This window comes from Ceratotherium simum, chromosome 11 (genome assembly GCF_057802395.1).
Source record: "Ceratotherium simum simum isolate JZ-2026a chromosome 11, ASM5780239v1, whole genome shotgun sequence".
NCBI classification, from domain to species: Eukaryota; Metazoa; Chordata; class Mammalia; order Perissodactyla; family Rhinocerotidae; genus Ceratotherium; species Ceratotherium simum.
In genome coordinates, this window is record NC_141910.1 from 457,263 (window position 1) to 601,441 (window position 144,179).

Here is a 144,179-nt window from a genome sequence, read left to right on the forward strand (position 1 = left end):
TTGATAAGTAGTTCTTAGGGGCTAGGTGCCAATTCAAAGTCTTTGACTGTGACTAGTAAAAAACAAAACAAAACAAAGGGTGGGGGACTTTCACAAATAGGAGAGTTCCACGTCCTTAAAAGAATCCGGAATGACATCAAGCATGTCCATGAGAATCCTCTGGCTCTACTACTTGTCTCCTTGTAAGCAACATCTGTTTTCACCTCAGCTTTGCCTGTATTCCACTCAGTGTTACTGTTTGCCATCTCTTATTATAACACATGATGTATTGGTCAATGTTTAATTTCAAAGAATAGAATTCATCCTAGCTAGCTTCTGCAGAAAGGATTTAGTGTAGAATATTTTAAAGCTTACAGCATTGTTGGAAGGCTTGAAGACATAGAGTCTAGAAGACTGAGCATTCACGAACAACTCCCAAGTCCACACTGAGGAAATGGGCCACAAGGGCTCTGCTGCCAGCTCACTCCAGCTCTGGAACTTTTGCTACAATCCACAGAGCAAGATGCCACCTTTCCCACTTAACTCAGTTCTGAATTCAAATGCCCCCTGAGCGCTTATGATTGATGGAATGGGAATCAGATTCAGAGCCCTAGATGCGATGGGAAACGTAGTTTTTAGGATTCTTGCCTCGACAATACAGGAAGGCGCACTAGGAGAGGCTGGAACAGGTGTAGAGGGACATGATCCACAGCATCTGCTGCACCTGACACACTTCATCTTGACTTTACCCCACTGGAAGTCTTGGTATCCTACCCAGAGTCCCTGGGACCCTGTTGATCCAGTGTGGGCTGTGGACCAACAGCACCAGCATCACTTGCAAGCTTTTAGAAACGCAGACTCTCAGGCCTCACCTCTACTTAATGGGAATCTACATTTTTAACAAGGTCCCCGGGTGATTTGTACAAATATTAGAGCCTGAGAAGTGCTGGTCAGACACAGACTCTCAAACTTGGTTTCACATTGGAATCACTGGGGGAGATTTAAAAACTACCCATGCCTCCACCATCTCCAGAGATTCTGATTTTGTTGGTCTGGGGTACAGTACAAGCATCAGGATTTTAAAAATCTAATATGCAGTAAAGCTAGAGAACTACTAACCTGGAGAAAAAGAAACACTTGCTTTATGCTTTGTTTTTTGGCCACAGTGTTAAGCCTTCTGACTGGTCTCACTGAGACTGAATACTAGTAATCTCTCTCTTAGCCGCTAAGGGTTTCAAGTAATCACAGAGTTAGATTACTATTCCGAGAACTTGCTATTTAGTGGGAGAGACCATGAAAATCGGAAAGGTACTAACATTAAAATTTCCAGATTACCATGAGAAATAAATTCCAAGACAAGGGAGTTGCAAATTGGACCACACCCTTTTCTTAAAGTTTCCTGCTTAGATACTTAGTGCAATACCCACCACATTACATATGTCCATTAAATAGCCACAGTAGTGAATTAGATATTGATGATATACTGTTTCTTAATGGATGCAAATGCTTTCAGACTGGTCATGTTCGTAAGAATATTCACTGCACAAGCAATTAAGACTTGGATAAGAACAAATTTTCCTTATGGTGATACTCTTGGGCTCCATGTCATGGGGTCTGGTGAAGGTCTGGTCCATTGCATTCTAAAGCAGTTAAACCCTTGGTTTAGTTCCACGACAGACCCATATTATAGCAAAATTTTTCAAACATAATGGCATTCAGGAACACGTGGTGTTATGTTATAGGGTATGTATATCAATACAGTGTTTTATCTAGGGTAGATGCTCAGAAATATTTTCTGGCTTTGGATACAGTTGGTTTTTCATTCAAAGCTGGACAGATTCCACCTACAAAGACTGGAAGCTGAGACAGGTGAACAGTGTTGTTCATTTTCCAAAGTGTATATGCATTACCCCTCCACCTCTCTGGTATGAACATTGCCATGGCCTTCTACAGTCCATAATGAGGCCATTTTTGATGAGATGATATAAGATTTAAGTGGCCCCACCCTTCCTAATCCCCTCTATATACATCCTTAGTAGCCAGAATTAGAAAAGTTAACATTTCACAATGGACCATGATGTCTCAGTTAATTTATTCTGTAAAATTAACAAGTAGTATCAAAATCACTTTGGGTGACTGGTCACCAGACACTAGTTAGTGACAGAGGCCCGGATCCCAAAAGAATTCTAGCGTTGGCATCCCTGAAGAAGAAAGACTGAAAAAAAAGGAAAGGGTAGGATTTCAGAATGGGAAAAAGGGAGAGAAGTGAAATTTAGAGAATATTTAATAGATGAAACAAACAAAAAAAAAAACCCAAATAGTTTTAATGAATCTGAGGTTGAGAGTCTAGGTAAGTCTAAATCACTACGGCTGAAAATATTCTCAGCCCTCATCTGGACCCATAGAGTATGACACAGGTTCCCTGGCCTTTCGTACCACCCATCTGTTACCGTTATACATTGACATCTCCAGATATCCTTCCATGTTCTGAATTCAGTCTTCCAAACATCAGGCTGTTGGATGGTGTGTTTGTCTTCCTGCTATTGTCTGGTAGCCAGCAACTTACTTTCCATTTCCATCTTTTTTGTGAGGAAGGTCAGCCCTGAGCTAACATCCGTGCTAATCCTCCTCTTTTTGCTGAGGAAGACCGGCTCTGAGATAACATCCATTGTCAATCCTCCTCCTTTTTTTTTCCCCCAAAGCCGCAGTAGATAGTTGTATGTCATAGCTGCACATCCTTCTAGTTGCTGTATGTGGGACGTGGCCTCAGCATGGCCAGAGAAGCGGTGCGTCGGTGCGCGCCCGGGATCCGAACCCGGGCCACCAGTAGCGGAGCGCATGCACTTAACTGCTAAGCCACAGGGCTGGCCCTCTATGGAGTTTTAAAATAAATAAACGTAAAGATTTTAGTGTTTGAAAACTGAAGGATCTCTTTGGGAAAGAGACTTTAAAGACAAAACTACAAATTTCATGCAAAACCCGTAAAGGTGGGTTGATGGGTTTAAGAGAAGGGCTCTGTCCACTTGACACACTACTGTACTCGAATTAAGTGTTTAGTTGGGCCCTGACCCCCACGGACATCAGATTGCAGTGAGGGATAAGCAGCCTGAGAGGAAAGTCACTGCAGGGGACCCAGGAGCCTGGCAGAGTGGGCCCAGCTCCACAGCACACCTGGTGTGATGGTTAATTTCATGTGTCAACTTGGCTATGCCACTGTATTCAGTTTTTTGTCAAACATCAGTCTAGGTGTCACTGTGAAGGTATATTTTAAATGAAATTAATATTTAAAGCAATAAACTTTGAGTAAAGCAGATTATTCTCCATAATGTGGGTGAGTCATCTAATCAGTTGAAAGCCTTAAGAGAAAAGACTGAGGTCTTTTGTGGAAGAAGGAATTCTGCCTCCAAATTGCCTTCAGACTTGAGACTGCAACATCAACTCTTCCCTGGGTCTACAGTCTTCTGGCCTGCCCTGAAAATTTCAGATTTTTCAGCCCCACAATCACATGAGCCGATTCCTTAAAAGACGATCTTTCTGTCTCTCTCTCTCTATATATATATATAAATGCACACATCCTATTGGTTCTGTTTCTCTGGAGAATCCTGATTAATACAGGAGGTGACCCCCAGGTCCAGCTCTCCCCATTACACACTTACAGCATGCTAGAGTGTTTTATGCTCTGAGAAGGGGAGCAGTGTAGCATAAAGGGAAAAACCATGACATGGGGGCCTACAGCTCTGCCAGGAGCAATCCCTCTGACATGAGTTTCCCTGCTGGCCAGAGAGGAGACAAACATGGAGCTTCACATGGAAGATCTCCAGGAATGAGGGCAGGCAGGGAGTGGGCAGTGAGGAACAGCGGCAACCTGCAGAGCAGGACCGTGTGAGCTGGGTGCAGGTCTGAGCATGAAGGAAACTGTCCCTCTAGCCCTTTTGTTCTCCAAACTAGAGAGGAAAAGGAACTTAACTAGAACCACAAACAGGCCAAGCCTAGAGGGCATTGGGACTATACCTGTGAGCATCCCAGGAATATTTGCACAGGAGAATCTCTAGAAACACAAGACCTTCTGTTAAAGGCACTGAGCACTGAGTTTTTAAATATTACCATCAGTGGGACTTTATTTTGAGGTCGCTTGCTAGTGGGGTTTGGACATGGGAGTTAAATCTGCCTGATGCTAAATTGATTGGACAATATTGGCTAGAAAAACGGAATTATGTTCTCAGCAATATACTCTCCTTTTTTCTCTCCCCTGGGTTAAGCAAAGTAAAGTTAGTTTCTCGAGACTTCTCAGAGACTTTAAAACAAATGTAGTTTTGAATCTCCAGGAGGTTCTGAAACTAGTGTGGACTGGGTTCCTGAAAATTATTTGTCTGTGGGACCCTTTTTTCAAGAAACATTTCTTGGGATTAGTGTTTCATGGAACACATGAAATAATTGGAATCTTCTTTTAAAGATGCTTTTCCTATTACTCTCCAGTTTTCTGTTCTTTTTGCTTGCAAAACAAATTCCTTAGTCTGACATGAGATGCACTTTGTGATCTGCTACCTCCTCTATAGCCATGTGTCCCACAACTTCTGTTCAGTGATAGGCTTCTGCAGCCAAATTCAGCATTCCTGGAACCCATGAAGTCTATGCCCACCTTTTACTCACTAAAGAAGGCTTTATTGAGTTTGTTGTGACAATAAAGGCCTGTGTCCAAAGGTCCTGTCCTAGTCTATGTGCACAAAGGGCCTTCCAGACTTAAAAAAGATAAATAGAGCTACCAGGTCCCTGGAGGCCCTTACAGCTCTGAGAAGCTTAATATGAACTAAGAACTGGTTGTCAGAGCTGGAGTTTACAGTCAAAGAGCTTTTCTGAAAGCCTCCTCCTTTTTGGTTTTGGTTATTTATATGCTTTGGTTATGCAGAGGACCAAATATAGTTTCCTCCTTTAGCCACTGTAGAAAAGGCAAAAGAGAGTCTCTGGCATCTCCACAAGCTGAGAAATATGCCTCAGTGCCTGCACAGAGTGGTACAATATGGTGAGGACTGGCCAAGAGTTAAGTAGGTGCTTGTACACAAGACACTGTTCCATTCACGATGCCTCAGAAGTTTCCTTTCAGAGAGAAGATGCTCTCTCTCCCCTCCTTCAAAACCCTTAGCTGGGGTTTATATCTGCTCCTCCCTGCTGAGCTGTTTATGGCCACCTGCTGCACATTCAAGTTCATGATGTGCTTGGCCTTTTAACTTAAAAAAAACAAACAAACAATTCTGAGAAATGTGGGAGGCCAGAGCTGTGCATAGAAACTACCCTTCTTTCTGTCTCCTTTCATAAACTCCAGGTTCCCTCCCTCAATTTAGCAAAGAGCGAGATGGTCATCAGGGAGGTGGCCAAGGGGAGAAGGTGGAGGACACTCCTCCACCTCACAGTCTCTCTCTGACCTCACTTTTCCAGTTTCTGCCAGTTCTAGAATAAATTGGTAAAGAAAGGCACAGATCCTTTGGGACCCACCCTCTAGCAGCCAGGCTATTGCCACATCTGCCTCCAGGGTTTCAGAAAAACAGATACGTATCAGAATCACTATTGGCCTCTCTGGGTGAAACTGGGGCTCGGCTCCAGGGTCAGGTGATTGTCACCCTACTGGGAGCACAATTACCAAGCCCACAGGAAGAGGGTATTATAAACACATATTTCCTGCTTCTGGAACTCAGGAGCTGCAAAGAAGCTGCTCTCAAAGTGAAAAGAGGATTTCAGGAAGCTGCAGACTGCTGGAAAAAGAAAAATATGAAAACATTTTCTTACCTCAAAGTACAACCACAAGAGAGGAAGCCTGTGTTTGTAAAGACAAACCAGAGGGGCAAACTTAGCAGGCTGACAACCATCCGCATCAGCTCAGCCCTTCGTGGATCATTGCACTCAGAATGTGGTTGTTACAGGAAAGTGCTAAGGCATGAGATAGTTCTGGCCTTTACTGAACTACTCCTTTTCCTGGACACTCTCTAACCTCAGCACTAGGAGGAGGGTAGAGGCCCCAAAGTCTTAATTTCAGAACAAGTCCAGGCAAACACTTCTCATTCAAGTCATTCATTTATTCATTTGTCATTTAACCAATATTTATTGAGAGTCTACTAAGTGCCAGGTGGTGCACAGGTCCTGAGGAGATGGCAGTTAACCAGAGGGGTCATACCCCAGCTGGAGGAGGCCCTGACCTACTGTGCTTCAGGAGAATGGACAATATTACCCCGTCACCACGCTGCCAAGAAAGAACCAACATGCAAGGGTTAGAAATGCAAATAGATGAAAAGGTAGAGCTAAATGACCTTTGGGTCAGAAGGGACTGTCAAGATTATCTCTCGACATCTTTCTTTTATGACTACCAGTGTTGTTTCTATTCTACCCAGGAAAATGACACTCACTGACTCATGCTCAGTAGCATAAACACTGAATTATTTTTCTAGTTCTGGATCAGCACTGATTCAAACTCTTTTCACCAGCCTTCTCTATGACCAACTGCATTAATTTTTAAGAAAATTAATAGGAATTATTCTGTAACTGTAGAAGAGAAGAGGGAGGGTATTTATTTTTCCTACTGTGTACATTCAAAGGTAACTGAGAATTAAATTAATGTCCCTGATACCAATAGTGCCTTGGCTTTATCAAAATAAATGTACAAGTGATAGGAAGAGAAGAAGTAGGGAGGAAAAGGAGAAGAAATGGAGCTTAAAAAAGAAATAAGGAGCTTGCTACAGTGACTCAGTAGGATTGTGGGTAAAGCAAGATTGGAATTTAATAATGCTGTCTCCGGAGCCTCTCATAGCCACTGTGCCAAAGGTTATAGATCTTTCTGAAAACAGATGAGTAAAGATAACAGCCACCCGTTCTCCAAATTTCAGCAACCAAGCTTCAGAAGGTAAAAGCCAGGAATTATTCAACGTGCCTAAAAAGTCATCAAAATTATGATTGAAAGACACATTATATTTTCTATTTTTACATTGTCACTTTTGAGAGAATAAAAAGCCTTAGGACAGGAAGAACCCAGAAAAGCCACCTTGAAGTTGATATTTAGCTAGAAATTTATTTTATTGTGTATTTAAAGATATCCAAGGAAGGACATTCCACAGCTTACTGGATAAATCACTTCAGTGTTTAACAACTTCCTTAGCTTTCTCTAAATCTATTCTCCTGAGTTTATCTCAAATGCTCTGATTTTATGATCAAGAGTGTTATTATTCTATATTTTCACAATTCAGCATCACAGCACAACCACCCTCAATAGGTAACATGAGCCTCTCAAACAGTGAGATTTACATGAGGTGGTGGTGTGGTGAATTGAGAGGGACTGTAAACACAACCCTCGTTAACTGGGCCAATGGATGGAACCTTCTTTGTCAAGAGCAGGCAGCAGAACTCCTGCCTTGAGCTGTAGTGAGTCACTGCATGTCCTCTTGTCCAGGAATCTTTCACGTTGTTTCTTCTCTTTGATTAGTTCAAAATATATTTTTTCTTCTCCGGGGAGTTTTAAAACCTCTGTTGAATAGGAAAAGGCAGGACAGTCATAGATCTTCTATTTCTCTAGTGCAGCCCTTGTTTCTCAGGCTGCACTAACGAAGAGAAAATCAAGGTCCCAGGTTATAGCTCAAGAGATTGACTCTCTAAGGCCCACCAAGTCTTCTTGGAACTGCAGCTCCACAGTTGGCCTTGCTAAGGTCCCATCCCAGAGTTCTTCTTCTCCTCAGTATTAGACATGTGTTATTTTGTCTGCCCAGCATCCATCTCCCCATCAGCTGATGGAGGAACTCTGATTTCCCTGCAGAAATCCTCCTCTTCCCCACCCACTGTGTGTAGTCTTCAGGGGACGGTTGACCGAGGGGCCCTGCCCTCCTCCAGCTGAGAATAGACACACAATCCAAGGCAGGTCAAAGATCCCTCTCTCTAGGGAAGGTGAACTTTGATGGTGTGACTCCAGGAAAGAAAATGATTGGGGCCGGCCCGGTGGTATAGTGGGTAAGTTCACATGCTCTGCTTTGGCAGCCCAGGGTTTGCAGGTTCGGATCCTGGGTGCGGACCTACACCCTGCTTATCAAGCCACGCTGTTGCAGGTCTCCCATGTATAAAGTAATGCCCTGTGGTATAGTGGTTAAGTTCATGGGCTCCACTTCAGCAGCCTGGGGTTTGTGGGTTTGGATCCTGGGTGCAGACCTGCACATTGCTTTTCAAGCCAGATGTGGTGGCATTCCTGTACAAAATAGAAGAAGATTGGCACAAACATTAGCTCAGGGCCAATCTTCCTCACCCCCCCCAAAAAAAAAAAATGCTTTCTCTGGATCTACTGAGATGATCATGTGATTATTATTCTTCATTTTGTTAATTGGTATATCACATTGATTAATTCAGAAGTGTTGAACCATCTTTGCATCCCTGGACTAAATCCCACTTGATTGTAGTGTATGATCTTTTTAATGTATTTTTATATTCAATTTGCTAATGTTTTGCTGAGGATTTTTGCATCTATGTTCATCAGCAATATTGGCCTGTAATTTTCTTTTTTGTGTGTTGTCCACGTCTGATTTTAGTATCAGGGTGATGTTGGCTATGTAAAATGAGTTAGGAAGCATTCCCTCCTCTTCAATTTTTTGGAATGTTCTGAGAAGGATCAGTATTAAATATTCTTTGAATGTTTGGTAGAATTCACCACAGAAGCCCTCTGGTCCTGGACTTTTGTTTTTTGAGGGATTTTTGATTACTGTTTTAATCTCCACATTAGCGATTGGTCTATTCAGATTCTCTATTTCTTCTTGATTCAGTTTTGGAAGGTTGTATAATTCTGAGAATTTATCCATTTCTTCTAGGTTATCCAATTTGTTGGCATATAGCTTTTCATAGTTTTCTCTTATAATCCTTTGTATTTCTGTGGTATCTGTTGCAATTTCTCCTCTTTCATTTCTGATTTTATTTATTTGAGTCTTCGCTCCTTTGTTGCTACTGAGTCTAGCTAAAGGTTTGTCAATTTTGTTTATCTGTTCAAAGAACCATCTCTTAGTTTCATTGATATTTTCTATTGTCTTTTTAGTCTCTATTTCATTTATTTCTACTCTTGATTTTTTGTTGTTGTTGTTGTTTTTTATGTGTGTGTGAGGAAGATCAGCCCTAAGTAACATCCATGCCAATCCTCCTCTTTTTGCTGAGGAAGACTAGCCCTGGGCTCACATCTGTGCCCATCTTCCTCCGCTTTATATAGGATGCCACCACAGCATGTCCTGACAAGCGGTGTGTCTGTGTGCGCCCGGGGTCTGAACCTGGGCCGCCAGCAGCAGAGAGAGCACACTTAACCGCTACACCACCGGGCCAGCCCCCCAAAATATTCTTAAATTTAAAAAGAAAAGAGAGCCGGCCCCATGGCTTAGTGGTTGGGTGTGCGCACTCCACTGCTGGCGGCCCGGGTTTGGATCCCAGGCACGCACTGACGCACCACTTCTCCAGCCATGCTGAGGCAGCGTCCCATATACAGCAACTAGAAGGATGTGCAGCTATGACATACAACTATCTACCGGGGCTTTGGGGGAAAATAAATAAATAAATAAAATTATAAATAAAAAAATAAAAAGAAAAGAAATGAAAGATGCAGAATAGAGCATAGTATATTTAAACAGTGGGAAAATAATAAATATTTTCATTAGCTGAATTTGCATTAAAAAACTCTGGAAAAACTCACAAGAAATTAATAAAAGTGGTATCCATTTGTGGGTAGGAGGAGGGGGTAATGGGTAGATTTTAAAAATCACCTTTGAAACCCTCTAAATACCACAAAGAAGAGTATATAAATGTATAAACTCTTAATAAATCAAACACAGTCAACCTTGGAACAGACTGCCTTTTTCCCTGAAGAACACCAGATGAAATTATAAGCTTGAGTTTGGAGGTCATTTTGAGTGACAAATACATATCTTTAAACACTAGAATCACACTCAGTGCAGCATGAAGTCACACTAGGAGCAGTAATTAGGAATGAAGACCAACTGCAGAGATTCTCAACTCTGGCTGCACAATAAAATCATTTGAAGAAGAAGTAAATTATTTCTGTTTGCAGATGATATGATATTATATGTAGAAAACCCTGAATATTGTACAAAAAAAACTGTTAGAACTAATAAATGAATTAATCAAAGTAGCAGATATAAAGTCAACACACAAAAATCAGTTGCATTTCTATGCACTAACAATAAACAACCTGAAGAGGAAATTAATAAAACAATTCCATTTACAATAGCATCAGAAAGAATAAAATACTTAGGAATTAACTAAGGAGGTAAAAGACTTGTGCAATGAAAATTACAAAAAAGACATAGGGCTCACCCAGTGGCGTGGCAGTTAAGTACGCGCGCTCCAATTTGGAGACCTGGGGTTCGAAAGTTCGGATCCCGTGCGCACACCGACGCACCGCTGTCAGGCCATGCTGTGGCAGCATCCCATATAAGGTAGAGGAAGATAGACACAGATGTTAGCCCAGGGCCAATCTTCCTCGGCAAAAAGGGAGGACTGGCGTCAGATGTTAGCTCAGGGCTGATCTTCCTCACAAAAAAAAACAAAAAGCAAAAAAGACATAAATAGGGGCATAGTGGTTAAGTTGACATGCTCTGCTTCAGTGGCCTGGGGTTTGTGGGTTTTGATCCTGGGCACGGACCTACATGCTGCTTATTAAGCCATGCTGTGGCAGGCGTCCCACATATAGAGTAGAGGAAGATTGGTACAGATGTTAGCCCAGGGTCAATCTTCTTCAGAAAAAAGAGTATTGGCAACAGATATTAGCTCAGGGCTAATCTTCCTCACCAAAGGAAAAAAAAAGACATAAATAAATGGAAACACATCCATATTCATGGACTAGAAGACTTAATATGTTAAGATGTCAATACTAACCAAAGTGATCTACAGATTCAATGCAATCCCTATCAAAATTCCAATGAAATTTTTTGCAGAAATAGAAAACTCCATCTTAAAATTCCTACGAAACGTGAAGTGACCCCGAATAGCCAAAAAAATCTTGAAAAAGACGCACAAAGCTGTATGATCCATATTTCTTGATTTCAAAACTTACTACAAAGCTATAGTAATCAAGACAATGTGTTACTAGAATAAAGTCAGACATATAGGCCAATGGAATAGAATAGATAGCCTAGAAATAAACTCTCACATATATGGTCAAATCATTTCTGACAAGAGTGCCAAGACCATTCAATGAGGAAAGGACAGACTTTTCAACAAACAGTGCAGAGAAAACAGGATATCTACATGTAAAATAACAAAGTGGCATCCTTTCTTAACACCATACACAAAAATTAGCTCAAAATGCATTAAAGACCTAGATGTCAGACCTAAAACTATAAAACTCTTAGAGGAAAATATAGGGCAAAAGCTTCATGACATTAGATTTATCAATGATTTTTTGGATATGACACCAAAGATACAGGAAACAAAAGAAAAAATAGACAAATTGGACTTCATGAAAAATTTTAAAACTTAAGCATCAAAAAACACTATCAACAGAATGAAAAGGCAACACACAGAATGGAAGAAAATATGTGTAAATCATACATTTGATAAGGGATTAATATCCAAAGTATATAGAGAATTTCTAAAACTCAACAATCAAAAAACAAACAATCCGAGGCTGGCCTGGTGATGTTCGGCCAGCTCTGCTTTGGCGGCCTAGGTTCAAGGGTTTGGATCCTGGGTGCAGACCTACACCACTCATTAAGCCATGCTGTGGTAGCGACTCACATATAAAATAGAGGAAGATGGGCACAGATGTTAGCTCAGGGCCACTCTTCCTCACCAAAACAAATAAACAAACAAACAAAAAACAACCTAATTCAAAAATGAGGAAAGGACTTGAATAGACATTTCTCCGAAGAAGGTATACAAATGGCGAATAAGCATATGAAAAGATGCACAACATCACTAAACATTAGAGAATGCAAATCAAAACTACAATAAGATACCTCTTCACACCCATTAGGATGACTACTATCAAGAAAACAGAAAATAACAAGTGTTGGTGAGGATGGGGAGAAATTAGAATGCTTGTGCACTGTTGATGGTAATGTAAAATGGTACAGCTACTATGGAAAACAGCATGGAAGTTCATTTTTTGTTTTTTTTTTTAAACTGTGAACTTATTTATTTTTATTTATTTATGTATTTTCTTGTGAGGAAGACCAGCCCTGAGCTAACATCCAATGCCAATCCTCCTCTTTTTGCTGAGGAAGACTGGCCCGAGGCTAACATCCATGCCCATCTTCCTCTACTTTATATGGGATGCTGCCACAGTGTGGCTTGACAAGCGGTGGTGTGTTGGTGCGTGCCCGGGATCCAAACCTGTGAACCCTGGGCCGCCGCACTGGAGCGAGTGCACTTAACCACTGCGCCACCAAGCTGGGCCCTGAAAGTTCCTTTAAAAATTTAAAATAGACATACCATATGATCCAGCAATCCCACTTCTGGGTATATCCACAAAGAACTGAAAGCAGGGTCTCAAAGAGATATTTGTACACTCATGTTTATAGCAGCATCATTCACAATAGCTAAAATGTGGAAGCAACCCAAGTGTCCATCGACAGATGAGTAGATAAACAAAATCTGTTATATACATACAACGGAATATTATTCAACCTTAAAAAGGAAGGGAATTCTGACATATGCTGCAACACAGATGAACCTTTGGGATATTATGCTAATTGAAACAAGCCAGACACAAAAGGACAAGTACTACATGATTCTACTTACGTGAGGTACTTAGAGTAGTGAAAATCACATGGACAGAAAGTAGAATGACAGTGTCCAGGGGCTGGGGGAGGGGGAAATGAGAGTTATTGTTTAATGAATATACAGTTTCAGTTTTACAATATGAAAAGGGTTCTGGAAATGGATGATGATGATGGTTGCAAAACATTATGAATATATTTAATACCATTGAACTATACTCTTAAAAATGGTTAAGATGGTAAATTTTATGTTACGTTATTATTTTACCATATATGTTATTACCATATACGTTACCATATACATTAATACCAAATACGTTATTATTTTACCGTAATAAAAAAAATGGAAAAAAAAATCACTGGAGAGCTTTCAACCAGTCTGATGCTCAGGCTGCACCACTGACCAAATAATTACTTCGGTATCCAGGCATCTGTATTTTTTTTAAGTTCTCCTGATAATTCAAGTGCAGTCAAAGCTGAATCCCAACACACTATAGGTAAAGTCTCTTCTCCCTCTCAAGCTCTTCAGGAGCAACACTGAGTGGAATGTTGGGTAGGATCACCTGGATATCAATAAAATATAAAAACCTCTATTATTTAAATGGTTATTTCTTTTGTGTCTTCTTTTTCTACCCCTTCCCACTTTTGCTTCTTTCCCTCTTCCTCCCTTCCTCTCTGCCGAGTATATCTAATTGAATTTGTGTAAGTTCAGTGTTTGTATGATGCTCTGTCCCTCCTCCATCAATTTGTCTTCCAAAGCAGAGATTCATGCCTTCACTGCCTTTCCACCTCCCAATTTAGATCTTGTCTCAAGATATAGTTCTAGTCCCTAACTCCCCACCTTCTCCCCTTTACCTTTTTCCTTCCAGAGGAATATAGCTCTCACCTAAATAATATGCCTGAGGACCTGCCCTGACTTCCAGCACTCCTGAGATGCATGTGACCATCAAGGCCCTCTGGAATCCTCGTTTTCTCATATTAATTGCGTGGTGTTGGGTAGTCAGGGCTTGGTAAGACGTGTCAGTTGATTGAAGAGAAGTCTTCTTTGGGTTCTCTGAGAATAGGTATGGAGTTAGTTGTTGACTGAGTTGGGTGTTAAAGGCAAGACACTTCTGTGCACCAGGCCATATGTGAGGCCCTAGGGACCTAGTTATGAAAGGCACAGCACCTGATCTAAGGGAATCATGGTCTAAGGGGGAGGCAGGTAATTAAACTAGTGATTAAGTTATCTTATGGAAAGTGCTGTGCTAGAGGTGAGCATGAGTTTTATGGGAACTAAGAGAAGGGAACCAAAACTACCATGGGGAGGTAGGCGAGGAGTCAAGGAAGCCTTCTTATAGGAGGCGTCATGAGGACTGTGTTTTATTTTTAACATAAAAAATACACAGGTAACATAGGTTCGTTGTAGAAAATTAGAGTGAATTAAGAAAAGACACTGAAGATAAACATAAACACCTTTTTAAATATGTTCTAACTTGTGCTAAGTTGGAGGGAGTTATGAGACCAAATGTGTGATCACTCCCTTGTACGCAGTGCTATCCTGGAATGCCAAGCTTGGTGACAAGTGCCTGAAAATGCTGACCACGTGCTTTGCTGAAATCGATGCTCTGCAAAGAGGCAGGGTCACTGGGGAGGCAAGAGGGGGAAGTAACTAAAGTTACTCAACCAGCAAAAACCTTGAGGGGGTCCTTCTGTCTGGGATGTGCCTTGGACCCTATTTTATTTTTCATTGCGTCTATCCCATAAGCACCAAGCATGTGTCCCCAACTATCTGAGGGGTGCAGAATGCAAAAGTGGATATAGATCAGGTGTTCCTCCAAGCAACTACCAATTTTGCTAGGAATACATAAAATGAACACTGCATGCTCCAAAGGATAAGAATACTTTCTGTCCAAGTATGAAACTCAGTGCCTAGTGGGTCGGCCACAGCCTAGGCATTTGCAATACTTCTTGAGGAATTGAATGAATGTATGAAACAAGTAGAAAACACTGAGTCGGTTTACAAGCTCCTGCCCAACTGTGTAATAGACGACAAGGGCGACAGCAACTTTTTTGTTGTTGTTAATTTTTTAAATTAATTATGTGATTAAAATTGTAGTAGTTGATATAGTATCATCGTTCCTAAGTCAAAAGATATGAAAGTATATACATTTAAAAGTTTCCTTCCTGGTTACACGACTCTGTCAATATATTAAAAACCATTGAATTGTACACTTTAAACAGGCGAATTGTACGGTATGCAAATTATATGTCACTAAAGCTGCTAAGAAAGGAGAAAGTCTCTGTCCTAACCTCCCACCCTGGCACCTTGGCCATCCTGTTTGTTTTCCCAGAGGCAACCTTATGCTCTGTTTTCCTCTTCTGGAGAGATTAGACATAGAGGTAGAGGTGGAGATGGAGGTAGAAATATGTGTACATATATTTTTTCCTTCACCCTCTTGTTAATATGAAATCATAGGGCAGAGTTCTAAAAGAATTAGGATCATAGCCTAGTTCTATGAGAGAGAGAGGCTAAGTCTGACTACCAGGACATTAGATGTAATAGCCCATGTGGTCACAGAATGGTGGCACAGGACGACAGCAGAGCTGTAAATTAGATTGTCAGGCGGTGAGTGGATTTGGGACTGTGTTGGAGTAAGGGTGGGAAATGCAGCAAATCAGAGACTACCTGGAAGCCTAGGGCTTCTTTATTATTATTATTATTATTGTTATTATTATTATTGTTGTTGTTATTATTATTATTTTATTGAGCTTATATTGGCTTATAACATTGTGTAAATTTCAGGTGTACATTATTACTTATTGGTTTCTGTATAGACTGCCTCGTGTTCACCACCAATAGTCTAATTTTTATCTGTCACCACACATATGCCCCTTTACCCCTTTCACCCTCTCCCAACCCCCTTCCCCTCTGGTAACCACTAATCTGTTCTCCTTACCCATGCGTTTGTTTATTTTCCACATATGAGTGAAATCATATGGCGTTTGTCTTTCTCCGTCTGGCTTATTTTGCTTAGCATAATACCCTCAAGGTCCATCCATGTTATCACAAAGGCACAATTTTGTCTTTTTTATGGCTGAGTAGTATTCCATTGTATATATATACCACATCTTCTTTATCCATTCATCAGTTGGTGGGCACTTGGGTTGCTTCTATGTCTTGGCTATTGTGAATAATGCTGTGATGAACATAGGGGTGCATGAATCTCTTTGAATTGTTGATTCTGTGTTCTTTGGATAAATACCCAGTAGTGGGATAGCTGGATCATACGGTATTTCTATTTTTAATTTTTTGAGAAGTCTCCATACTGTTTTCTGTAGTGGCTGCAGCGGTTTGCATTCCTGCCACCAGTGTATGAAGGTTCCCTTTTCTCCACATCCTCTCCAACACTTGTTATTTCTGGTCCTGTTAGTTATAGCTATTCTGACGGGTGTAAGGTGATATCTCATTGTAGTTTTGATTTGCGTTTCCCTAATAATTAGTGATGTTGAACATCTTTTCATGTGCCTGTTGGCCATCTGTATATCTTCTTTGGAAAAATGTCTGTTCATATCCTCTGCCCATTTTTTGATCGGGTTGTTCATTTTTTTGTTGTTGAATTGTATGAGTTCTTTATATATTTTGGAAATTAACCCCTTGTCAGATATATTATTTGCAAATATTTTCTCCCAGTTGGGGGTTGTCTTTTCATTTTGTTCATGGTTTCCTTTGCCTTGCAGAAGTTTTTTAGTCTGATGTAGTCCCATTTGTTTATTTTTTCTTTCGTTTCCCTTGCCTGAGTAGACATGATATTCGAAAAGATACTGCTAAGATCAATGTCAAAGAGTGTACTACCTATTCAGGTCTTACATTTCAAGTCTTTAATTCATTTTGAGTTAATTTTGTATATGGTGTAAGATAATGGCCAATTTTCATTTTTTTGCATGTGGCTGTCCAGTTTTCCCAACATTTATTGAAGATATTTTCCTTTGTCCATTGTATGTTCTCAGCTCAAATAGAGTCTCTGTGTAACAGGAGAATTCGGGTGGACGTTGCTGATCAAGCATAGGATAAAGACAGGAATGATCGTTCTTTTGGCCAAGATAGAAATTGGGATTCTGACAAACCAGGTGCAGACTGAAGGGCCCATCCTGCCACAGACAGCTTTGATGATTAGAAGAGGTGATGATAGCTTTGGGGACAAGTGTTGAGATCGTTATGATTCAGACTGATATCATAAGTATTGGAATGGGTATTGTGATGGCCCACACTGTGATATGGATTGATTGTGATATGGGGTCCAGGATTGCTATGATAAATGAGGCTGCAGAGACTATGACAGAGGCTACGATTCCAGGATAGGCAGTGGCAGAAGAGCATTTGGTGGTGGGTACAATAGGGATGATGACTGCAGAGGAGAAGGGGATCACTATGAAGACAGAAATGACAGAAGAGATGATCAGCCATGGAGCTCCAGAGACTATTACTCTGAGAATGATTATAGGTGTGATGATAGAGTGTCCCCCCAAAGACCCAAACTGAATCTAAAACCTTGGAGTACTCCTAAGGAAGATGATTCCTCTGCTAGCACCTCACAATCCCTTCAAGCAGCCTCTATCTGTGGAGGAGCAAACTCTGTTGACACAGCTGCTACAGAATGAGAAGTAGAAGAACGGCTTCAGAAGGAACAAGAGAAATTGCAGCATCAGCTGGATAAGCCAAAACTAGAATGGGAACTTGGGGCCCATTCCTTGAATTTCTGGTAAGTCCGTCCAGGATCACACTTAGAACAACTGATAAACTGCTTCCTCACTACAGCTGGAACAATCCCTTGTCTTTAGACTAGATCTTTGGGGGATCCCAGGCCCTTTTCACACAGGCCTTAAGTGTAATCATCCTTTAAAGGTTGAAACAGCCACCAGAAGACCAGGCTTGTCATGTGCTCTGCATTCCCTAATCAGAACCTCCTGAATTCCTCTTCCATCCTTGTCATTTAAACTGCACCAAGCAACTTCTAATGCTTAAGAAAGGTGCGCTCCCAGACTTCTCATTCACATGTCATATGTCACATCAAACCAAGCCACATTTAGTTTTGCTTGTCTTGTCACTTAACTGGCTAAGAATCTTTGAAATTTTAGTTTTTAAACAAATAAAATCTCAGTTTTTCCATTCTCCTGCCTTTTTCAGGGCAAGGTAGAAGAGAGAAGGTCTATATTGCTTTTCTTTTCTTAGGTCAGGTTTATTGAGGCATGATTCATAGACAGTAAAAATTACTCTTTTTAGGTGTACAGTTCTACAAGTTTTGACAAACTTGGATAACCACCACCACAAACAGGATTTGGAATATTTCTATCACCCTAAAATGCCTCTCATGTTCCTCTGTAGTCAATCTCCTGGCATTTGTCATTCTAGTTTTGCCTTTTCCAGAATGTCATATATATGACATGCATATCATATATGTATGCTGTATGTTATATACAATCATACAGTATATAGTCTTTTGTATCTGGCTTCTTTCACTTAGTACAATGCTTTTGAAATACATCCATGTCATTCATGTATCAGTAGCTTGTTCCTTTTTACTGCTGAGTAGTATTCCATCACGTAGATGTACTGCAATTTGTTTATCCATTCACTAATTGATAGAGATTTTCAGTGTTTCCAATTTTGGCAATTATGAGTAAAGCTGCAATAAACATTCACATACAGGTCTTTGTGTGGACATATGTTTTCATTTCTCTTGGGTAAAAATTTAGGAGTGAGATTGTTAGGTTATATGGTAAGTGTATATCTAATTGTATAAAAAACTGCCAAATGGTTTTCAAAATAGTTTTACTGTTTTGCATTCAGACTAGCAATGTATGAGAGTTCCAATTATTCCACATCCTCACCAGCACTTGATATTGTCTTTTTTTTTAATAGCTGTTCTAATATGTATGGAGTGGTATCTCCATATCTTTGTATTGCTTTGAAACAATTATTCATGCTAGATTTAGGCACAGATATAATTGATTACTCTTATAGCACTTGTGGTAGATTATATTTTTGTTCTCCAAAATCCTATATCCATGTCCTTTGTCATGTGACTTTGCAGCTTCTCTCACTAGAGGCAGGTCATATTTTCCTGCCCCATTGATGTTGGGCCTGGTCATATGCCTTGCCTTAGTCAATGGAATGTGGTTGGAAGTAATAGTACTCCAGTTCTGACTCTAGCCTTAAGAGGCCTTGTAAATTTCCACCCATCTTTCTTGTGTTTCTGCCATTGCCACAAGAAAAATGTGTTCTGGCTAGATCAGTCAACCCCCAGGGGAAGGGTGTGAGAGCATATTTCTGTAGCTTGAAGCCACTGCATCTTGGGATGGTTTCTTACACAGCATTATTATGGCAATAGCCAACTGATACAGCACTGCATATTTCACTGTGTGGCAAATTCTGTTGGGTGCTTACCTGTATAAATTCTTCCCTTTATAAATGCTTTGAATAGAGATTTCACAAAAGAAGATATATAAATGTCCCATAAGCACATTAAAAGATGCTCAGAATCATTTGTCATCAGAGGAATGCAAACCAAAACCACAATGAAATACCACTGCATACCCACTAGAGTAGCAAAAATTAAATGACTGACAACATCAAATGTTGGTGAGGATATGGAGCAACTGGAACTCACATACACCACTGGTGGAGATATAAAGTGGAACCACTTTGGAACACAGTTTGGCTTATTGAACATTTCTATCTTCTTTTGTGAAGTCTCTATTGAAAGCATTTATAAAGGGAAAAATATACACAGGGAAGCACCCAACAGAGTTTGCCACACAGTGACATATACAGTGCTGTATCAGTTGGCTATTGCCATAATAATGCTGTGTAAGAAACCATCCCAAAATGCAGTGGCTTAAAACAATAAAAATTTACACTCTCACACCCTTCACTTGGGGGTTGACTGATCTAGCCAGAGCATGAACACTGTTTGGCAGATTCTTATAAAGTTAAACATACATCAACCACATGAGCCATAATTTCACTTCTAGGTATTTACTCAAGAGAAATAAAAACCTACATCTACACAAAGACTTGTACATGAATGTTCATAGCAGCTTTATTTGTAACAGCCCCGAATTGGAAATATCCCAATTCTACCAACAGGTGAACGGATAAACAAATGTGGTACATATGCAATAGAATACTGCCCCACAATAAAAACAAAGTATCGCTAGGTGCAACAGCATACATGAATTAAAAAACATTACATTGATGGGGCCGGCCTGGTGGTGTAGCAGTTAAGTGTGCACGCTCCGCTTTGGCGGCCCGGGGTTCGCAGGTTTGGATCCTGGGCACGCACGGATGCACCACCTCTCAAGCCATGCTGTGGTGGCATCCCATATAAAGTAGAGGAAGATGGGTACGGATGTCAGCCCAGGGGCAGTCCTCCTCAGCAAAAAGAGGAGGATTGGCATCAGATGTTAGCACAGGGCTAACCTTCCTCACACAAAAAAACCCAAAACATTACATTGAATAAAAGAAGCCAGACACAAAAGAGTATATACTGTATGATTACATTTATTAAAATTCTAGAAAATCTATTGTGACAGAAAACAGATCAGTGATTACCTGGGTCTGAGAGTGAAAGGAGGGACTGACTGTGAAGGGACACGAGGAAGCTCTTGGGGGTGATGGGAAAGTTCTGTTATCTTGACCGCAGTGTCTACATCTCTTGAAACTGATCCAAGCACGCACTTTCAATAGATACAGTTTATTGTACATGTATTCTACTTCAATAAAGTGGATTACAAATTCTCTCCATCCTCACTAGCAGAATCCCAGTTTTGTCTGGAGGGGCACTATGCTTCCCTTGAAGCTCAGGGTGATTATTTAACATGGTCTTGGCTGTGAAATGTAAGTAGAAGTCCCCTAGTGGGGCTTCCAGGAAAGCTCTTCGACAGAGGGCAAATTCAGGGGATACATGTCTTTTGTGGTTCCCCTTTTTCCCACCTGTAATAAAGTGATGCTGAACTTGCCATCCTGACACCATGAGATGACAAGCACGCAGAACAAAAGTCCTACATGAAAGATGGAAAACAGAAGGAGCGTGAGACTAAATATAAGATAATTGTAGAGCTGTTGTGTCAGTAAGAAAAATAAAGCCCTTACTTGTTTCAGCCACTATATGAAAGGTTTTTGTTATTTACAACCAAATATAATCTCAACAGATACAGACTTTTCTCTGTGAACGGACTGAGCCTACAAGTCTAAATCTCCGACCCGTTTTCCTGGCCATCTGGACTATGCTTGGTTTTAGAATCTCCCTTGTTTTGGGCAGCCCTGGCTCATGCACCTAAGCACCAGCTTCTTTTCCTGGCTCGGACTCATTGATCAGCTATCATGTCTGGGCCCAACTTTTCTTCCACTTCAGGAAGGCCCTCAGACTCAGATTCCAGAGTTCTGCGCAGTCACCATGACTCTTCATGCTGTTCTAAAACTGGCAGACTCTCTTCTCCCTCCTTCAAGTTATTTTCCCAGTCAGCTGACCATGACTCAGGACTTTTCTTCTTTTTCCAAAATGAAAATATTTGCATGTATTTTTCCTGAGTATAAACTTTGACTTTCCTTACTGGCATTTTCTACCACTGTGCTTTTCTGCCTATGCCTTTTTCATCATAGTACTTTTTGTTTTTATAATATAAATATATGTGTAATTATTATAGTACTGCCTGTCTCCCTAACTAGATAGATGTTAAGTTTCACAAGGGCAGGGACCGTGCCTGTTTTGCTCACACCTTTATTCCCATGGGTATTCCCTGAATGGTAACGAATAAATGAATGAACAAATCTTCCACATCATTTACAGATGGCAAGCAGATTCCTAATGTATTAGCTCAGATTATTGTTCATGCCATGATCATTTTTTGAAAAAGTGATAAAACCATGAAGACTAGGTTCACTAAAATATATACACTAGCTAATTTCAAATGGGTCATTACAAGTAGTCAACAATCATTTTTTATCTCATGTTAATTTTCTGACACCTTCCTCATATTATCTATTAAATCCCTCACAGGCAGGAGATCTTATCTCCTGTTTTGTTGAGCAAGTAATGATCAGCTAGTTTGAGCTCTATCATCTATTTTCTCTTCATTTCCAAATAACTTACTTCCTAATCTCTACTTTGTACATGGAAGGCATGCCCCCGTTTCCTCCAGGTATTCTGGGATCTTGCTTCATTAATCATTCCCTTCTATCTACAGCAATACAACCTCTTCCTTTCCATTTGTCTCTTTCCCTTCTACCCTGTTGAATGAATTCGTTCATTCATTCAACAAATATTTATTAAATGCTTACTAAACACTTTGCACTGTTTTAGGTTCTTGGAATATATCAATGAGCAAATCCTCATAGAACTTATATAGGCGTGGAGGGAGACAGGCAATAAAGAAAACAAATACATAAATTATAGGACTTCGGGTCTAAGGAGAGAAATAACGCAGTGGAGGAGTTTCGGAAATGAGGTGGGGGGTAGGTTTCAAGTTTTAAAAGGGCGGTCAGGAGAAGCTTCACTGGGAAGGTGACAGAGCCTTGAAGGGAGCTGGTGAACAAATCTTGTGAGTATTTGGGTGTTATGGGCTAAATTGTGTCTCCCTCAATTCATATGTTGAAGTCCCTACCCCCTACCTCAGAATGTAGCTGTGTTTGGAGACAAGGCTTTTAAAGAGGTGATTAAGTTAAAATGAGGCCCTAATGAGGATTATGCCCTGGCCTATGCAGAAGCAGGAAAACCAGTGAAGTGTTTTACACAGGAAAGACTGAGCTACTGGGTTAAATATAGTTGATAAGATGAAGACTGAGAACTGTCCTTTGAATTTAGCAAAGGTGGCCTCAGCAAGGGCAGTTTTGGTGGAGCTGTGGGCATGAACCCCTGACTGCAGTGTGTTTGAGGAGAGAAGAGGAATTGAAGACAAGCTTAGAACACTGTAGAGTTGTGCTGCACTGAGGAACAAGGAAACGTGGTGGGACGGGGAGGGGGAAGTGGAGATTTTTGCTTGCTTTGCTTTGGGACAGAAGAAATTACAGCATGTTTGTATGCCAATATTTCTTAACAATCTCCATAGAGTATTGATGGGGCAATAGCCTCCCCACTAGTCTCCTCATCTTTGATGCCGTTCTTTGCATCACCGCTGCCGGATGTAACTTGCTAAACCACAACTCTTATCATTTCACTCATCTGCTCACAAATCTTCAGGGTGTCGTTAATTGCGGTACGAAAAGTCCCAGTGCCTTAGCTGAACATTCGAATCTTCTCCAGTTGGGCCTTTTGCAGTTTTATCTTTTCCTTCAGTAAAGCCCAACAGTGAGGTACAAAGCATGCCAGACCAAGGTCAGAAGGCTTGGATTAAACTCATGGTTTTGTAAATAACTGGCTACGTGACTTTAGACAAACTACGTAAGTGCACTGGGCCTGGGCTCCTTCCCCTTCATAACGAGGAAGGGGGCGTGTCGGGTAGACTGGATCATCTGTAGGTCTCTGGCATCTCTGACAGAGTGTTCTTCTCAGCACCGTCGCGGCCACAAACGGCATTCTCTCCTGAACCCGCCCTTCCACTTCTAGCGACCACATGTCTTGTGCGGTCACTTATCTTTCCTGCTTCGCTTTCGCTTTTCCAAAGAGAGCAGGCTTTAGAGGAGCCACAGCGGCAGCTCCTTTAAGGTCGGCAGCCTCCCCGCCACCACGGACTCGCCTCCCACTCTTTCACTTGGGACCCTCCTCTCCACAGTCAGAATCGGCCACGTAGTAAGTGCCGCTTCCAACCAATCAAGAAGAAGTTATCTCAGATCTTTAAGGGACATCCGCTTCCACCAATGATCTTCAAGTCTTCTCTAGCGCCTCGCTTTGAGGGGCGGGCCCAACCACCGCAATAGCCAATCTGCTCCGGGGAAAGGTATTCCGGGAACTGCGGAGCCCACCAATCAGGTAAGAAGGCTGCAGGGAGGGGCGTTTATCATTGGTAACCGCGTCCGGAAGAGGGCTGGACCTTGGGAGACGACAATACGATTTGATTGGCAGGGATGATGTTGACAACCCGGGAAAGCCCACTTTCTCCAACAGGACCAGTCTGGGTTCCCGGAGTGGCGGTGGACGCAGCCAATCGGAGAGGAGACGCGCGGAAAGTTTGCTCAATGGGCGATGTCTGAGGGAGGCTGTCACTCAGGTGGCGGTGGCAGAGGCCGGGCTAAGACGTGGCCAGGGGAACGCGGCTAGCTGTCCAGGCATTGGGGCGGCGGCGAGGTCCTTAGCGCGTCCTCACCCTAGTCGGGGGCTCCGAGCGTCGGGAGAGGCGGGCGCCGTCAGCTGCACCTCCATGCCCGCGCGCGGGGCGGGCCGCTGATGGAGCGCGCCACCCGCCCGGGGCCGCTCGCGCGGGCGCTGCTGCTGCTGGGGCTCGTGGCGGGGACGGTGGCCGCGGGGCGCGCTCCCCACCTCCCCGTGCGAACGGCGGAGGCGGCGTTTGGACTGGGGGCCGCGGCCGCTCCCACCTCTGCCGCGCGGGTGCCGGCGGCGGGGTCCGTGACTGCGGCAGAGGTGACGGTGGAGGACGCCGAGGCGTTGCCGGCGGCCACAGGCGAGCCGGAGGCGCAGGAGCCAGAACCCGAAGACGTGACCGAGCTGCGGCGGCGCGGCAGGTGAGGGGCGCGGGCTGAGCGCCCGGACAGCGGACCCGGGGAGGCGATTACTTGACGCGCGCGCGCGCCGCGAGGATGGGTGGCCGGGGTGCCCCCTGGGCTGTGGCTTCTCGTCGGCGGAGCACAGCTGGTGACCTGGGGCAGCGCGGGGCTGCCTTCCCATCCCCCGGGCCAGCGACAGGCCTCGGTCCGCTCCCGGGCGCCGGATCCTCGCTCGAGGGCGAGAGCAGCATCCTCCAAGGTGTATGGGATGCTCGGAGAATGGAGCGCAGACGTTGGAAAGAAACGTCACTTTCCCTCTTTCATTGTTTTCAGGCTTTATTCATACCCCAAGGAGCTTTTCAGCTCTCCTTTTTTTTTCTTTCCTCAATCACCCCATGTCTGTGCTGGTGTGACTGCTGTTTGGGTAAAGGACTCTACAGAGAGATGTCTATATTCCCTTTAAATACAACCCTGTAGTGCCCACGGACCAGGGTTGAGGTCAGTATTTCTCTAATTGAGATCTGCGGAACACCTGCATCAAAATCATCTGGGGATGCTGGTTAACTGTACAGTTTTCTAGGCCCCACCCCAGATTTACTGAATCAGACTTTCTCTGGGTAAGAACCTGGAATCTTCAAGTTTAACGAGCACTCCAGACAATTCTTGAACACACTGAAGTTTAAGAGCTATGGGTAGGTTCTTGAATTTTGGCAGTTTTTTGATGTTTACAGGATTTACCATATAAATACTTAATTTAGGGTTGTCTTGGTTGAGTTGCTTATGCTCCTTAAAAATGTTACTTCAAGATACATGTTTAAAAGCACTTTTCAAAGTCTGGACGCAAATGTAAGGCATTTTAATGGTACAATATTTTGCAGATAGCTAATCTTAGCACACCCTTGGAGAAAGTGATGCCCCATTTAACAAATGGAATGATAAAAGGAACATTAGGTAAATTAAACCAGGGAGGGTTAGAATCTGAATTAGCAAGTATTGTAAGCTTATAATGTAGTTACTAGATCATAACAAATTAGGTTTAATTTTCAGTTAACTATCAGGACCTTGATTTATATACCTAGAAACTACTATAAATAGAACAAGTACTAATATTCTCTAGGCACCACTTGAATGTTTATATGTAGACTTTTTTTTTAAGTAGCAAATATTTGACAAAATTTTCATAGGCTTTGGTAATGAATTAACTTTCCTGGAAAGTATTTTTGTTTATCTTAGAGAAACTTCAGAAGCACCTGCTCAAAGTAAGTTATGTGAAGCAGAACAAGATGTTTCATTTTTCTTAGAATACAAATCCACTGCAGCAAGTACTTATTGGCACTTACAAAGGCCCCCAAGATGCCCTGGGGTTACAGAGGTTAGGCAGATAGCCCCTGCCCTCCAGGAGGAGTGTGCAGTCTAGCAGGGAGGATTAAGTGAGGAAACCCGTAATGACATTGCAGAGCAGAAGTGGTGCAAATTAAGTGATGTCAGTGTCCCAAGGATTTTGTAGTGTTTAGTGGGTGGGGTATGGGGGTGAGGTAGGTGAGAAGATAAGAAAAGGCTGTAGCAGAATGAGTTGGTTCCTGAAAAGTGGGCAGAATTGCAATGGGTAGACACTTGGACTTAGGAAACAGCAAGAGGCACAGAAGCTGGAAAGTATGTTTAGGGAACATTTTGTTTGTATACATCTGTGTGTGTGTGTGACCTATGTGTAGGAGAGAGATACAGACCTACATACATGTGTGCTGGGCAGGGAGGAGTAGATGAAGATAGAAAAATAGGTTGGGGCCATATTGTGTATAGATAGCCTTATACTAGCAGTATCATCATCACCTGGGAGCATGTTAGAAATCCAGAATCAGGGCCGGCCTGGTGGCGGAGAGGTTAAGTTCGCGCGCTCCACTTCTGTGGCCCCGGGTTTGCAGGTCCGGATCCCAGGCATGGACCGAGGCACTGCTTGTCAAGCCATGTTGTGGCGGCGTCTCATATGAAGTGGAGGAAGATGGGCACAGATGTTAGCCCAGGGCCAATCTTCCTCAGCAAAAAGAGGAGGATTGGCAATGGATGTTAACTCAGGGCTAATCTTCCTCACACAAAAAGAAAAAAGAAATCCAGAATGAGGCACCACCCAGACCCACTGAATGAGTGTCTGCGTTTTGACAAGATCACCATGTGATTCACACGCATGTCACATTTATGAAGCGTTATGTAGACTATCTCAAATGTAGGGTATCTCAAATGCCAGGCCTCAACACACTTTGTGCTTGAGGAATATTTCTCTACTGTGTACTGAAAACTTGAGGTCAGGATACCACATGGCGAGTGTAGCAGATCAGATGAGAGGTTTACTGTTAAGTGGATATAGAACGGGGGTGGCGGGGGTTTGAGGCAGAATCTTGGTTCCTGGTAAATGGGTTGATTCCCTCCTCCCTTGGCAACCCCATCCAAAGATTGAGACTGGGTGGACAGAAGGTGAGAGCACGTGTGGGAAAATTGAGAGATTTGGGGGAGCAGGGAAGAAAAGGTAAGGGGTTTGGTGTTGGACATGGTGACTTGGAGGTGCAGGGAGGACATCCAGAGGGAGACGTTTGGTAGGGAGTTAGCAGTGAGTGACCAAAATTGTTGACGCTGGGAGAAAGAGGAGGCTCATGATAAAACCTCAGGAAATACCTTATATTTTAGAGATGAGCCAGCAAAGGAGATGGAAATCCAGCTGGCTAGGTTGGAGGTGTAGGGTGGGGACTGAGAAGAATGAGGGATTTGTTGATGAGCACACTTAAAAGAATTTAAATAAAGCAGTAAAGAGTACTCAAATTGCAAGAGGTTAAGGATTCATCCTTTTCAGCCCCATCTCCTCCTTCCCTCACTTCTAAACCTGATAGGAGGCAAGTTTTAGGACCAGGGACCTCTGATCTTATTTATACAGTCAGAGGAGGGAGGCTATATAGACAGGTTGAAAAACAAAGGAATAAAGGAGGAGGTGAAGTAGTTAGAGAGGATCTACTTGGCAAACAGGAGGACCGCTTCTTTCTGAGAAACAAGAAGAGTGAAAATAGAGGAATTTTGCCTGGCAGAGAATAAGTGATCTTTGGCAAAGAGAAGTGGCTAGGAAGAGATAGGCCTGGTTTTAGGGGTCTGTCTGGTAGCTTAAGATAATGTGGAAAGTTTGAGAAATTGTGGGTAAGTAAATTGATAGAGTCAACAAGAGATAAATATGCAAAGTTTATAAAACTTTTATCTAAGTGCTCTTAAAAAAAAGTAAAAACCCAGAGAATATCAGTTCCATAATAATAGACCAATATCCTGTTTGTTTATAGGAGGAGGATTAGGGGAGCAGATTTGAATTAACCAAGCGTTTATTACAAACAGCTGTGAAGAGCTGTGATGCTTACAAAACTTCTAAAAAGGAGGTGGGGAATTAGGATCTTTATTTTTGCATGTTGTCTTTTGATGCCCAAGAAGCAGTATGAGACTTGCTAATTTGTTTTTTTTCTCCTGATGGCATTTTCATTGGCTTCATTCTAAATGCTTACTCTGCATCTCAAGCATGTAAATGAGTATTTTTTTCCTTTAAAAAGTAGCTAAAATAACCTTGTTTTTTTGATAGCAGTCTTGTCAGTGCTTCTTCTGTTAAACGTTACATTTAATTGAAATTTAAATGGGATGGTCAGAAAGTTGGGCAGAAAGTTGACATCTCTCACTGTTAGGTTTTATGCACGTTGGCATTTATAAGTTACCAGTTTCTGATTCCAACACAAATAGCAAATTACAAAGCGTTACATGGGGTTCTTGTGATGGGATGGGCATCTTCATGTTGAGGACATTTAACAACCTCAGAAGCTGTAAACAACTAGTCTTACCTTAACAATCACGCTGATTTGTAAAGTATTTGTTCCTTTTTCCTCTGCCTCTAATTCCCCTGTAACAGGTGTTACTAAATTTTACATTAATCTATGGTGCTTCTTCAATTTGTGCATCTCTAAACTGAACTTTTTGGATTTAATGAGATAACATGGAAATACTTTGCAAATGTAAGATGATTTAATTCCTCTTTATTTCTCTTCTCTCCTTTCATAAACTGATCTGATGTGAATCAGTGGTCCAGAAATCTGGTCTTCTTCAGATTTTCAGATTCATAATCATGCTTTTTTTTTTTTAATATGACCATTGAATGATAGAATCTCAGAATACAGTGTTCAAAGGGAATTGAGTCATCCGGTCCTAACACTGCTCGCTTTTCTGACCCCACATTTTTAAAGTTGACTAAAAATCACATTAAAGAAGAATTTATGCATAACTTTCAAGGCAAGTTGTAAACCAAACTAAACATTCTTTTTTTTGTGTGTGAGGAAGATCAGCCCTGAGCTAACGTCCATGCCAGTCCTCCTCTTTTTGCTGAGGAAGACTGGCCCTGGGCTAACATCTGTGCCCATCTTCCTCCACTTAATGTGGGATGCCGCTACAGCATGGCCTGACAAGCGGTGCGTCGGTGCGCGCCCGGGATCCGAACCCAGGCCGCCAGCAGCGAAGCAAGTACACTTAACCGCTACACCACTGGGCTGGCCCCACTAAACATTCTTTAGGAGAGTAAGGGACTATCCTTCCTGTCTACAATTGTCTTTTTAGCTTAATTAACACCTGGACTCTAGGTATGCTATAGGACAGGTTGAGGACACCCTGTTCTTTATTTGAACTCAGCAGCCTTTATACTCCTAAGCATTTTGCGAAAGAGGACCTGTTTTTATCAGCTGCTGTGAGCTGTAGCTTCAACGTGGCTCTTCATTCCCTGAATACTGCTTGGGAACTCCATCTGTTTTTTTCCTTTTTTGTAAGAAAAGAGCTGCTTGTATGTTTTTGTTACAAAATGTTTTAAAATACAAAATGTTTTAAAATACAAAGAGGAGAACTTGTAGGTTACAGAACTAAATGTGAGGGGGGATATTAATGTTATTTTTTTCACTGAGTTCTATTTGTAAATAACCATTTTGCTTAAAAAATGTTTCATAGACTAAAGTAGAAAAAGTGCTTCCAAAAATGTTGTAATCTAATAGGAAACGGATATCTGCCACTCTCATGTTGTCTATAACACTAGAAACTTAGATTTTATTTCTTTAAGGTCCAGCTGATGTGTCAAAGTTATAAAATATAGTTGGCAATTTTTGACAATATATTTGTTTTGATGTGGGGCATGGCTAGTCTCGTCATATGTTTAAATAAAGGAAGTTTGATCTGAAGATTTACCTAGTAGGTGAGGACTAAGAAGTAAAGTCCAATTAGTACTAGCTTGGTTTTCAATACGAACATATGCTTCCGTGAGTGGGGACATATATTTAGGTTGAGGATTCTTGGCTACAACAAAAAAGGAGATTTAACCAAATCACATTTTTAACTTTGTGGAGTTTTTACCCCCCAAGACAGGAAATGTGTAATTTTAAAATAAACAGTTGTTAATAATAGAAACTATTCAATCAAGATAATGTTCTCCTGTCACCTGCTTCTCTTTCACATGGGAAATTTCTACAGGCACTAAGGCTCCTTTAAAGTTATTGTATGAAAGAACATAGCCTCTACTTATCAGACTCTGATAAACTTAAGTGTAAATAGGTATTTTGGGTGACTTAAGTCAGAGCAAACAATTTTTTAAAATTGCATGTTCATTGTGGCATAATGCTCAGTCATTTCTGCTCAGTTGGGGGCATAATCAGAGCAATAACAGGATAAATGGCATCTTGATGAGATTTCTAGAAGGAATAAAAGCTGCATGTTATAGTAATATGGTAGTTGCCACTTATGCAAACATACAGTTAACAGAATAATAGAATTAGAGTTAGAAAACCTAAATTCACTCTTCTGTCCAAAACCTCGTATTTGGTGCATGGCGTTAGATAAGTCACATCTTTTCACATCTTTCTCAGCCTCTTTTTTGTTATTGTTTTATGTGGATAATAGTGTCTGCCCTACCAAGATTTATTCATTCCTCAAACGGCTATTGCATTTTATTAGGGGCTAGGCACTGTTAGGTGCTGAGGATAGATAAATGGACCACTGGGCTTATCCTTTAGTCCCAACTCTGACAGGGAGATACTTGTGTTAAAGAATTAACTATACTTAGACTGGATAATAAATGACATAAGAGTAGTATGGGAGTGAAGAGAATAGAAGTGTCAAGTGAGTGAGTCCTTGAATGTGAAGTGTCAAGGACCATCTAGGCAGCAGGGATGATGTGAGCAAGGGCACAGAGCAGTGGTTCCCAAGGCAGGATCTGCAAAGGTAAAAATGGGGATCCATAAGATTGTCAGTATTTTAAAATAACCTAATGGAAATTGGACATTCAGTGAGGAGAGGGCTGATTAAAAAGTTAATTTTCTTGGCTTTGAACTAGAATTATATCAAACTTAATATAGTAATTGTAGCTATTTCTCTCCAGAAATCTTGAATATTTTGATTGGTACTTAAATATTTCCTCTAAAGATGGAGGAATTCATTAGAAATGATATTTATTGGGCAAATGAAATCGTTTAGGATGTGAGACAAAAAATAAATTAACAAAGGAACTTTGTCGAGAAGGTTAGAAACCTGTGTGTGTGTGAGTGGGGTAGGGATTATGTCAGATCATGTATGACTTTATGTGCCATATCAAGCAGTGTGGCCTTTATTCACTGGGCACGGGGAGCTTTAGAAGTTTATCAGATCTCTATTGCAGCAACAAAACTGTTAAAAGAGCAGAGGGGAAAGAGGTGTGAGGCAGGAAAATATGTCAGAAAAGCTTTTGAAGGTGTTCTGATGAGAGATGAGAATCTGTTCTAGGCCAAGGGCAGTGGTAATGAAGAAGAAAAGATTTCAAAGAAGCTTCAGAAATAGAGTCAAGAATACCTGACTGTTGTCCAAATGTAGAGCGTGGGAGAGAAGTTGATGTCAGATTTAAATGTTAAGTGACAGGGTGGATGGAGAAAGATGTGGGAGAGAAGTTAAATTTTCTCAATGTGTTGCAGCAATAACAAGTGTGCCCTGCTGAAAATGCAGAACTACAGCTGGGAGAGAGACGAACTGTAAATACTCGTAGGTTTGGGAGCTGTCATATTACATATAGAGTTGAAGCTGTGGACCTTGGCTACAGCTAGAACTCCATGGCCTGCTTGTTAGAGATTGAGAGCTATAAGAATGATAAGCGAGGATGGAGGGAGACCAGGGGCGTGGAGAGACTGGTCCTGTAGAAGCTAGAGAAAGAAGAATGTCCAGAATGAGGAGCCAGCCACTGTTTAGTGTCTTCGCTGCTGCAGGGACAAGCCTGATTAGGAGAATGGATCTGGCCATTAGGAGGAGGTCACTGAAGACCTTGCTTGAGAGTAGCTTCGAAGAGTCGCGTTATGGGAGGGAGAAGAGTGTGCTTGCTGTTGAGTCATCCAACCAAATGCCTTTGTAACCTAAAGCACTGGGTAAGTGAGAGATAGAAGTTTGAAAAGAGTTTGCTGACAGAGTTGATCAATAGGCCTTCTTCATCCAGGTAATACATTATTTTTTTTACTCTAAAGAAATAGGCCTTTGAGGTAACTCAGTGTTTGCCAAACTAGCCTTATCGTGAGACTCGCCTGAGGTACTTGGTAAGCTACACTCTCCCAAGCTCCCTGTGGGGATGGGAGCTGTGAACCTTTACTGGTTTTTAACAAGCACTCCAGATTATTTTTATGGTCAGGCAAATTTGAGTTATGCTGAGCTAGGCGAAATAGCCCTACTTTTACTTATGAAAAACAAGTTGAATGAGGCCATGAGGAGGATAAGACAGAGCCATGGGAATGTGCACTCAGGTCTGACTTCAAAGCTCCGGTTCTTTCCACTGGAAATGCTGCCTCTGCAGTCGCTTCAGTTCTTGAATAAGTTAAGCGTTTTTCATCTTGTTCATAGAAATCTCTAAATAAGGCGAGTGGATCATAGGGAGATAAATGATTGCCTTACATTCTCCCTATTTTGGGAGGGGGGTTCATTTTTCATCTCTAATTGATGTTTGTTCTACACGCCATATCTTATTGCTGCCCTGTGATTATCCCACCATTCAGCCTGAGGACTTTGCTTCACAGCAGCATCTGTCTATTTGATACTTTCTCCATCGATAGTATGTTGCTGAGCATCTCTCTCTTAGACTTTGATTAGGTATGATAGTCTAAATCCTCGCGTATCTTTTTGGCCCTGATAGTGCTGCTCAATTCTAGCCTCAGCAGAAGGGGTACCTCCCTTCCAGAGACATGCTTGGGGAGGACCCCATAGTGAATATTACAGCTAGCTTGTAGCAGACAAGAGGATGAAGGATTTCTTTTTTTGACACCTGACAGAATTTGTTTAAGGGATTTTCTGTTATTCTCATTAAGAGGGGTTAAAATAATTAAGGGTACCCCACTCAAATCTAAGAACCGGATTACATTAAGTATCAATAGTTGTTAAGAGAGTGATGTACTTAATTGTTTCTGCCCACATGTTTGTATTTCTTTTAATTATTGCTCCCATTTACACATATTTTAAATATAATAGTTCATAGTCTGAAAATATCTTGTTTATTTTGAAAAGCAGAATCTTTGACTCAGTTAAATGCACCCCATCTGATAGGTTTTCAGTGAAAGAATAGTTAGATGTTAAACTCAAATGACTTATTAAAATGTGTTCTTATATACACGTAAGACACATATGCATATTTTATTATTGGATTTTTCTTTGTTTTGAAAATGAGAGCTAGAATTTTATCATTCTTCTCTGTATATCTCTCTAGCACAAATAGCTACATATTCAGAAAAATTATGGCTTTTTTTAATTATAAGTAGAATGCCTATGGTGATAAGTGAACAATGTTGGTTCTGAATTTTTAAAAATAGTGTCTGATGTGTTCTAATGGTCTCTATAATTTTTCATGGGTTAACATTCTTTGCTTATACTGTTTTGTTTCAATTAGAGTTTTTTTTCATTCAACCATTTATATGTAGTTGATAGTTATTGAACAGAAAAAACTAGACATTTCTACAATGGGACTAGGAAAGAGTTAACTTGGCTCTGAGCCCTCGATCTCTAACTTAATTGGATTCTATTGCTTTTATTTGTAAATTGGCACATCTGAGTTATGAATTTTTTATACCCTTCATTATAACTTTTTTTTTTTTTTTTGGCTGAGGAAAATTCGCCCTGAGCTAACATCTGTGCCTATCTTCCTGTATTTTTCCGTATGTGGGCTACCAGCACAGCATGGCTGCTAACAGAGTGGTGTAGGTCTGCGCCTGGGAACTGAATCCGGGCTGCTGAAGTGGAGTGCACTGAACTTAACCACTAGGCCACTGGACTGGCCCTAAAATAATTTTCTTATTCAAAGTATCCTTCTTCTCCCCCAACTCTCAAAAGATTTCTTTAGAAAATCTATTAGAAACTCTTTCAAAAGCAGGATAATGTGTGGGGAGAGGAATTGAGTTATTCCCTTCTTTGTTTGTTATCTAAAACTAATAGAGTTCATGGTGTGGCAGAAATCTTTATTTTCACAAATTAGACTAAGAGTTACCATTTGAAAAATTCAGAATGAGAATTAGTGTATAATTTGGGAACTAAATTAACAATTTTATTTATTCATTTGATAAACAAGTTCTTTGAAAGGTGTCAAATGAGTTTACTTGAACTGTTTTGTCTTGGTCAACTTGTAGCTTTACTTTGAATTTGTACATTATACTTCAAGTGACATAGAAAAGATAAGTTATATTTCATAATCCTAACCAGGAGCCTAATTATATGTGCTTGGAATTTGCATGGTCTTTGAAGCAGACAAATATACCAGTGAATTCCCAGAACAACTATACAATACATTCTTTCATTCAAATTCAAATTCATTTCATATTTGTTGAGAGCCTGTCCAGGGATGTATGTTCCAGGCAGAAAGAACAGTAGCTGCAAAGGCCCTGAGGGAAAATCATGCATGATGTGTTGAAGGAGTTGGGAGGGTCAGTCCAGGGGTATTGATTTTGGACGTGTGAACTTTGAGAAGCCTGTTAGACAGTCTGAATCTGGTGGGCAGTTAGATATGTAAGTCCAGAGTTCAGTGGAGAGGCTTGGAACCAGAGAAATAAATTTGGGAGTTGCCAGCATATAGATGGTATTTTAAGCTATGAGATTGGATGAGACCACCCAAAAAAGTACACGTACATAGATAAAGAATATTTTAAGAGATAGGAGAGATGAGGAAGAACCAAAAAATGAAACTGAGAAAGGGTAGCATAGAACTAAGAAAAAAAAATCGGGAGAGTATGGTGTCCTGGGAGCTGCATGAAGAGCGTGTTCCATGGAGGACAGGAGAAGTAGCCAGTCAGGTGCTGCTAGATGGTCAAGTGAACCGAGATCTGACCACAGGATTTTTTCATGTGAAGGTCATTGGTGACTCCAACAAGAACCTTCTCAGGGGCGTGGTAGAGTCAAAAACTTGATTGGAAATTGTTCAGGACAGAAGGGGAGGGGAGGATTTGGAAACATAGTGTCTCCTGTAACAACTCTCTCAAGGAGTTTCCTATCCCAGGGGGCCAAGAAATGGATTGGAAGCTGGAGGCGGGAGAGTGGTTGATTTTGTTTAATCCAGGTTGGTTTTTAAGTTGGGGAAAATAATAGGAGATTTGAATGCTGAGGGGAATGCTCTGGTAGAGAGGGGATAATTGTGCCAGAGCGAGAGGAGAGATTTGCAGGAGCAAGTCCTCTCGTATGCATGAGGGAGCGATCTATTGGCTAAGCGGAAGCGCTGGTAGCAGATGGGAATGTGGACAGTTCACCTGCAGTAACAGGAGGGAAGGTAGAATTCATGGGTCCAGGTGCTGCTAACTGGATAGATGTGATGGTGGGAAGCAATCTCTGTTGATTGTTTCTGTTTTCCATAGTGAAATAGGAAACACAGGCCCTGGGATGCATGGACTTAGAAGTGTCAGAAGTTTGAGGAGAAAGGAGAAATTTGAAATAGTTAATCTAGGACTACGAGAGTGGATAGACTAGGGAAGTGTGGTATGATTGTTGAGCATCATTAATAGCCCTTTTGAGGTTGGTGGTCATAACTAAAGTGAGACTAGTCAGCATAGTTATGTTTTTCTTCAGGCACATTCAACTGCATGGATACAAGAATGAGAAAAGACAGAAAGTTGAATTTAACCAGGGTTGGAGTTCTGCTAGTCCAGTGCGGCATGTGAGGGAGGGGATGGGGAGTTGAGGGTATAAGCAAGAAAGTGCTTAAAATGAAGGACTGTGGAATTTAAACTGGATAAGAAAGAAGTGAAGCCGTAATGGTAGTGAAGGTCATGGTAAAAGTAATAAGATCAATGGCTTATAGGTTCTGGTGGGGTCAGAGGTTTGTTGCAGTCAGGGAAGTAGAGGAAGTGAGCTGGAAAGAGGGATTGGTGGCTGAGGGTAGGATGCTTGAAATTTCAGTGGAACAGGGAAGTTGTGATTGGTATGACAAGGGGTAGGGTCTGACCACAGGAGAGGCAGAGGCAAGGGAGACAGATAATGAAAACCCCAAAAATATGTTAATAGTGACAGTAAACCAGGAACTAAAATCCTCAAGGAATGGGGCTAGTGACCCAAGGGTCAGTAGACAGTTACTAGGAGGGGTAATGGATGGAACAGTCTGATCCTGAGGATCTTTAGAGAGGGGAGAAAGAAAACAGTCTGGAAATGGTAACAAGGTGCAAGGAGTACACCTACCCCATCACTGGGCCCAGGGGTCAAGGGTTATGGAGAAAAAAATTCTCATTGCTTCTGAAGCAGTGTCTTCAGGGAGAGCCAGGTTTCTATTAGAGCAGGAAGGTAAGGGAACATTCAGGGGGGAAGCTTCAGGAGTTGGGGAAAGGTAGAAGAGAACCAAGCAGGGAATGTTGAGTCTCATATGGGGACTAGAGTGTGGGAATGAGGGGTGACCTCAGAGTCTGGGGCTTTTCATAAGTGACATACATGGATAAAGGGCATAGTCTTGGAAGGCTAAAGACAGATAGTGGGGGTAAGACTGTAAGTGGTGTGAGGAGGTAGCCCCCCCTTCTCTCCTACAGATAGAGGCCTGGGGGTAGGGGGTTGGTTTCCTTTCGAGTATATGGGGTACAAGTGCCCAATATCTTAGATATCTTTTAAACTTTGTCCTATTAATTTTTAAATTTACAGATCACTAGTGATTATCAGCACTTTAGATGGGCGAATTGCTGCCTTGGACCCTGAGAATCATGGTAAAAAGCAGTGGGATTTGGACGTGGGATCCGGTTCCTTGGTTTCATCCAGCCTTAGCAAACCAGAGGTAAGAATTTTCTATTATGTGTTGACTGGAAAATTTAGTTATAATGAGCAATTGCTGATATAATAGTATGTATTTGCTTCTGGAGCAGGGGCTCAGGGCCCAATTGCCTAGGTTTCAGGTCTGTCTGCCTTTTACAGTCTATGTCCCCTTGGGGGACTTAACTTTTCTGTTCCTAGTTCCCCTCCTGTAAAATGAGGTGGGTAATATCACCTACTTCTTAGGATTGTTTTGGGCATTAAATGAGTTAATCATCTGAAATGAGTGAGGATATTGTCTTCTATATCGATATAGCTCATTATCTGAGCTATAACATTGTTGTCATTTCTTCTTATCACAAGGTCCCTAGAAATGATAAAATAAATAAAGGTAACTGTATTTTAATAGTTAGAAATACATGCTGCAAAATCTCATAAATTTTTCCCTACATTTTTCCTCAAGTGTATATGCTAATTGTAAGCATAAATCATCTGAAATTTTCTTGGAATGTAATTTTAGACAAATTTGATTATTTGCAAAAAAAGAGACCTTTTTTCCAAAACTACTGTAGCATGTACTCTAAGACTTGGACAGTGGCTGGGTGATATAGCCCCTCAGAGCTTTACTGCCTCATCAAGAAAGTGGGGACACTGCCCACCTTGATGAGGTTGGGGGTGGCGATTAGATGAGGGAAGTTTATTTTCCTCACCTTTAGTCTTGACTCTGATAGATTAAGTCTTTCTCCTTTCTGGAGCTTTATTCTCCTGTTTAAATCATTTAAAGTAAGTCCCTCTTTTGAGTTATGACTGCTGACATGGAAGCAGTCACCTCTGTTTTCCAGAATACCTCAGTTTTCTCCCTCATCAAGTTGTTCCTATAGGACACTCCCTAGGGTATTCTTTTTTTTTCCTTTCATTATCAATTTTTCCCTATTGAAAAGCTTGCTAGCTGGTATTAAGTTTGGAAAAGACAAACCTAACATGAGGGGCTTGTGAATGACCTGATTGGTGGTGATGGAATTTTCTGGTGGGAAAGCTGCTACCAATGACCCATCTGCTCTCCAGTAAACCCAGCCTGTATTCTTTTCTGGAGCACCCAGGCAGGAACTTAGGGAGATGGCAGTGCCCAGCCTCCACATTCGCTGTGTGTCTAGCCCTGCCTGGACTTTCAGGGTGCTCCGTATTTATCGGACAGTATACTGCAAATATCTGTGGAGAATAGTGAACTTCTGTTGTATTGTGAATTATTAATACAAATAGCAATTTGATTGTAAATTATATTAAAAATTTTGAATCAAGTATAATATTCCAGTGGATTACTACTTGAACTAAACATTCATTTATTTGTGTTCTGCTAGGATCAGCTTGGGTATGCATGTTTTGCTTTATTTTTAAACTAGACATAAAAGATGGTCAGCAAAATCAGAAGACTGTCAGCTGTTTACATCTGAGGTAATACTACAGTGTGTTGTGGTATAAAGCATGTGTGTGTTTGCACACTAAAGTGTGCACATGCACAAAACAATAAGCTGCACGCTATGACAAAGTGGAATGAAAACAGTCATAACAGCCCAGGTGCTGTTGACTGTGTTTATATAAGCAGCTAGTCGTACTCAAAGGTTCTCTTACAAATAGCAATTATTTTAGCTGTGTTTTAAACTACAGTTCAACTTTCTCATTGTCCCTAGTTCTTATCGTTTTCTGTGGTTTATTAAGAGTCTCTTGTTTTAAGTGTCCTCCTTCCCAACCCTAGATCCTTTGGGTAGAATGCTTTGAAATGTTGAATCACAAGCATATCCAATAAGTGTCATTGTGTCACCTTTACACAATAAATGAAGAGTTCACTGTCCACCTTCCATACAGGAGAAGAATCCTGAGGCCTCTTTGCAGTATCTAGATTTTAATTTTCTATGTTACAGAAAAAAATAGAAAATCTAAAGATATTGAACCATCTGTGATAACAGGATACATTTGCTAGACTTTAAGGCTACCCCAAGTTCTTGGGACCATTTCTTGAGACTGTGTGTTTACTGTAGATATGCTGATGACAACATTGTTCTTAGTGCTAAAATATACACGTGATGTACTTTACACACAGTGTAATCCTCACAGCCATCCTTCTGAGGTTGGTATGTTGGTGTCGTTTTGTAGAAGAGGAAACTGAAGCTCAGGAAAATTATTTGCTTGAAGTCGTAGACTAGATAATAAAGCTGGGATCGAACCCAAGCCTGTCTGACTGTACTCCATTCTGCCTGCTCTGAAGCTGTTTCCTCATCTTGTATGTACCCACCCCTTCACAACCCAGGCTGTTCATCTAGTACAGCGGGTCTCAAACCTTATGGTCTCAGGACCCTTTACGTTCTTGAAAACTGTGAGGAGCTCCAAAGAGCTTTTTTCCCTCATGGGTTATGTCTATCTATACTTAAACCATATTAAAAATTAAAACAGAAATTTTAAAAAGACTTATTAAATCATTAAAAGGAAACAATGAACACATTGCATGATAGCATAAATAACATTTTTATGAAGAATAACTATTTTTCGGGCCGGCTCCGTGGCTTAGCGGTTAAGTGCGCGCGCTCTGATGCTGGCAGCCCGGGTTCGGATCCCGGGCGCGCCCCGAGGCACCACATCTCCGTCCAACCCGAGGCCGAGTCCCGCGTACAGCAACTAGAAGGATGTGAACCTACGACATACAACTATCTACTGGGGCTTTGGGGGGAAAAAATGAATAAATAAAATCTTTAAAAAAAAAAAAAAAAAAAAAAAAGAATAACTATTTTTCAATACAAGAAAATTTAGTGATAAAAGTGGCATTATTTTATATTTTTGCAAATCTCTTCAGTTTGTGGTTTCATAGAAGACGACTGGATTTTTGTATCTACTTCTTCTTCTTCTTTTTTTTTTTTTGTGAGGAAGATCAGCCCTGAGCTAACATCCATGCCAATTCTCCTCTTTTTGCTGAGGAAGACCAGCCCTGAGCTAACATCTATTGCCAGTCCTCCTCCTTTTTCTCCCCAAAGCCCCGGTAGATAGTTGTATGTCATAGTTGCGCATCCTTCTAGTTGCTGTATGTGGGACGCGGCCTCAGCATGGCCAGAGAAGCGGTGCGTCGGTGCGCGCCCGGGATCCGAACCCGGGCCACCAGTAGCGGAGCGCGCGCACTTAACCGCTAAGCCACGGGCCGGCTCTGTATCTACTTCTGCATTCGGTATGTTGCGTTGTTCTTTTGGTTGAACTATATGGAGAAGAAAATCCAGGCACATTTCATGTGTAGTTGGAAAAGGTAGGAGTATTTTAGTTAGTAACCTTTTCAGATGATCGGGTCATTCTTTCTTGATACTCTACCAAAACAAGTAGAAGTTTCTTAAAGGTTAGTTGCATTGTAGAATCTGAAACTATATCAGTGAACATTTTGTACTCTGTTATGTTAACATCCATTTATCTGTCTTACCTTTTACTCATGCATGATTTTCTAACATCATTTGGAAAATATTGATTCACTGAGTTGCACAGATCTTCCAAATTTTGACACATTTCCTTATAGACTATTAAAAAAAATCAAATTTGTTACTGTCACCACTGACCTCTTCAGAAAAGTCTTTAAGTATTGGGAGGCTGTCAAGCTCACATTGGTAGATACAGGTTTTCCAAAATTCTAATTTTCACTTGAAACTTGAATTTTATCACTAAAACGGTCAGTTGTTTCTTTGAAGTGAGAGGTTCACTTTGTTTATTTTTGAGAAAATGTCTGCCAGATACCTTAGTGTCATAACCATAGTTTTTCTCTCAATTTTTCAAGTAAAAATGGAGCTTTGTGAGCAAAGCCGCTAGTTCAGCTCAAAACTCAGTTTCACAAGTGCTTTTCCTCAAGATGTGCTTCAGTGTGTAGCAGAACTGCTCAAGGCATACTTGCTCATTGTCATGCGTAATGTAAAAAGATATGGACTCGGGTCACAATTTAATGAAATTAATAATTTTTATTGTTTCATCAGAATACTCTTGAGTGAAATTGTCTGTTTTCTTCTTTTTTGCTACAAGTGTGTGACAGTGAAGAATACAAGGATTACTAGTTTGGTTCTTGGTTTATGCTAAGACACTAGCAGTTTTAGTCACCAGTACTTTTACACCATCAGTGCAAATATCACCATGGTGAAAAGATAAATAACACTTATGAAAACTGACCCTCTGCACCTCTAAAGGAGTCCATAGACCACACTTTGAGAATTGCTGATCTAGTATATAATAGAAATATTATAAGAATATTTGTGAGATTATAAACATATTAACAAGGAGAGAAGAATGTATTGTGAGCTTGAGTCATGTGTTATTCAGCAAGGTGTGTGTTGCTCAGCGTCTAGAAGTTATGTTCAGAAGTTGGGCAAAACACCACAAAAAGAGGATCAAAAACTGCTATTTGAAATGCCCTGAATTGGAAGCATAGAGTAATAATACTTTTCTAAATCATCTGATACCATATTTTATGAACATCTAACTTTTTGTGAGAAGTAGCTAATTTTGTCTGTCTGAAGCCCAGTGTTTGGTAGGAAAGGGTCGTGTAGGGAGGAGAGCTAGGTGCAGCAGGCAGAAGGAACTGGTGTGGAGATGTGGCAGGAGCCACCCAGGTGACAATAAGTAGAGCCATGGCTCCATCTGGAGACTCTTGTGTTAGAACGTCAGGCTCTCCAAGCTTTCATCAAGATTGGTATGAAGATGAAACATGTTAAACCCAGAAGGCCAGAGAAGATGTATTCTCTGTGCAGCAGTTATTAGAGTTACTTATTAATCTAACGAGGAGAAGCTTAAGAATAAAAGATTTGATAAACGGTATAATAATTTTGAAGTTATTAATGGTAGAGGAGTTGGTTATGGATCACATGTACTTTTGCTGGAATAATACAGGAGAAGCAGCACAGGAATGTTTTAGGCTGTGTGATGCTGTGGAGGAAGGGACTAGGATTCAGGGGCTTCAGTTCTAGTCATGATTCTTCTATTACCTGGCTGTGTGACCTGGCTAAATTCTTTAATTCAGTACAGCTTTAATTTCCTTCTCTGTAGAATTATGGGATTGGGCTAAATCTCTAAAGATTGTTCTAACTTCAGGAATCAGGTACCATCAAATACATGAAACACCCAAATAAATTATCTAGAGAAGCTTTTGAACTTTCCCCCTTTTTTACTACAATTCAGAATTTTTTAAAAAATAAAGCATAAATTCATTAGAAATTACTATTAGGTGCATATCTCATTGCCTCCTGGCCTGCTTGGTGGTGTCTTTTTGATCCAAAAGGCATATAAAATAGTGTATTACGTTAGTGGTGTCTTGATTATGTCAATGAAAAAGTGAGTTCCCAGAGGGTAAAGAGAGACTGACAGTTCTATCAAAAATAAGTGTTTTACATTATATTTAGAATGAATTGTAAGCTGCAGGAAGGTTGAGGTGCCTTGGGACACAGATCTGATTTGCTGCTCTTTCCTCTTGACTAAGTATTTATAAACTTCCTCAAAAGAATACTGATATAAACCAAGCTACAACTGTGTGTACGTGTGTGGTAGAATGATGAACCCAAGGTTAACAAATGTCCTCTAGGTTCTAAGTCTAATATTTTTGATGGTAACTAAGAGTTTGTTTTTAATTTTCAGAAAGACCACCTAAGGTAAAATCTGATTTGCTTTCTTCTCTGGTAATTTATTTCAGTATAAGTTTATTTCAGTATAAGTTCAGATTCAACCTTGAAAAAGCACTAAAGACATTTAGTTCCTCATTGACTGTCTTAAAATTTTGTTTTGTAACATATTATCGTAGTTTTTCTTTGGGATCTCTGGTGGCATTTGGATCACACTTCCCCAAATCTGAGTAAATATAATATCCTTGAACCATCTACTTCTCTATGTCTTGGAGCACATGCATAAGTACAAAGACCTTCATTATCTTTATTTAGAACGTGTGGTATAATTGTGTATGTATAACTAGTTTGTCCTTAGATAATACCTTTATCTTTTCTTTATTTAGAGATACCATGTTTGTTTTTTCTTTCGGTTTTCTGTTAAAATGTCCCCCTTTTTTCCTCTTAAAAAGAACAAACAACTCTAAGTCTATAGTTAGAGTTTGGGGTTTTGTTTTATTTTAGGCGTCTTTCTCCCCAAGGGACACCTCCTTTCTGTTTCAGACAGGTGCAGAAACAGACAACTATGATGCTGGAGCTCTCCAACCTCAACCCCGGCATCAGACTTCATTAAGGGGGCCTTCATTAAGAAGGGCCTTCAAAGGTCAGGGGAGCCTTTGGAAAGAGTACACTTTTCATGGTTACTGATTTGTTCACAAAGAGTCCATTAGTAGACACTTTTGAGTATTACTTTATTAAAAGAGGCCTGTAATCTCTTTTTTCATTTGCACATAAACTAGCATTTTTTGAGCCTGGCTCTGTCATTGAAGATGTCATCTGTTTTGAAAAGTCACTGTCAATCATGTCGCAAGCCAGTATTTGAATAATTGCTTAGGTTAATTGCGTTTCTTTTAATTATAGAAATGAAACAGTACTTTGATTTAGTTTTGTTTTATTAATCTCTTAGCATGGCTGAAAGCAATGCTGTGAACCAAACCAATTTATTCCAGCATGCATGTTGCCAAGTGAGAAATTGATTTCACTCCATTTTTTAGGAAATTGACTTCTCAATGCACGTTGTTTATCACTTCATGAATGTATATTAATCTAAGTGAACGCAGAGAGAGTTACTAAAATCCATGTTTTCATCATGAATGTGAAAAGTATGCTTAAAAAGTTAGTCTGGTAGTTTTCTTGAGGTGTGTTGTTTTGTAGGTTAACTGTTTGTTAAGGAAAGAAAGAGTGCAACAATTTTTATCTACTTGGTATCTCACTGCTTTTGGGACATTAATTCACAGTCTTTGATGATAATGTATACCAGATCACTTCAAAGTTTGTTTTTTTACTTCTGCATTTTTTTTTTTTTAATTTACATTTCAAGCATGTCGTGTGGATGCCTTCTCCAACTAATATCCAGATCTACTGAAAGATCTCACAATCCCTCATGTTAGATTATCTAACTTGTCGTTAAGCATGAAGCCCCTCTTCCTTAGTCTGTGAGGTATGATTCCCAGGAGCACTTTACTTTCAGCAAATAAGCTTCCTTTACTCTGCCCATCATGGTCGCTTCAAAGTTTTCAGGGAAATAAATAAAGTATTTCCTCAACACAGCAGTGTTGGAGCATCTTTTTTTTTTTTAAAGTCACAAATAGTCAATTCTGGCATCTAGTAGTCTGGTCAGTTGCTCATTTTAGTTTATTAAGAGTTACCATTTTATGTTCCATACATAATGTATCATTTTTGAAGAATTAAAGTACACAAAATTATGCCTGTTAACTTGTCTTTAATATTGTTTGTCTTTGTGATCAATAAAGTACTTTGCGATACTTCAAAACTTGTATATCATAATCAAAAGAATTTTAGGGCTGATAGAGATCTCTGGTAAATCAAAGACAAGTAACAGTTGGATACATTTAATTCTTCCATTGAATTCATCTTTATTTGGTTTTGAGGCTTTGTTTTTAAATGGATGTTGTGAATCCAGAGCTGGGAAAGAAATAATTGACTTGGCATAATCAAGCTTTCTACTTTCCCCTGAATTTACTTTCAGAGCAGCTATTTGAATATTAAAAGCTTTTTTGAAATTTTTGAAATTTAGTGTTAATGAACCATAGTTATTTTCTGAAGTTTCCATATAGAGAATAAAAGAAGAGTCATGGTGAATTTATAGGTAGTCAGATTAGGAGTTTATGTTTTTAACTTTTTTTCTTTAATAAGTATACATATATATGCACACACACGAATTACATTAGAGGTTCAAAATAGCAGCCTGGGATCATTGTATCTACATAACAACTGTTGTTTGATTAGCACTTTATAGTTTGCAAAGTGGTATCAAACCCATTCTGATTTAATCCTTAACATAGCCTTGTAAAATAAATATTCTTATTAACCCCCATTTTTCAGATGAGAAAATTGGGGCTCAAATGGTTTAGAGAATTGTCTGATGTAGTAAAGCTGAGAATCAACCCTATAAGTTTGGGCTTATTCCTTGCCCTCTTTCCAATATTTCATGCTTTTTGAAATACCTCAATACCTACCAGTGTATTTGTGTTTTCTGTACTAATAATTATAATTCTTAATGTGCTTTATCAAGAATAATTATTACTCAAAGACATCATAAGCAGACTTAGTATGCTGCTTAGCACATTGTGAGCACTTAACTGCCTCTTAAACAACCCCAGTGGGAGAGTCAGAGGTACCTGAACTTACCACATCCCAAACTGAGCTCATCTTGAAGGGAGTGGGGGGTCTTGCAGGGTTGTGCGCTAGAGTACAGCAATGCCCAGGACAGATGAGGTCCTTTGCCCTTGTGTAACTTACATGTGGAGCCAGCTGGGGAGACAGATATGAAACAATTGTAGTGTAAATAACGTAATTGAGTTGTGGGAACTGCCACAAGGAAGGGCAGAACTAAGAGAGACTTAGCAAGGATACCTGACCTACCTAGCTGGGGGATCAGAGAAGGCTTCTCAGAAGAAATGATGTTTACGACTGAGGTCATATGAGAAGGAGCTGCCTTGGCAAGAGATGGCTAGAGAGGCGGGGAAAATTCTGCTTTGGGAGAGGAAATAGCCTGTTTGAAGGCCGTGCCCTGGGAATTATGGTGTGCTCAGGGAGCTGAAAGAAGTGAGCCTGGCAACAAGGATGAGGGTTGGGGAGAGCAGTAGAGAAGAACACACTGAGGGAGGCCGGGGGGCAGGTTATACAGGGTCTAGTAAGATATGTTAAGCATTTTGGATTTTATCCTGAGCCATGGGAAATTGAAGGATTTTAAATGGGAGAGATTTCTCCACAGTCAAAACAGAAACAGTATCCTGATGTTCTCTTTTGCTGTGAGACTTTCAATTAGACTGGTGAACCAAAGGGTTGTCTCAGTTAGGTATTTGTATTATAGCCATACCTCCGAGATATTACAGTTTGGTTCCAGACCACCGCAATAAAGCAAATATTGCAATAAAGTGGGTCACACAAACTCAATGTCGTATTTGCATTACAGGCATACCTTGGAGATATTGCCAGTTTGGTTCCAGACCACCGCAATAAAGCAAAATTGCAATAAAGCGGGTCACACAAACTTTTTGGTTTCCAAGTGCGTGTGAAAGTTATATTTATAGTATACTGTAGTCTATTAAGTGTGTAATAGCATTATGTCTAAAAAAACAATGTGCATACCTTAATTAAAAAATACTTCATTACTGAAAAATGCTAACCATCATCTGAGCCTTCAGCGAGTCATAATCTGGTGGAGGGTCTTGCCTCGATGTTGATGGCTGCTGACTGATCAGGCTGGTGGTTGCTGAAGGTTGGGGTGGCTGTGGCAATTTCTTAAAATAAGACAGCAGTGAAGTTCACCACCTGGATTTAATCTTCCTTTCAAGAATGAGTTCTCTGTAGCATTCAATGCTGTCTGATAGCATTTTACGCGGAAGTAGAAACTTCTTTCAAAATTGGAGTTAATCCTCTCAAACCCTGCTGCTGCTTTATCAGCTAAGTTTATGTCATATTCTAAGTCCGCTGTTGTCATTTCAACAATCTTCATAGCATCTTCGCTAGGAGTAGATTCCATCTCAGGAAACCACTTTCTTTGCTCATCCATAAGAAGCAACTCCTTGTCCGTTCAAGTTTTATCATGAGATGGCAGCAATTAAGTTACATCTTCAGGCTCCACTTCTAATTCTAGTTCTCTTGCTACTTCTACACATCTCCAGCTACTTCCTCCACTGAAGTCTTGAACCCCTCAAAGTCATTCATAAGGGTTGAAATCAGCTTCTTCCAAACTCCTGTTAATGTTGACATTTTGATCTCTTCCCATGAATCATGAATGTTCTTCATGACATCTAGAATGGTGAATCCTTTCCAGAAAGTTTTCAATTGATTTTGCCCAGATCTATCAGAGGAATCCTATCTATGGCAGCTACAGCCTTATGAAATGTATTTCTTAAACAATAAGACTTGAAAGTTGAAATTACTCCTTGATCCATGGGCTGCAGAATAGATGTTGTGTTAGCAGGCATGAAAACAACATTAATCTCATTGTACATCTTCATCAGTGCTCTTGGGTGACCAGGTATATTGTCAATGAGCAGTAATATTTTGAAAGGAATCTTTGTTTCTGAATGGTAGGTCTCAACATTGGGCTTAAAATATTAAGTAAACCATGTTGCAAACAGATGTGCTGTCGTCCAGGCTTTGTTGTTGCATTTATAGAGCACAAGCAGAGGTGATTTAGCATAATTCTTGAAGGCCCTAGGATTTTTGGAATGGTAGATGAGCATTGGCTTCAACTTAAAGTCTCCAGCTGCATTAACGCCTAACAAGAGAGTTAGCCTGTCTTTTGAAGCTTTGAAGCCAGGCATTGATTTCTCCTCTCAGCTATGAATGTCCTAGATGGCATCTTCTTCCAATATAAGGCTGTTTCGTCTATATTGAAAATCCGTTGTTTAGTATAGTCACCTTGATTATCTTAGCTAGATCTTCTGGATAACTTGCTGCAACTTCTATATCAACACTTACTGCTTCACCTTGCACTTTTATGTTATAGAGACGACTTCTTTCCTTAATCCTCATGAACCAACCTCTCCTAGCTTCAAACCTTTCCTCTGTAGCTTCCTCACCTCTCTAAGCCTTCATAGAATTGAAGCGAGTTAGGGCCTTTCTCTGAATTAGGCTTTGGCTTAAGGGAATGTTGTGGCTGGTTTGATCTTGCCTCCAGACCACTAAAACCTTCTCCATAACGGCAATAAGGCTGATTTACTTTCTTATCATTCATATGTTCACTGGAGTAGCACTTCTAATTTCCTTCAAGAACTTTTCCTTTGCACGCACAACTTTGGCTGACTGGCACAAGAGGCCTAGCTTTCAGCCTATCTCTACTTTCAACGTGCCTACCTCACTTAAGCTTTATCACTTCTAGATTTTGATTTAAAATGAGTGATGTGCGACTCTTCCTTTCAGTTGAACACTTAGAGGCCATTGTAGGGTTATTAATTAGCCTAATTTCAATATTGTTGTGTCTCAGGGAATAGGGAGGCCTGAGGAGAGGGAGAGAGCAGGGGAACAGCTGCTTGGTGGAACAGTCCAAACACACAGAACAGTTATTGATTAATTTTGCTGTCTTATATGGGTGTGGTTCGTGGCAACCCAAAACATTTACAGTAGTAACATCAAAGATCACTGATCACAGATCACTATAACAAATATAATAATAATGAAAAAGCTTGAAATATTGTGATAATTGCCAAAATGTGACACAGAGACACAAAGTGAGCAAATGCTGTTGGAAAAATGGTGCTGATGGACCTCCGCGATGCGGGGTTGCCACAGACTTTCAATCTGTAAAAAACCCAGTGTCTGCGAAGCATGATAAAGTGAAGCGCAATAAAACGAGGTATGCGTGTATAAGCCAATGATCCCTAATTGTGGAAGTACTTATAGTTATCCACATTCACAAAGTATTCATACCGGCTAGCAGTTGGGGCAGTCTGGAAGAGAGCAGGAAAAATCCCTGAAATCCTACTGAAACCCGTCTCTCCTGCACTGTACTGACTATACCTACTATACGCGGTCTATACTGACTGTAGAGAGCGCACTGGAAGAGAAACGAGCAGAAAGGGGAGACGAGCTAAGAGACTGTAGAGTACAGCTGGGGATGATAGTTTGGACTGGGGTGATGACGGAGGAAATGGAGTGAAATAAAGGGATGGGTTCAAAAGAAGTTTAAGGAGGAAAATCTTTATGGAATTAAAAGACCAAAGGAGGATTTAGTAGTAAGTTAAGAACAGGTGTGGAGAGGAAGAACCTGAGTGTGTTTAGATACGGTGAGTTTGGAGTGACTGTGAGAGCGCTCCAGGCAGAGATGTTAAGGAGGCATTTGCCTGTATGTGTCTTGTGCTCACAGAGGAAAAGTCTGGGCTGAAGAGAAAATTCCAGTTGTTAGTGTCATGGGAACTGAGAGAAGCAATCATCTTGAAAGAGTGTAGGGTGAGAAGACAACCTATAACCAAACTTGTACAATCTCTAACCTTTCCAATTTCCAGTCGAGAGTAATGAGTCAGAGAAAACTGAGAGAAAAGAAGTGCTTCAAGAATAGATTGGTTTTATTAGAATTTTAGGGATTTTCCTGCTTGCTTCCAGAGTTCCCCAACTACTAGTTGGTGTGAATACTTTATACATATTTATAAATATAAATACTTCCACAATTACAGATAACTGGCTTATAATGCAGCTGGCTCACTGAGACAACACTGATTCCTCAGGGTCTAGTTCCAAGTCTCACAGCAAAAAGAATGCCAAAAACCCTTCTGTTCTGAGTGTGGAGAAATTAGAGGGGCAAGAAGTGGGAAAAAGCAGGAGGGCCTCTGGATACCCAGAGTAGTAGAAACATTAATCAGTAGTTTGGGGACCAAAAGACATACCTTTGTGTGTGTGTGTGTGTGTGTGTGTGTGTGTGTGTGTGAGAGAGGAAGATCAGCCCTGAGCTAACATCCATGCCAATCCTCCTCTTTTTGCTGAGGAAGACCAGCCCTGAGCTAACATCTGTTGCCAATCCTCCTCCTTTTTTTCCCCAAAGCCCCAGTAGGTAGTTGTATGTCATAGTTGCACATCCTTCTAGTTGCTGTATGTGGGACGTGGCCTCAGCATGGCTGGACAAGCGGTGCGTCTGTGCGCGCCTGGATCCAAACCCGGGCCACCAGTAGCAGAGCGTGCGCACTTAACCGCTAAGCCACAGGGCCAGCCCCAAGACATACCTTTTAAAATAGCTATGGAGAGGGATTTTGAGGATCAAGTGCAATAAGTTAATGTGAGGAATTTGGTAAAAAGGGTAAGGTGTTAGTTTTTGTCCAAGGTCACATAGTGAGTGGCTGGCAGAGTCAGGGACCCAGGAATGGGGCTGGATGACATGCAGTCACATCCCTGCGGACACGTCCCCATTTCATACGTTGGGTGCCTGCTGTTGCTGCACCACGTTGGCCTGCTCAACAGCTAGGATGGTGAAGAAAGTAATTGTTCTGGGCACAGGGGATTTCCCTATAACAAAAAAGCCAACAATTGAACACTTTTAATGGAGTGTTTTTCATGTATTTTACATCTTCCCATTCTTAGTGAATTTTACCTTTTTATTAATTCTTTGGGATCATCACTGGAACATCAGTTATTGTATTATTCTAGAGATGCTTGGAGTTCTTGAAGTGGGACAGGGATGTGTGCCTCTTTAGTGAATATTCTAGGATGGCTGGTGGTTTTTTCCATCCTTTTCCCTTATAGTCTGTGTTCATTCTTCCTTGTTGAGTCTGTATCTTACCACATGCTTTTTCTCTGCTTTTCTTTCCTCTCTCCTCACTTTAAGCTCTTATTAACTTCTTGGCATGTACTTGGGACTTGGCTTTTCTAACTGTCAAGGCCAGTGTGTTCCTTTTCCTTCTTTCTTGGTTAGGAATCACACTCGATACAACTCTTTGGATTTGAAAGTGTTTAATGTCTGAGAGTATTTTCTTGAGAAAATGCTAGTGTATGCAAATCCAGCTTCCAAAGCTGAATGAGGGGCAAGTTCTTCTTTATAGAAAAATTCTATCTAATAAATGCAGAAAGAGTGAAAGAATTAGAAATCATTATTTTATTCCCTTTATTGAAATAGATCATCAACTGATACCGAAATGGTGAAAAGTTGATGGGACACTTTAAAATGGAGGGATCAGGCTGACTCCCCCGAATGCACTGATTAATAGTAACAAATACGACTTGACACAGAAGTTGGCAAACTTCTCTGTAAAGGACTAGATAGTAAAGATTTTGGGCTTTGTGGGCCATACAGTCTCAGTAGTTGTACTGGGAAAGCAGTCATAGACAGTACATAAATGAATGAGCGTGACTGTGTTCTAATAAAACTTTACTTACAGAAACAGGCAGTGGGTTGGATTTGGCCCATGAGGTGTAGTTTGCTGACCTATAATATAGTAGGGAGTATATAGCACTACCTATGAGGTAGTCTGAAGTAGTCTTGTCAAAAAAATCAGACCTGCATCAGATCAAAGCTCCAGGTCTAATCACACTTTTCGGGAAATACAGGGAATGAGACATAAGTTAAAAGACACGCAAAATCCAGACTATGAGGCATTGTATAGGATGAATAATCTGGTTTCTCAATTAAATCAGTGTATGAAAAAGGGAATGAAAGGGGCTCTTTGGGGGAAAGAAAGGAATCAAATGTAATATGTGGAGTTTGAATTCTTTGTTGGAGCAAACCAATTGTATAATATACCTTTGAGACAATCAGGAAAATTTGAATATTAGATGATTTTAAGGAATTGCTCTTAATTCTGTTAGATGTAGTATTGGCATGGTAGTTACTTCTCAGCAATGAATACTGAAGTATTTATAGGTGAAATGACATGATGTCTGGGATTTACTTTAAAATACTCTAGTAAACAAGTATATGTAGCAGGTAGGTGGAGAATAGATGAAACAACTGGCAAAATGTTGATAATTGTTGAAACTGGGTGATAGATACATGAAGGCTTATTAAACTGGTCTCTTTACATTTTGTATGTTTAAAAATTTTTCATAAGTTAAAGTTGAATATACCCCAAAAAGTGAATGCGTCAATGACGGGGGCAGGGTGCATAGAAAAAGAAGGAAGAACCAAATGAAAAGATAGTTTTTCATGTAGTTAGAGGAATTTTTGTTTTTGTTTTTATTGCTGGTTATATTTGTTTTAGTAGTAGTACTTCCTTTATTTTCTCAGTTGAAATTCCTTCTAGCACTTGAAAATAGAGTTATTTTCACATTCTCATTTCAAATAGCAGTCCTTGATTACATGTGCCACTGGCACTCATTGTGCCGTTTAGATTTTGTTAAGAAATAGAAATTGAGGGCTGGCCCTGTGGCTTAGCGGTAACGTGCACGCACTCCGCTACTGGCGGCCCGGGTTCGGATCCGAGCGCGCACCTCTGCACCGCTTCTCCAGCCATGCTGAGGCAGCATCCCACATACAGCAACTAGACTGACGTGCAACTATAGCATACAACTATCTGCTGGGGCTTTGGGGGAAAAAAGGAGGAGAATTGGCAATAGATATTAGCTCAGAGCCAGTCTTCCTCAGCAAAAAGAGGAGGATTAGCACGGATGTTAGCTCAGGGCTAATCTTGCTCACAAAAAAAAAAAAGAAGGAAATAGAAATTGAATTACTTTACTAAACTGCTTTGTGATTGCGTGGAAAAAGACCTTGATTGGATCTTTGGTACCAAGTTTGCTAGCCAATGTGACAAACCTTTTGTTTTAAAATTATGAACAAGAAAAAACAAATAGAGAAAAAGAATACAGAAATAACAAGAATTTATATTTTAAAAAAATGACTGAAGAGGGAGGCAAGTGACACAATCAGTTTGAGATGCAGAACAGCGAATCAGAACAAATAGCTGCCATTACAGGGACAAATCAGTGGAATGTGAAAATGCATCACCGTAACCTACATTTTTTTCTACCAAGAGATTTGCAGCTGACTGTCCGGGTGACTCATTCCTATGCAGGGAGGGTGAGGTAATGCTCTTGTGAGGGCTGATGTCATCTCGCTACCTGAACTGCATGCATATATTGTGGCTCTCAAGGAGAAGCACCATCTGCTTCACATATGCAGCCTGAAAGACTACAAAGGTTGGTGCAAAGGTTAGCAGCCATATGTGTGACTCATAAGCAGCCAATTAGTGAAGAGCAGCTATTTAGAAGTGAACTTTTGAAATTCGAATCCAGAAATATGTCATGATGATTCAATATTGAATCATAGTGCTTTGTTGTTGTTGTTTTGGGTTTTGCAACTTTTCTCATTTAGTTAATGCTGATGACGATTTGACTTTTAAAATAAGGCAATTTTTCTTAATATGGTCAATCATATCAAATCATCTTGTTTAAACTATATTTTCTTAATTGCAGATAAGTTTGTTTTCATTTACATTTGGAGGCATGTAGATCATCCTTAAAGCAAAGATGAATTTTAGTCCATATCAGTTTGGCAGTTTGGGGTTTTTTTTTGCACTTAGGAGCCATTGTGCTCCCTAAGGGCCTGCTCTAAGGAAAAGAGGTTGTTAATGGAAGAGGAAACAAGTCAAAATAAACGTTATCTATTTATCACGGACCCACTAACTCCTCTTCCTCTTCCTTTTAGTGACGCATACCTACTTTCCCTGTTTGTACTTAACTAGTACTGCTGCTGACATGACCAGGCAACTGAAATACCTATTTTTTAACTTTATCATAGTTTGAATTTACTGTTCTAGTAAATGGAATACAGAATACCTAACATAATAAGAAGGCAGAGAACAGTGAATACTTGATTTTCTAACTGATATGTAACTCAAAGTATAAGATCATATTGGCTAAATACTACATATTGTTATCATAGGGTATGTGTACTATGACCTAAATCTGTTCTTAATGGCAACTTCAAGTTGGACAGTCTACAAAAGATAAAAAGTTTTGATTTTTTGAGAATAAAACATTATCTATTATTATTAAGAAATATAAGAAAACAAAAAATAAAATAGTAATGCTAAAACTCTAAGGTGATATGAGGTGGGATACATACCAATGTCATGTGAACGTTTATTAAAAATCAAATATTTTTTAATAAAGAGTAATAATTGGAGATCTTTAAATACCCAGAATGATGAACCTTTGATTTAATGGTATAGCCTTCTGAGTTTAATTATAGAGCTCCCCGAAAGGCCCTTGGGTACCTTTCTTTTCTTTTCTTTTTAACCTCTTTTTTGGAAATAATTTCAAACTACAAAAAAATTGTACAAATAAAAGTGGCACCAACCCCCCTCAAAACCCAACCGTTACTTACCCAGATTTTCCTACCCCAAACATTGTTTGCTTTGTCATTTGAGTGCTTGTGTGTGCTTTCTCTCTCTCTCTCTCCTCTCCCAACCCCTCATACACACTTTTTTTCCTTGAAACATTTGAAAATAAATTAAATATTTATCATGGCCCTTTACTCCTGAATACTTCAGTGTGTATTTCCTAATAGAGATATTCTCTTACATAATCACAGTGCAGTTATCAACTTAGTAAATTTATATTGATACTTTCATCTACCTTCCATCATCCAGTTTACCAGTTGACCTAGTAATGTCTTTTATAACATCCTCCACCTCCAATACAGCATCTAGTGTAGGGTCAGGTAGTACATTTATTTGTCGTGTTAGCCTCTTTTAATCTGGGTTTACCCACAGACTTTGTCTTCTGTGACATTGACATTTTTGAAGAGTACAGTCTCTGTCCTTTTATTTAAAAATTGAAATTTCCTCATTTTGTACATGTCTGATGTTTCCTTGTGATTAGATTTAGGTTGTGCATTCTTGGCTGGGATACTACATAGGTGATGTTGTGGCATCTCTAAGGGCATCATGTCTATCATTAATCAGTGATGTTAATTTTGACCATCCAGTCAAGGTATTATCTGAATTCTCCACTATATAATTACTGTTTTTTGTTTTTTAAAAATTTCTTGTAACTAATAAGCAGTCTGTGGGGAAACACTTTAAGACCATGCAAATATCCTGCTCCTCATCAAAATTTCCTCCTAGATTTAACACCATTGCTGATTTTTCCCTGATAGAGTCTTTACTATGATGATTGCGAAGTGCTAATTTTTCCAGCTCCAGCCCTCCCTTCATATTTACCAGTAGACACTTGACATTTAATAGCAGTAAGAACCCTTCCTTCTCCCCCATATAGTATTTATTTTATCTGTTATCAGTATGGACTCATAAATTTCTTTTTTTTTTTTTTCAGTGCTTTATAATTCAGTACTTAATTACTTTGGTGCTTAAATTGTTCCACATTTGGTCAGTGGCATGCTCCCATCTCTTTTTTATCTGATCTTTACTTTCTAGAATAATAAGATGTTAAAGGCTCATCTTGTACCTAACCTGCCCCAGCCCTGGGATCAGCCATTTCTCCGAGGAGCCTTGATTTCTTTGGTGGGGAATGGAATTAGATAACAAAATCTGGGTACTAGATTTGAGTGCATTGCTTTACAGCCACTGTATAAACACTGTATCAACATAAATGTAAGAACATTAGCGTACCAAGTAAATATTTCTCAGAGGTACAGTGAACAATTTTTGAGAATGTAATGTTGTCTTAGGTTATAGTTACAGCGAAAAGTACAGTATTAAGGAGTGGGAAGATTTTTGTTATCAAACTTAGACTGCCAAAATTTCCTTGGATTTCAAAGCAAAAACATAAGTGATATTAGCTTAAAGGCGAGATAGGATTTCAGTGGGCAGTGCTGGTGCGAGAGGGTGTTCCAGGGAGAAGAAATGACATTGACAATGACATAACTGAACAATCACAGTAACATTAAATAACATGCTTAAGTAATGATGCCTGATTTCCGCCCACGTGAGGAAAAGTGAAAAACAGGAGGAAAAGGTTGTTTGAGGTCATGTTTAAAGGACTTTGAATGTCAGAGTTAGGATTTGGGGTCTTTAATAAGAAGATAATAGACAACTGTTGAAAGTTTTTGAATAGTGTCATAACAAGCTTAACTCTGACTCAGAGATTAATCTAGAAGATACGTAGAGGTTAGATTGAGGAAATTTTCAGTTAAGAGGCTCTTTCAGTAAAGAGGCTATTATCATAGTTCAAGCAGGAGATATAAGGATTTGAAGTAGAAAATGAAAGAAAAAAGTGGATTAGATAGTGTTTTTCAACCTGTCCTCCAGAGTCCCAGGGGTGCAAGGCAAAGCTGGGGGATGGGAGGACATGTGAGCCAGGCACCGACTTAGACTCTTAGCGACTGTCTGGGAGTGTACAAGTATCCCTTTAAAGATAGGATTCTGCTGCTTAAGGAACAAAGAAGTGCATAGAGAAATTTTTTTTTAAAGTTAAAACTGACATTTGTTTGGAGTTTTGTTTTTTGTTTTTTAAACCTGTACTTCTTTCATATTCCCTTTTTTCAAAGTTTTGAGCCTGGATGATCAAGAAAATAGTTGTGTCATTAGCTGAAGTAAGTCCAATTGGATACGTTTTTAAATGCCAAAAGGGCAGTATCACAAAGCTGTGCACTAATACTCTTTCTCAAGAAATAAGATGTTCTTGGCCAAAACCTTTAGAGTCATCCTGAACTCTTTTTTTTTTCTCATTCCGTACAGGGAATCCACCATGAAATCCTGTTGGCTTTACCTTCCAATTATATCCCAAATCTGACCACCTTCAACACCTCCAGTGTCATCAGCCCAGTTGGAACCATCATCGTCTTGTGCCTTCTGCTTGCTCTCCCTGCCTCCATCCTTGCCTCCACAGCCTGTTGGCTTTCCTTGTGCCTCCTCAAACACAACGGGCATACTTCCACCCTACAGGCCTTTGCAAAGGCTGTTCCCCAGACATCAGCATGGTTAACTCGCACGTTTAGGTTTTGCTGAGATGTTGCTTTCTCAGTGGGGCCTACCCTGAGGTCCTTATTGACAGTCCCCTCACCTCCCACCCGCACATTTTCCAGACCACCTTTATCTTGTTCTGTTTTTTCCCTATGGCATTTATCACCTAATATACTCTATAATTATTCATTATGTTGTTTGTCTCCCAACACCAGAGTTTGAGCTCACAGGGCAGTGATTTTTCTTTTTTTTAATTTGTTTTGCTCTCTGGTCTATCGTAAGCAACATAATAGTGTCTGGCACATAGTAGGCCCTCAATAAACATTGTTAAAAGAAGGAAGGACAACTAAGAGCATAAAATCAGTAAGTGTGGTTACCAAGCTTCTAGCTCATAGCAGGTTTGAGAAAGTAAATGAAAGAAAGGATGGGATACTGCTTGGATCAACCTGTTCCTTGGATCTGAGCCTATGACAGTAATTGGCCTGGATAAAATAGACCTGGAAAGTACTGCATATACTATCCATTTATTAGAAAATCATGTTGTACATTAGTATATTAATCACTATAAGAACTCCTGTAGCAACCTCTTCCTGAACTCACTTGATCACAAAAGTCTCTTCTGGTAACTCACATTTCATTAGAGGACGCTCTTGGCCCGTGGCAAACAGAGTTTGAGAAAAACCATGCTGGAGTATTTACTACCTGTAGGCACCAGGAGAGATTGACAGTTCTTTTAAGTTGCTTTTGGTTGATGAGCTGTGCCGCTTCATATGCTGCTCAGATGGAGGCTACAGTACATCAGGCTCAAGACTCAGCTCTTAGTTACTACTTAAGTTTTGATCCTTTTAAAAGTTAACTTTTATTTTAGGTATTTGGGAATAAGATGATCATTCCTTCCCTGGATGGAGACCTTTTCCAGTGGGACCGAGACCGCGAGAGCATGGAAACAGTTCCTTTTACCGTTGAATCTCTTCTTGAATCTTCTTATAAATTTGGAGATGATGTTGTTTTAGTTGGAGGAAAGTCCCTTACTACATATGGACTCAGTGCATATAGTGGAAAGGTGAGTAAAGAGGTTGAATTTATTTGAGGAGAAATCAGGTTAAATAGAGATAGAAATAATTTCTTTTTTGTGTGAGGAGGACTAGCCCGGAGCTAACATCCCATGCTAATCCTCCCCCATCCTTTTTTTTTTTCTTGAGGAAGAGTGGCCCTGAGCTAACTTCCGTGCCCATCTTCCTCTACTTTATATGGGACGCCAAGACAGCATGGCTTAACAAGTGGTGCATCGGTGCGTGACCGGGACCTGAACCTGCGAACCCCGGGCTGCCAAAGTGGAGCTCGCGCACTTAACGACTTGCGCCACTGGGCCAGCCCCAGAAATAATTTCTTAAACTATACTATTACTGGTTGGAGTTTATTATAATTTTCCCCTGAGGATGTCATTTGTTTTAATAAAAGAACTGTGAAGTAGAAAGGGGAAAATATTATTAAGAGAAACTAAATTTATCCAAGATAACAGTAAATAGCAGAGCCAGGAATAGCAGGAGGAAGAGAATTAATAAATGTGGTCTACTATGTGTCAGGTGCATTTTTCATACATTATTTTGAAATCTTCACAATATTCCTGAGGATGACATATTTTTGTTTCCATTTGGACAGATGAGTGGCCCTCCAAAGATTAATAATAATCCCGATTAGAATAATTGCTACTCTCATTTATTTATCTAGTTTGATCCTATAACAAGAGGATCCAAGAGGAAAGTGTGTACTCATTTTACAGATGAGAACACTGAGACTTGAAAAGGTTCAGAAACTTCCAAGGTCAGATTTGACTTGATCTGTTAATGACCCAGACTTTCTCCAGTATTAACTCTTAGGATAGGATCATAATCTGCTTCTAAGATTGGGTTTTGTAATATAAGTTCATTATTAGGAATAACTAATTAAAAATATCCTTTGTTTTGAAAGATAAAAATAGTTTTTTAATACCTTAACACCTTGATTTGTGACTGTTTTTTAGATATAGATTTGACTAAAACAAGGAAGAATAGGAAAATGATCTTTTGACCCTTGAGGTTTTCAAATGTGAACGCTTCCTTATCTCAGTGTTAGGCCCATAGCACCTTCTTGCTCTTGCAGATGCTTTTCTGCCTTCTCCATCACCCACATCTGCATTGTATAGAGCAGGCCTTGCGATCCTCTGTTTGCTTGAGTATTCTCATTTGTAAACCACGAGGACTGGGCCAGATCATCTGATTCTCTGATGTGATGTGCTGCTGCAAAATTCTGATTTTCTAGCAGATATGCTTCTTTCTGTGAGGATTTTAGTTCAGATCATAGCAGGAGTCTTCCTTTTTCTTTTAATGAAGATTTGAGGAGGTACTTTTAAATACTGCAGCTATTAGAAAAGGTTCAAATTTTAAAAAACTAAATACTTCCATTATATGGAAGCTCTGAGGTTGATTTTTTTTAATTCACCTGGAATTTTATTAATGATATTATTGCTAAGATATGACAACTGGTTATCCACTTCTTCTCGTATATTCCATGGAAATCCTCAAGATAAGACTAAAGTTATCTAGATCCTGAAAATTATTCCCTGAAATAAATATTCATTGGTACCTTTATGGTTCTAAATAACTCATTTTAGGAGATGGTAATCTAACTGATACTTCCTAAGACTTGGGTACTTATTACACATTCCCTCGTTTTTTAATAAATCATAGAGGTTCTTTTAATGTCTCCAATCTCCTATAACTTATATTCTTTACTAATTTTATATCTGTCTTTTCAGGTGAGGTACATCTGTTCAGCTTTGGGTTGTCGCCGATGGGATAATGATGAAATGGAACAAGAAGACATTCTGCTTCTGCAACGCACCCAGAAAACTGTCAGAGCTGTTGGACCTCGTAGTGGCAATGAGAAGTGTGTATCAGATAATGTTGATCTTTAGAAGTATAAGAACACCAAAATTCATTGGATTTTTCTTTTCTTTTCTTTTCTTTTTTTTTTTTGTGAGGAAGACTAGCCCTGAGCTAACATCCAATGCCAGTCCTCCTCTTTTTGCTGAGGAAGACTGGCCCTGGGCTAACATCCGTGCCCATCTTCCTCCACTTTATATGGGATGCCGCCACAGCATGGCTTGACAAGGGGTGCGTCGGTGCGCGCCTGGGATCCGAAGGTGCCGCTGAAGCAGAGAGCGCGCTCTTAACCGCTGTGCCACTGGGCCAGCCCCTGGATTTTTCTTTGTGGAGATTTTCTGAACTATTTTGTTGCCCTAAAAGCATACTGCTTTTTAAAGAGAAATGTAGGTCCTAAATTAAAAATGGCCTCATGATTATTAACAAATCCTGAACTTCTCACCATATGCTTCAGGATATGGTAACGAGAAGGAGTCCCATACAATGACTACGTATTAGTTTAGTCTTAGGTTAATGATATTTTTGATAGCAACCTCATTGATCGAAGATCTTTGAATGCAGAAAGCTCTTCAGACAAAGCTAATGTGCTTTATTTCAGCACGGGCCTTTTTGACTCTTAGTTCTTGCTAGTAGGTAGTTTTATAGTTTGACTACTCCAATTTTAAAGTAATATTTTAGTCTATTGTCTTAAAGTATTCAAGTATAATTTATTTGGTCAAATATCTTTTTGTTTCCTTTTTCAAATAATGAATTCCTTATGTAATTTTTATGTTTAAATATGTGATTAAAAAATAAGATGATTGGATTAGATATGCTGATCCTAAATCACATGCTTGATTTTTTTTCAAACCTAATACTTAAATTTTAAACTGCCTGTGTAGTAAAAATAATTTTAGATCCCATCTTTATCTTTTGAAAGTGAACTAGACTTTTAGAATTTGTCTTAGATCTGATGGAATATAATTCAGTTTCCTTTCCCAAAAACTATTTTCTCAAACTCAGTTAAGAATATATTCTCTCCATGTTCACTGGGCTATGAGGAGGGCTTTGCATCCGCCGGCAACCTGACCTTCTTTATCCTATGGGATTTTGTTTCCTTAATTGTTTACGTGCTTGCTGTGTTCAGCCACCAGAGGAGCAGATGTTCAACTTAACAGAATTTTGAGTTACCAAAATAGGAAGAGTCTAGGGTCTAAAATGCGTGTTCCTTAAGCATATATTTTTAAACAGATGTCAGAATTCTTTGACTATATTATATCAAAGTAATAGGAGATTATACTATCAATAGTTGTGATTTTTCTATATATTAATTATGGAGGAAATGTTATTACTGCCACTTTATGAATGAGGACACTGAAACTCAGACACGGTTAAATGACTTGCCAGATCACAGTCAGTAGAAATCTGAGATTGGAGCTGAGGTGGTATGACCCTCAGGTTTGGTATACTGGCTCACATTGCCTTTCAAGGCTGTGTTTTCATATAAATCTAAAATTAATGCATTCATCTTGCCTTTTACTTTGGTTTATTGGGACACACTAATTTCTCTGAACTTGAAGAAATGTGCCCTGACTTTAAGAGGTAAGGCAGACTGCATGCTACCTCGTTTTAAGGTGACTTTGATGTGTTTTGAGAAAATGGCTCTGATTTGGAAATGTGAACATTTCTTAATTTTTGAGAGAAAACCTGTCCCATAGCTGTTGTCAGTTCACAACTCTCAGAACCATTGTTTCTAAAGGGTCAAGACAAAGTTATGCCCTCTTGTGGCATAAGTCAGCAGAGCGATCCTTTCCAGAAGATTGTGTTGGTTTGTTCTTTTTCTCATCACAAAATTTTAGTGTTTGCTTCTTCAGTCTAGAACAGTTCTTTATTATTTGGTCCCTTTATTTAAATGTGAATTTCTAAAACACACCTTTGTAAATTTAAGGTGGAATTTCAGTGTTGGCCACTTTGAACTTCGGTATATTCCAGACATGGAAACTAGAGCTGGATTTATTGAAAGCACCTTAAAACCCAGTGGAAACAAAGAAGAGTCTAAAATTATTTCAGATGTGGAAGAACAGGAAGCTGCCATGATGGACACAGTGATAAAGGTCTCAGTTGCTGATTGGAAGGTTATGGCGTTTAGTAAGAAGGGAGGACATCTGGAATGGGAATACCAGGTACCTAGAACCACTGAGAATTTATAAATATGTTTCTTCCTTTCTCAGTTTGACCAATCACATTGGGGAGAGGGAAATGACTGCCATTATGGATTCTCAACTTGTTCTCTATGATTTAAGAAATTTGTGGTTTTACACCCATTAGAATGGCTATTATGAAAAAGACAAAAGGTAAGTGTTGGTGAGGATGTTGGTGAACAGTGTACAACAGTGCATCTTTTACATGGTTGGTGAGAATGTAAATTGGCACAGCCATTATGGAAAGCAGTATGGAGGGTCCTCAGAAAATTAAAAATAGAACTACCATGTGGTCTAGTAATCCCTCTTCTGGGTATACATCCAAAGGAAATTATATCAATATCTCGATTAGATATCTGCACTCCCATGTTCAGTGCAGCATTATTCACAAGATAATGAAACAGTCTAATTGTCCATCAGTGGATGAATGGATAAAGAAAATGTGGGGGCTGGCTCAGTGGCGTAGTGGTTAAGTTTGCGAGCTCCACTTCAGCAGCCCGCAGTTCTGGGGTTTGGATCCCAGGTGAGGACCTACACACCATTTATCAGGCCATGCTGTGGCAACATCCCATATACAAAAATAGAGGGGGATTGGCACAGAGGTTAGCTCAGGGACAATCTTCCTCAAGCAAAAAGAGGAAGATTGGCGACAGATGTTAGCTCAGAGCCCATCGTCCTCACCAAAAAAAAAAGAAAAGAAAATGTGTGTGTGTATATGTACAAAAGAATGTTATTCAGTCTTTAAACAGGAAATGCTGTCATTTGCGACAACATAGATGAACCTGGAGGGCATTATGCTAAGTGAAATAAGCCAGGCACAAAAAGATAAGTACTATATGATCTCACTTATATGTGGAATCTAAAAAAGTTGAACTATAGAATCAGAGAGTAGAATGGTAGTTGCCAGGATATGAGGGGTGGGAGAGATGGAGAGATGTTGGTCAAAGGGCGTAAAGTTTCAGTTATGTGGAATGAATAAGTTCTGGAGACATAATGTACAGCATGATGACTATAGTTAATAATGCTATATTGTATACTTGAAGTTTGCTAAGAGAGTAGATCTTTTATTAAAAACTTTTTTCAGCTTTTTGAGGTATAATTGACAAAAACTGTATATATTTGAGTTGTACAATGTAATGATTTGATATTCATATATATTGTGGAATGAAGAGAGGAGATCTTAATGTTCTAACCACAGACACACAAAATAACTATATGAGGTTATAAATGTTAATCAGCTTAATTGTGCTCATTTCATAGTGTACATGTATATCAAAGTATCACACTGTACACTGTAAATATATACAATTTGTCAATTATACCTCAATAAAGCTAGAAAAATAAAAATTTAAAAAGAAATCTGTGGTTCTAAATGGTATTTTAGGAGTTAGAATACATAAATACTGCTTGAAATTATTTAAATTTAAATATTTTAATATTAATTTAATTAATGATTTAATGTTAATAAATAAATAAAAATGTATTTTAAAATTTTTATTTAAAATTTCTTTTCCATTTTTGTTTAGTTTTGTACTCCCATTGCATCTGCCTGGTTGGTTAAGGATGGCAAAGTCATTCCCATCAGTCTTTTTGATGATACGAGTTATACATCTAATAATGAAGTTTTAGAAGATGAAGAAGACCTTGTAGAAGCTGCCCGAGGAGCCACAGAGAGCAGCGTGTACCTGGGTGCGTAGATGTCTCTTATCTAGTGATAGTACATATTGACATAGATTTTATTCCTTCATTGTTCCTTCCTACTTCAGGTGTGCCTAGAGTAGTTTTAATTCCTAAATACGTTCTCTGGCTTGGGTTGCCCTTAAGATTTATACTTTGATTTCCATTCCTGCTATTTTTTTCCATTTATCTAATTCTGAAACTTTTAATTACTACAGCATATTCTGAGATCTATATTAGAAAGGCTTAGAAATGCTGCCATTTTATAGCATGGTTTCAAATTACTTACATGTCCTCGAAGTCTAAAACTTCCTACATTTGTATTTGCATCTGTATCAGTTTACTCCCCGTTAAAGGTTGTTTATTTTTTTCTATGCATCTATACAACTTATCTGAGAAATAAAAACAAAATTTTGAAAATCCTTGAATCTGATTATTTGTACTAGTTTTGGTGGTCAAATACTCATAAAATTCTTTAAGCTTTATCAATGTGCTATTCCCCCCTCAATCTCAATGAAATGTAGGAATCTGAAAGACTAACATGTCACATATGTGTTATGATAGTATTTAACTGAATTGTTAGCAGTGTCTCTGGAATTATAGGTGTTTAGGTTTCCTTAAGAAGAAAGTTACTTCATCTAAGCTATTAGTTTCATAAGAGTACAATGACTTCTTTTCTTTGAATTTTCCTACTGGAACAGTTTTCCAGTAATTACTGAAAAGTATTGTTCAGTGAGAAACTTTGTAACTTGTGTGTAACTTCCTATCCTATTTTCATTGAATAACCTTTGTGTCAAATTTGAGTGCTTTAGGCGTGATTTTTCTTTAAAAAGAGCTGTGGAGCACATGAAGAAATAACTGGAATTAATCTAATTTTATTAAATCAAAATGAACCTTTTTGAAAAAAATCATTGGTGCTTGATTCTAAACATAACTGACAATGTTCTGGTTGATTCAGGAATGTATAGAGGCCAGCTGTATCTGCAGTCATCAGTCAGAATTTCAGAAAAGTTTCCTACAAGTCCCAAGGCCTTGGAAAATGTCAATAATGAAAATGCGATTATCCCTTTGCCAACAATCAAATGGAAACCCTTAATTCGTAAGTGAATTACGAAATTTTATAAATGTTCTTAAAGGTGTTTAGAAGCCTAATCCTGACTGTGTTTGCCCCAGTTTTGAATATCACAGAGATTACAACTGTTGTATACTCTATATTTTCTGTTAAACTAGAAAGGTATTTCAGATGTTAATGAATTTTAATTATCATTTAGAAAACGATTTCATTGAAGCAGCATTTACTCTATAGAAATCAGTGTTAATAAAATATTTCTCTATACAGCTTAGAAAAACTCTTACTATTCACTGACCATGCCTAAGAATCATTTAGCTCTTAAACATATTTATATTAAGAATACTTATGAAAAATTATCTGGTTATCACATCATATTCTTTGAGACACTTAAATGAATTCAAATACTAGGTCACCTAATTCCTTCAGTTATCTTCCATACCTTGTGTACGTTTTTTGCCACACCTGTCATATCATATTTTAATTACTTGTTTAAATGACTCGTCTTCTCCACAAGACTGCATTTCCAGAGAAAGAACCTTGAGCCATTTACTTGACTTGCATCTTTGAACTGAAGTGTGGTTGAATGTCTGCTTTTTGAATGAATGAGGTACATGCATTTTCATTAAAGTTGTAACAGTTAAGATTTTACCATTTTCTTTTAGATTCTCCTTCCAGAACTCCTGTCTTGGTAGGGTCTGATGAATTTGACAAATGTCTTAGTAATGATAAGTTTTCTCATGAAGAGTACAGTAATGGTGCACTTTCAATCTTGCAGTATCCGTATGGTAAGTGTGATTACGCTTGGATTGAAAATGCCGAGTTTTATTTTATTTTATTTATGTTAATTAATGTATTATTTTGAAATTAATAGAATTCGAATGAGAGGTAGTCAGTTGGAGGGTGGAAAATAAAATATCTTGGGAGGCATATTGTGAATGGTAGCCACGGGTAAGAACGCCAAAGTCAGATTGCCAGGTTCAAGTCCCAGTTCTGCCACATACTGTACACCTGACTTCCCTGTGTCTCAGTTCCTTCATCTGTAAGACAAGGATAGTAATCCCAATATCCATTTATTGGGTTGTTGTGAGGTCTAAATGAGATAATGCACATACAGCCTTAATTAGCACTGTGCCTGGCAAATAGTAAGAGTTCAATAAGCATTAGTTCTTGGTATTAGCTCTCATTTAATTATCAGCCTATCTAATATAGACTATATAGTGTCAGCCTATATAATGAAGAAAACAGGTGTTTCCACAGAGTTATGTGAAAATGCCATAAAATGAGGTTAAATTTTGTCCTCAGACAAAAGAAATTAGCGCAACAGTCAAGAGTAGGTGCAATTTGTTGTGAAATACATTCCTGTGTATTTAAAGTTAGGGTATATTCAGATACTAAAGTGTTTTGAACAGGTAAATATAAAAAAGTCCTCAAATCTGCATTAGACAAAAAGTAGACTCCTCAACAGTTACCTTAGATGCTAAAACTGGGAAATTATTATATAATTTAAATTGATAAAAAAACAGAGGGCTCTGAACTAGAACAGCAGTCTTTATCTGATATTGATCAAAATACAAGGTAAGAGAGAACTGTGCAAAATAGACGACAAAAAAGACAGGCTGCCTTCTAGGGCAAACTCGTTTTGACAGTCTGAGATGAACCAAAGAGCATGATGGAGACAGTTTCCTTTTAGCTTGTGAAGAATGATTAATGGTAAAATTTGGTATTTTGTTGATGCTAAATGAAAGTTTAAAATCCCTGAAGGGAGTTTGAGTACTATCTAATTCTTCCTTGCATTTAAAGGATTGAATTATTAATAAAGTAATGAATGGGGTGGCCCTTAAGTTTTTTTCTAGTCTTATTATTCAATATAAAAAAAATTTATGATGCTTATGGAATAAAGGAAAATACATTTGTATAATAAAGTATAGTAAAGAAAAAGTAAAGTAAATGAGGCTGTTGAAATGTATTAACAAAAAGATGAAACTTTTTAAAAAGGAATTAGTGTTATAAGTCTTAGGAGAATAGATAATTTTTAACAATTAAAGGTGGATCTATATTGGTTTATCTTTTTTTTAAAAAAAATTTTGATGTTTGTTTTGAAGATAATGGTTACTATCTACCATACTACAAGAGGGAAAGGAGCAAACGGAGCACACAGATCACAGTCAGGTTTCTCGACAACCCAAATTACAGCAAGAATATACGCAGAAAGGATCCCGTTCTCCTCTTACACTGGTGGAAAGAAATAGTTGCAACTATTCTATTATGTATCATAGCAACAACTTTCATTGTGCGCAGACTTTTCCATCCGCATCCTCACAGAGTAAGACGTTTTTTAGAATCCAAGTTATTTCAGAGTGTTGGGAGATTAGAAAACTTATTGTGTGTGTTGGGGGGGCGGTGAGGTGTACATTTTATTAAGTTTTACTATAAAATCATTGTTGCCCATACTCTCATTTCTACTTCCTTACCTCCCCTTCATTTCTCAACCCATTGCAATCTGGCTTCCACCCATATCGTTCCACTTCTCTTTTACAAGGGAAATGCTGTATTTTGTGTTCTTGTAATGCTTTTATTTTTCTCAATATTATTTGTTTACTGTCCAATGTTATTTTATAGGCTAAGATTGTTAGCTAACTTCACTTCAGCTTTGTACTGATAGTGATTTTTTTTCCCCACTGTATCAGCAAAGGAAGGAATCTGAAACTCAGTGTCAAACTGAAAATAAATATGATTCTGTAAGTGGAGAAGCTAGTGACAGTAGCTGGAATGACGTAAAAAATTCTGGATATGTATCACGGTAAGAGTCTTATCATAAAATATATATATGTGTTGTAGCTTCTGGTGGCAACTGTTTGAATCAAAGACACGGGCTATAAAACTAAGATCTTGGTTTAACTTTTTTTTCCAAATGTGTGAATATCTAGGTAAATAAAACATAGACTTAACCCTCAAGTAACTTAAACTTATTCAAGGTGGTATGTACCCTAGGAGGGGTAGAGATAGAGTGTTACAGAAGTTTAGAATTTGAGTGACCAAATTCAGTTCTTATTCAGATAACTTAGTTATTGAGAGTCTTAACTGTACTGGGCTTGGCATGACTAGTATCAGATAGTACTTATTGCATTATTAGAGTATGATGTAAATCTCCATATGTTACTTAATCTTCAGTTATTTATTTCATCTTCATTCTGTCTAGAATAAGAAGTAGAAAAATGGGGGAAAATATACCAATAGAATAGATAATTTTTAAAAGCAGAAGAGGGAGATGAGTTACCTAAGAAGAAGGTAATTCAAATAATTTGAAAGTAAAATAAAAAGTAGAGAATTTGTTAGCAGCCTGTCAGGTGTGCAGATTTTGATGCTTTTTGGTACAGGAAATGGTGCTGTGGTTAATTTTTCATATTTCATGAATTATTGCTACTTTTTTCCTTTGTTTTGATATCATACACTTTAGTGATATGGGGACAAAGAAAAGATGTAGAACCTTACTGCTTAGTATCTAGGGTAATGGTTTTATGACAGAAAAGATTGAAAATTACAGCTAAAATTTGTGATATTTTGATTATCTATGGACTTAATTTCTCAGCTGCATTCATACCATGTTATCAAAAATTGAGCATTGCCTGTAATCAATTTGTTTTAGCTACTAGTTTCCCTTGCTAACAAAGCTGTGGACTAATACGTCAGTGGCCAGCAACACCAGCAGGCAGTGAGAGAGGAAGAGAGCAAGGGACTCGACACCTCCCAATGAGTAATCCCCTCCTGAGGTCATTTGTTGTTCCTTCAACATTTACTCTGAACAACTGTGTGCTGGGCCTGTCCTGGAGGAGCTTAAAGTCTGTGGGGGAAGATAATATGCAATAAAACATAAACATATAAGAAAAAAGCCATGAACTAAGTGACTAACTCTGGTTGTGATGATTCAAAAGGGTGTCATAAATGAGGTCACATTTTAATTGAACCTTAAATCATGAGTAAATAAGAGGTAGAGATGGGGGGAGGAGTGAGGTATGGTGAATAAATATATATTTGTAAGGCTGTTGTGAAGAGAATTCGAATGAGAATTTGAATTCTAACATCAAATGACTTAATTTTCCTTTAACTTTACTCTTCTTCAATAAGAAGAATACAGCTGATTGCTTTTAAAATACAGGAGCCCTATAATAGTTCCTAATGTTTATTGAGTGCCTGCTATGTTCTAGGCATTATTAAGAGCCTGAACTCTGGATTCACTCATGAGTTCCAATCCCAACTTTGTCGTTTATCAGTTGGGACCTTTGGCAAGATGATACTTACATTTATAGAGTCTGTAATCGTACATAAGATGTGTTTCTTTTCAGAAGGTATATCCATTTTCATATGGGTGTTTTCTTTAATATAGAAAGATAACTCAATTGGCCCTCCAGGAGTAGGCTATGAATTTCATGGGCTTTTGCAGTTGGGGAGATGGATTTGTACTGAAGTACCTTGACTAGTTTTTTTTAGGAATACAGATTATTACTCTTCATTTGCTGTGAAGGTAATTGGCCCATGGAGGGTTGAGATCTGTTGCCTCTCCTCCTTAACTCATGCTCTAACCAGCTGAGCCAACTACTAAATGAGTATGTGTGTACAAATCATTAATAAACTTAGCCTTATAAAGAACACCAAAGATAATCTAATTCAATTCTCCCCCATATGGCTGGAAGAATAACTTCCCTGGTATGCATGCATGTATCCATTTATTTATTAATTCATGCATTATTCAACAGATATTTGTTAGACCTTCTATTTGCCAGGTAAGCTCAGGCACTGGAAGTACAAAGAGAAACAAGAATGCTTTCCTGCATTCAAGTGCCCCACAGTTCAGTGGCAGTGGGGAGAGTGAGCTCCATACAAATAACTGCAAAATATTGAGATTAAGTTTAAATACTTTGAAGTGTTATGTGCAAAGTGCTATGAGCACGTTAAAACAGGGGTCTAGGAAGGCCTTACAGAGGTGGAGAGATGAGCAGAATGAAGGAAGACTAGAGTGTCATTAAGTACAAAGAATAGGCCATCCCAGTAGAGCAAATAGCAGAAGCAAAGGCCCCGAAGCTGTGAGAGAGCCTGGTACAGATTGGCTGGAATATACAGTGCAGATCAGTGAGGTCAGGCACTAAAGGGAAAAACAGGCTACAATGCAGAGGTCCATCTGTAAGTGACAGATGGTGAGTTAGCTTCTGTCCGAATACCTTTGGTGATGAGCATACTGACTCATGAGGCAACCCAGCCAATATCAGATAGCTTTGGTTCCTAGAGAGGTTTCTGGCTAAAAAGGTACTTAAATATAATAGGATTGATTAAATTTTTTCCGTAAAATTTACGGGCACTGACATAAGATTAAAATACATTTTCTTATTGAGTACAGAATGCCGCAGGAGTAAAAGGTTGGAAAACTAAGGATAGGATATTTTGGTAGATGATGGAAAGTATTGGATAGGACAGAACAGTAGTACAGTTGCTATAAGAACAAGTGATTAACAAGTGATTCCTAAGGAAGCAGAAGCTTTTTTACTTTTTGTAAATTTCCTAGGAAAAAACTCGAATGTGTTTGCTTCATTCAGAAGAACAAAGAATGCTATTAGTAGAATTTAAACTATACTCTTTTTTAAAATAAGTTTTATGAGACTTACTGAGTTTATACATTTTTATATATCATAAAATAAGATTGAACTACTTATTACCTTACTACAAAATTTGAAACTATTTCTAAACTTTTTTTTAACTTACTTTTTTTTTTTCTAAGGTATCTAACAGATTTTGAACCCGTTCAGTGCATGGGTCGTGGGGGGTTTGGAGTTGTCTTTGAAGCTAGAAACAAAGTAGATGACTGCAATTACGCTATCAAGAGAATCCGTCTCCCCAACAGGTAACAGATGGTACTTTTAGTAAACTTGGAGTTTGCACTATGTTATCTAATCCCATAGGCAGTATGTCCTGCTTACTATACTCCATAGAGACTACAAAAAACATAGTTTCTGATCATCTGAGTCTCATGTTCTAAGTACTACCAGGTAACCAGCTGTCTGCAAGATGTGATCTACTCTGATTGCTTTGTGTCTACTTAAAAATCTGCCCTCTTTTTGATTCTTAATAATTTAGGACTTTCCCATAGTAAATTATAATAACTGTAGGCTTTAATACATAGCACCATTTAAAGATTACCTATATTTATTATGGAAAATAAGGAAAAGTATTAAAACAAAAACCATCTGTATCTACATCTATTACCCAATAATAACTGCTATTAACATTTTAGAGTATTGCCTTTTGATTTTTTTTTCTGGTTATAAATTTACCTAATTGGTAGCACAGTTACCAATATAGTACAGTTTTATCTATTGCTTCCTTCATTTTATCCTCAGCATTTCCCATATTATTAAGAGTATTTTATTAAAATGCTAAAATACGCTAAAAGTATTTTATAATAGTCCAGTTAACACATATGCCATATTTTTTTTAACTGTTTCTTATTGTTCAACATCTAGGTTTCTAATCTGTTGCAATTAAAAATAATTTTGGCAGGAGCCTGCCCAGTGGTGTAGTGGCTAATTTTGCACACTCTGCTTTGGCAGCCTGGGGTTCACGGGTTCAGATCCTGGGTGTGGACCTACACACCACTCATCAAGCCATGCTGTGACAGTGTCTCACATACAAAGTAGGGGAAGATTGGCACAGATGTTAGCTCAGGGACAATCTTCTTCAAGCAAAAAGAGGAAGATGGGCAACAGATGTTAACTCAAGGCCAATTTTCCTCACCAAAGCGAAAAAAAAATAATTTTGCAGTGTTCATCTTTTATATAAATTTTTGACCACATCTGTATCCTTAGGATAGATTTCTAGAAGTGGAATTTCTGGCTCAGAGCAGTGTAATGCTTAAGATGAAGAGCTTTCAGTAACTCCTTCCTTTCTGTCTATCGTAGAAGGCTCCTGTGGCTTCTTGATTAAATGAGCACTAAGTGCTGGGCTGTGCTTCTAACTGGTAGTTTAAACATTTCTGTCCAACAGATAGGGACACAGGAGTAGGATGGGTTTGAGTACTATGGAACTAATTCTTTTCTTTGATACATAATGTTTGAGTAGTTTAAATATTAATACGTACCACATAGGATGTAAAATTAAGCAAGGCTTCTGCCCTCAAGAACCTTTATGCATATACTCAGATATTCCTGCAATGCAAGGAAGATTGTGACCTGTGGCTTAGCTTAGTAACTAGCTTTTCTTGAAGAAAGCGCAAATGCAGTTGAAAGGCAGTCAGAGGAGGCAAGCTTTGTGGAGGTGGTGACGTCTGCACTGGGTGTTCAAGAGTAGCCTGTCCCTCAGTAGACGGACATGTAGGGGATGGATGGCCAAGTACACAAAACGACCTGAGCAAAGGCTGTAGGCAAACACTTGGAGATGGAATAGACTATGGTGAGTGTTCTGCCATGGGTGGAGCAAAGGGTAAGAATTGGGGGGAGTATGGAAGAGGAGATGGAAAAGATGGATTGCAGCACCGTAAATGCCAAACAAAGGAGTTTAGAGTTATTCCATAGACAGTTAGGTCTTTGAGCAGAGGAATGATGTGGTCAAAGTACAGGTGGCTCTGGAGGTAGGAGGCTGATATGAGGAAAGGGTCAGAGATAAGAATATTCACTAGGAGATTTTCTTTGCAAAAGTTCAGTCCTAAGATACAGAACATAAGTGCAGCAGCAGTGGTGGTGGATAAGAGAGAAATGAGTGTGTAAGGAATTGAAAAGGAGGAGCTGGTAGGATTTGGTAACTGAATGTGAGGACTTAGAAGCTGAAGAATTCAAAAACGCACCGGGACTCTCAGGTTGGGAGAGTGAGGACATTTAACAACAGCAAGCACAGAGGGAAAAGTGGGAATGGTGACAGTCTACTGGGGAGGGAAGAGGACATAACTTGTCTTTGTTATCCAGGTGATGGTGGGATCTCGAGAAATGTGAGCCTAGATCCAGCAGAAAAGCTGCCAGAGCAGAAGCTCACACGCAGACGCTTTCCCAGTTAAACTCCGCTGCCCATGATGTTCCGTGCTTGGGGCTTGCTTTACACAGACAGGCGGGCGTGCTAGGACAAGCTTTCTGGGTTGTCCTGTGTCTCCGTCAGTGTGGTCGTTCTCCGTCCTGAGCTGCGATGCTGAGCTCTCTTTCCTGAGCACTTCACTTACACCTGTTTGTTCTCCTACTAATGAACACACATGAGGCAGTAATCGTTAAGGCTCTGGAGCGTTCATTTTTAGTCAGCCAAGAAAGCTTTATTTGAATGAGACAATATGTATTTTGTAGCACTTATTTCTAGAAGGAAAAAAAAAAAACTAAAATACATGTTTTTTTTTTTAATACCAGACTTACTATGTGGCATTTTAGAATTGTGCCACTAGGCTAACTCATCTATTTCTAAAAGTTAAAGAGAGAATTTTGTTTTCTTATTTTTGCTATTGGATATGATTATTTCTTCAGATCCAAGCAAACTTCCATGTCTTCTTCTTTTCTCTGTTTCAGGGAATTGGCTCGGGAAAAGGTAATGCGAGAAGTTAAAGCCTTAGCCAAGCTTGAACACCCAGGAATTGTTAGATATTTCAATGCTTGGTTGGAAGCACCACCAGAGAAGTGGCAAGAAAAAATGGATGAGATCTGGCTGAAAGATGAAAGGTAACTTGGTTAGAGACAGACTTAAAAACTGGTATTTTCTTTCAGTCTAGTTTTTTGTGTTTGTGAACAAAATATCATCTCTATAACTTTAGGGATTTTTTTTTGTTAAGAAAAATAACAGCAGATTTTTGTTCTCTGTCATCATGTTTTGGAACGTTCTCTAGCTACTTTATAGTGAAAAGTTGGTTTAGTATTTAGAACATGAATTTTTTTTCTTCCAGTTTTAGAACATGAATTTTTTAAATTATTAGTAGGTAGGGCTCTATGAATTGTAATTCACTGAGAGATTTATAGTGGCTTTTCTCAATAAGAGATATTGTCTGCTTTTGTCTCCATTTTTTAAAAAATTTTTATTTAGTTTCTTAGTTAACAGTTTACAACTCCTTTTTAAAGTAGTTTTAGGGCCGGCCCCGTGGCTTAGCGGTTAAGTGCGCACGCTCCGCTACTGGCGGCCCGGGTTCGGATCCTGGGAGCGCACCGGCGCACTGCTTCTCTGGCCATGCTGAGGCCACGTCCACATACAGCAACTAGAAGGATGTGCAGCTATGACATACAACTATCTACTGGGGCTTTGGGGGGAAAATAAATAAATAAAAAATAAATAAATAAATAAAGTAGTTTTAAAACTATTTGCAGTTAAAAATATATAAATTTGGGGCCGACCCGGTGGTGTAAGCGGTTAAGTGCGCGCACTTCCCTGCGGTGGCCCGGGGTTCGCTGGTTCGGATCCCAGGCGTGCACCGACGCACTGCTTGACAAGCCATGCTGTGGCAGCGTCCCATATAAAGTGGAGGAAGATGGGCCTGGATGTTAGCCCACGGCCAGTCTTCCTCAGCAAAAAAAAAAAAAAAAAAACACAAACTTAGGCAACCTGAAGATAATTCCCTTATTAAATATGGTGTCCTATAGGAAGGAAGGCCTTTTTAAAAACTACTAAATGAGAGCAAAGAGGAAGCAGGCTGCAAATAGACTATTTATCAAACAGCTGGAGTAAAATTCCTGCCCAGAAGTACCAAACACAGCCCTAGATCCACGTGGAGTAATTTGTTGCAGTGACAGTTGTAGATGCCACCAATAGCCAAACCATGGAAGGACCAGGTGAAGTGGCTCCTTGTCACAAGACCCTGTGGGCTGCTGCCCTGATTTGGAGAGGGGCTTCCGAGTCACGGCCACTGAGGAGTCCCATCCTTGGTGTTCCTTCAGTGTTTCACGTTTTCACAAAGGCATTGCCTATGCTGTGACAGTCCCAGATAACTGTTTGGAGTATAAAATTAAGCTTTCAAATTAAGTTTCTTAGAAGGAACAGATGGAACGTGATGTTCTTTGTCTCCTATATCATGTTTTTATTAAATCTGTATGTTGTTTGTAATTTGGTAACTGGCTTTATTATAACTGAAGCTTTTAAAACAAAGGGTGTGGTTCACATAATGTAATCAACATGTATTCACTCTTATCCCTTTGTGTTTCTCCCACTTTTAGCACAGACTGGCCACTCAGCTCTCCTAGCCCAATGGAGGCACCATCAGTTAAAATATGCAGAATGGACCCTTTCTCCACAAAAGAACATATTGAAATCATAGCTCCTTCACCAAAAAGGAGGAGGTCTTTTTCGGTAGGGATTTCCTGTGGTCAGACAAGTTCATCCAAGAGTCAGTTCTCCCCACTGGAATTTTCAGAAATGGACCATGGAGACATCAGTGGGTCGGTGGGTGCAGTGTACAACCTCCAAGACAGTTGCCTTACAGACTGTGATGCGGAAGATGGTACTATAGATGGCAATGATGAGGGGCACTCCTTTGAACTTTGTCCTTCTGAAGCATCTCCTAATGTAAGGTCAAGGGAGAGAACATCTTCTTCTATAGTGTTTGAAGATTCTGGCTGTGATAATGCGTCCAGTAAAGAAGAGCTCAAAGCTAACCGACTGCGTATTGGCAAGCATTGTGCTAATAAACTAAGCGATTTCAGGCATTCCAGTAGCAAATCTTCTTCTGAACCTGCTTTGTCTATTTCTCCTCCAAGACCAACCACTTTAAGTTTAGATCTCACTAAAAACACTACGGAAAAACTCCAGCCCAGTTCACCAAAGGTGTATCTTTACATTCAGATGCAGCTGTGCAGAAAGGAAAACCTCAAAGACTGGATGCACAGTCGATGCACCATAGAGGAGAGAGAGAGGAGTGTGTGTCTGCACATCTTCCTGCAGATCGCGGAGGCAGTAGAATTTCTGCACAGTAAAGGGCTCATGCACAGGGACCTCAAGGTCTGTATTGTGGAACATCCCTCAAGGGTTTCAATCTGACATCTTGTGATTGACAGCAGTATTTGGAGTACTTGTCAGTTTTTAGCTGAAGTACCCTTAACAGCGGAGGAGAGTAAAGTCATGAGGAGCAGAGGTTTGGGAAAGTAGCCTGAAGGGGCCTGCTGAAAAAGTAAGAAGTCTCACGTTTTAAAAATTTCAGGCAAATTGTGAATTCTCCTCTATAATGTGTTATGTCCATTTTACAGTAAAAAAGTATTCCCAATCTCCTGATGAAAAAAAGAATATGTAAAGTCTACCATGAGCAGACGTACCGTTTTACCTATGGCTTTGAGTAACCCTGACACAAGTTGCCTTAGGGCCCCGAAGTAGTGAAAGGGATGCAAGTGGAAGGAGAAACATAGGTTCCTTCATTAGCTAGCTCTGAATTGGGGCAAGTCTCCATGCTTTTTGCCCCTAGTTCTGAACTGTTTAGCCTTCAGGGAAGGAAGTGAGAAGCTGGATGGTGAAAGGTACAGCAAGTGGTTAGCCAGGTGGCGGTTTGCAGCTCTAAAACCTTTGATTCTAATTTCAATATATATGACATTGAATATTGTAGCAATACAATATGCTAAATTACATAAGGTTTTTACTAAAACATGCAATATTTCCTTAGTATGTGTTTCTGAAATAAGTAAATGGAATTTTTATTTGACCAACGTCTGCCATATTCCATTTGCTCATAGCGGTCATCAGTAGATGTGTAGTGAATATATAAATATTTTTCTGATGGAAGTAGCTTAAATTCTTGATAGATTTGGACTCATTTTAAGTATTTTTAGTTTTATGCAACCACAGACTTTTGTTTCAGGCACCAAAGTAGCTATTTGGAAGAGTTATTTTCTTCTAAAATCAGCAATAGGTTTTTTGAATCCTTGAGTATATTTTAAGAGTTTGGAATAATAAGGGCAAGAATTAGAAATAATTCCTATCATTCAAAGTAATTGTTACTGAGTTATATATAATCACTGTACTTCAGTGATTTTGATGTGGGCCAGGAATTATTCTGCAATGAGTGAAAAGTTCAGAGGTGATTTATTTTGGTTGGAAGGAAGAAAACAACTTCCAGGAGGTCAGATACCCCTAACTTGAGAGAGTGCTGGCTATTTGAATATGGTAAACATTTATCATTTGGTGGTAATGATATACACAGTTCTTCTTGTACTTAACACTTACTATGCACACAAAGTGCCAAGTTGAAAGGCAATGTAATTGTGTTTTTACTAATATTGAATAGTCTTCTGATTTTATAATGTTAATGAGATATTGGTGAATATTTGTTTAATGGTACGATTTTATCTAAAGATTTTTCCTATATATTTTTTCTATACACCAAAAAAATTTCAAGAAGAAAATTAATTTCCCTTTTAGTTTTCCTAGAAATTAAAAAGTGTATTCCTTCCTTTTTTTTTTTTTTTTTTTTTAAAGATTTTATTTATTCATTTTTCCCCCCAAAGCCCCAGTAGATAGTTGTATGTCATAGGTTCACATCCTTCTAGTTGCTGCACGTGGGACTCGGCCTCGCGTTGGACGGAGAAGTGGTGCCTTGGGGCGTGCCCAGGATCCGAACCCGGGCCGCCAGCATCAGAGCGCGCGCACTTAACCGCTAAGCCACGGAGCCGGCCCAGTGTATTCCTTCCTAAAGATAAATTCCTTTTAAAGATTTCTAGTGTGCCAGAAAAAACTCCCCCAAGATTTTTATGCCCAGTTGAAAAAGCTGTGCATTCTGTTCATTCCGACATAAGTCTTTGAGCTCAATGTTAAGCCTTCTAGGCCTCTCCCCTTTTTGTGTTTTGGTCAGTTTTTGTCATTCACACTCTGTGGCCTCTGATTCTCCAGACTTACTTCTAGTCTTGTCTTCTCTTCTCTCTAGCTACGCTGGGCTTTCTCAGTTGCTTAAATACACAGTGTCCTCAGAGAACCTGGTATTTCTCCTTCATAATTCTCATTTTCTCCTATTATTTATCCTCTGGTTTTCACAGGGGCAGGAGCTGTGTCTGTTTTGTTCACCGATTATGTCCTTAACACAATGCCTGACACATTCTGTATGCTCATATCATTTTATTTTAAATATTCTTTTGTTTGCAACCAAAAGCATTTATACTAATTTAATCAAAAAGGACCTTTCTTGGCCCGTGTAACTGAACTGTCCAAGAGTCAGGTAAAGCTTTATCTAGGATCAAGTGATGTGGCCAGAACCTGGTTTTTCTCTCCCTACCCCCCCATTTCTCGTTTCTATTTTCAGGCAGACTTTCCCTTCACAGTCTCAGGATAGCTTCAGTGATTCTCAAGGCTACATGTTTTAAGTCTTTTGGAGGTGGTGGGAAAGGGAGTGGGGAGAAAAGAATCTCTTGCCTTCACTATTGATCAGCCTTGGGTTTTCTTGTCATTGATAAGCCAAGTCCGCATACCCATCCCTAAACCATTCTCCTGGCCAGGGGATGGGATTATGCTGATTGACTTATGCAACCTCAAGATAACTTCCACGCGAACCCTGGGGTTGCTGCACAGTCAAGAAGAAGGGAGTTCTCAAAGTCAAGTCAGGGCACTCTGGTGGAATCACAGGGGGATTGATGCTGGAGACCCAAAAAAATGTCTATCACAGTGTTCAGTAAGTAACAACTGACACCAGAAGATGGGAGGGGAAAGGAAAGATGACATATAAGGCAACACAGTCTGTTATTCTCTCTCATATAAGGTTATTTGTAAGAGAGCAGGAGGTTACTACTATAGACTTTGGTTATACACAATAACTTCTTTGCTTCAAGTTCAGAATTATATAATGGTATTTTGGAGTTTGAGAATAAAATGTTATTTGTCTGGCAGTATTTGAAGCCTGACGAAATTCTATTTCATGAAGTAAATGGCTTCCTTTTTCCTTATTTCAAGGGCTATGAATGGTGGTCATGTTAGCAGGGTTAGAGTAGGCTCTTGAGGGAAACATGATGTATTTCACATGGGGGACTTTGAGTTTGAGGAGCCCATGAGAAATTTCATTAGATATGTCCTATAAACAGTTGCATATGAAAGTTTAGAACTAGGGACAGGGGACTTGGAGTATATGGGAGCATATGGGTATGAGAAGAGGCAGCACAAGGTTGTAGTTAAGAGTTCTGATTCTCCTTGAGAGCCTACTTTCCCCTCTCAGAGGCAGACCTGAAGATCAGTCTGTTTCACTTACTGATCAAATCATAGTGATTTGCTACTGTGGGGCAAGAACTGTTGTGAATGCTGGACGTGTGACAGTGAAGCCGAAGTCCTTTTCTCCTGGAGTCAGACTCCCTACTCCACCACTTACTAGCTGGATAGCCTTGGGCAATTTACTTTACTTCTCTCAGCCTCAGTTTTCACACGTCTGTAAGATGAGGACTAATAGAACTAAGAGGATTGTGAGTATCACATGAGTTAGTAGTAGTAAACAGCTTAGAACAGCTCCTGGTGCATTGCAATGCATTTGTTATTATTAGTAGTAGTATGATAATCATAGCTTACGTCATAAATGTAGAGACACTTGCCAAGGGAGAGTATATAGAATAATAAGATTGAGGATGAAGTACTCTGGATTCTAGGGAATGTGAATGGATGTTCAGTAAATGCTAGCTCCCCTGCTACCTTTCCCTTTTCTTTACTCACAGTACTTGTCTAGCGTCGAAGGATTGTTTTCATTTTCATATTAGTCCATTTTAAAGAGAAACATGCTTGAGAATATCTAGTTTCTTGTATATATTTTCTGTAGTCATTTAAATACTTCTCTTCACTTTCCTTCTCTGTACACACCTACCATGGTTTTGTCCGTTTTATTTTTCTAGCCTTCCAACATATTCTTTACAATGGATGATGTGGTGAAGGTTGGAGACTTCGGGTTGGTGACTGCAATGGACCAGGATGAGGAAGAGCAGATGGTTCTCACTCCAATGCCCGCATATGCCAGACACACAGGACAAGTGGGGACCAAGCTGTATATGAGCCCAGAGCAGGTGAGTTTTTGTTTGCCGTCTGAATTAAAAATAGGTTTTTGGTTGGTATGACAGCAAGCTAGATGTGCCCCATGAATCTCCATCCACGTTCTAAACCCCTAAAACACCCCATAAAATAAAATCGGAAAATTATGAAAATTGGTAGTAGTGTTCCACAGTCAACACAACTAGGCTGCAGTTTCTACATTCTGAATTGGACATGGACTAAGAAAGCTTCTCACAATGCAGGAACATGCTCACCCTCTGAACCGGAACCTGACAGCCACCAGAAATTTAGAAAAAGACTTTTAAGGCCCCCGTCCCAAACATAACTCCAGTTCGCCTTGTATAAACTATGTAGGAACTGTTTCAGAGCCAGCTAGAGCCAGAGGTACTGTACTGAGCTGCTCTCTACAGTAATTCACAGGCAACTTCCAGAATGTACCATGGCAGGAAATAGAGGTAGATAGGCTGGGATATGTTGCCTTGCGGGATGCTTAGTCTCCAAAGGAAAGGCACTATAAACAGGAGAGGGACTGGAAGCATGGTGGGAGCAGGGCGTCCTGGGGGCATCAAGGTAGCACGCCCGGCCACCTCCAGGCTAACGATATTCACAAGCTTACACATGTCTAGATCAGCAATTCTCAAACTTTTTGGTCTCAGTACCTATTTATATTTGTAAACATGATTGAGAACCCAAGAGTTTTTCTTAGAGGATTTTATCTATCCGCATTTGCCATATTTAGAGATTAAAACTGAAAAATTTATAAAATTTTATTCAATTAAAAATAATACTGTTAGACCCATCACATCTTAAAGATATTTTTATGAAAAATATTTTCCAAAACAAAAAAAAACTAATGAGAAGGGTGGCATTTGTTTACATTTTTGCAGATCTCTTTAATATCTGACTTTATTAAAAAAGCTAGATTCTTATATCTGCTTTTGCATTCAATCCATTGCAATGTTATTTTCGCTTACGTAAGTAAAGTCTGACCTCAACCAGATATGCGATATTTTAATAGCATTGGAAAGGGAGGAATATTTTAATAGCGTTTTCAGGTAATTGTGGGTATTCCTCTTTGATAGTGCGTCAAAACTCAGTAGGCAATAGTTTCTTAAAAGTCATTTGCCCTGTGGAATCTAAAACTGTATCATTAAACATTTTATACTCTGTTGCTTTAATATCCGTGGTCCGTTATGCACTTTGAATGGATCTTTTACCCATCCATTACCCAATGGATCTACATGATTGTGTACCATTGTGCATTGGTAATTTGGACACTGTTGGTTCCCTAAGTTATGCAACTTTTCCAAAAATTGTCACATTCATTATACCATGTTAAAAAAATCTCTTTGATTAAAATCACCACCAGTCTCACAGAAAAGGCTTTAAGTATTAGGAAGCTGTCAGGTTCCCAGTGGTGAATACACATTTTCCAAAATTCTGATTTTTGGAAAAGCTCAACTTTTATCATTAGCAACAAATACTGTCAGTTTTCCTTGAAGTGCCATTCTCACTTTGTTCATATTTAAGAAAATGTCTGTTGAGTATCCAAGTCTTGAATAACTGTGGTTTGTCTACCAACTGTTGTTTGAAGTCAAAATGTTGTTCTATGAAAAGAGCACCTAGTTCATATTGAAACTCCGCGAGTTGCACAAGTGCTTTCTCTTGAGACGACCATTGTACTTTGGTATGGAGCAGAAATGCTTTATGAATACTTCCCATTTTGTCACACGATATTATAAAGATGCCGAGGGTTGAGATGTGATAAAATTAATAATTTTTACTGCTTCAACAAGAACGTTTTAATTGAAACTGTCTTTTTTTTTTTTTTTACCTATGAGTATGTGGCACTAAAGAATACAATTACTACTAGTAGAGTTTGGTGCCACTGCTTGCTTCATGCTAAGGTTCCAGCAGTGCAAATGTCAACACAGTGAAAAGGCAAATGATGTCTTAGTCTTATTATGAAAATAGTCTTGACCTCGTAGACCCTGAAAGGATGTTAGGATCCCCAGGGATCCATAGACCACACTTTGAGAATCAATGGATTAGATTATCTTTGGAAGTTTGTATCAGAGACCAGTCATAGAAATTGCCTTTGAGGAAGACTTTATTTTACATTGTACAGTATCTTTTTGTACTGTTTGTTTACATTATTCAACTGTTTCTTTTTCATACTTAAAATGTTTATTTTTTATTTAATTTTTTAAAAGTAAAAAATAAAGTACCCTATACTTAGACATCTTGAATTTCAAAAATAAAGGAAAAAATGGTATAAATATTTAGGTAGGGAAAAAAAGGTTACAACTAAAGAGCTTGTTTTCTATAGCACTCAACCCTAGAAGACAATAAAGCAACATGTACAATTTTGAAGAAAAATATCTATGACCCGTGAATCTTGTTTCCAGTCATGAAGGTATTCATGTACAAAGAAATCAAGCATTTTTAGATAGCTGAGAGTTTAAAAAGAATCTCTGCAGCAAAAACATGTATAGAAATGTGTGCATAGTGTGCAACCTTTTGTGTAAATGAGGGAAAGATAGATATTATTTGCTTATGTTTATATAAAGAAACTCTGGAAGGATGTGCAAGTAACAAAAGGTTATAGGTGCAGTAGGAAGTGGCTGGTGGGGACTGGGCCAATGAGGGATGAGTGGGAAGGAACGTTTATGCTTCCTTTGAACCATGTGAATGTGTTACCTATTGAAAGTGAATTTTAAGAAGGGAAACGTATAAAAGTATTGGCAGTGGACATCAAAACTAATTAATTATATTTGTCAATGGCTTATGAATATGGATACCAAATTGAAATTGAATGTAAAACCCAAACTGTGTTCTTAGTAAAAGCTTTATAATTTTAAATATAGTCGTGATAATAAGCTGGGTCTGTAACTCCCATATGATATTAACAAAGAGCAGGAATGGAAGATGGTAAGAACCGAGAAAGAAAGATGGGTGTAGGGATTTGTATTTGATATACCTAAATCCAGATCCTAGATCCTAAATAGAATTTAAAATAATATTTCTACCTTCTTTATCACTGCAGAAGATAAATGCAAACTACAACAAAAGGAACGGGTATGGAAATATAAAACACAAAACAAAACTTAAAGTGATGCTAAAGCCAAATATTAGTTATAACAATAAATAAATTTGTTTAAATTTCCCCATGAAAGGGAAAACTTCAGATTGAGTTAAATGTTTTTTCAAAAAACAAAGATTAAAAAGGGAAGCTAGATGAAAAAATATACTAGGCCTTATATATTGTTATCATTTGAATATTTATTGATGAATAAATTAAGATATACTTTCATTTCAAACTTCTAGACCACAAGGAAAGATCAGTGTATTTGAAAACATAGAAATTGTAAATGTCTATGATCACAATACAATAAAAAAAGATTATAGTAGTTTGTTTTGATTTTGGTTTTTTGTTTTTGCTTCCATTTTAGCTAGCTGGAAATTTTAAAAACCCTCCTAAATAACTTATCAGGTGAATAATGAAGTAAAAATACTCATGCAAAGTACTAAGAAAATGGTGAAGAAATGAAAAATATCGAAATTCATAGGAAGCTGTCAAAGTTCTATTTGGAGATAAATTTATTTGCAAGGCCTTCATTATATAAGCCCATGACAGCATAAGTAATGATTTAGCATTCTGCTCAGTAGGAGGCGGGGGAGGAGCTGCAAGATGTTAAATACGAATAAGAACTGATACTGGTGAAACAGTAAAACCACAACATTATGGTAGATTTTAAGAGTTTTACATAAAAAAGATAATCCTCTCTAGCAAATCTACTTAGAGTAGAGAGGAGCACAAATAAATTTAGAAATTAGAAAGGATACAGCAGAGATTTTAATGTAGAAGAAACTATTATACGTAGTTGATCATTTGTAACCAAAAGTATCCAAACTGGCTTAAGTAGAAAAATCTGTTGGCCTGAGTAGTTGAATCATCCTGGTCAAATGATGTGGCCGGGACCTGGTGAAAGGAGAAATTAAAACTGTGTGAAATTTCAAAATACTGTAAATACATATTTATATCCATAGGAAACAAGACTGGAAGGAAGAGTCATAAAATGTCAACAGTCACCGTTTCTGAGTAGTGGGCTGTGAATGATAGTTTGAACTTTTCTGTATTTTCCAATTTTTCTATAAAACTGTGTATCAGAATTGATACTAAAAAGTTTTTAATAGCGTTATTTTTTTTTAATTCATCATTATTCAAGAGGCTGGAGGTACACATCATACCTTTAAGTATTGTGAAAACAAAGTAGGAATGACTAAAAAGGAATTCTATCTGGATGCTTATTACTGAAGGGCTTATTGGATGGAGAGTTCCCTCTCCCAGCATGCCACCACCCCACCACCCCAGGCCTGTTTAAGATAGATGACCCTGCCGCCACTCCCTGTCAGGTTCTATCCCATTGTGCTGTTTATTCTTTTCATAGCATTTTTAGCTCTCTGAAATGATTTGTTTTTTCTTCTCCTCTAAAATATAAGCTATCAGAATAGGGACCTAGTTTATCTCTTTTTTTACTCTATCCCCAACACCTAAAACAATGCCTAGAATTCAGCAGGTGTCCATCTGTGTTTGGTGGATGAGTAAATGTGAATGTTAGTGAAAAGATAAACACTAGGTAGTCTTCGCCACCTCACACACTGCTGTGCTGACTGTATTTTGGCTTGCAGCTGATGTGTGTTGGTTGAGGGGCGGCTAGGCAAGAGTTGCCATCTGAGAAAGGAAGAGATTGATGACAAGTGATGCTATATTTGGTATTGTTGAAGATGCTGGAAAATCAAGGATAGCTGTAGAAATTTTGTCGTGGCAGTGTACTGTACTTAAAATATGGTAGTTAAAAATAGTGTTAATTCTCTTCTTAATAATCCTCTTTAGGGGCCGGCCCTGTGGCGCAAGCAGTTAAGTGCGTGCGCTCCGCTGCGGTGGCCCATGGTTCTCCAGCTCGGATCCCGGGCGCGCACCGACGCACTGCTTGTCAGGCGATGCTGTGGCGGCGTCCCATATAAAGTGGAGGAAGATGGGCATGGATGTTAGCCCAGGGCCGGTCTTCCTCAGCAAAAAGAGGAGGATTGGCAGATGTTAGCTCAGGGCCGATCTTCCTCACACACACAAAAAAAACAAAAATAAATAATCCTCTTTAAATACAGAAACTGTCACTTTATAAAACGTCCTTTAAAAAGTCTCTCAAAATACTTTGGCTGTATGAATTGTCTTACTCAAGCCTCAGAAGCTGTCCTAAGACATGGTTTTAAAATATTTTTTATCAAAGCTCTTAATTTTCTTATCCTTTTAGGAGAAAATGAGCAGAGACCACAGTTACTTTGTTCTTGGTTGTAATTACCAAGAAATACAGGCCAAGTCCTAGTATTGCACAGTGATAAAACAATCAGCGTAAACTCTGAAAGGGTGTATTATATTCTCTGCCCTTGAGATTTTATAATTAATTCCTTCTTTTTTAGATATTTTGTAAAGATCACTTTTTATGTGTTCATGAGGTTGCATTTGTTTTTTTAAATGTATTTATTAATGCTTTTTTTCACATTGTGTTAATCGACCCTCTCTGTAGGGAATGTGGAAAAAATAGGAATAGGAATATATAAAGGAATGTATAAAGAACAAATAAAAATCACTAAAAAAGCTCTAAAACATTAACAGTGGTTGGTTATTTCCTTCCATGTGTATATATATACCTTTTATATATGTATACATACCTTACTTTGGAAAACAAAGTTGATATTCTAGTCTGTGAAATTTTGGATACAGTATTTAAATATAAGCATTTCCCACATTATTAAATGTTCTTAGAAAATATTTTTGGCTGCATAGCATTCTCTCTGTTAAGCATATATTGCTTAACACTAATTTCAACATTAGTTTTGGACATTTTAGTTACTTGTAGATTTTGCTATCAGGAATGGCACTATTCCTGTGTACAAATCTCTGTCCACATTTCCGTCTACCCTAGGGTGGATGAAATTAAGTAGGACCATTAAGTGGGAGTAAACACTTACTGCCAAGTTGCATTTCATGAAAGTGTGTTAGTTGATATTCTCCAAATAGTCTAGGAGGGTGTCCTTTTCACTGTACCCCTGTAAGCTCTGTTTTTGAACATATTTTCTTTGAATACTTCCCAAACGCCGGGGATAAGAGGTAAGAGGAGAGAGGAAGGTGATGCAGCTGATGCTGTCATTGAAACTTTCCATCTGATATTCTGTAAGCATAGAGGCAGGCTGGCTCATGGAAGGAACAGGGAAACAGGTACCAAGGGCAGTTTAGAGAGGAGTTGGGAAAGGCTTGTGATCCCTAGCTATTACCTTGTGACGGCCTCAGTTAAGAAATGCTGGTATGGAGCATTCTCAAATGTCAAGTTATGTGCCTAAAGTAATTTTCACAAATAAAAGGGTTCCTCTGAGTCTCAGGAGGTTGCTTTTAATTTGAATGAGGCTTTGTTTAATAGAGTAGTTGGGTTGTAATTCATCTGTTCATTTTAACAAATCAGTGTTTATTGAGGGCCTTCTCTATACTTAGCCCAGTGCTGGATGGTGGGAATACAAAAGAAGCAGTTCCCTTCCCTCCAGGACTTTATAATCTGGTTGTGAAGAATAAGAAATATACACATGAAAAATACAACTGAGAATGCAAAGTAGTCCATAATTAAGTGCCGTAGTGAGGGCTAACCACAGTTGATTAGTGGTTTGGAGTAATGAAGATTTTCTCATAAAAACGGGTGAGGCCTAAGATGATTAGAAATGAGAGATTTGCTTTAGATAGTGTTCTCTTTGAAAAACGTCACCTCGGGGGCAGTTGAGCAGCTTTTACTGGCTCCCTCAAACTTTTTTAGCATCGTGAGGCTCCAGGTTTCTGCAGGCCTGTTCTACTGATGCATATCTCAGAGCTGGATCGGGCTTTCCTTCTGTAATGCTGAGTGATTTAATTACTCTTGCTGTAGTGAGTTGAAGAAAAGAGGCTTGAGAGATTATTAACTCTTTGCTAACGTTTTTACACATACAGTTAGATTTAAACGAAGAAGTGACTGAGTCAACTTTGGGATTCACTAATGCCATATTATCAATTGTACTATCTCTGTTAATTTTTTTCTAATATTTCTTCTTTATATGGGATTTCAGATTCATGGAAACAACTACTCTCATAAAGTGGACATCTTTTCTTTAGGCCTCATTCTATTTGAATTGCTATACCCATTCGGCACTCAGATGGAGAGAGTCAGGGTAAGTTCCCCCCTCCTCAAAAAGGGTGGAAAAAGAAAATAGTCTAAAATTTACAAAAAAGAAAGAGTTTTAAAAGAAAAATAAATTGTTCTTAATACGAGCAGACTAGTTAACTAGAAATGGAAGAGGTCATGTGAGCTACACAAGGAGGATTTGTAGAGTATTTGCTTCCATTTAAAGCTCAATCTTCAAAAATTATTTCGTTGAATTGTTTGTTTTTGTTGTTGGTTAAATTCATCGTAACTTAATATCTTGCATGCAGTAAATTTGTAATAAGTACAAAGCTAGGGGAATAGGGTAATGGGGGGGGTGGGGAGGGAGTGATGGTGGTGGTTGGTCAGAGAAGAATTTTCCAGAGGACAAGTAGCCACACACTCATACACTTAAAAGCTGACAAACTAAGCATAATTAGTTATTTTTCCTCACAAAATAAACCATGACCATGGCTTTTAAGGAAGATAGTACTGGAAGTCTTTTAAAAGTAGGTCTCTGTCACATTTCTTCCCCATCCTTCTTAAGTGGTCACTGACCCTCAGTTTTTCTAGCTGTTGTCCCTGGTAGTTATATCCGTATTTCCAAAGTTTATGCTCTTATCACCATTTCTTAATTTATCAGTTTTAGACCTTATCTGTTGACTTCTGGCCATGGTAGAAGAGGATGTAGTTCCCAAGTATAACCAAAGGATTCATATCATCTAACTGAAAGGACCTACAAAGTGTTCTGTACAATAAATGGGAAAAAAAGAAGAAAATTAAAGTGACCAGAGATAAAGGCCCTTAAAGCTTCCAGAAAGGAAAATAAAACAGGTCCAATGTATGTAAAGGATCAGGAATCATATGGCATCAAAATTTATGTAGTTATAAGTGCATCAAAGGACCTCACCAAGAAAGTGAAAAGACAACCCACAGAATAGGAAAAAATATTTGTAAATCATGTATTGGATAAGGTTTTGTTATCCAGAATATATAAAGAACTGTTACAATTCAACAACAAAAAGACAACCTGATTAAAAAATGGGAAAAGGATTTGAATAGACATTTCCCCAAAGATATATAAATGGCTGATAAGCACAATGTCATTATTCATTAGGGAAATGCAAATCAAAACCATAATGAGATACTACCTCACACTCTCCTAGGTAGCTTTAAATAAAAAAAAACCAAGTGTTGACAAGGATGTGGAGAAATTGGAAGCCTCATATGTTGTTGGTGGGAATGTAAAATGGTACAGCTGCTGTGGAAAGCAGTTGGACAGTTCCTCGAAAAGTTAAGCATCCAGTTACCATGTAACTCAGCAGTTCCACTCCTAGGTATATACTCAAGAGAAATGGAAACATAGGTCCACACAAACACTTGTACACAAATGATTAATAGCCAGAAAGTAGAAACAGCCCAAATGTCAATCAGCTGATGAGTGGAAAAACAAAATGTGGTCTACCTATACAATGGAATGTTGTTGTTGTTAGTGCTGTTGAGTGGATTCCGACTCTTAGCGCCCCTGTGGACAGCAGAGCAGAACCCTGCCTGGTCTTTTTGCACCATCCTCTCACTTCTGGCGCTACATCAGACAGTGTTCCACTGCTGTTCGTCGAGTCTGCACGGCAAGTTTTTTCAGAAGTGGGTGGCCAGGTCCTTCTTCCTAGTCTGACTTAGTCTGGAAGCTCTGCTGAAACCTCTCCACCATGGGTGACCCTACTGGTATTTGCAGTACTGGTGGCATAGCTTTTAGTTTCACAGCAACATAACTTCCACCACAGAATGACAACCGACAGACAGGTGGTGTGGTTCCCTGACCAGGAAACGACCCCGGGCCACAGCAGTGAGAGCACTGAATCCTAACCACTAGACCACCAAATGGAATATTATTCAGCCATAAAAAGGAGTGAAATACTGACACATGCTATAACATGGATGAACCTTGAAAACATTACACTAAGTGAAAGAAGCCAGATACAAAAGGCCACGTGTTGTATGATTCCATTTATATGAAATGTCCAGAACAGGCACATCCATAGAGACAAAGTAGATTAGTAGTTGCCAGGGGCTGGGGGGAGAAAGGAGTGGAGAGTGACTGCTTAATGGGTATGAGGTTTATTTTTGGGTGATGAAAATGTTCTGGAATTAGATAGTGATGATGGTTGTACAACATTGTGAATAGAATAAAAACTACTGAATTATACACTGCAAAATGGTTAAAAAGGTGAATTTTATTTATGTGAATTTTATTTCAGTAAAAAATAGGTAGTTATGTAAAAATGTTTGGTGAAATGAATAGTCAGTATTTGTTGACCATGCAAATATTGTTCTATGCTAGATCAAGTAATGTACTCTGACTTTCTTTTCTTTCTGATACAATCCTTTTTTTCAGAATTGCCTTTTCTCAATTGCTTAGTTTTCTATGAACCTGTGTTATAATTTTAAATAAATGTTGAAAATCTGTCACGTATCAAACAATATTTTCTCTGTGCTTCAATATAGCTTATATATGTGTGTGTGTGTGTTTTTTTTTTTTTTTTTTTTTTCCCCTCTGGAGTCCTTATTCTCGAAGCTTTTGTCCTCCAGTCTGGACTGATTGCCCCCTAGACCTTCTCTAGGTTGTCACCCACGGATGTACTTCTCTACTCTCCTGGGTTGGATCCCTTGTTGCCTAGATTCCATTTTTTTTTTTTTTTCTTGCTTTATTTTGCTAGAGCACATTCTCCAGTAAATTCCTGAGAAAGAAGGTATGCGAGAGAAATTTTTAGAGTCTTCAGACTTCTAAAAATGTATTTTGTCCCATCCTCACATGTAATTGATAAATTGGCCAGCTTCCAATTCTAGATTGGAAATAATTTTTCCTTAAGAACTTTGAGGGCGTTGCCTCATAGCTGCCAGTGCTGCTGTTGAAAATCATTATATGGAATCTATTTGACCTGTTTTATTTTCTTTCTGGAACCTTTTAGGGCTTTACCTTTATCAGTGCTGTTATGAAATGTAGTCCTTTCATTGATTTTTTTTTTCCCTCTCACTTACCACCTGGTAGGTCTTTTCAGTTAGAACATATGAATCCTTGAGTTCTAGTCAATTTCTTGTATTACTTCTTTGATAAATTCTTCTCTAATTTTTCTGTTTTCTTTTCCTGGAATCCCTGACTTAATCCTATAAATGCCTTATGTTTTCTCTTATTTTCCATCTTCCTGTCTTTTTGTACTGTTCTCTTCTAGAGTTCCTTGTTATTTCAACTTTCCTAATTACTCTATTTTGTTTTTTTAATTTTTCCTAATTACTTATTCTGACTATTTTATTTTGAGAATCCAATTTTTATTGTCCAAGATTGTTCCATTTTTATAGCATTTCACTTTTTTAACATGGATTCAATATCTTCACTTATCTCTGAGAATCTCACTTATGTGTATGTATATGTTTTAAATTTTCTTCTCTCTATGTCTCTTTCCTCTGGGTTCTTTTTTTTTTTTTTTAACTATCTTGAAATTATTATAAATCCACAAGAAGTTGCAAAGATAATACAGAGAGATTCAGTGTACCCTTCACCCAATTTCTCCTAATGCTTACATCTTACATAATTATAGTATAGTATCAAAACTGGGAGTTTGACATTGCTACAATATGTGTGTATAGTTCCATGTTATTTTATCTCACGTATAGATTTGTGTAACCACCACTGCAATCTACATACAGAACTATTCCATCACCACAAAGAACTTCCTCCTACTCCTTTATATAGTCACACTTACTCCGCCCCCCAACATCTCTAACTGTGTTTTTTAATGATTTTTTTTTTTTTTTTGGTTTTTCTCATGTTGATAGTCCTTAGCTGTCCAATCATATTTAAGAATAGGGCTCTAAAATGGTGACTGGAAGTGGACTTCACTCTAAGGGCTACAATCCAGTTCTTACCTTGGAGTGTGGGGAGAGAACTCCCCACATGTCAGCAGCTGTAGGCTTTTTAGCTATAACAATCATTTTCTCCAGAGAAGAAGCCTTCATTCTCCTGCCTGAGAAAGAGTAGTGGAGGGTGGTTGGGGGATAGAGAGTATCTTACTATTTAGCTTACAGATCTTCACTTCATCCTACTGTTTTCCATGCCCACCCCCACAACATACTCTCTCCTTTCTATTGAGTGACCCTAATCTGCACTTTCTTAGTTCAGTTTCTCCAGAGAATAAACCTCCTATGTTTATATGGGGATATATCACTCCATCTGCAGACTTGCAGACAGTTCTCTTGTTGCCATCCTAGAGCCTTACGCCCACCCACTCAGGTTCTGCACAGCGAATCACTTCCCTCTTCATTGACGTTCTCCCCTGTGGGCGCCCTGGTCTGCCTGCCTCTGTTCTGGTAAGGTGGTTGCTATGCTTCCACCCACTTTCTCACTATGAAAAATTTCATCTTTTCTTCCATTGCACTCATCTTTATAGTGAAAATGTTTACTGCAAATGTAGTAGAAAATCTGCCATGTTTAGCCAGAACCTCTCTGAACTTCTGTTAGTGAATGTAAAACAGACTGTTCAATGATTTGACCAAGGTCTTCTTTTTAATCAATTTTATTGAGGTATCGTTTACATACAATAAAACATACCCACTTTAAGTGTACATTTTGATAAGTTTTTTTTTTTTTTTTGTGAGGAAGATCAGCCCTGAGCTAACATCCGTGCTAATCCTCCTCTTTTTGCTGAGGAAGACCGGCTCTGAGCTAACATCTATTGCCAATCCTCCTCCTTCCCGCCGGAAGCCCCAGTAGGTAGTTGTATGTCATAGTTGCACATCCTTCTTGTTGCTGTATGTGGGACGCGGCCTCAGCATGGCCAGAGAAGCGGTGCGTCGGTGCGCGCCCAGATCCGAACCCGGGCCGCCCGTGGTGGAGAGCGTGCACTTAACCGCTAAGCCACGGGGCTGGCCCTGACATTTTGATAAGTTTTATCAAACACATTTATATACCATGTAACCACCACTACATTCAGAATATGGCAAGTTTCATAGAAAGTTTCACCCCAGCAAGTTTCCTTGTGCTCTGTCCCAGTCAGTCTCATTCAGCCCCTGCCCCCACCCCAGGCAACTACTCAGCTGCTTTCTGTCTTTTCTAAAGTTTCATATTAAATGGAATCATACCATGTGTATACTCTTTTGTGTCTGTCTGCTTTGACTCACCATAAAGTTTTTGAGATTCATTCATGTTACTCAATGTGTCAGTAGTTCATTCCTTTTTGTTATTAATATCCTACTGTGTTATATATACACCACAGTTCATGTATCCATTTACCTATTGAGAAACATTTAGGAATAAAGATGCTATGAACATTTGTGAGCTAGTCTTTTTGTAGACATATGTTTTAATTTGTCTTGGGTAGTTACCCAGGTAGGATGGATAAGCTATGTGGTGAATGGTTTAACTTTATAAGAAAGTGCCGTTTACACGCCTACCAGCAGTGTCTGAGAGTTGTAGTTCATCCACAGCCTCGCCAACACTTATGTTTCAGTCTTTACAATGTTAGCCATTCTTATAGGGGTATAATGGAATCACATTGTGGTTTAAGTTTGCATTTCTCTGATGACTAATGACCTTGACCATCTTTTCAAGCTCTTTGCCAGATACATGTATTGTGGCTATTTTCTCCCAGTCTATGGCTTGCCATTTCGTTTTCTTAATGGTGTCTTTCAAAGGGCAGTAGGTTTTAATTTTGAAGTTCAGTTTATCAATTTTTTCTTTTATGCTCATGCTTCTTGTTGAAAAGACTTTCCATTTTCCCCATTGAATTATGGCCAAGGTCTTTTTAAAATTCCAAGTTTTAAAATAAAAACCTTTGTTTAAAAATGTTATGTGATTAATTCTGTGAGTCCAGACTCAAGCCTTTATCTGCACTTAGTTTGATACGGCTTACCTATTAGCAAATGAAACCGACCCTTCCAGAGCCTGCAGCATAGATTCTTCCAGTAAAGTTTCTGTTTTCTGTTGGTGGGAAGACATATTTGCTTTATTTCATTTTTCAAAAGTGGTTTTTGTCGTCATTACAAAAGGAGTATCAGGCATTGTGCTAAATAAATTACCTCATTTAATTCTCAAAACAATCATACAAGGTGGGCCCAATTACCCCTGTTTTATAGGTAAGGAAACTAGAACATAAAGAGTGATAATTTGTATGAAAATTTCCCAGTGAACTTTCAAAAGCTTAGTTTTATACTCAGTATTTAGAACAATTGACTTGGTTTTTTTCACTCAAAAAAAAAAAGAAGTAAAAGAAAGAATATACCCTTTCATATCAAATACAAAGAGGTTGGAGACTAATAGAAAAAGTTATCCACTTTAGGACACAAATGTCTATTCATGAGTGATTGAATTATTTTTGACACAAATCAATCCATTTCAGTTAAAATCCAGGTGTCAGTATCATATGTTCAATTCAAATATAATTATATCTGAATTATTTTCTAGATTTTGATGATTTGATGGCGTTACATCTGTGCTCAGGAAGCACTTATGCATAGATTATGTAGTCAGGAAAAGCTGTTGATAAGTTTTCCATCTGTTTAACATCCAGCCTTTCTTCTTAGTCCCTCTGTTAGAGTATCAAAAAATATTTTTGTCTTTAAAAGATCCATACACCAAAACAGATTTAAAGATAAGTAACACTTTTCTTTCTTTTTAGATCTTAACCGATGTAAGAAATCTCAAATTTCCACCACTATTTACTCAGAAATATCCACGTGAGGTTTGTATAATTCTCATCTTTTATTTTTTTTAGAATCATATTTAGAACTTAAAGGGTCCTTAGCAGTCAGTTCATCAGTTTCCCATTTTACAGATGAGGAAGCCAAAGGTCTAGAGAGGAAAGGACTCTGATCCCAAGAGCATACAACTTCTTAAAACCAAAGACTAGAACTTGGCCCCAGGTCCTCGGCCCAGGGTCCTATGTGAAGATTGTAGCAACCTCCCCTTCAATAAGGCTGAACTCCTAGCGCGCTCTCACAGGCATAGAATTGCTATTATGACCGTGCCATTAATCTCTTTATCGTAGTGAACTGGGGAGAGATCTTAAAAACTGGCTTTTTTTTAAAAAAAAAAAACGGGGCCAGCCCGGTGGTGCAAGCGGTTAAGTGCGCGCGCTCCGCTGCGGCGGCCCCGGGGTTCACCAGTTCGGATCCCGGGCACACACCGATGCACCACTTGTTGAGCCGTTCTGTGGCAGCGTCCCATATAAAGTAGAGGAAGATGGGCACGGATGTTAGCCCAGGACCAGTCTCTCAGCAAAAAAGAGGAGGATTGGCATGGATGTTAGCTCAGGGCTGGTCCTCCTCACACACACACACACACAAAAAAAACAGGCACTAATTTCCGTTGATTATGTCTGTTGGAGTTCAACCACTCAGAGTGACACAGTACATGGTTCAGAAGAGTGGGAAGGGAAAATCAAGCTGGTCTTGATGAAAATCGTGTGCAGTGAACCTTTTGAATTTCTTTTTGCGGCTGTTGTTTATTTCATAGTATATTTGGTGCACAAATAAATCATTTTAAAATTTATGCATTAATCTTGAATTTTCTTAATTAAGTTGAAGTAAATTAGACTGTATGTTAATTATCAAGTTGGAAAAAGTCTAATTTATCTTTTAGTATTATAAATATAATGAAAGATTACATTAAAATGAACTTTATGATAATATAGAGATATGCTAACCTAAAATGAAATATTTTTTAGTAAAAATTATTGTTATATATTTTGCAAAGTTGATGAATTAATTCCCAGGGTGGCTCCTAAGAATATATGTTACAGGGGCCGGCCCTGTGGCGTAGTGGATAAGTTCAGTGCGCTCTGCTTCAGCGGCCCGGGATCGTGCATTTGGATCCCGGGCAGGGACCTACACCACTCGTCAGCCATGCTGTGGTGGTGACCCACATACAAAATAGAGGAAGACTGGCATGGATGTTAGCTCAGAGCTAATCTTCCTCAAGCAAAAGAAAAGAAAGAGGAAGATTGGCAACAGATGTTAGCTCAGGGCAAATCTTCCTCAGGAAAAAAAAAAAAGAATATATGTTACATTAAAAGAGATTCAAAAAAAAATCAAGAAAAGGTGTTAGGTACAGATCTCTGGCATGATTTTTTAATTGAAATTTTTATTAGGATAATTGTAGATTCACATGCAGTTGTAAGACAAATTAATTTTTAAACTCAGATTGTGTCTGTACTTCAAGGATGTGATTTAAGATCCTTTATTATATGTTAGAAAACAACCAATTACCCAAAAATGGTCCATGGTTATTTGGAGCAGGGGTTGGCAAACCATGAGCCACAGGCCAAATCCAGCCTGCTCCCTAATTTTGTAAGAACATGTGATTGGAAAACAGCCGTGCCCATTTGCTGATGTATTTTCTATGGCTGCTTTTGTACTTCAGTGGCAGAGGTGAAAAGTCACATCAGAAACTGGCTTGTAAACTGAATATATTTACAAAAATATTTTGTCGACTCCTGATTTAGAGGATTGTTTCGTGGTCTAAACCTGACCCTTTTATCACAAAACAATTTATATATTTCAGCATGTGATGGTTCAAGACATGCTCTCTCCATCCCCCGTGGACCGGCCTGAAGCTACAACTATCATTGAAAATGCTGTATTTGAGGACTTGGAGTTTCCAGGCAAAACAGTGCTCAGACAGCGGTCTCGCTCCATGAGCTCCTCAGGAACAAAACATTCCAGACAGTCCAGCAACCCCCAGAGCCCTTTGCCAAGCAATTAGCCTTAAGTTGTTCCACACTCCTAACAGGTGACACAGAACAGCCTCCTCTTACTGTGGCGCTCCAGAGGCATGGACTTGAAAATTTTGTTCTTCGCTGAATTTTGTTTTGGACTACGTTTGCTAAGTCAGGTTTAAACTGGATTTGGGAGCATAACCTAATTTGAGCCAACTCTTGACTTTTGCTATACTTAAGGAGAGGGCTATCACTCAGTCGTGTGTGGTCGTTTTTCTTCATTGGTCTCTTGAAACTGGCTGGCCAAGCTTTATAGCCCTTGTCTTTTGCCTAGGGAGGTAGAAGCAATCCCTAAAATACAGAGAGAGAAGTAAAAGGAAAATATTTTTATAGTACAGAAGAATGAAAGTCCCTACATGTGGTAACTATATTGTTCTAGAAATATGCTTTCTAGAGATACGGTGGTAATTATGAAACTGATTTCCAAAAAAGCTGACTCCATTTTTGTCCCTGGTGGGTAAATTAGGAATCTGCACTATTTTGGAGGACAAGTAGCACAAATTGTATAATGGTTTTTGTCCATAGCTAGTTTTATAGTGACATTTGTAGCTTTAAATAGCTTTGTTCCTTAGATGGTTCTAGGGAGAATTTTAAGAGTTTTTTGTACCTGTACCTCCACTAAAGGGAAAATGAAGCATTTTATGTAAATTGGTTGAAAGTTCTGGTTTGGGGAGGAAAAAAGCTGTAGTAAGAAATGAATCATATATTACAACTAACTTCTTGAATTATGGACTTTTTTAAACCTAATGAAATCTTGAGTGTCTTACATGTAATCCTGTAGATTGGTACTTTCCCCAAACTGATTATAAATAACAGGTAAATCATCTAACTTGCTAACATGTTTTTATTTTTCATTGTAAATATGTTTATTTTTTATTTATAAAAATTCTGAAGTCAATCCATTTGGGTTGGTGGTCTACAGAACGCACTTAAGTGTGTTAACTATTGTGACTTCTTTCAAGTCTAAATGATTTAATAAAACTTTAAAAAATTATTTATGATTGACTCTTATTTTGGAGAATTAGTCCCAAAATGGTAGTTTTTCAAATGTATAAAAGAGGATCAGAGGTCTAGGAAGGGTCATAACTCTACCCTCAAGAAAACTTAGTCCTAAGCTATTTCAAACAGGTATCTTCTCTGTTATTTCCCAAAGACTTGACAGGACCAAGTCCTTTTCAAAATTCAACAGCCTCATAATCAAGAGAGATTTGCTCAGGGCCTACTCTGTGCCAGGGACCGGGAGCATAAAGAGAACCCTGCCGTAAAGGGAGACCTTGTAGCACAGAGGGCCATGGCAATGCTGGTTGTGTTGGTATCACCGTGTGTCTGGTACGTGCTGTATGGAGGCCCATGGCTTACTGGGCTGACCAGGCACAAACCAGCTAGACACAACCTTTAAGGGTCAAATGCATGATTACTTCCATTTTACAGACAAGTAATGTCTGCCGTACAAAGTTATGAGCAATTTGTAAGCTGCAAAAACACATCACTGATGTTTGCGCACTCTGTCCAGACTCGCACTTTGCAGTGCGGCTTGAACGTTGTCTTTCTTCTCAGGTTCTGCTTGGCTCCCAGCCAGCTCATGTCCCTTTTCTTCATCTCTTAGTCGGCCTGCTTCAGTCACAGGCCCCCTACTCCTTCCCCTTCACCCCAGCCAGGGGTCCTGTTGATTTCTTCCCAGCACACTCCACTCAGTCCCAGCTGCAGATCTTCTGACCCTCACAACCACCCTGAGAGCTAGCCATGGCAGGCGTTATTATTGCCATTCTACTTACGAGGAAACTCAGGCCCAGAGACGTGCTGTGATTTGCCCAAGATCACAAAGCCAGCAAGAGCAGAACCGGGACCAAATCCCAGATATTCCAATTCCTGGTCAGGGTTTTGTCTACTCCCTTACACCAAGCTGTCGAAGGATTTGCAAATTTCTTAACATGATATAATCAGGCCCTCTTTCATTTTAATTCTGCCTGTGCCTTTGCTGGCTACCACTAGGAAAGCAGGCATGGGAAGATTAGGGCCTGGGCCAGCAGGACCTAGCAAGTTGGAGGCCAGTACGGAGTCTCCTGCCTTCTCACCCAGAGCCTTTCTCCTGACTCCAAACCCTACCTCTCCTGCAAATTGTTGCTTTTCTGGCATCTTTCCGAGCCCCCTCCCTCCACCCTGGCCTCTCCTTTGAGCATTTTGTACTTACAACACTTACCATTGTCAGGCCACAGATGAGCCAGTAACTGGTGAAGTCAGGCTCCTTAGTAATAGCTAAGGTCCCAGTGGTCAGGGGCGCACCTTCTTGTAGACCCAGCAACATCTAGCAGGAAGCCTCGTACTTGATTACGTATTTTTGGAATTGAATTTGGAGAACATAATGTGTAACCCCAACATAGCCACAGCCCTTAGGAAATAAATAGCCAAAGGAGGAGGAAAAGAAGTGTACCAGTCACTGGGATAAATATTTGGCAAAAGTGAAGGAGAAAAGCTGGTTGAATAATCCCGACACTACAAACAGATACAAGTCTCAAGTCCTGGAAGTTTTCTGAAGGAAGACCTTATGCTTTAATGTAAATGCGAGGAGAAACGGGCCGGGACACTTAGCACCGCCATGGCTCTGTCTGATGCTGTCGCCCTTTAGTCTAACGCCCTCTCCCTCATCTTTCACTGGAGTGCATTACATCCCCCACCTCCAGCCAGGCCTGCGCGGGAAGGATTCCAATGGGAGAGCCACGCACCCTATTGACCCTGTGCTGGGAGAAAGCACACGTGCATCTTTCAGGTTCCAGGTTCCACCTTTCAGGAAAGCAGCAGTCTTGAAGTGAGTGCTGGTCCAGAGGTCAGGAAGCCCGTGAGAAATTCTGAAAATGAGCCACCTACTCTGCCCTTTGCTTCCTAGTAGTAGACAGAAGAGCAGACATTTATGATGTTCGAGGTGGTTTTCTTCTTCCATATTGTTTCTCACTGATACTTTTCTCTGGATGCATTTACACCAAAAGCGATTATTTTTCTCCGAGGAAGTGGAGACAGAACAAGCTTCCAATCCAACCACCGGCCATAGAATGACTCAGTCTCACCTGAGAAGTCAAGGCCTAAGCAGAAACTCCAGGTGGTTTCTTGCGCACCTGTGGGGTCATTGGCTTTTTCCATCTCTAGATTTGCAAGAGATTGTGCTGCTTGAGGAGACTCCCCCTCCAGATTCTACCCCTGCAACTATGGTAGCTGCCACCAGGGGGCTCATTTTCACCTTTTCCCCAAGAAGTAAATGGTTGAGGGCTGGGGTAAAAAACATTCTCCTCCAAACATACAACACATCATGAGAACAACACAACAAGCACGTCCGTGGGTGACTGACATAAACATACCAGATATGGTAAAATTCAACCATACCAAGTCCCATAATGCTTTTGCCATGAGCTGCTTTTCAATTCCTGAAATGGACAATGACTTAAAACAATAAACACAGGGGCAACATGTGCTTGGCTACTCCCAGCAGTCTTTGCATCCCTAATCCCTCGTGCAGCGCCCCCTCTTTGTACCAGCAGAGTAGCTTCCTTCTCCTCTGCATGCTCCCACGCACCGAGAAAAGACTAGGCAAGGCAGCGGCAACAGCCAGTTCGAAGGCTTGGGGGAAAGGGGAGAAATGAGAAAGAGCTCTCAAAAGTAGGAGCAGAGAGAAATAGAGCAATTTGAGAATGATTTGTGAGGCAGAAAGGCCAGGACACTGGAATTAACTGAATATAGGTGAAGGAGAAGGAGGTGGCGCCTGTGTTTCTGGTGTGGGAACTTTGATAGAATCCAGAAGAAGGAGGGTGTGGTTTGGGGACAGAGGTCCTTTTTTGAAAATGATGAGTTTCCCAGGACTCTGTGGTAAAAAGTTGGGGCTTTATTCTGAAGAAAATGGGAAGCCATTGAAAGTTTCTGAGGTGAAGAAGGATGTGCTGAGATTTTAGGATCACCAGGGCGAATGAGGAAGAGGGTGCACTGGAGGGAGAAGGAGCTGGAGACAGGGAACCAGGCAGGATGGCTTCATCTGGCAAGAGTCAGAGGGCCTGAGCCAGGTCAGTGGGAGCTGAAAGACATCCCTTGTCCAGTGACTAGAGGCATGCTGGCCCCCAATGGCCCAGAGGAGGATCCTCTGTCACTGCTCTGTAATGTCGAGTTTTGAAGGATTTCCTCCGGGGGTGCTGCAGTGCCTGGCTCCCTATCTGCTGTCTTCTGAGATGACGTGAGCTTTTAGGGAGCACCCAGAGAACATTGTCAGAAATGGTGACAGCAATGTTGGGATCAGCACCTCTCTTGCTGGCGGCAAGAATGTGGGTAGGAAGAGGAGGGGGGACAATGCAGTCAGCTGGCACAGAGCTCAGGTGCCTCTGGGAGGAGCCTGGAGAATTTTCACTACGCATAAAGGTAGTGACCTGCCCAGAGGCAGTGAGAGGGGTTGATACTGAGAAGTAATGAAGCGGAAAGGCTGTTCTTCTGAAAGGCTCTTTTGAAGAAATCCTCAGGGTAACGGCTAAATAAATGAAGATGCATTCATACTATGAATATTATGCAAATGAGTCAGCAGCATAAGTGGAATTATTAAATGTCTGTTAAGCAGATAAGTGACAAATCTGCAAGTTGCAGAGGATTGTGAATCGTACAATTGCAACAAAATGAAACAGCTTCTATATCTTTAAATATTTTCACGGACATAAAGCTGAGAAGTATCCACACCAAAGGCCACACTGGTTACCTTAGGAGAGGAGAGTTGGGGTGGCGGGTGAGGGAGGAGATATTAACTTCAAAATGCATCTCAGCATTGTTTGACTTCTTCCAACGGATGCACTACTTTCGGGATTAATAATATTAAATGAATAAAACAAGAAAAAGAAAACCAATAAACAGCATTTACAGTATTTTAATTGATCTCATCTTTGTATCCTGCTCTATAGTTTGGAAGGATTTAATGTGATTTCCTTTAATTCTACTAGGACCTCTGCAACTCAGATATTTTCATTGCTGTTTTACATGTGAGAAATAACGCAATTATTAAAATAACTACAGTAACATAACAGGAAGCTTGTAATAATCCATTTATCATTCCACCACCCTCTTAGCATAACAATTACACTTCCTGAATTCCCTTCAGTCCAGAGGGCATTTTTGAGGAGTGACAAGTGACAAGAACGCACTGGGCTTTGGAATCACAGCCGGCAGCATTGCTGTTTACTTCTTGACAATTTTCCCTGAGCTCTCTAATCTGTTTCCTCAATTGAAAATAACACATTGTGAAGATTAAGTGATAAGATATATAACGTTTAGCATAGAATCTGGTTAAGAGGTAAGCACTCAGTAAATAGAGGCTTAAAATGAAAACAGTTTCCTCAACTCTAAAATGGGCATAATTGGGCAAGAGTTATTTCGAGGATTAAATGACGTAAATATAGGTTAAAGAGTCATACAAATATGTGCATATATGCAAATCTATGGTTATGTGATGGAGGATAAGGTATAGAAAGAACTCCTGGCTGTTACTTTCGAATACTCAAGGAGTGGAAAGGAAGGAAACAGGAGGTGAAGGAAAGATAACTGCATAATAAAATATGTAGCTTTATAATGTTACAGGAACTTCATAATGTTTCTGCAAAAATGTAGACATTGAGTATGCGTCTGACAAGGACTAGAGGCTGGCATTTGATGATGTGAGGATAACGTGTTATGCAAATATGAAAGTATGGTTGTTACAGCAATCAAGAAATGCCCTTTGTTATACTGAGGGGTCTGGGGCTGCTGTATGGGCTGGGGTGAGGCGGTAGCGCTGAGCATTCCTTCTTCCTTCCAGGACATTGACCCTAAGCTGCCGGTCTACAGGGTAGCCTGGGAGTCTTTCCTCGTTTGACTCCACCGGGAGCCGGGGCGCAGCGTGGCCAGAGGGTTTGGAGATCAAAGATATGTGCATGCGCTATCTATTCCCTGGGCCGGAATCTGGCTCCGGCGCAGCCGGGAGCGGCGCCAGGTACTGTCGGTGCAAAGACCCGGCCCGGGGAGGAAGAGCTCAGACTGGCCACGAGGGGGCGACAAGACACCGAGGAGAGGCTGGGGCTCCCGGTTCCCCGCAAGGGCCGTGGGGTTTGGGGAGACTAGCTGTCACCGAGTCAGTCCAGTTGCCTGTCCCTTTGTGGGGAGGGCGGGCTGGGCAGCGAGTACCGTCGGCAGTGGGAGTGTGCTGCGGCACTGGTGCTGCGCGGGAGGAAGGGGAGGTGGGCGGGGGGAGCTGGTCCACCGCCAGGCCTTAATTACCACCCACCGCCCGCCCTCGCCCTCCAGTTGAATGAACCGCCCGGGGCTCAGGGCTGCTGGGCGGCAGGAGGGTGGGCTCCTTCGTGGGTTTCAAAGGCAAACATTTCTGGAACGCCTGCTGCATACCAAGTCCTATACCAGGCACTGTATATCTAATCCTCACAACAACCTTGGGAGATATTATCGCCCCCATTTTATAAAGGAGGAAACTGAGGCTTACTAAGTCTAAGGATTTACCACCAATAGGTGTAATCAGGCAAATCAGGTGAATTCTAAGTATTTTTAAGAAAATTAATGAAAAGAACTCAACCTCGCTACTCATGGGGAAAATACAAATGAAAGCAACAGTGGGATCCCAGTTTTCCACTATTAGATGGCAAAAATTTCAAAGATTTACCTGTGTGAGCCAAAGTGTGATGAAAAGAATTCTCTTCCACACACTGTTAGGAGTGCAAACTGAGATGCATTTCAGTGAATTTTTTGGTCCACATCTGTCTAAATTTGCAAGATAATTCCGCTTGATGCAGCAATTCCAGTTTTGGAATCTATTCTACAGAAATAATCACACAGGTATATTAACCTTAGTAGGAAAGGCAAATAGAGGGATTATTTTTTTTTTCCTGAGTGAGTTACCTGCTGTTATCCGGCTACTAAACGAGTGTAGGGGTCCAGTCTGGCTCTATCTGATTGTGATAATCACTGCCCTTGGGCATCTTCCTGAGGCAGGAGAGGGAAGGGTTCCACTGTGAGTACTGTTCACTTGCGGCAGAATCTCCAGGGGTGCTTGCTAAAATGCACATTTGTTTGGGGGATTTTTCTAAGATTTAAAGAATCAAAAGCTTTAGGGGTGGTTGTTCTAGAACCTACATTTTTAAAAAGCTCCCTGGGTGATTGTAAAGCACGGCTTCTCAATCTAACAGCAGATTAGAATCCTGCAACTGAAAAGAATGCCAATATCCAGGCCACACTCCAGCCCTATAAATCACAACCTCCGAGAGTGGGGCTCAGGCATCCAGGCTGTTTAAAGCTCCCAGGTGGTTCCCCAGTGCAGTCAAGGCTGAGAGCCACAGGTCTTGCCACTCATACTCATACTTGCCACAGGCTGCTGGACCAGGAGCATTGGCAGAAATGCAGAATTTCAGGTTCCACCCCAGACCTGCTGGATCAGAATCCATGTTTTGTTTTTGTTTTTGTTTATTTATTTTTTGTGAGGAGATCAGCCCTGTGCTAACATCTGCCAACCCTCCTTTTTTTTTTCCTGAGGAAGACTGGCCCTGGGCTAACATCCATGCCCATCCTCCTCTACTTTATATGGGACGCCGCCACAGCATGGCTTGACAAGCAGTGCGTTGGTGCATGCCGGGATCCGACCGGCGAACCCCAGGCCGCCACAGCGGAGCGTGCACACTTAACCGCTTGCGCCACTGGGCTGGCCCCCAGAATCCATGTTTTAACAAGAGCCCCAAGTGATTCATATGCAGGTTAGTGTTTGAGATAGATTGTGGGTGAGATTTTAGATTTATTTCAACCCTCCTCCTGTAGCCTAGCCCCAGCCTGACTGCTTAGAGAGCTGGCACCAACAAGATAAAAAGCAACTGAGCCATAGTTAATTCTACTAATATCTTCTGAGCAACTCTTAAGCCGGGGGTGGGGGGGGCTGTTCTAGAAGGAGCTATGACTCTTCCTCCAGATCCCCCAAATCTGGACAAACATAGGTTGAGGGAGGACTGGCCTGGAAACAGTACAAGTGCAGACAATCAGAACTCTAGGTTGATTAAAAGCTTAAAGTAAATCAACAATGTGAGGCATTTAGTAAAACTTCAGATTCAGGTAGATTGCATTCATTGGTCTCCATCACCTCTCAATGGACCTGAAAACGGGTCTCCCCACCTCCAGTCTTGAACCAACTCATGGTGACATGACGGAGAATGTTTTACAGCACAAATCTGGCCATGCTATTTATTCCTGCTCACTGTTCTCTGACAGGTCCTGGTCATCCTTAGATTAAAAGTCAAATTCATGAGCTTGGCATACAAGGTCCTCCACCAACGCACCCAGCTAAGCCTCGGCTCTGGATAACCGCCACGTGCCGGATCTCTGTTCGGGGGTATTGACTGAACCATTGGCCTTTCCTCAAGCTGCCGTGCTCCTCTGCTTCTCTGTTGGTGAACTCCTTTCTGCCGCCTCTGCCCACATGAGCCTCAGCCCCTGGAAACTCCCCCTCCCAGGTTAAATCTCAGGATTGCAGTCTCTATGACTCTCCTCCTGATCAGCCTTCATCCCAATGAAGGGCAGAACAAGGTGTCAGTAGGAGGAGGTGACTTCAGATTGGAAGACCTGTCTGGTGAGAGCAGTATGGCTGTTCCCTGGGCACAGCTTTTAAGAGCCAAAACCCACTCGAGCTTAGACAAGTTAGGTTACAGGTTTAGGTGTGTGTAACACAAACCCAAACCCAAACCAACAGTGCCATAAACCAATGGTTCTCAACTTTGGCTGGAGAGCTTTTTAAATATCCAGTGTTCAAGGTACACCCCAAACCAATTACATCAGAAGTTGAGGAGGAGGAGGCAGTCATCAGTATTTTTTAAAGCTCCCCAGGTGATTCTAATGTGCAGCCCAAGTTGAGAGCCATTGGTGGTTTATTTCTCACCCACAGCATACTCCAGATCTGATATGACTGTTGTGTACCACTCAGGAATTCAACCTCCTTTCCTCTGGTCATCCCACCCACAAGGTCTAAGTTGGCTCATAGTTGTCCACGCTGCGGGATGGAGAAGGGGAAGATGCACACATCCCTTCTGCTTATGGACCATTGGCTGGATGTCAGATGGCCACGATCTATGCAAGGGAAGCTGGGAAATATAGTCTTTATTCTAGGTGGCTGTGGCCCAGAAAAACCTTAGGCATTCTGTTAATGTAAAAGAGAAAATGGCAACCCAAGGAAGAAATTCCTAATGAACAGAACTGACATGTAAGGGAATAGGCAATGAACTCCCTGCCACCTGACGCAGGAGTCACACCAGGAGGAAACTACTGCTCCAAGGTAATCAGATATTCACTCATTCTGCCCTTCAATTATCCATTCTCAAAGACCACCAACAGTCACACTAGCCTTCTTCCTGTTCCATGAGCGCACCCAGCTGTCTTCTCCATCAGATGGCCTTGTGCTTGCCACGAGTCTCTCACTCCCCAGAGCTTCTCCTGTCATTCGAGTGCCAGGGTGCTCTGACCACTGTACCCAGAGGTGCACTCCACTCTGTTAGTCCGCGTCTTTTTTTTTTCCCATCGTGTTTATAATCTGAAGAGATAGATTGCTGGGGTTCAGTCCTAGCTCAACCACTCTCTGGCTGTGTGACTTTTCTGTGCCTCTGTTTTCTCATCTATACAATGGGGATAATAATAATGCCTGTCTTCACAGGGTTCTTAAGAGCATTAGTTATATTCTGTACAATAGTTAATGTTAGCTATTATATCATTTTATCAGCTGTCTCTTCTTACTGACAAGGAAGCTCCCTGGGATCTTCTTGCCTGACTGTTCACTGTGGGGAAAACAGCCCCAGAACAGTGCTTGGCACTTGTAAGGCCCTCGGTTTCTCCAGAGAATTGTACATCATGGTGAGCACAGTGCCCACTGTGTTCTCCTGCCTGTGTTTCAGAATGGCCTGGGGAGCTGTGACCCAGATGGCCAGACTGAGTACCAGAGGCTGACTCTGCATATCAGTTCTGCATCCTAACACATCCCCAGATGATTCTGATGCAGCCCAGCCATGGACTGGGGGGTGGGAACCACTGGATTAGACGACCTGCAAGTCCCCTCCAAATCTACATGATATGACCCCACTGTATGTTTTTATTTTAAATTTAATTCTTAAGGCAGTACATGTCCCTAGTTAAAATTCTGAACAGTACAAAAGGATATGAAGTAAAATGTGTCTCCCACCGTTGAACCCCGGCCCCCCAGCCCCAGGGCCATCCCTGTATTCAGTTTCTTGTGTGTGCTCCTGGAAATCCCCCAGCCTGTACAGCCTGCATGTAGGTATCTCCTTTCTTCACAAATGAGCAGAGACGATACACACTTGCTTCCTTACCTGCTCCTCCGTAACCATTATGCTGCACCTGCGTGTACGGCGGCTCGTGTTCCGCTTGTGGCTGCGCCGTGAGGCTAGTTGTTGGCCATTTGGATTTCTTCCAGGGCTTTGCTGTGGTAAATAATAATGCTGTGAATATGGCTGTATGGTCGCTGAGTACCTGTGTGACTCTATCCATTGGGACGAATTCCTAGGAGTAGAATTACCGGGCTCAAGTGTAAGTGTGTTTTAACCCACCAGAAAGGCTGTACTAACTTAAAGTCTCAACAACAGCGGATGCGAGTTGGCTTCTCTGCCCTTCCAACAGTATAGTGTCAACTTTTTAATCTCTCCTAATCTGATAGGTGTAAAATGACATCTCTTTGTTGTTTACACAGACGTTTATTTGATTATGAGGTTCAGCATCTTTCCATATGTTTAAAAGCCACATGTATTTCTTTTTCTGTGAACTTTCCATGTCTTTGCCCATTTTCCTGCCCCCCCCACACCCTTTACTTCTCAAGAAGGCTTTTCAACAGTTATCTGTACAAACCCAGTGCTGCCATTTCTCCTGTCTCATTTTCTCCTGCTCCCCTCTCCCCTCCCCTCCTTACCCCCTCGTCCATCCACACACGCACACACAAACACACACACGGCTCCTTTCCAGGCCAGCAGTGACCTTGTTGCTGCATCCAGTGGAAAGTCCTCAGTCCCCATGCTTCCTGGCCCAACAGCAGCATCTGACCCAGCTGGTCCACTGCTTGCTCCCTCCTCCCTGACACCTCTCTTCACCTGGTTTCCAGAACGCCACACTCCCCTGGTTTTCCTCCACCTTGCAGCTCCTCCCCATCTCACTGACTTCTCAACCTTGCCCTGCCCTAGATCTCAGTCCTTGGACCACTTCTATGCCTTGTCAACGGGGTCAGGTCTCCTGGTTTTCAATGCCATCCATAGGCTGTTAACTGCCAAGTTTCTATCTACAGCCAGCCCTGACCTCTCCCACATGTAGCCAGCTGCCTCCTCAAATCTCCACTTGGATGTCCTAGAGGCATTTCTAACTTACATTTCCAAAACCAGACTGATCTTCCCCCAGACCTCATTTCGACTGACATCTTCTCCAGCTCAACAAAAAGCAGCTCACCTTTCCAGTTTGCACACGTCAAAAAAACCAGAATCATCACTGCCCCCTCTTTTTCTCTCACATGCCCCCTGGAAGTCTTATTGACTGTACCTTCACATACGCCCCAAATCGGACCACTCCTCAGCATCTCACCCCCACCCCTGCCTCTGGTCCAAGTCCCAAGCTCTCGCCTGATCACCCTAATGCACTTCTCTTAGTCTGCTCGTAACCCAGTGGCCAAAGTCTTTCTTTAAAAACAGAAATCTAGTCATGTCATCCCTTTGCTCATGACTTTCCAGTGGCTCCCATCTCATTTAAAATAAGAGTAGGAGCCTTTACAACGGCTTAACAGTCCATAGACAATCCTGAGGGACCCCTGTGACTCCTCTGACCTCATTCTGCTGCCCTGACACGGCCTCCCAGGCCCGTCCCCTCAGGGTCTTTGCCTGGTCACGTGGGCCCCACTCATCCCCATGAGAAGCCCTCTCTCCCCTCCAGGGCTTTGCTCAGATATCACCTTCTCAGTGAGACCTGCTCTGATGAACCTGTCTAACCTACGCCCCGTGTCACAGCTCTCTCATCTTCGTGCCTGCTTTTCTCCACTTCTTAGTTCAACATACTATGTACTTTCCTTGCTTAGTTTATTGTCATTCTCCCCAACTGGTGTGGAGTCTCCTTGTCTTATTATTATTTTTATTTTTGTCATATTCCAAGCACTTAGAATTGTGCCTGGCACGTAAGCATTAAATATTTGCTGAATGAGTGAAGGATTGAATTAAGAAAATAGTTTTTCTCCTGCATTGTTGGTCTTTTTCTTCTTGGTGTGTAAGGGTCTCATACTTTTGTCATTTGTGTTGCAAATATTTTCCCTGTTTGTTCTTTGCCTTTTAATTTTGTTTACGGTATTTTTCCATGCAGAAATTTCAATTATTATTGTAGGCAATGTATTATTTTTTTAAATTTTTAGTTTCCAGGCTTTATGTCATACCTAGAGAAGCTTCCCTTTCAAATGCGTGTATATGTGTTTTTATTGTGATAAAATATACACATAAAATAAAATTTACCATTTCAACTATTTTCAAATGTACAGTTCAATAGCATTAAGTACATTCACATTGTTGTACCACCATCACCGCTATCCATCTCCAGAACTTTTCCATTATCCTACAGTGAAATTCTGTGCCCATTAAACACTAATTCCCCACTCCCCGCTCCTCCCAGCCCTGGGGAACCACCATTCTACTTTCCGTCTCTATGGATTTGACTACTCTAGGTACTTCATGTAGGTGGAATATACGTATTTTTAATGTTTTTATTAGTGGACACATTCTGGCATGTTGCTTGGCCAAAACATTCTTGAGACATTTCACTATGTGCATGCTCTGACCCGCCCCCCCACGCCCACCCATCCACCTGCATACCCCCCAGTTATAAGTTTATCTCCAGCAGAGATTCACTGCTATCTGCCCCGAGACTTCCAGGAACTCTGCATCCTCTTCTGCTGCTTCTCAAAGTGTGATCCACAGAGCACCAGAGACCCAAACTCCGGGTGAACTGGATAAAAATGCACATGCTTGGAGTTCTCTCCAGACCTAGTGAGTCTCCATCCAGACCTGGCGGAGCTGAGGAATCAGCATTTAATCAAGGTGCTCGGATGTGATCCCCTGCTAGGCACTCTTTCAGAATTAGTGATCCACAGTGGGTGGCCACTTGATCTAGGAGAGGGCACACTGAAGTCCAAGCCTGGGGTCTGCATATCCACTCAGCCTTATTACTTATCCCCTCTGTGAAAAGGGGGTAAGAATTTCTATGTCACAGAGATGAAATGAGAATTAAGGGAGATACCATCTGTGGCTGTGTTTTGTAAACTCTGAAGAATATACACATGTAAAGGCTGTTAGTGTTATCTTGGAGCCTCCCAGTCCTATTTCTTCAGCCTCATCATCTGGGCCCCTCCCCAGGCCAAGGAATGACAAAAGCATCTCATCAGGTTGACATCATGGTGGGGGTGGGGGCACAGTGTGGGGCAGCAGCAAAGCTACAAGCAAGTGCAGCAAAACAGGTGTTGGTTCCTTCTCTTTAATGTCGACAATTGAAAGGAACACTTTATGCACCTTTAAAAAAATTTTTCTGGGGGCCGGCCCGGTGGCTTAGCGGTTAAGTGCGCGCGCTCTGCTGCTGGCGGCCCGGGGTTCGGATCCCGGGCACGCACCGACATACCGCTTCTCCGGACATGCTGAGGCGGCGTCCCACATGCAGCAGCTAGAAGGATGTGCAACTATGACATACAACTATCTGCTGGGGCTTTGGGGGAAAAAATAAATAAATAAATAATTTAAAAAAACAATAATTTTTCTGGGGCCGGCCCGGTGGCGCAGCGGTTAAGTGCACACTCCGCTTTGGCAGCCTGAGGGTTTGCTGGTTCGGACCCCAGGCACGCACCCACACACTGCTCATCAAGCCATGCTGTGGCGGCGTCTCATATAAAGTAGAGGAAGATGGGCACGGATGGTAGCAAAAGAGGAGGATTGGCATCAGATGTTAGCTCAGGGCTGGTCTTCCTCACCAAAAAAAACAGAAAATTTTTTCTAAAATGCATGCATGTACATTATGAAATGGGTGTAACTATCCTCATTTTACAGATGAGAAAACTGAAGGTTTTCATGGAAGGAAGGAGTCAAGCTTCAAATCCTGACATTTGGTCAAATCACCTGAGCTCTTGGTTTCCTCAGCTATTAAATGGGGTGGCAGCTGTATTAACTCAATGGTTATGGGGGATGTTCAGTAAGGTATGTGCTGTGCCTGGCACTGAGGCTGGCACATCCCGGTGGCACCGTGGGTCCACCTCCACAGCACCTGCTCCGTATTCCGTGCTCTCCCCCTTACGTTGAGGGACCTCAGGGGGCTCTAGAAAATGCAAGGGGAATGAAAACAGGTGGGTGTGGCTGCTGGCACCCAGCCGTGTTCTGCCCCAGGAATAAACTGGGTGAGGAGCTAAGGGTCTTCTTCCGAGAATATTAAAATGTCTGTTGACCAAAGCAGGCTACTTCTGGATCTAGTGATTAAACACAGTTATTGGACTAGGCCAGAGTTGGGATTAGGAAGGCACAGGGGGGTGGCCCAAACCCAATTTGGAGTTCCTGCTGTCTTCCCAAAGATGGCTCCAATGGGTAGAGAGTAGAATTCAGTGGGCAAAGTTGTGGGCCATCCTTGGGCATGTCTGCCTGGGTAACTTCCCCTGACATCGCCAGATACTGAGAGCTTCCCTGGCTGAAGGTCGACACACAACCCAGCAGAGAGCCTGAAGCTGCTGGAGGCAAGAGCCTGGAGAACAGCTATGGAAAATGCCTGGAGGTCAGGCCCGGGGCCAGTTCCCCTTGGAAAGCCCTTTCTCCCTCTCACCACCATCATTCCTTCAGTGTTCATTGAGCGCCTGCTCTATGCCAGGTTTCAGGAGCAATGAAGACAAAACACTCTCAGAGATAAATAAAACAGTAATAATTCTAAAGGTAATAAAAATAAAAATTAAAAAGATCTAACACTTATTGAGCCCTTACTATTTGCCAGACTCTAGGTATTCACTCGTATAATCCCCCCAGCGCCCCTCTAAGAGATGTCTGAATAAAGAGATTTGGGAACACGCAGGAACAGTAGACTGGTAGGGACAGGAGAGTGTCAAGACAGGCTTTTCCGAGGAGGCAATAATTGGGCTGAGGGAAAGCAGGAGAAAGGGCTGTCTGGCAGACAGAAGGGAACAGCAAGTGCACAGGCACAGAGGTGGGAAATGTTGAGTGTGCGTGTCGGGAAGGCAGGGAGATGAGGTTGGGAGGGTTGGTGCCACATGTGAAGGGCCCCAAAGGGGGCTATCAGGGAGAGGAGAAATCATCAGTGGTGTGTTCTAAGGTTTCTCAGGGGGTAACATGGGGAGGAACTGCAGGGGGCGCAGTTCCTCTGTTTCTCTGTTGGAACAGAGGGAGCCTGCTGACATGGGGTCTGGATGAGGGCGGAGTCAGAGAGAGATTTCTGAGGCAGAACTCGGGATTTTAGTGACTCCCAGATACAGCCCAGTTTATCAGCCTTCAGGCCTCTCTGTGGGAAACGCTTCAGATGCAGCGTGTTGGGGTCTCAGCTCATCCTCTTTTGAGCAGATCACTCCCAGGGCTCCCCTGCCGCTGTCCTCTTCTGTTCCAGGGGACCCAGGTCACAGCTAGCTTTCTCGCTCTGTCCACTCCCATGATAGTGTTCAGGCACATGTCTGTGATCCATCTTACATCCTAAGCACGGCCAGTCACACCCCCTGTAAGACTGTGATGAAGGTTATGACCTCCTGGGCCCCTCAGATCCAGAACTCCTGAAGGAGAGCTCTGAATCCAGCCGATCTTGGTCCGTGCAGTTGTTCACACATTGATCAGCAAAACTTGGCCATTAGAAAGCAAAACAACTGTTAAAGCGCTTTCCATCATTTATTTAGAATAAAAATGACACGCAACATTCCAAAAATGAGTAAAACCTTGGGGTTAGAATCAAATCTGGGATTCAAATTCTGACTTTGCCATGTATGGCCTTGGGCCAGGCACTTAACCTCCCTGAACGTCTGTTTCTTCATCTATATGTGAGGAGGAAATTATGCTTGTGATGTGTGCAACATAGAGCCTGGCATATAACAAGCGATCGGTAAAAAGTAGCTATTGTTGTTAACATTTTCACCACAACTAAATTATTTTGTGGAAACAACTATGTGTTAATACCGTCAGCTGATCCACATGACCCAATCCTGAAAAAAATGTTATTTATTAACAAGTATTGAGAAGTAGTGAACTTTTTTCCATAGACACTTCCTTTTATAGACACCCTAGAAGGCGTTCTGGATAAAACAGATTCACAGATTGTAACAGGTAAGGGAGAAGGGAACACCCTGGTAAGGAAGCATTTTACAACTGATGAAGGGATAACGATCATTTACAAAATTCTTCAACCTCCCCAGGGATCAAAGAGACTCTACTATCAAACTAACAAACTCCTTCTCTCCCTCTTCCTTCCTTCCTTCCTTCCTTCCTTCCTTCCTTCCTTCCTTCCTTCCTTCCTTCCTTCCTTCTTTCTTTCTTAATGAGAGTAGGAAAGATGACAAGGATATTAAGAATTAGACAAACTTATAAACGGCCAGTGGTCATCTAAAGGGTACATCTTTCTCTTTTCTTCCTTTCCCTTCCTTTCTTTCTTTTCCTCCTTCCTTCCTCCCTTCCTTTCTTACTGTTTTCATGTTTTATTATGGAAAATTTCAAACATACACAAAAGTAAAGAGAGTAGGATAATGCACTTCTATGCACCCATCGCCCAGCTACAACTTTTATTTTGTCATTGATATTGTTTCACACATTCCCCTAGTCTACTAACACTGGTCATTTTGCTAGAGCATTTTAAAATAAATTTCAGACATCATCTCTCGTGTAAATATTTCAAAATGGAGTATCTCTAAGATAACCAAAATGCCGTTATCACACCTAACAAAATTAGTATGATTCCTTAATATTAGAAATATGCCTGTTTAGAAAGTGGTTTGGTAATACGCATCAAGAATGTATTCATACACTCTGACCCAGTAACTTCGCCTCTCTTTTTCTACTGAATTACAGGAAAAAAGTTTATTCTGTAGCCTTATTTGTAAGAGAAAAATACATAATTGAAAACAACTTGGGGCTGGCCCCGTGGCTCAGAGGTCAAGTGTGCGTGATCCGCTGCTGGCGGCCCAGGTTCGGATCCGGGGCGCGCACCGAGGCACCTCTTCTCTGGCCATGCTGAGGCCACGTCCCATGTACAGCAACTAGAAGGATGTGCGGCTATGACATACAACTATCTACTGGGGCTTTGGGGGAAAAAATAAATAAATAAAATTTAAAAAAAAGAAAACAACTTGACTGTCTAACAATAGTAATTATGGTATGTTCATGCAAGGATATTTATAAAGTTTTAAGGTTGAGTGGCAATGTTTATAGTTAATGCAACTAAGACCAAGCAGGATTTAAAATTACATGTTCAGTGTGAGATTTGTAAATATGTGTGTAAACGTTTTCACCGGGCACTGACTATATCTCAGGTGCTGTGCGAATAGTGTTCACTCAAAAAATAGGAGCATTTTTAATGCCTCTTACAGATGAGGAAATTGCTGTTCAGAGAGAAAATTACTTTTAGAGTACCCTCAGCTGATGAGAAGTAAACTGAGGCATGAGTGGGCCCCAAGTTCTGTTTGTCTCCATAGCCCAAGAATTTAACCATTCTTCTGCCGCCCTGGGCATCAAATATTAACAGGAGTTGTCACTAACTGAGCAGTGGGATTAGAGGTGGTTTCTATTTCTTCTTCACACCTTTCTTCACTTTGCAACATTTTCTACTGAAGGTATTAATTTTATACTAGAAAAAAATACATTTAGATTATATATTTAAAATTTTATATTTAAAATTAAAGAGAAAACATATTTGGAACTCGCACCAGATGAAGGGCTAACATGGCCAATGTGCAAAAAGCTCCTATAAATTGATCAGAAAAGAGGTAAACAACTCAAGGGAAAAAGATGCAACTCAGAAGCCCAATGACTAATGATACAAAAAAGATCCTATATCTCACTAATAGCCAAGTAATTGCAAATTAAAACCATGATAAGATACCATTTTCTATTTATCAAATTGGCAAAAATTTAAAAAGACTGATAACATCCATGTGCTGGTGAGGAGATGGGGAAAGAGGCGCTAGGACACACTGCTGGCAGGGAGGGGGCTGTGCTAGTAATATCTATCAACACCAAACACCCATACCCTTTGACCCAGCACAAACCCAGCAGTTGTAAGAGTCTGTCTTACAGAAATAAGAGCATCACTTGTAAAGATATATGTTTATGAATAGTTACTGCAGCACTATTTGTAGGGAGGATATTGGAAAAGCGTGACTTTCTACCAATAAGGAAATAGTTTAATGACTCAAGATCCATCAATTCAATGGAATATCATGCAGCCATTAAAAATAGTTAGATCTATAAGTAATGACCTGTGAAGAGAAAAGGAAGATGTATTGTGTACAGCCTCGTTGCTCAAATGGGGTCTACTGTACAAGGCATTGGCATCACCTGGGAGCTTGTGGGAAATGCAAAATCTTGCCCCCACTCTAGACCTACTGAATCAGAATCAGCATTTTAACAAGATTCCTGAGGGAAGCACTGGTGTATAGTGTGACTCCAATGGGAAAGCCTTCTCGTGTATTGTGGCAAAAATGGGTACTCATCCACCAAAATCCATCCTCTCCTTCTACACTACTACCTCTCATTTTTAGCTGGGCATGTGGCCACCCAGGATAAAGATTATATTTCCCAGGCTTCCTTGCAGTTTAGTGGGGCCATGTGGCTAAGCTCTGGCCAAGAGGACATGACTGGAAGTGAAGAATATCATTTCTACATTGTGCCCCTAAAAAAGAATGCAACTGTATTCCCCTGGGTGTTTCTTGCTTTCTGCCAACTGAAAAATGTCAGCAGCTGAATCAGTCACTGTATTAGTCTGCTCGGGCTACCATACCAAAATACTACAGATTGGGCGGCTTAAACAACAGAAATTTATTTCCTCACAGTTCTGGAGGCTGGAAGTCCAAGATCAAGGTGCTGGCAGGATTTGGTTTCTGGTGAGGCCTCTTTTCCTGGCTTGCAGATGCCTACCTTCTCGCTGTGTCCTCACGTGACCTTTCCTTGGTGTATGTGTGTGTGTGTGTGTGTGTGCGTGTGTGTGTGTAGAAAGAGAGAGAGACTATTTATCTTCCTCTTTTTAGAAGGCCACCAATTCTGTCAGATTAGAGCCCCCCCTTATGACCTCATTTAACCTTAATTGCTTCCTAAAGGCCCTATCTCCAAATATAATCACTTTAGGGGTTAGGGTTTCAACAGATGAATTTGGAGGGAGACACAATTTAGCCTATAGCAGCCAGAGATGGAGGCCACAGCAAAAATGCCCCACCCTCCTCGACCGCCTACCTCTGAACTGTTAGACGAGAGAGAAACTAGTATGTTATTCAAGCCACTGTATTTTGGTTCTGTTTGTTACAGCAGCTTAGCCTATTTCCCATCTGACTCACACATGTATATGTTTACAAAAGCTCCACTGAACAAGAAGAAAAGTATAAAATGATGCCCTCTAAATGGTTACTGTTTTTTTTTTTTTTTAAAGATTTTATTTATTTATTTTTTTCCCCCCAAAGCCCCAGTAGATAGTTGTATGTCATAGCTGCACATCCTTCTAGTTGCTGTATGTGGGATGCGGCCTCAGCATGGCCAGAGAAGCGGTGCGTGCCCGGGATCTGAACCCGGGCCGCTAGCAGCGAAGCGCGTGCACTTAACCGCTAAGCCACAGGGCCGGCCCAATGGTTACTGTTGATTGCTACAAAGGTGAGAGCGGTGAATAAACTAAAATAAGAGTATTGATGGGAAAAGTTATCCAACAACATTTCAAGTTTTACAATCACAGCCAACATTCAGATGACTATGGGAAACATGATTTTTCCCATTTTGTAAGTAAATGCCTAAAACAGTAAGAATCTTTACAGCAGGACTCTTAATTATAAAGACCGGTCACACAAATTCCAACCCTCCGTACATACCAGTTTTCCTTCTTCCCCTCCCTCCCTCTCTCCCTCCTTCCCTCCTTCTGGGGTGGGGATGCTGTGTCCCAGGGCAGGCAGGGACTAAGGTAGAACAAGTACAGTCCCTGTGCTGCTGCAACATCTTTCCAGGGTTTTATTTTCAGTTCTTCTCTCTGTACTCCAAGGGCAGAACAGGGATTTCCTTGAGAGGGAAGGATTTCCAAAGTGCCCTTGGAAGTCATTGTCACCTTCCTACTGGTAGAATGGCATGAGGGGCCCCCATCGGTTCAAGATGGGGACCTTGACCATACCGTGATGAGGACAGGGGCAGCCGGGCAGTAGGAAGTAGCCTTTGTCCTGCTCTGCAGCAGGTTGGCGCTCGGGCTCCAGGAGGCACGGAAAGTTGGTGCTCTTGTGGACCAGGTTTGGGTCACCCTGGGCCAGGTACAGCGCATGGGAAACTGGGTACACGGAAGGGCAAATACTGGTGAACCTGTGTTCGTCCTCTGCTGTGCTCACAAGGTCCTGTGATGGGAAGAAACCAGCATGTCCCAGGTCTTTGGCGGTCATGTAGAGTCTTTTGAAGGCAGGGTATCCATCCTCTAGCTTGGGGTTGGGGCTACGGATGGGCCTGTAAAACTCTTTGTCCCGGAGTTGGGTGTCTAGCTTCATTTGCTGTGGAAACAAATCACGTATGAACAGAGGGCTGAGAGAGGTGAAAGACGATGCAGCTTCCTTGGAAGTATCTAAGACAGAGCACACTTTTCTCTATTTTTGAAAATTTTAAATTAGTTTTTGAATGGTAATATATACAACAGACGAAAATACTGAAATAATACAAAAAGGTTTATAGTGAAAAGTAAGTCTCTTTCTTGTCCTCCTCTTGCCTTGGTTCCCATCTTCAGAGGCAATCACTGCCATCAGTGCTTTTTGCATCATTCTAGAAATATTTTATGTATGTATAAACATACACGTATATATCCACCCCCCTGGTTTATACACAAATCATGCATATTATAATTCCACTCTGCACTTTGCTTCCATTAAATAATGTATCTCAGAAATTGTTCCACCTTTGTCTGTATAGATCTTCTTCTTCTTCCTTTTAGTGGAGATGCCTCAAGATAGGAAAAAATTTCTTAAACAAGACTTAAAAAGAGCAAATGATAAAGGAAAACACTGATGCATCTAGCTATATTAAAATAAGAATTTCTATTCACTGAAAGACAGAGTGAAAAGACAAACCATAAACTAGAGAAGAGTTTTGCCACTCATAACTGGCAAATGAAAGATGTCCAGAATATTTAAGGAACTCCAATAAAGTAATAAGAAAAAGTCAAGCTACCCAATAGAAAAGAGGCAAAAGACGTGAACAGACATTTCACAGAATAAAAAATATCCATAAATAAACAAAAAGATGCTGCACTTCATGAATAATCAGTGAAATGAAAATTATGACCATATTTTCATTTCTTCATATGACCATGAAGAAAATATTATTTGAAACCCACCAAATTGACAAAAATTAAAAAGTGTGACAATACCAAGTATGGCAAGATTGGAAAGCTACAGGACTATCTTCTGGTGAGAAAGTAAACCGATACAACCACTTTGGAAAACAGTTATGTCACCTGCAACAAGCAATTTCACTCCTGAGATGGGTGACCTCTTGCACATGAGGCTGTGCCTCATCTCCATTGCAGTATTTGGGGGCAGGGAGTAACAAAAAAGTAAATAACCCAAATGTCCACCAACAGGAGAATGGGCAAATATATGGCAGCATATTCGTGCAATGTCATACAACACAGCAGAAAATGAATAATATGCCATAATGTGTAGCAAAAAATAAAAGTCACAGAAGAGTACAAATAGTATGATCCAATATACAATAAAGTTCAAAAAAGGCAAACCTAAACAATTTGTTTAGAGGGATACATACATACAGGGTAAACTGTTTAAAACACACACACACACACACACACACACGCATGCACACAAGGGAATGATTAACCTGAAACTCAGAACAGTGGCTACCTCTGGAAGTGGGGGGACGGGGGGGCACACAAGGGCTCTAAGATACTGTTAATGTGGTATGTTTTAAGCTGGCTGATGATGGTGCTTGTTTTATCAATGTTATTGAAACTGTAATTATATATTATTTACATTCTTTTGTATGCATGACTTATATTTGACGTACATTTTAAAATACACCCACACATACACATAAAAGTCCTCTTAGATCTCCTGGCATCGGATATTGTTCTAACTAAGTGCCCCCAATGTCCACACTTATAATAAAAATGAAATCAGGATTCCAGTGGGCAATTGAACAGACAAGACTGAGTGACTTCTTACCTCTTGTGGTGTGACCCTGGAGTATTTGTGCTTCCCATAGGGTTTATAGTCGACCATGTAGGAGCTTTGGTAAATGTCTAAGTCCACAGGGGCCTAAAGGACAAGGAAGAATACAAAACAAGAGACCCCATCTTGTTGTTCTTCCACTTAAAGGCATTCAGTGGCTTCTCATTGTCTGCAGGACAAAGGCCAACTTTTGGGCCTGGCGTTTGGAGCCCGTCATGATCTGCCTTCTACATGCCCCTCCGCACTCAAGCCTCACTTCTTTCCACTCTTCACACGTGCCTGGCACATGCTCTGATCTCCTGCTGGAAACGCTAGTTGCACTCCTCACCGACTGGCAAACTCCTACATATCCTCTAAGACCCAGATTAAATGTCACATCCCCAAAACATCTCTCCCACCGTTTTATTCTCCACTGCCCAAGAATTAAACCCTTTCTCTTCTGCTTTTATAGTACATTCTACATCTATCACTACAGCACTTATCGTGGTATACTATAAATGATTTAATGAAGTTCACTAAATTAGGACCTAATCTTAGGCATCTCTGCAGCCTCAAAGCCCAGCATGGTGCCCGACACACTGAGGGTGCCCAGTAAATGCATGCTGGCTAAATAAATGAACCCCACGTACACACCTAGCTCTCCCCTGCCTGTTTTGAAAAAATCCATTGTTCCAGAATGATGACCAGAGGGAGCCCCAAAGAGCCTGGCCCTCCTCTGGGGCTGCTTGCTGAGGCTGACCAATCTTGGGTTGGTCACAGGGACAGAATCCCACAGCACTCACCTGTCTGGGGTACACCACACCTGCCATAGCAGACGACCTAGACATAGACAAGTTGGTTAGCCTTGCTTCTGCCACTGGCAGGCAAAACAGCCACTGTCCCCAAAGCTGTGCCAACCAAGTACCACTCCCAGTCCTCTTAGCCCCACCCTGCACATTATGCAATCATCCAGGGATTGGGGGTGGCAGCAGGGATAAATGGGCTGGTGGGCAGGGGCCCTGAGGCAAAGAGTCTGGCACAGAATTCAGGAGGAATTGGAGGTGTTGAGAACATCAGATTTATCTCTCAAGCAGAGGTAAGCCTGACAGCAGGGGAAGTGGTATGCTGCTAAATGTCTAGCAATCACCTTTCAGGGCAAATAAGCCCCAGTTTATATTTGCCAATTTCTGTGTTGTAAATGCTCCCACCATGGCCCATTTTGAGCTATCACTATATTGTCACTGATGGCAAGTTGCCAAGATGTGCACAGACTGGGCTTTCAGAGCCAGGGTGAGCTACTCCAGCACACATGTCCCACTGAACAGCGCTCTGAACTACCCTCAGGAAGCAAGGTTCGTGCCTAGGCCTTAGAGGCACCCTGATTCAGAAGCACTGACTGTGTTTTCTAGTGGAAATTGGGGGTAGCCAGGGTAAACTTGTGAGGCTCTGCATTCCCAGTTGAACAAGAGCAGCATGTAGGTCCAACCCTGCCCCTCGCCCCCCAGCCCTGAAGTCCTAGAGGCTTGGCCTTACTGCCTGGGCACTGGAGAGCTCTCTGAGCTCACCCCATCTTGTGTACATGACCCCCTAGGTTCTTGATTGGTGCTCCATTTCATCCCCACAGACCCCTGCCCTGAGCCCCACTCCATTCAGCAGACAATGGCCCAGTAGGGTGGTTGCCAGACCTCAAATGGCTCCTGTGTTCCCTCCTTTTTGTGCATAGACAGCTCTTCTCCTGGGGCTGGGGTCCAGTTTCTATGCAAAGAGTATCTACCCGTCCTTCTGCCAAGGGGATGATGATGATCCTGCCTTTCCAACTCCAGGTGCCCCTGCCGCATGGAGAGTCCTGCTGATGTGTCCCTCTGCCACACCTGTCTTTGAGATGAACCTTGACCTACATGATGCAGGCTGTTTTGGTCACAGTTCTTGGTCATTGTGATGGGGTGGCTGGCCAACCTGCCTGCATGTCAGTTCCCCCGTCCCTGGCTCACTCTCTCACACAGCGAGCTGCTGGTGTCCCAGCACACGGGAGCCAACAGGAACCCTAGCAACATTGAAGGTACCCAGGAGGCAAGGGTTTTCCAATACTCTATAGAATCGATCTATTTCCAGGAGAAGTAAGTAAACAGAACCCCATGTGGATTATGATGTCAGACAACAAGCGACAAATCCACCTTATACCAAAGCCCCTCCAATCCTCTGTTGCCTGAAAGGCTGGCTTATCTCTCCTCCATCTGTCAAAATTCCACCTTCTTTCACACGGCTATAATCCAAAAGCAAAAAATAACAAGTGTTGCTAGGATGTCGAGAAATTGGAACACTTGCTCATTGCCGGTAGGAATGCAAAATGGTGCAGCCACTGTGGAAAAGTTTGGTGGTTCCTCAAAGAATTAAACATAGATTTACCATATGATCCTGCAATTCCACTTCTGAGTATACACCCAAAAGAAGTGAAAGCAGGGATTCAAACAGATACCTGCACACCCATGTTCATAGCAGCATTATTCACAATAGCAAAAAGATGGAAGCAACCCAAATATCCATCAACAGATGAATGAAATGGATAAACAAATTGTGGTATATACATACAATGGAATATTATTCAGCCTTAAAAAGGAAGGAAATTCTGACACATGCTACAACATGGATGAATCTTGAAAACATTATGCTAAGTGAAATAAGCTCGACTGTAAAGGACAAATATTGTACGATACCACTTATGTGAGTTACCTAGAGTCATCTGATTCATAGAGACAGAAAGTAGGATTGTGGTTGCCAGGGGGCTGGGAGGAATGGATATAGAGTTTCAGTTTGGGAAGATGAAAAAGTTCTGGAAATGGGTAGTGGTGATGATTCCACAACATTGTAAATGTACTTAATGTCACTAAATTGTACACTTAAAATGGTTAAAATGGTAAATTTTATGTTACATATATTTACCACAATAAAAAAATTCCTCTCTTTTTAAGGTCCCCCTCTTCCATGAAGCTCTCCTTGGTCTTTCACTAGAAGCCACCAGAAATTCCTTTAATTTATCCAACCAATATTTACTGAGCACTTATTTGTATTGGGCATTGTTCTGAACCTGGCAGATTCGACAGTGAACAAAACAGATGGAAATCCCTGCTTGCTCAGAGCTTACATTCTGGTGAGAGTAAAACAGAGTAGACAAAGTAATAAGCAGTTCAGCCTCCATCAGAACCAGCAAATAAGCAAGATGATGTGTGAGACAGTGACTGAGTGGGCACTTCAGATGGGGGGTCTGAGAAGGCCTCTCTGAGAGGTGATGTCACAGCAGAGATCTCAAGTGTGAGGAAGAACCAGCCATGCAGAGATCTGGAGGAAAGGGGCTCCCAGCACAGGGGTCAGCAAGTGCAAAGCCTGTAAGACAGGAACAACTTGGAGCAAGATGGGCTGAGGAAAGGGGTGGGTGAGGGCATGAGGCCAAGAGAAGGAATGTGTTCTAAGTCTCTGACTTTCCCCTTCTTTCTGCAATGGCATGCCAATTCCACTTTAGAGAACCGTTTCTCTCCCCTTAGGGATCATGTGGTTTGAGTGGTGCCGACCTTACTCCAGCTCTAAATGAACATGTTGTCCTCAGAATATTCCATCCTCTAGGCCACCATGATTGATTCAGGGAGAGGCTCATGACCCAAGGTGGGCTGATGAGCATCATCCCCAGCTCTTGGGAAAGAGGCTCTGTCTTTCTGAGATAGTGGGCATTAAGAACCATGTGAGCCTGGAGCTGCCTGAGGCCATCCTTGCCCAAGTGGAGAGAGCCTGGCCAAGAATAAAATCAGCAGAGAAAAGAAGACCCAAGAGATGGAGACAGAGAGTGACTGCATCATGAGGATGCTGAGCCCCTGGATACGACCATGCCTGAAGCTTGACTTACATCTAGACTTTGCAGTTTATGTGAGCCAATATATTCCTTTTCTTGCTAAAGCCAATTTTAGTTGAGTTTACGTAACTTACAGCTGAAGCAGTCCCAAAAAATTCAAGATTGGAGAGCTATAGTAGTTATTTCTCCTAAAAAACTCTGGATCCTTCAGTAAAGAACTGGGTCTTCCTCATCTTTTATCCCTCAGTGCACTCTCAGTTAAGTGCAAGGATGTAGGAAGCGCTTGTGAATTTAATCAAACTGAAAAAAATGGCAAAGAACAGGGTAAAGAACAGAATGGCTGCAGAGATGGCAGTGGAGGGGACAGCTGGGTCAGAACAAGTGATTTTTGTGCCTCCCGGATATATTTTTCAGGAAAATATTACCAAGTAGATTTTGGAGTCCTGACTTCAAATCCTGACACTATCCTCACATCTTTGGGTAAATCGTGGATGTTCAACAGAAGTCAGTTTGATCATCTATAAAACAGGGATGTAATATCACTTGAAATGAATGTAGGAAGTCAAGTGGATACGTCTGTGAAGGTACTTAGTGTTGTTCATACCAATATTCATCCATATGTTTTGTGTTTCTGCTCTGTGCCAGACACTATGCAAGGGCCATGATTACAGTAATGAAATAAAACAGACGTGATCTCTACCTTTATGAAGTTACGGTATAATTTTAGGCATATATATAGTCACACAAGTGAGTCTTTGATTACAATTGTGACAAGTGCCATGAAGGAGAAATATGGGTGTGGGGACCTGATCCAGTCTTGGGGGGTGGTCAGGGAGGAGTTGCCTCAAGTAGTGACATTTTAACTCCGTCCTAAAGAGGAAAGAGAATTCTTAGGCCTGTGTGACTGCCCTAGGGCTGAAGGGAGACTGGTCTTGTGTAGAGATAGATGCTGCTCTCCAAGAGCGGAGTGAGGAGGGACAAGCGGATCCATATGAGGCTGGAGAGGGAGATGGGGGCTTCACTTAGAGGGGTACAGGACGTGACTTTATCCTGAGAATAACAGGAAGTACCGGGGAGTTTAAGCAGAAGGATAAGGCGATGGGATGTGCATATCAAAAAGATCACGGGTGGACAATGGCCTGGGGGAAGAGGAAGAGAGTGGCAGGCCATGGATGAGGATGGTGGCTGGGACAGGTGGAGGAGATGGTGGATATGGAGAAGAGTGGGGAGATTCAAAGGCATTTTAGAAGCAAACTCTGTAGGATCTAATCACTACTTGGAAGCGGCAGGGGCAAGACAGAGAGAGGTATCAAAGACGATTCCCAGAGTTTTGGAATGAGTCGTTGGGCGTTGACGGTCCTTTGGTGAGAGGGGAAACGCTGCGGGAGGGGTAGATTTGGGGAGTATGAGCATCAGTGCAGTTTGGCTCATATGGCAGTTGTGCAGGCTGTGTGGCTTCCAAGTGGAGCAGGTGAGTAAACACCTGAGTAAAAGGATCTGTAGCTCAGGGAAGAAAGCTCTGGGCGTGTGCTGCTCACTCTGGAATTGCTGGTGATACAGGTGGTATTTGAAGCTAACAGAGAGGATTTATCTTATTAGGTACAGTAGCCCCCCACACAGCCCTGCGGGGCAATGCTGCCCTGGAGAGCATCCTGCCGCCTCCCTAAAGGAGTGTTCAAGGGCAGCAGGAGAGAGAAACCAGCCAGGGGGGTGAAAAAGTCTCAGGTTCCAGGTACTCAGGCCTCCTTCGGTCCCCTGTATTTGCTATCTTTGCTGCAGTTGTGTTTCTGCAGAATGTCTTGGCTTCAGAGGTAACGCAGCAACAACGCTAATGCGACAACCTGCAGGAGCCCGGTTACTCAGCGTGGACATGTTACTTCTCCCCAGGAGCCTCTGTGTCCTCATTTCTTTATTGAGAATTGAAATGCTGTGTTGTGCGTGCATAGACTCCCTCTGTCCAGACTACAACATAATTATGAAATTTGTAAGCTCATCCTCAAACATTGCAAAATGTCAAGTCTACCACTTTTTCAGTGTTTACAGAGCGATACCTGTTATTCTCTGAAGTACAAAACACAGGTGAGTTTCTCCTGGTTCTTGCTATCTCCTTTAGCAGCATGCGAGGGGGGATCTTTTCAACATTTGTAAGGGATGAAAAATAAACCAGAAAGCAAATCCTGTTTCCTTCTCTAAGTTTAAATCACATACAAGTGTTGGGTTCAAAATGTGTGGGCTGAGATAAACTAAATGGCATTACAAAAACCAGTACAGTATATTTCTAAAGTCATGGTTATGGTGAAGTAAAGGTTATTGAAAAGCACACACAAAAAGACATCGCGTGGACAGGATTCAATAAACAGTATATACAAAGCACAGGGACCTCAAAGGCTCTCAACAAAATCCTCCCCTCCTTCCTCCAGTGAGGAGGTTCATCTCTTCATCTTCATTTCCTTACTGATAAAATAGTTGGCCCAATATATATTCACAGGGTGGGGTGGGAAAGCTAAAGGAGAAAAACGTACAATGACTCGGCCTCTGTTCTGGTATGCTGTAGGAGCTTAATTATTGTAACCTTCATTCATCTGACAGAAGACTTCGCTGGGCTTTCTCTGGAGGGAAAGCTGGCCTCCGAGTTTCTATCTATGCAAATTAAGCATGTTAATATTGTTAAATCACAGGAGGAAATTCTTCTCCCAAACCAGAAGCCCTCGAGTTCCTCCAGGCTTATATTAAAGGGATTACAATCCATTTCCTTCCTAATACAGCTAATGCGCTATGGGAAGCCCCCAGGCCAGGGATTAAAGCATTTATGCCTTTAATTAGGAGCAAACCTTCCCTTAGAGCCTGAAACACAAACAACAAGTCGACACTACAAAGGCCTCCTCCCAGAGCAGTGGGGATATTGATCCCTCTCCAGGAGCCAGGAGCCTCCAAGGGCTTAGCAAACGCTGCTTTTCCCAAACGGGGTGCCTTAGCCGGGAGGGCCCTCAGCAGAAATAGAAACCTCATCACATGAAGAACAAACAAACAAACCAAAAAAGACCAGCGGAGTTAATCAGAATCAGCCCCTGCTGCATAGCAGGGCAGGCGGGCCCTGCGGAAGTACCACATCTGCAGGGGTGAGAGGAGACTCTGGATTGTCCCACAGCCTGGCTCTTCTAGATTTTCCCTGTGGACTCACATCCGGGTCATTAGCTTTCAAGTGGATGGCTCTGAAAATTAAGATGTGTTTGTGCTTTGGAGAGGTCTGTCCTCACAAGGATGCCTTCACCAACCCCAAACACAGGGTCTGTCATCCTTTTCCATTCTAGATTCATAGAAACTAGCTGGATCATCTAGCGCAGGGTTTCTCCAGGGGCAGCCCAGGGACCATCTGCTTCTGAGTCCCCCTGGGATACATACGAAAACCCAGATTTCTGCTGCCACCTTCTGTGTCAGATCTCTGGGAGAAGGAGCCAACCCTGGAATCTACCTTTTAACAAGCTTCAGTGGTGATGGTTAGGATTCTTATGCATGCCTACTTTGAGGAAACCATGGCTGGGCCACCCCCAGCTCTTTATAGGGGAGGGAGCTGAGGCCCAGAGTCTTCCAGGGACTTGTACAGACAGCCAATCACAGCCCGGTGTGTGATGGGTACAGGGTTGTGGATGTGCACAGTCCATGAGAAATGATACCAAAAGAGCCCATGAAATTGTTAAATAGGATAAGAATTTGGGCCATTCTGCCTCATTTGTTTAACACGCAAGTATCAGCTGCCTTAGGTGAGCAAGGCATGGTGCTAGACACTGTGTATGTGTCCGTGTATGGAGAAGTTAGGAAGGGGGTGGTGTTGGGGTGGTGATAAAAGATTAAAAACACAAGGTTCCTGCCATCTAGCACTTTACAAACTGGTGAGGGGGAGGAGGCAGGAAGTGCCCAAAGAGAGAATGAGCAAGCACAGGTAGGCGAGTGCAGAGGCCAGGCATCTGGTCTCAAGAGACTGGAGAAAGGGCAGAGAAGATGTGGCCATGAAATCAAGTCTTCAGTGAAGAGCCTCCTTTTGTCCAAATCTGGCCCGTCACTGAAGGTTCAGCCAACTCCTGACCTCTGGTGGGAACCACTTCCAGCATCTCATGCTCAACCACATCCCTCTTCTCTGAAAGTTTATGACACTCCAGCAGATATCTGTCACTTACTTGATGCCATTTCCATGTCTTTATTTAGTTATGCATTTTTTACTTCCCAAAAATATTTGAACTACCTTTTGCCTCTCAATTTTCCTCTGAGCTTGTAGACTAGACCTGTAAATGTTAGACCCTCCACAATGCTATTTGGTTGTTTGGGGGATTTTTAAATATCAGGCTGGAAAGACAGGCGGTGTCCGGACACTGACGACCTTCAAGGCTGGGCTAAGGAGTGTGGACTTTCAGAGGGGTGCAGAGAGGAAAGTATTTGAAAGTCAGATGATTTTGCATTTGAACCCAGCTCTGCCACTTACAAACCGTGTGTCCTTGGGTAAGTTCCTTGTATTCTCTTCTCAATTTCCTTCTTAAGCGGTAAAAATATCTGCCTTGCAGGGGAATGGAGTAAAATGCTGTGAATGCCCCATTCAGCCCAATGCCTGACTAAGTACATCCTCAATAAACAGGAATGAGTGTGGAACATGTCACTCTACAGAACGTGATAAAAGGGACTTTTGAAGAAGACCAGTGTGGGAGAAGTGTGCAGCACAGACAGGAAAAAGGAGAAGACAGAGAAATGACAACAGCTGGAGGCTCCTGCAATCAGCCAGGCCCTTGAGGACTGACCATACATTTAATGGTAATGGTAAGAACAGAGCACATGCTCTGTGCTGGGCGCTGTCCTGACAGCTTCACCATAACTCTACAATATAGATCCTTTTTACTCTCCCCATTTTGTAAATGAGGAAAATGAGGTACAGAAAGGATAAGTGACTTGCTCAGGGTCCCACACAGCTAATAAGTGACAGAGGCAGGATTCCAGCCCCAGCCTCCTGGGTTTGGGGTGGAATGTGGGGCCAGAGTCCACCTTCTCAACCACTGGGCCATGGGGCCCCTGCACACCTGGAGAGAAAGATCATGGAGTTCTAAAGAGGGCAACCTATATGCTGGAATTTGGTGGATAGTCTTCATTTCAAACAATGTCCTTAAATTCCCTGAGAAAGTGAAAAGCAGCCCCTGAGCTGGAGGCTGTCACCCACAGCTAGGCCATGGTGTTCTCTTCCCGAACATAAACCGTGTCACACAACACCCACATCAGAGAAGACCACTGTGACCACAGTGGATCAAGACAAAAACAAGACCCCTCTGTAATTATGTTTGAACACACACAGAGCAGGAACATCGTCCAAGACACGAAAATGACCCAACACCTCCCTATCCTGGCTAATGAGTTACTGCTGCTCCTTTAGCCTCAACTTATTCCTCCTGCCTGAAAGACAAGAATTATTAAGATATACCATTATAGAGTTACATCTGCTTCCTGACAGCGTACAATCCAGAGCAAAGCCCCACTTCCTTGAACCCTCCCTCGAATCACCTAACACAAGCCCAAATCCAACAATAAATGCTGTCTGACACCCCATTCCAAAAGCTCCCTGTTGAATGTCTTCTCCCTCTTTGCAGCAGGACATAAACCCAACTTGTTCAATTCCAGGCGGGTTCGTGATGGTCTTTGGATGGAAGTCATTGCCATTTCATTGGGAATCCCAGTGTTTCAGTATCTAAGCAGTTTCCCAGACTGCTTCTCCCGCCCAGAAGCTGAACTTTGTCAGGCTATGCCATGGTTGGGGCCTCAGAAAGGGTCACAGTGATCATCTTTGGCTGCTTCAGTTTTGTATCTCTGTGATCTTCTCAATGGAAAAGGGAAAGAATTCTCTGTAAAAGTGAGGGTGAGAATAATATCAACACCAAGGAATTGTTGAGAAGATTCTCTAGGAGAACATGTGGCCATGTCTAGCATGGTGCCTGGGAGAGAGACCTCACACTACAATTCTAAATTTGTTTTATTTTATTGTTCAGAAACGTTTCCGTTCTTTCAGCAGTGCTCAAAAGTATTTTTAAAAATTTATCCAGATTATCAGCTTCTCTCTATTCTATTAGAGTAAGGCTCAAATTATGTGACATAGGTGAGGAATGAGGTGTTCAGTGCCCTGACATGATACATTTTCCCAATAAATGAAGCTTACTATTTTAAAAATTAATTTTTTAAAAAAAATTAACTTCTGTTTAAAATTTTTTAAAAATCTGGGTTTTGCAAAGGATTGGGCATTTTATGGAATAAAAATACACAAATGACCAATAAACATATCATTGCAAATTAAAGGAATGCAAATAAACATATGCAATTTTCCACCTATCAGAGTGCCAAAAAAAAGTTTTAAATATAATTTCCAGTACTGGTATGAGAAAACAGGTACTTTCTCATACATTACTATTACAAGTATGAACTGCCATAATCTTTTTGAAGGCAATTGGAGGTATCTGCCAAAAATTTAAATCACTGTACCCTTTGACCTAGCAATTGCAATTCTAGATGTTGGTCTTACATCAGTGATGACTCACATGTGCAAAGATAGGCATGATATGGTTCATTATGGCATTGCTTGAAACAGCAAAAACCAGCAACAACTTACATCCGCAGGAACTGATTAAATAAATGTGGGTGCATCCACACTATGAAATAATAGTATGTCTTTAAAGAAAATAATATAGACCTTCAAAGGAAGAACTGAAAGAGAAGGATGCCCGTGTCCATGAGAAGGAGAAACCCTTTCTTTGAAGATATTAATGAATTATCTTGATACCCTTGGAGATGGCTGGATAAAAATTCTTTTGCCCAAAGGCCTGGAAATGGAGTGAAAAATTATAACCCCCAGGGTCTCTTTCCTATAATAAGTCTAAGAGGCATCCTATGGGTGCTCAGGAACTATTGATTATTGTGATCGTTGATGATGATGAGGAGGAGGAGGAAGATGGTAATGGTGAAGATTCTATGCCCAAAAGAATTAGAAGAATATTGTCCCTAAAAGATCTTACTCTGCCTAACAGTTACTGTGACATATTAGCAAAGCTTTTTTTGTCTCCTTGTACCTCTGTCAACTTTCCTAAATTCTTTCAAATGCTTTTTGGGCCATGAGTCTGGGGTCAATGGTGGGTCGGACCATTTAGATGTTGAAAAGGCAAGGTGATCAGTAAGTCACACCCCCATTCCCTACCTGCCTGACCTGGCACTGGCGGCGTAATCTGTGAGAGGATCTCCCTTCATGCCATCACATTGGAATGAAGTGCCGAGAGGAGCATCTTCCCTAGGAATCCCGTTGACAGATTGGTCAGTCATTTTGAGGTCAGCCCCCTCATACCTCATAATGCAAACCTGGCAGCGGGACGTTGGGAAAAAGACTGACTTTTTCGGTCACAAACACTTTCAAGATAAGTTGGTGGATCTTAAAGTGTGGTCCTTGGACCTCCAGGAGTGATTGCTAAGAATACAGAGTCTCAAGACCCCAGTGCGTATCTTCCAAGTCCGAATTTGATGCTGGAGTCAGGACATAGGAATCAGCTTGTCAAACAAGCTTTTAAAGGGATTGTTTTGTACCCTGAAGTCTGGGGACAACTGAGGAAGACCATGGTGATATTTTGCCCATGGGCAAGTCTTTCAGGATCCCATTATGACTGATTATATCTTTTTTTTTTTTTTTAATTTTTAATTTTTTTTTTTCACCCCCAAAGCCCCAGTAGATAGTTGTATGTTATAGCTGCACATCCTTCTAGTTGGTGTACGTGGGACCCGGCCTCAGCATGGCTGGAGAAGCGATGTGTCGGTGCGCGCCCGGGATCCGAACCCGGGCCGCCAGTAGCGGAGCGCGCACACTTAACCGCTAAGCCATGGGGCTGGCCCTGATTATATCTTTGAGTGAAGCGATTTTGCAAGCAGTCAAGTGTCTCTATATCTATTCCATTACCCTGGTGTTGAGAATAATTAGAAATAAATAAGCTTGATTTAAGTGGGCTCCTCTGTGTATATTCCAGCAATATTAGACATAACACCCAAAACAGTGACATTAGGAAAAGAACTAAGAAAATTTCAAGACATATTGTGTAGTCTTGCCATTTACTGATTCACTTAATAAGCAAACATTTATGAAATAGCTCAGAGATATATATAAGAATTTATCAAAAAAAGTTTTAAAACTTGAAAAAAAATTCTTTAGTCCCTAGAGATTTCCACCCTATTCTTTTGTGTGTGTGTGTGTGAGGAAGATCAGCCCTGAGCTAACATCCATGCCAATGCTCCTCTTTTTGCTGAGGAAGACTGGCCCTGGGCTAACATCTGTGCCCATCTTCCTCCACTTTATATGGGACGCCGCCACAGCATGGCCTGATAAACGGTGCATTGGTGCGCGCCCGGGATCCAAACCTGGGCCGCCAGCAGCGGAGCGCGTGCACTTAACCGCTACGCCACGGGGCCGGCCCCCACCCTATTCATTTTTAACATATAGTATACACAGGTAGAATTTTGTTTTTCCCTACTGTTTCTACCAAAATCTTGCGTATAACTGTTTCATTGGTTAAAACCAATTAACCACCTATGTGTAACAACACCTGGAAGCTTTCACTGGTTCCTCCCTCCCTCCCTTCCGTCCTTCAAATATTTATTGAGCACCTGCTATATGCCAGGCATTGGGATATCTTAGTGAATTAAAAACATACCCTACCCTTTGTGATTCCACTCTCTGGGACGGGTTTTATATACATGACTAGTGACATAAATAATTAGAAATAATGCACCAACACACCTGATCCATAGCAGTCCCTAGTGTTGGTTATGACTTGGGCAAATATCGTGACTCCATTCAGGGAGTACAGACCCGAGTTCAAACTCAGCTGTCCTACCATTTGTCCGTGTGATTCCTGGGCACGTTATTTAACTCTGCCTCCTCTTACAGAAAATGTAGATAAGAATGCCTACTTTGTAGGGCAGTTGAATAGATTAGAAATAATACATGTAAAGCACCTGGTGCAGAGTAAAAGCCCAAGAAATGATAGCCACCAACCCCTCCAAAGAAACTCAACCCTACATGTAAAAAAACAATTACATATACAATTCATTGTAATTCTTGTTAAATCCGTCAGGTCAAAAACCGAGCTGCACTCTCTCAAAACTTGCTCTTCCTTGTCTTTTTGAAGAGGGTCAAACAGCAGCCCAAGCCAGAAAATCAAGAGCCACCCAGTTGATCACCAAGTCCTCAAATGTGTGTTTTTCTCCATGTCCTTTTCCCAGCCACTATCATTTTTAGTGATGTGGACCCCTGCAATGGGTTTCCAGTTAGCTTTTCTGCCTCCGCTCAATTTTCCACCCTACAAACAGGATCATCTTTATAAAGACCAAGTCCAATATATTCATCCCCAGGGTTAGAATCCCCTATGCTCCTTAATTATGCCCTTAGGATAAAGCCAAACTTCTTCACTTGGTCCATAGGGCCCTTCTAGGTCTGGCCTCTGCCCACCTCTTGGTCACCCCTTGCTTCCTTCCACCCCAACGTCACAATGAAGCCAGTCCCTCACACATGCCCAGCCATCTCTGGGCTCCAGGCCTTTGTGCACTCTTCCTCCTCCTCCTCACCCAGCTAGCAAACTCCTCCCCAGCTTGTCACTTCCTCTAGGAAGCCCTCCTTAACAGCCTCCAGAGTATGTTAGGTGCCTCTATGGTGTCCCCACGTCACCTGAACTTCCTCTATCATGATTCTTATCACACGTCCTGGCACCTGGTTGTTTATGATTGCACAGCCTCTGGGGTTATTTGCTGGAGTTCAAACTCCAGCCCTGACGCTTAGCTACTAAGCCCTAAATAAATTTACTCAACTGCACTGGTCCTCAGTTTCCTCAGCTGTTGTGGATAATAATAGTATCCACCTCATAGGTTTGAGGCAAGGATTAAATGAGGTCATGCATGTAAAGTGTGCAGCACGGTGACCTTGTGCATAATAAGAATTCATAAATGCTGGCTATTATGCTAGTTGTCATAACCACTAAGGGTAGTGTCCATTATGGCTGTCTCCCCAATATCCATTCTGTCCTTCCACCATTGCATAGCAGTTATGCAGTTTGGGTAGAATAACCTCTACCACCAGCTCCACAGATGGGATCTGATTCGTCCAAGCACAGTTCTTGAACTTCAGCGTGCACTGGAATCACCGGGAGGGATTGTTAAGCACAGATTGCACCCCTAGAGTTTCTGATTCAGCTTCTGATCCCAAGGATTTGCATTTTTGGCAAATTCCCAGGGGATGTTGATGCTGCTGGCCTGGAGACTCCACTTTGAGTAGTACTGGTCTAAGCTAATCAGAGCGCCTTACTTCCTTTGCCTTCTGATTAAGTCAGGGATGGACACATGCATTTATGATGGCCCAGTGATTGCAGGAGAGCAGCTCTCTCCCTCCCTGAATGTAAAGCAAGTAGCTGCAAATACTGCTGGTAGCCATCTTGAAACCATACAATATAGTTTGATTCTTGAGCAAAAGAGAAGTCAACCCTAGGCTGGAAGTGATACACAGAAGAGGGAAGGCCCAAAAGAATCACAGAGAAACAAAGCAGAATCTGGCTGAATGGTGCTGGAAGCCTTAGATCCCTGGACTTTTTAGTCCCTGAAGTTAATAAGTTCCTTTTATTGCTTGAGTCAATTTATGTTGAGTTTTCTGTTACTTGCAACCAAAATTTTAACTGAGACATTATCTGCTCTGTGAGGGTGAGGACTGCATTTGTCCCTCCAATATTCCATGCTGGGCCTCAGCCTGGCAGAAAGTAGGTGCTCAATAAATGTGTCAATCCGTGCGAGGATGTCCCTTCTCTTCTCACAGAAGATCCTGCAATAACCTTAACCAGGTGGCTAGGGAGCAGTCCCGGAGCTGGCCTGGTCTACTTCTGCCTGGTGTCTGTCTTGCTATCCCTCTTCTGAGTGTCCCACTCCACCTCCCTGAGCTGAAAAGTGTCTGGCTTGTTTCAGGTTCTGATCACCACCACTACTGCCTTGCAAATGCTCTGATTCTACTTTTAGTAACGAGTCTTGATCATCTGATTTCCATAGCAAATTTTACTTTCCTCTAACATGCTTTGCAGAACGAGGGGCCTGTTTTCATTGTTAATGGATGAGTGCACGACGCGTTCTGTAATTCAGTTGTCCCTAGTAACCGCTGGGGATTGGTTCCAGGACGCCCCACGGATACCAAAATACGCGGACGCTCCCCTCCCTCAGTCCGCCCTCCGTATCCGCGGGTTCCGCGTCCCTGGATTCAACCAACCACGGTACTGCGTTTTTCCATCCACGATTGATTGAATCCACGGGTGCGGAACCCGCGGCTACGGAGGGCCCTAACCGTACCTTGTCTCTCATCTAACCTGGGCACTCACTTTGTCGGAGCTCTCTATGACGTTTATTTCTTTTGGCATAACTAACTTTCTGTGCATGGTGGTGACGGCCCCAGCAGTTAAAACTGCCATCAATGGGAAGTTCCTTGTATCAGTTCCTAAGGCTGCCAGAACAAATTACCACAAGATTGGTGGCTTAAAACAACAGAAATTTATTCATTCACAGCTCTGGAAGCTACAAGTCTGAAATCAAAGTGTCAGCATGGCCATGCTCCCTCTTCTGAAGGCTCTAGGGGAGAATCCTTCCTTGCCTCTTTCAGCTTCTGGAGTCCCCAGATGTTCCTTGGCTTGTGGCAGCATCACCCCAAACTCAGTCTTCATGTGCTGTCTTCTCTGTGTATCTCTTATAAGGGCACATTCATTGGATTTAGGGCCCACCTTAATCCAGTATGATCTCATCTCTATCCTTACCTTACTACATCTGCAAAGACCCTACTTCCAAATAAGGTCACATTCTGAAGTTCCAGGTAGACATAAATTTTGAGGAACCTTATTTAACCACATCCTTTTAGATAAGGGGCCTTGCTAAAAACACATGCCCCGTTGCCCCAGCAACACCGTTAGACAGCGCCTAGCAGCCCCTGCGGGCCCCCGAGCCTGACTGTTCAATGACGAGCTGCAGATGCGCACCTCGGCTGCCCCTCAAACTACTTATCTTTTCCTTCAGACTCACACCTTCCAACTTCTATACATCAGCAAATGTGTTGCCATATCCTCTTTGTCCCTACACTCAAATCACAGAAGGGCAGAGTGGGCAGGACCTTTAGAGATGGTGTGAAGCACTTTCATCTTACTCTAACCAGCCCCCACTCCAGCCCTGTAAGTGATGTCTTTTCATTCTTCTAGGCTTTACATACCAGGCAGAGAAGGCCTTCACCCAGCTCCAGAATAGCTAGCTCATCTGCAGCATTCCTCGTCTGCCCTTGTGGACGGCCTCTGCTCATTGAGGCCAGTAGCTTCTGGCTCTACCCCTCAAAACTCCACCATGTCCCCGACATCTGCCCACTTCCTGTAAAGTTCTCCTCCCCTCCACTTTAGCTTCAAGGTCCCCTCTGTCATCTCTCATCCCTTGTAAACCTTAAACACCAACACCCCCAACCACCAACTCAATTCCTTCAGGCTTTCTCACTCTTTAAAAAACACTACACTTTCATCAATTCCACCGTAGTCCCTCATCCATTTCATTTTCAATCTCTTTTTGTTTTCAGTCTCTTTGCTCCCAGCCCCACCCCCATGGCCCAGCACTTCAGCCACTCTCTTACCCTCAAGCTCCCTTACCACAGTGTTCACCTGTTGCAGCAGCTCCACAAAATCCCAAATTCATATCACCCAACTGTTGTCTTTCTCAGCACCCCATCCAGAACTTCTGGATATCTCCATTAGGATGCCTCACAGATACCTCAAACTCAACATATCCAAACTGAGAGTATTCGTCCCTTGGCAATCCCATCCATATCTAGTGCCACTCTGGTAGTAATAGCAATAGCGATGACAACAATATTTTTAGCTATGCATTTCTTGGACGCTATAACAAGCATTGTAACCCTATTAATGGCACTTTCGCCCTTGCAATAAGCGCTCTTCTATAGATGAGGTGACTGAGGCTCAGAAAATTTGTGTAATTTATCCAGACTAACGGTAGGTGACTCAAACCTAGACTCATCTGTTCTCTGCAAAAGACCTCACTGGTCCCCTAAGCCACCTGAGAGTTGGTGTGATGCCTCCTCCCTCTCTCCCACATCACTAGGTCCTATGGCTTCTACCTCATTCCTTCCTGCCCCCTCATCTGCCCATCTCTCCATCCTCATAATGCTCCTTGGTTCTCATCATTAGCTCTTCTCCTCTGGATTGCTGAAGCAACCTCTAGTCTTGATCTCCTCCAATCCATCTCCACCCTGCAGTCCCAGGACACTTCCGAAGCCTAAATCTGTGTACTTTGAAACAGGCTTCTTGACAAAGAGAAATCAGATAAGGCTGGAACTCTTCAGAGCTCAAGAAGATGTGGCCCTCCAAGGCACACTGTCCCTGTATAATCCCGGAAACAGGCTTACTTATTTGTTATTAATCAATGAATTGACAAATATAGACAAAGAGACTACAAAGGGTCCAGCAGAACTTGAGAATAAAACAGAGACCAAGACACAGTTCCTAAGAATTGCCTGCAGAGCTTCCCAGCAATTCTGGTGCCTGGGCCTCACACCAGGGAATTTGATTCACGAGACTGGAGAAGGGCCTGGAAATCTGCATTTCAAACACGCATCCAAATGATCCTGTTGCAGATGCTTCCTGAATGGCACTTAGTGAAACAGTGACACTGAAGAGTCACCTTCAACAGGCAATTATGATGCAGGGAGATACACTGACACAGGTCCTGTGGGAACCCAGAGGAGGGGCTCAGAACTTGGAATAAGTGGGTAGTGGGAATGGTGAGGGCCTGGAAGACTTCCTGGAGGAGCCGAGCCATAGAGGACAGGTGGGGTACGGTGGCAGCAGGACACAGCTGTTCTCAGTGACAAGGGCCCTCCCTTTCACACACACACCTCACAGCAGGTAAGCTGCTCTTTGCTGAACCATGCCCCTCATTTGAGGCTGTCTTTGGTATTCATTTGAACTGAATTTAACTGATAAGCAAAGGTTGTGGGGTCCACACAGGGCCTATGGCAGCTTAGATCCCATCATCTGATTACCCAGAGGGGTGGATGCTGGGGAAAGGAAGTGGACTTATACTCAGATACTTGTTTTCTTGGCCCAGCTTGCCGCTAACCAGCTGTGTTACCCTAGGCAGCTCATTTAATCTTTCAGAGGATGGGAAAGAGGGAGAAGCAACAGGACCTGGTGATGAGAGAGAGAGAAAGAGACAGAGATATTGAAAGAGAGAGACACCATCAGTACCTGGGACCTGTTTCCCTCATGTCACATAAAGTTCTAGATGGCAGGGGGGGCCTTGTCATTTTCTTCTCCATTATATCCCTAGGAAACACCCATAATAGGTCTTCAAAAAAAAAAAAAAAGGCATAACAATAAAAATAGTAGGACCCATGGTAAATTTTTCTCTCAATTCTTAGAATCAGGAAAAACTGTTTCTTAAGGGGAAAAAATGGACGTGTTTTTAACTTCATGGATACTGCAAATCTCATGACCATGTTTAACTTCTATTTTCTTCATATCCCTCGTCACAACCTGAAATTACCTTGCTTGTGTATTTATTTCCTTGTCCTCCAGCTGCCATTGGATTTGTCCCCACGGTGCCCCAGCGCCTGCTCAGAAATGAGGAAAGAACGGTCCACTTTCCCTCTTGCCCTGGCTTCCAGGAGTCCAGCCGGCTCTGCTTCTCCTCCACAGGCTGTGGGCCATCTTGATCTTGGTTTTAACTTTTCCTGTTCTTATTTTCCCTACTTATTATTCTTTATCTTGTTGCATTGTCTATATTTTTGCAAGCCACACTGAGTCCCGTTCTGGAATGAGAACAGGTACAAATAAGTACGTTATTAATCATCAGCATTCTCTTTCAGAGACCAATTAACTCCTTTATTCAACTCATTCCTTTGTTAGTGTCTGTTACACAGTGGTCACTCTGCTAGGGAGGGCGACAGACACTAAACAAGTAAAGAAAGAAAGTTGTTTCTGGGTATAATCAGTGCAAAGGAGGAACTGAGCAGGAAAACAGGAATGGATGGCAGCATTTATATAGGAAGGTGCAGGGAAGCCCTCTCTGAGGAGGTGGCCCTTAAGCAGGGACCCTGAGAACAAGGAGAGGTAGGGAAGGTCATCCCAGACGAGTAGCACAGAGAAACAAGCTGGGTGGGTTTCAGGAGTGACAAAAAGGCCAGTGTGAGTGAGGGGAGGGGCACGGTAGCAGAGAAGACAGGGGAAAGGCAGCAGCCAGGCCAGGCAGGGAGGGCCTCGTGGGCTAGGAGCATAGATTTTGGCCTCAGTGCAATGGGAAAGCCCCATTTGAACCTGGAAGTGACAGGTTCTGTGTTTAAAAGATGACATCCATTCTGTGTAATACTACTCAGCAATACAAAGGAGCAAACTATTGATACACACAACAACTCGGATGGATCCCAAGGGCATTATGGTGAGTGAAAAAGAAAAGCCGATCTCAAAGGGTCACAAACCACATGATTCCATTTACACATTCTCAAAAGGACAAAATTATAGAGATGGAGAACAGAGTAGGGTTGCCAGGGTTTAGGGACAGGGACGAGAGGAGGAGACTGAGGAATGACTCTAAAGGGCAGCATAAGGAGGTCTGTGGTGATGCAACAGTTGTGCATCATGACTGTGGTGGTGGTTACATGAATCTGCACTTGTGATAAAGTCACCTAGACTGACATCCACTCACACCCACTCCACACACACAAATGAGCGCAGCTAAAACTGGTGAAATCTGAATAAACTCCGTGGATTATAACCATGTTAATTTCCTGGTATTAATAGTGTAATATAGTTACATATGACGTTAACAATGGGGGCAACTGGATGAAGGGTATATGAGACCTCTCTGTACTATTTTTGCAACTTCCTATAAATCTATAACCATTCCAAATAGAAAGTTTTTTAAAAGTTCACTGACTTTGTGTGAGGAGGAAGACTGGATGTGAGAAGCCCTGCTATCCACACAAGATATGATGGAGGTTAGAGAGGGCGGCAGTGGAGGTGGTGAGGCCTGGAGTGAGGGGAGAATTTTGGGGGCTGCCAATGGAATGGATGGAGGGGTAGAAGGAAAAGAGAGTCAAGAATAATGCCCACATCTTAGACCTTACTAAATGGATGGATGGTGGTGCCACCGATTACTGAAATGGTGGAGAATGGGGGCGGACTAGGCTTGTGTGGGCAGCACATCCTTCTTTTTTGTTCATTGTGGGAAAGTTCATGTAAAGAAAAGTGCTTAAAATATACACATACAGTTTAATGAATTATTCTAATGCATCATATATTCTTCCCAGATCAAGAAATAGAACGCTGCAGATCACTCACCCCTCCAAGGTTCTTCTGATCACAAATTTCCATCCCACAGAGGTAACTGATATCCTATTTTTAGAGTATTGGCTCCTTGATTTTCTTTCTAGTTTATCCCCTCAAGTATGCATTGGCCATGTTCAGTTTGAGATGCCAGGAAACATCCAAGTGAATGTCTGAATTCAAAGAGCTCTAAAGTTCCTCCTAACACCTTCTGCAGGTATGGCCAATTCTTCATATCCTTTAAAGCCATTCCCTTCTTGAGGCTGTCAATGACAACATGGGTATTACAAATATTTGAAGAAGATGGTAAAAGCTTCAGGGCTTGCTGCAAAGGCGTGCTCTTTTCCTTGCTATTTCCTTTGCTTCTTTTGACTACTTGTGAAGTCTTCAAATATCAAGTTTATTTCTATACATATTTCCAGAAAAATAACTTGAATAATTCAATAGATTGGTGGGTGCTCAGAACATCTATTTCTGTAGAAGTGTATGGTCTTTTAGTAGTTAGGACCAGGAGAGGTGAACAGCTAAGATGGAATGCTATTTCCGCCATGACTGCCCTGGGACAGGAACCCTCTCCCCGGTTCTGACAGTGTTGATCTCATTGGAATGACAAGGCCCACTCATGCAGCCTAATGAAGGGCTCCATCTAGGTAAGGTATTTACACTGACGTTGCCACTAATAACCTTAGAGATAGGATTGTTGGGCTGGGAGGTGTCACAATGTCCAGGCCCCCTGTTGTTAACTCAGAGGGCACTGATTGGGCCAGAGAAGCAAAGGAGGGCCTCTCTGGCTACGGAGCAGGGACGCCACCTTTAAAATTTCCTTGAAACAGTGCCTTAGGCAAACCATACCTTGATATGAGGCCCTCACCAAAAGCTGCAGGTTATCCTTTTCCTCCAAGTGCTCTGACCCTCTCACTACCACAGCTGTTTAAACATCACTCCCCTCCAGCTTCCTCCAGCACACAGATAACCTATGCATGTATTTCTATGTGTCCACACATAGAAGATGCCAGACAAACCTAAGATATCACTGGTTTGTGTGCATTTTGTCCATTTTGTGAGATCTGAGTGATCTAGGCACAGTTTCCCAGGCCAAGGGATTTGCTCCCACCCCCCACCCCCACCCCTTCCCACCACCTTGAGTGCAGAGGAACTTGGGGACCTCAGGGCCAGTGATGGGCACATAGGACTCTTTTCATCTAACAAGGACCTGGCCAGGGAATGCAGTGGGAATGGTGGGGATCCTTGGAGACGAATCTGCCTCTGTCCTCCTCCAGCTACCTGACCTTGGGCAACTTTCTCAAACACTTTGTCCGCAGATTCCTCATTTGTAAAATAGGGATATTATTAGCACCTACCTCAGAGGTACTTTACAAGAGGTAATTCAGATAAAAAATGCAGCACTGGGCCTGGCACATAGTAAGCACTTTTTGACTCATGCTACTTAATATTTACTATTTAATACTAGGTGCCAGACACTGCAAAACATACTGCAAGGCTCCTCTCATCCTCATAACAGCACTAAGAGGGAGCTCCCGTTATCAAGCCCATCCTACAGATGAAGACACCGAGGCTCAGAGAGTCAAGTAACTTGCCCTAAGTCACAAAGCTCATGAAGCGCTGCACTGAGTATCAAACCCAGGTTGGCTTCACCACACTGCTCTGTGGCCTCCAACACCACTATTGAGTTCAGTTTAGTTACTGGATTCTGCTAGCTGGTGTCAATAGGCAGCTCTGTGCCAGTCCAGGGCACTGCTCCTCCTGGTTGGTCAGAATCCAATGTAAGCTGCAGCTGAGAAAGCCAACTGTGGGGCACATTTCCAAGACTGCTGATGGTGGTACCCATTCCAGCAGGGACATTTGTATTTCACATACCACTTAGTGAATTCTATTTGTTCAACCTAGAATAATAATAATGCCCAGCTTCATAGACCCTGAAGCTCACAGGAGATATTAAAAGGAAAATGCCCTGCTGTTTGTCCTGGGGACTTCCTCCACGAGGTCTTTCCCATCTCCTGCTTGACAGGGACCACAGCAGACATCTACGAGCATTTTCTCTGAGCCAGAAGCTGTTCTAAGAATCCACATGAACTGACATTTAATCCTCACAATATTCTCACCTGAGAACCAGCTGTTATTATCCTAGCAAGTTCAAGTCATTGTCCAAAATCACAGGACAGTAGCAGAGGCAGGGCTTTTTTTTTGTTTTTGTTTCTTTGTGAGGAAGATTAGTCCTGAGCTAATATCTGTTGCCAATCCTCTTCTTTTTGCTGAGGAAGACTGGCCTTGGGCTAACATTTGTGCCCATCTTCCTCTACTTTATATGTGTGACACCGCCATAGCATGGCTTGATAAGCCTGGGTACATAGGTCTGCACCCAGGATCCGAACCTGTGAACCCTGGGCTGCCAAAGTGGAGCGTGCCAACTTAACCACTACACCACCAGACCATCCCCAGAGGCAGGCTTAATCCCAGCTATCTAGGTCTTGATCACTATGCTGTACCATTGCCTGAGAAAGTGTGTTTTTCTGCATATATCATCTTAGATATCATCAGCGGTGATAGAAACTATTATTATGTTTTTTTTCACTTACAGCATTATATCCGACTGGTGGGTCAAATTTGATATAAAAGCACAATGCTTATGATCCCCAAATTCACTGGACTTGCATTTAAAATTAAGGTGCTCATCGATGAACCATAACACGAGGCCTATTTACAGTCATTTTAAACAACATTTCCATTAATAGGTAACAAAACTTATTTGAAATGTTTTTAAAAGTTCAATACTTAAAGCAACAGTTACTGCCTACCCGCTATGCTTTTTTTTTTGATAACCTGATAAAAGCCACAGACGCTTTCTCCAGAAATGTGGCTATTTACTCGCAAAAAATCATAGCTGCACCTTCAAGGAGTTCTCAGAGCCCCTGAGGTCCATCCATTGACCCCAATGATAAGAAGTTGTTCTATGGATTTACAAATGGTGGATCCTTTGTGAAGCAAACGCTCTTCCTCTGACTTGCATTTTATAACTCTCTCTCTTTCTCCTCTCTCTCTGTCTCTCCTTCTATACACACATATATCATGGAATATTCTCTCATGAACTGTCACCTATCAACTTTTTTTATCATCAGAGTAGTTTTCCCTTTTTCATATTCTGTATTTCAAACAAATGTTACCATAACAAACCCTTCAATCTCATAAAACATAAATTAAACATAATTTTAGCTACATCATTTGGCTAAACCAATGCCACAGCTAATGTGCAGACCTTTAATTTTCAACCTGAACTTGCCTTTGAACTGATTTGTAAATTTCCTGCAGAATATGTTCTGTATAGTTATAGTTCTAGAGCTATAACCAGATCCAGCTGAGGGAGCAGCTGGGATAGGTTACACCCTTACTACAAAAGTAGTCCACTTGTTCATCTAAGAGAAATACAAATTGTTGACAATATCGTCGTCTCTTCTGGTTACTCTTTGCAGGGCACTTTGGATTTAAAAGTACTTCACACACACTTTACTTACAGCGTAATATCTAATTGGTGGGTCAAAATTTATGTGAAAGCACAATTCTTACGATCCCCAAATTTACTGGACTTGCATTTAAAATTAGGGCGCTAATTTGGTAAACCAGAATATAGTATAATATGGTATAACTCTGAGAATATGCCGTTATAATCTTTACCCAAGGTCACTTAAAAAGTGATCACCTGCTGCCTACTCCATGTATATTATCACTAATCCTCACAACAACCCTGTAATGTATCAGAAGACCAACTTTACAGATGAGGAAACTGAGGACCAGAGAATTTAAGTACCTTGCTCAGGATCACACAGCTAGGAAGTGGCCCATGATTTGTTTGGCTTAAAAGTCCGTTCTTTTTCAGCTACCACACTATCTCAGTTTGGACTCAGACTCATGTTGACAGAATATCGCGTCCCACCCCTTGCAAATAGAAATGTTCTACCCTTGAACAGAGCTGCCTTTACTGAAACTCCTCATGTCCCTAAAACTTGAAACTGACAAAGGGGATGCCTTAAGCAGAACTAGCAGAGAATATTTCAGTTTGATGTTAGAGTAAATAAGGAATTTGGCAATTTAATTGTAGAACTTTTTTTTTTAAACCGAAGCATGCAGTTAGCATCAGATTCTAAATTGAAAGCGTAGAGCCCACATTCTATATGCCAAAAAAATTTTGTGTCTGTAAGAATCATTCCAAAACAGACAATTAAGTCCAAGATTTTCTACCATTGGCCCACTTTTGCTCTGTTAAGTAACATAAACCTGTCCCAGAAAATAAACACCGAGGTACTAAACAACCACCTGCCGACACTGACGGAGAAGCAAAGCAAGACCCGGCCTTTCACATCAAGAGATAATTAAACAACTGGATGGTTTCAGTTTGTGTCGAGTCACCTCTCCCTTTGATCTGTACTTCAGCTAAGGTGCATCTCGGATCTTAGGGGTCATGGGAGAAGAGGGGCAGGGCAAGGGAGAAATTTCAGTCCACCTTGAAGTGCAGTGTTTGCTTTTCCCCAGACATCTCGTCTCACTTCCTCTCTGGTGAAAACTGACCCTCCATATTCCTTAATGAACCTGCCCTGGCATTCTTCAGCTGGCCTTCTCAAAAGTTTAAGAAGCTCAAAATAAAGTCAATGCTTTCTGAAATATTATGAAGACTGTGTGTTCTGAAGCATCCTGTGGGTTTTTTGGAGGCCTCTCTGATTTTTTTTTTAATTTCTATCTTTTGTTATCAGAATCTAAATGCAACAGCTCCGTACTACTGAGAATCATCATCATAATAATATTAATTAAAAGCCACAGCATTTTGTTTAACCTCTCAATTACAACTCCCCTCTTTGTCCCTTACTCCACGAATATTACCACAAACTGAAGATCCTACGGATACACAGTATGCAAAAAGACGGCTTCTATCTGACTTGGGAGGCTGAGGGGAAAGGCTAATGGAGATGACTTCCAATGACTTTTTCTAGTCTGAAAGCTTCCTTCTTTTCTTTTGTTTCCCTCCTATAACATCACACCATTGGCAATGCAGTAAAATTTGAAATTCTGTCTCTGTCCATCTGTGTGCCACCCCCAACTGCAAGGCCCTGAGACCCCATTAATTTCAAAGTGATTAGGCAGAACAGAGATAAGCCACCGGGGAACCAGAGCCACCATCCCAGGAATCCTTTTCTACTATCCCAGGAATCCTCATGCCACCCTTCTTAATGTGGTTAAGTCAAAAGTACTCTTACCCTAATTTTATATCAGAATTCCTAGAAATGACCAGAGATGTTACTAGTGTCCTTCTGGAAGCAGTAGCCTGTAGAAAAAAACATGGACTCTCTAGAACTCAAGGCTTCTATTTCTTACCTTTCGCAACAGTGAAATAAAATATTTGCCATTATGATTTGAAGGTAACACTGATTAGCTACTCCTTGTAGATCCAGCTGACTAAGGCATGGAGATGTGCTGTTTGATTTGTAGATATGGTTTTTTGGGAACCTGATAGTGTGACTGATCTGTTCTCCTGCCCTGCCAACAGTGCAATGCCTTCACTCAAAGAGATGAGGTGTTTCCTTTTTCAAGAGGAGAAAGGGCTGTTTGAATCCCGGCTTCAACACTTCCTGGGCAGTGGGCTTGCAGAAGTTCTGAATCTCTCTGGACTTCAGTTGCCATCAATAAATCCAGGCGATATAATTCCTGTGCAGGGTAGCTGGGGCGGGAGGTAAAAGAGTTGACGACATATCTGGCCACATTGTCTCCACATTGGTCCCTATTCCGGAGAAGCAGCAGCGTTCCTCTGAAGGAAATTCTCTCCCCATAAGGCCTCCATCTGCTCCTTACTTTGTCTAAGAGCTGGCAGGAGTTTACCTGAAGGGGCAATTTGGTTGCGCCCTTATGGAATGTAATCCTGTTATATCTTTAAACACTAACCACATACAGTTTTGTTTTCTAATTGAGAAAAATATTGATTTTTTCTCCATGGTTTTCATTTATCTTCCTGACTTTGTCACTGCCCCTGTCCTCACTCAAATCCTCTGCCAACTGGCAGCTTTGACTATTTAACGCTCCTGAATTTGAGTGCTTATAAGCTTTGGCTTAGCGCATCTTGTTTTCCACACTCAGCCACCTGGGAAATTTGGCAGTTTTTAAGTTACCTTGTGCCTGGCACTGTGCAGACCACAGAAGAGGGGATCAGTGCTGGCCAAGGAAGTAAAGGCCCAAATTCATTTTCCTTTTTTTTTTTTTTTTGCTTGAGGAAGATTAGCCCTGAGCTAATATCTGTGCCAGTCTTCCTCCACTTTTTATATGTAAGTTGCCACACAGCATAGCTGACAAGTGGTGTAGGTCTGCACCCAGGATCTGAACCCTCCAACCCAGGCCACTGAAGTGGAGTGCACCAAACTTAACCACTATGCCACAGGGTGGGCCCCATCAAATTCATTTTCATTTTAAGTCTTCTGGATATCAAAGTGTTTCTATTAGCATATCCAGAAGTTGGATGACATTAGGCTAAGAGTGTTTCTCTCATTTAAAAAGTAATTCTCAGAGATTCCAATTGCTCCCTTGACACTTTTGACAGAAGCTTATTTTCTTCTTATTTAAGAAAAATTTCAAAACTACATGTAGGAAAAAACTCTG

The 144,179-nt window shown here is 41.1% G+C and overlaps 2 protein-coding genes across 5 annotated transcripts; one reads left to right on the plus strand and one right to left on the minus strand.

Moving 5' to 3' along the window:
- Nucleotides 1-23,853: 23,853 nt before the first annotated feature.
- Nucleotides 23,854-95,873, plus strand: EIF2AK3 (eukaryotic translation initiation factor 2 alpha kinase 3). Of its 4 annotated transcripts, XM_004437243.3 has the most exons (17): nucleotides 23,855-24,375; nucleotides 36,508-36,637; nucleotides 56,967-57,161; nucleotides 58,896-59,026; nucleotides 60,950-61,184; nucleotides 62,729-62,891; nucleotides 63,838-63,978; nucleotides 64,614-64,736; nucleotides 66,054-66,274; nucleotides 66,639-66,751; nucleotides 69,722-69,844; nucleotides 72,480-72,629; nucleotides 74,109-74,889; nucleotides 78,735-78,902; nucleotides 86,038-86,139; nucleotides 92,783-92,845; nucleotides 94,666-95,873. In XM_004437243.3, the coding sequence occupies exons 1-17, from the start codon at nucleotides 24,080-24,082 to the stop codon at nucleotides 94,864-94,866; spliced, it is 3,336 nt and encodes a 1,111-aa protein (XP_004437300.2). In that variant the 5' UTR covers nucleotides 23,855-24,079; the 3' UTR covers nucleotides 94,867-95,873. The 4 variants fall into 4 exon arrangements, with proteins under 4 accessions (XP_087292571.1, XP_087292572.1, XP_004437300.2 ...); XM_087436445.1 differs by lacking the exon at nucleotides 92,783-92,845 and having other exon boundaries at nucleotides 23,854-24,375; XM_087436446.1 differs by lacking the exon at nucleotides 86,038-86,139 and having other exon boundaries at nucleotides 23,854-24,375.
- A 19,229-nt stretch (nucleotides 95,874-115,102) lies between these two features.
- Nucleotides 115,103-118,130, minus strand: SPMIP9 (sperm microtubule inner protein 9). Its single transcript, XM_004437242.3, has 3 exons — nucleotides 118,094-118,130; nucleotides 117,306-117,398; nucleotides 115,103-115,625 (listed from the first exon to the last, which is right to left on the minus strand). The coding sequence occupies exons 1-3, from the start codon at nucleotides 118,118-118,120 to the stop codon at nucleotides 115,203-115,205; spliced, it is 543 nt and encodes a 180-aa protein (XP_004437299.1). The 5' UTR covers nucleotides 118,121-118,130; the 3' UTR covers nucleotides 115,103-115,202.
- Nucleotides 118,131-144,179: the final 26,049 nt, after the last annotated feature.

Excerpts from the sequence above, each read along its gene's own strand:
- EIF2AK3 (XM_004437243.3), top strand. The coding sequence starts at position 24,080 with ATGGAGCGCGCCACCCGCCCGGGGCCGCTCGCGCGGGCGCTGCTGCTG. Across the intron at positions 59,027-60,949 it reads CCTCGTAGTGGCAATGAGAA|GTGGAATTTCAGTGTTGGCC; the intron begins GTGTGTATCAGA and ends TGTAAATTTAAG. Across the intron at positions 78,903-86,037 it reads TGTATATGAGCCCAGAGCAG|ATTCATGGAAACAACTACTC; the intron begins GTGAGTTTTTGT and ends ATGGGATTTCAG.
- SPMIP9 (XM_004437242.3), bottom strand. The coding sequence starts at position 118,120 with ATGGCAGGTGTGGTGTACCCCAGACAG. Across the intron at positions 117,399-118,093 it reads GTGTGGTGTACCCCAGACAG|GCCCCTGTGGACTTAGACAT; the intron begins GTGAGTGCTGTG and ends CTTGTCCTTTAG. Across the intron at positions 115,626-117,305 it reads CCAGGGTCACACCACAAGAG|CAAATGAAGCTAGACACCCA; the intron begins GTAAGAAGTCAC and ends TTGTTTCCACAG.